This window comes from Lepisosteus platostomus, chromosome 4 (genome assembly GCF_059453375.1).
Source record: "Lepisosteus platostomus isolate fLepPlt1 chromosome 4, fLepPlt1.hap1, whole genome shotgun sequence".
Lineage (NCBI taxonomy): Eukaryota > Metazoa > Chordata > Actinopteri > Semionotiformes > Lepisosteidae > Lepisosteus > Lepisosteus platostomus.
In genome coordinates this window covers 20545710-20689888 of record NC_142614.1, presented here as the reverse complement: position 1 = coordinate 20689888, position 144179 = coordinate 20545710, and the positions used below count along the sequence as shown (strand labels likewise).

General features: G+C 36.1%; 1 protein-coding gene across 14 annotated transcripts; it reads left to right on the top strand.

Annotated features, from left to right (window-relative positions):
- Positions 1–30796: 30796 nt before the first annotated feature.
- On the top strand, positions 30797–140402 carry nedd4l (NEDD4 like E3 ubiquitin protein ligase). 14 transcript variants are annotated; one of them, XM_088628941.1, is made up of 32 exons: positions 30797–31113; positions 59763–59836; positions 71323–71404; positions 75368–75406; positions 80771–80824; positions 96532–96582; positions 96926–96976; positions 98116–98177; positions 98782–98884; positions 100588–100745; positions 103442–103577; positions 105642–105821; positions 106264–106341; positions 112571–112627; positions 114688–114825; positions 116024–116143; positions 123238–123435; positions 125436–125513; positions 127899–127953; positions 128875–128933; positions 129127–129192; positions 129818–130047; positions 130893–131014; positions 131216–131286; positions 131679–131774; positions 132362–132435; positions 132718–132778; positions 133361–133420; positions 134425–134532; positions 137001–137097; positions 137756–137828; positions 138271–140402. In XM_088628941.1, the coding sequence occupies exons 1-32, from the start codon at positions 31069–31071 to the stop codon at positions 138371–138373; spliced, it is 2979 nt and encodes a 992-aa protein (XP_088485067.1). In that variant the 5' UTR covers positions 30797–31068; the 3' UTR covers positions 138374–140402. The 14 variants fall into 14 exon arrangements, with proteins under 14 accessions (XP_088485067.1, XP_088485071.1, XP_088485069.1 ...); XM_088628942.1 differs by lacking the exon at positions 30797–31113 and adding an exon at positions 57975–58111; XM_088628945.1 differs by lacking the exon at positions 59763–59836.
- Positions 140403–144179: the final 3777 nt, after the last annotated feature.

Here is a 144179-nt window from a genome sequence, read left to right as displayed (position 1 = left end):
GCAGATCAGTTATATACAATACATCCAAGAGCACTTCCATTAGAGGAAACCCCCCAAAACAGTTTTCAGTAGGTTGGATAAAGTATTTCACACTTTGGCATTAACTCGTATGGCTGAGGAAATGACAGCTGGCCAAAGATCAGCTCTGTCACAAGAACCAGGAAGGTAGCTTCAATGGGTGCAGCTTGGGAGAAGGGGTAACTATGGGGTTCCTACATGAAGGGTCTGGAAGATTATTACATTTCTTTACCGCAGATGGAAACTGGCATGTTCAAAGCTAACACAAAATCAGCAATGTCTTTCTTTTCACAATCGAAGAGAATTTTCTCAAATATATTTAAAACTTGTTAGGTGTTAAATATGTTATTTGATTATAAAAATTAGCCTGGGTTACTAAACAATTCCTAGAATAATATAATACCAATGATTACACCCACTCCTTTTTTCTGGCTGCAAAACCAAAACTACTGAAGGATTATTTATCTACAGTAGTGTTTTGTCAACAGCACAAGCATACTTCCAGTGGAACATATACAGCAATAAAAGAATCCTTTTGATCCTTCCTTTTTATACAAAAAATACAATACAATAACACTATATTCTTGAATTATTATTACAATAATAATATTCTTACAATCGTTTGAATTGTAGCAACAATAAATACAATACAATCTTCCCCCACTCTCTTACACTTAGTAGGTGGGTGGGTGTTTTGTTGTTATTAATTTTTAATTAAAACATCCCATATCACATTTTCCATCAGCTCTTTCAAAGAGGGATCACGTGTCTCATAAAACTGAGTTCAAAGAAAAGCATGCTCACTGTACTACTCATCTCATCTCCTCTTGAACCTGAATCACAATTTTTCAAGGTCTGCTGGACATTATATCCACTTTCTCAGCCCTTCTACTCCAACTTGAAACATAAAAAGGTGTAGAAATTGTAACAAGGCTATTAAACACTTCTAAAAACACTTTTACTTAACACACCATGTTAATTATGATAGGACAATGGAATAGGTAAAAAATGTATGTTTCTTTAGTTCTGGACTTCTTGTCTTTTAAATTTTTATAGTAAAAAACAAACCATCGGCTGTAAAATACCTAGGGTCATGTGATCACCGCACTCAATGACCTTTGCCTTACTAAGAGCTGTTTAAGGTAGAGATCTCCAAGATGATTAACTGCAGATTAGAACAGAGAGCTCAAGATCTTATCACAAACAAGTTCTGCTTTCATGCACCCAATACACCTTCTGAGCCTAACGCTAAAGTTTGAATTTCTCTTTGACCCTTCTTTTCTCTTGTAAAATTTTATTGACCCATAAAAGAGACAGTAGAAGCCTTCTGTAATTGTAAATGTATAAGATTTTTTTAGTCTGTTCTCAGAATCCATAATTGAGTAGACAGATCTTATGTCTTCAACAAAAATAGTCGTGACAGTGAAAGAAAACAGATCATGATTGAATTGCAAGCTTATTTATTCAATTTATGAATGTGTTACTGTATTATTTTATACTCCAATTAATTATATTTTGTGAGAATCACCAATTGTAAAGGTTTTGTGGACATTTAGTAGCAAACAGTAAATATTATTGCTCTGTTGTTCTGTTTTGTTTGCTGCAGTATATTTCTTCTACATTACTGTATATAAATCTGTTTAAAAAAAATTAAGGGCATCGTATGAGAAGTCCAAGTGTGGTTTTAAAAGGTGTATTATTTATCTCTGTACTGTGCCAGTCTTCAGCTGTGCCCAGTTTATGTGCTACAGTATATAAAATCAATAACTGTTTTTAAAATAGTCCAGAAGAATAGTAATGAGTACTTTTTGCCCTGTTAAAGGTAATGTGCACTCTTTGTCCTGATTAATATATCTGGATGATTGAATCATTGACTATCTTTCTGTTGTATAAATAAATACTTCTGAGGCATTTAAATAAGTGCATTTAAATAATAGCCAGCAGCCATATCACCGTGCGACTCCCAACTGGCAACCCACTGAAGCTAAGCAGGTGTGAGCCTGGTCAGTACCTGGATGAGAGACCTCCTGGGAAAAACTAAGGTTGCTGTTGGAAGAGGTGTTACTGGTGCCAGCAGGGGGCGCTCACCCTGATATCCATGTGGGTCCTAATGCCCCAATATAGTGATGGGGACACTATACTGTAAACAGGTGCCGTCCTTCGGATGAGACGTAAAACCGAGGTCCTGACTCTCTGTGGTCATTAAAAATCCCAGGGCGTTTCTCGAAAAGAGTAGGGGTGTAACCCCGGCTTCCTGGACAAATTTCCCATTGGCCCTTACCAATCATGGCCTCCTAATAATCCCCCTCTATGAATTGGCTACATTACTCTACTCTCCTCCCCACGGATAGCTGATGTGTGGTAAGTGTTCTGGCGCACTATGGCTGGATGATGCCGTCACATCATCCATGGTGGTGGAGGGGAGTTCCCATTACCTGTAAAGCACTTTGAGTGGAGTGTCCAGAAAAGCGCTATTTAAGTGTAAGCTATTATTATTATTATTAAGTGTGCTGGCACAACAATGGTTTCTAGATCCTTTAGTGTTAGGTGTCTCTTAAATGTGATGTAGTTCAAAGCACAATTCTAAAATACAGGCAAATAAACACATTTGCAACACTTTCCAAACACAAGTGAATGAAAAGCCTTTATCCTGTTCTCTCCCTTATCTTCCTGTGCAAGTTTAAAAATGTCAGTATTTGTGTAAAAATCTGTTTATGGTGTAAAGTTCTGGAATCATAAATAGTGGGACAGGTGAATAAAATGATCTTGGCGAGTGCCTAAAGTTTCACTTCTGGAAATTCAATTGTCAATAAAACAGAACCTTTCACTTTCCCAGTTGTTTTATCTTTAATTAAATTTACAAAGAACATTTAATGTATTCTCTGTTGTATAGCATCCCTTTTTTTAGACTTGTCTTTCTCATGTGTAAGTGAAAGTAGGTCACAGTAGGTCACCTTTGAATAAAATCCTTGTACTCACGCTACAGGGACTCCTATCCCAGTCCTCTACTGGCTCTATTCAGATTCCAGTAAAAGGTACTGTAATTGGCTCTTAACATATTGCTAAATCATTCAGTAAATGTATGTCAAACTGTGAGCAGTTTGGGACAGCTTTCTTTACTACAATGAGGTACTGCATGTAGTCTTTGCACAATAACATGTTCTGTTAGTACTGCAAAACCTTTGGATAAACTATATATTGGGGTGAATATAAACTTAATTTCTGTAGTTATGAGAGCTTCTCCTCTGTAGTTTTAATGATCAGTAACATACAACGCATCCCCTGTTTCTTTCCCAGACTCTTCGGTGTTTTATACTAGACTTTGATTGAAAGGATGTTCTAAATATTGAAGGACAATATTAAATTCTTTGTGATTTTTGAGGCAAGGAGATTGTTAGCAATATACGGTCTGACTGCATTTTGCTGCTGAATGGGCTGTTAAGATAGTAGAGTTGCCTGCATATCATTGTACACAATGGGCATTAGAAAACTATAATGCTGTTAAGGAGATTGTATTTTCAGACTACAAGCATAAGTTTGTTTATATATTCTAATTTCCTTTCACTTTCACTTCGAAAAAGATTTTTTTTTCTCTGGTATATTCTTATACATTATAAAAACAAAACATGAAACATTATTTCATTAACTTTTTACTTTTTGTAATGGTGTAAAAAGTAAGAGGCTAAGACTTCCAAAAGAACCCATTTAATCAGGGAAAGCAAACCAGTCATGCAATTATTCTTAAATTTTAAAAGCAACTAGTAAGATACAATCTAACTGAGCATGCATAAGAAATTAGTCCTCCATATAATGAAAGCACAATTACTTGTTACCAGAATGTGTTCCACTTGACTGCTGTACTAGAACAACAAAGCCATTTTAAAAAATATATGACTTGCCCATGACACCCTCACGAACTTTAAAGAACTGTGCATTCTATGACCTTAGCAATAAAAAAATGTTAATGCAAAAAATAAACAGGGATTAAATAAACCCTGGATGAAGAAATATTAAGTTCCCTTTCCTTTCAAAAAGTGTCTGCCACAAATTAGAGTTTGCCCACAGAATGTAAGATATTGAAGCAAACAAGATATTGCTTCAGGGAGAAGGTGGGTCATACTACACACAGTGCACATTATGCCGTTACCAACAGATGCCTTTGCCAGATCAGATCTAAAAACTCAGTCTACCTTGCGCCCTGAGGACAATATCCTATTTGTGATGCCATCTTTTAGCTGTTTCAGGCTTAGGCACCTCTTTATGACAGTCAGCTTTTTTACATTCATTGAAAGCACAGTTTAAAAAATGAGGACTATATTTGTGGGCTTTGCCTTCCCACTGCTTTGGAACCATGCTGATGAGCCTTTGTCCAAAATTAGCTTTTTTCCAAACTTTGACAATAATTTGTTAATTTATAGCTGCTGCTTTTTTAATTGTTGCATTTCAGGGCATTTGAGTCATACTTTGGTTTCCTATTGGCTTTGGGGCAGTCAGCTGCAGTTCACAGTAAAACATTTGCATGTTGAAGGTTAGTTTATCATTCTGGTACTTCCCTAAGTTAAGTTAATAAAAATCGTTAAGTGTATAAACTACCACTTTGAAGGAAACTGACTTTAATAAAAAAAAGTCACATGCTGGAGTATGCATGATTTGTATGATAATTACCAAAAATGATCTAACTATAAATATACATTGGAAGTGGATATGCAGTACTGTATGTGAACCTGACATGACACAATCTTTCAAGGAGAAAAATATTAAGGTTTAATTAATGTTTAATGAGCAAACTGCTCAACAAAGTATGTTTTCTTCATTTTTGAAAGTTCTTACAAAGTTTAAAGTTAAAAAAGTAAATATTCACTGCATACTTATAAGCTACAGTAGCTTTTGTACTGTATGTAATTTTTCACATTCTGGAAATTATTTGGATTTATACAGTAAATATAAACATGTTCAGGTCTCTCAGTAATGCTTCAGAAAAGACTTCAGCATAAAAGGCAGATATTACAAGTGATTCTACTATGTTCTTTGACTCTGACATCTTTATGTCAGAAAAATACACTGAAATACTTTTTTGGTTACTGAGAGATGCATAATTTAATTTTTTAAATAATATGTAAGTTTAATTGATAAAATAAAAATAAAAAGGAGGCAAGAGAGATAAGTTTAGCTTCCAAAGAAGTATGTGACAGAAAGCAGAGATTATTAAAATTCCTTGGAAATGTATCTATATGTACTGTACCTGAAGCCCTAGATTTAATGCTTAGACCTTTAATTATCTTGCTGTTTAGCTCCCTGTACATTCTATTATACTTTAATGAGGCAGATGGTCTCTTATTCCTAAATTAGTCATATACTGTACCTTTTACCATACACTAAAAAAACCTTCAATTTTATTTTTCTGCAATCCTGTGTGTTAACTTATATCTGCAAGATAACATGTTGTGTAAATCTAGATGCTTTTTTTCAAATTCCTTTTCCTTAAGGTTTTAATACATAAAAAGAAACTTTTTGTACTTAGGATAAACACTTTTAAAAGCAGTACAGAGGTATAAAAGGTCACAGTTTGACAAACCAGCTAAAGTTTTCTGACAAACTAGTGAAAGGGTACTTATTGACAGACTTATGTCTCTTACTGTTCAATGTACATAATATTACATATTCACTATGCTGTTTATTCAACAATAATACCACCTTATAGATGCATACTGATAGCCCAGGATTAAAGCGTATACTGTACAAAACAATAAGGCAAAATGTATTAAATGTGTCTGACTCTTATGCCATTTAAGGCTGCACCCATACTCATTCAGGACTCCAGTCAACAAAAAATTTGCAAAAACAGAATACTTGTCAAAAACTAATTTGACCATTCTTGATACATAATCTTTGTTATACCAAGATTTGTAGTCTTTTCAGACTAATATTCTGATTCAATGTAGTCAATTTTCCAATCAAATGAATGGAAGATTGTGGAAACTCATTGAAGTCATTGAAGATGGTCTAAATCCTGAACCTTAACCTTAGCCAAAGCCTTAGCTAGGGTTAGGGTTAGGATGCCCACAAAATGTCAATTTTTGATGGCATGTTTGTGTTTTTGGAAAGAAATTTATGAAAAACAGGAATTTAAATATTTTCTAAACATTTTTTTCTGACATATTTGGCTGTATACTACAGTGCACAGCCCCAGAAAGGGAGATTGTCTAAATTGTCCTTCAAGCAAAAGTTGGAAAGAAACTGATAAATCTTTCCAGACACTTGTAATAGGTATTGTATGCACAGGCATATTAACAAATAAAGGCAAAATTGATAAAATGTGTCTGACTCTTATGCCTTTTAAGGCTGCACCCATAGTCATTCAGGACTCCAGTCAACACAAAATTTCCAATAACAGAATAATTGTCAAATTTTAATTAGACCATTCTTGATACATTCTTCTTGTTTTGGCTAGGTTATTCAGTATATTATATATTATACAGACTAATATTTTGATGCACTGAAGTAAAATTTAAAATCAAATGAGTAGAAGATTGTGGAAAGTCTTCAACAAAACCCTGAACCCTAACCCTAACCTAAGCCAAAGCCTTAGCTAGGGTTAATGTCTGAATTTGCACAAAACAGAAAAATGTTTTGATGGCATGGCTGTGTTTTTGGACAGAAATTATATTTAGGAAACCAGGAATTTCAATGTTTTCTAAACATTTTTTTCTGACATAATTATTATAAAGTATACAGTGTATAGTGCATGTTGTCTAAACTGTCAAAAACTGATTAATCTTTTCATTCACTTTGTAATAGGCATTTTTTTGCACAGGCATACTGTATATACAGAAAAAATAATCCTTACTGTATTGTCAATTTATATTATTTCCTATATACAGAATGTGATGGTACAGTATGTCCAACTGGCAAGAGAAGTGTTGAAATTGTGCCTCATTTTTGTGTACGTCTGACATGTATTACAGGAATTACATGCCTGAAGAAAAGCTGTCTTTTTTACATCCCTCCAAAAAACAACAATTCTGTGGGGGCAGATTTGTCAAAATGATCAATGAGATACAGTGTCCTCCAACAGTAATAAACCCTCAATGTCAATCTCTTGCTCTACAATCAAGCGTCACAATCAAGAGACTAGTATAAATGTTAGGTGTAGTATAGTACACAATTTATTCAAACCCACTAGTGATTTCAATGGCCATACCGTAAGTATAGAGACACATTCACAATGTATACTGTACATGTACAATATACATTCGAAATCTTCAGGCCATGACATTACGTCCACCATGCTTCACAGCTAAGGTGGTGTTTTTGGAGCATCTGGAGCTGCCTTCTTTCTCCACACTATAATCTTGCCATCAGGCCATCTGTTTTATTCCAGAATCTTTTTTTGGTTTCTTTTTGTATTTCTGAGCAAATATAAACATGTTTTTTTTCTGTTCTTGCTGACAATTTAAAATACTTAAAAGTTCAATGAAAAGCAGGCAGTTCCTTAACCCCCCAAAAAAACAATACAAATATCAACTGTGTTGCATAACATTAGAATCTCAGTCAAGACCATATTGGCTTTCAGTGAGCTGTGTTAGCCTGATGGGTTTTTTGTGACTGAGCTGCCTGCAGCCCTTTTAAGTGTTTTCCTCTGGAAAATTGAATTTTGTTATGCTTGACAAGTTCATTCCTGTTTATAGTTGCTGCATTTTTTAAACCAATAACCAAAGCTCACTTTCCAGTATATATAGCACTGAATCTACAGAATATCAGCTCCTTAGAAATGTTGTGGGATGCACCGGAGAGCGGAGTGGAGAGATTATATGGAGAGTTCCTATGTTCTGTGAAATTATAGTGATTAAATGGACAAAACTAATGTTGCTTTTGATGTTGTAGACAATTCAACAGTGTGATGGAATTTTTGCCTTTTCATAGCAAATATGTAACACAAACTGTTCTGCTACATTCTATTTCTCATTGTATTTTAAGTGAGTGTTACTGTACCTTTTCATTTGATTTTGGAACATGATACACATTTCAAGACAGAAATCTGTAAAACAAGCTGTACAATTATGCATATGAAAAAGGGGGATATTCACAATTAAGAGATATGATATTACAAGATCAGTTCCTCGTGTAGTATCTCATCTATTCAAATTTAATTAATTCCATGTGTGGTTTTAGGATTGGAAGACTACACACATAGACTATACAGTATGTATACTGTATCATAATATCGTTGGACGTCCCAAAACAAACTGATCACTCTTCCAAAACAAAATCTTTAATGCACTGTATGTACATCAAGAAAATTCTTGCTGATGTTGCACTGAGTTGCCCTCAAGGCAGCTTCTGTATGATCGGTGTAAAATGAAGATGAAAATGTTAGGTGTGTGATTTTGAGCATCCCTAGACTTCTTTTGAAATAAAAAAACAGCCATACAGAGGGAGGATTAGACTTGTTTCTCAAAATTCTTGAGTTCTGTCCCTTGTTTCTTCAGTATTTTTATCTGGGTTTTGCTTTCCTTTGGCTAAAAAAGTGCAAGACATGAAAATATAATATATAATAAAAAAGTATTCTTTTTTTTAAGAGATCAATGGCTTGCCTATAACTTCACTGGCATTTTTGTGTGCTACATGTACTGTAGCTTTATAAGAATGCAAGACCATACTAAATGTTAAAAATAAGAGGAGATCATTCAGCCCATTAAATTGGAGTGAGTTATGTTAGGAAAAGGTGTCATACAGTACATTTATTTTTAATCACCTTTGAGGTACTGACCATCAGCATCTTACGCAAGTTATTTTCATTGCGCCATTCTGGCATGTTGTAGTTCATGTCTGTTCTCAATGGATTATTTCATTCTCACTGTACAGCATATACTGTACATTTCAACCTTGTGTGCAGAAGTTAGAAGTGAGGAGGTTCCTGAATTACCTGGGTAAGACGACAGATCATCCACAAAGGTTAACCAGCAAGTACTGTAAAGAGTGGTTCAGGTGGGTAGCTGCGTCGGCATGCATAGGCTGCAAAGATGAAGCTCCACAGCTGAAATGTTGTCCTCCCTTTCTTCTCTTTTCAGCATGAAATAAACCTTTACTTGTTCCTGTATAGAGTGGACCTACTAATTTAATGTTAGACACAGGTGTTGGACTTTTTTATTTGCTCTTGAGGATAATCACACTGTTAGGATTTTTTGTGAGCTGTACACAATAACATCACTGCTGTGGAATGACAGCAGTGTGTGTTTAAATCATGGTTTGCAACTGTAGATGCATAATAATTTTTTTCTTTGCCATTTCTCTCAGAACCGATTTCCTGTCTTAGATTGAATTTCATATGTAGTGTTTAAGACTTTGGCAGCTATTTGTTATATTATTGCTGGGCAATTTAACATAATTGACTTTTGTCTTTTCCTAGCTGATCATATGTTATAATTTGGAAAAAAACTGCAGAATATGCTTGATTCTTTGTCTTCTGCTTGCTACTGAAGTGTTTTGTTTTACATATGTCCAGCTCCTTGGGGCAGATTATTCTTCACCGATGCTTTTAACTGTCCCTTATGACAGTTTAATTGTTTGATCCTGGAATATGTACAGCTTGAATTTAACCATCAGAAGAGCTAAATGTCAGAATCTTTGCATCATTAAGAATATTCAAACTGGTTTGCTCCAGGAGACCCATCTTAAGTCTGTTGATGTTCATAAGTTTAAAAATAAACATCAAAACATCAATGCTCATTCTTGGCAGATAATTAAAACAAAGGGGACTCTTACAGCAGTTGGTTGGAATATTTTCAACATATGTTTTAGCTCTGTTGCTGATGGTAATCTCTGTCAAGTGATCTTAACTGTATTTAAACTGTGTTGGTCAACAGTTCATAGACCCAATGTTTTTAAATCACATATTTTGAACAACAAAATATTCATAATATGTCTACATATGGGAGAAGACTTTAATTGGATTTTTTAGTACATCATTGGGTACCTTTTCACTTTCCTTCTACCTTCAAATTATTTTAAACTTTTGGAGAGATTTAACTGTATGACATGCTTAGCAATTTAGAAATTATGGAGTCACTAGTATTTTACATGTTATTCCTGCAGACATAAAACACACTCTTGCATTGCTTATATTTTTGCTTTCACATCTTTGTTTCATTGTTTCATTTCATTTTTTCATGTCCACACATACTGTATTTCTAGTCCTTATTTCTGATCACGACCCAGTCAACTCATATGATGTGGTTCAAAGAATCACTTGTGCTATTTGCTGCAGTAGCGTTCTAACGCTTTCTTGCTTAAGAAAGACCTTACTTAAAGCCTTTCTCTGATCTTTGGAAAATTTCTTAAGAGATTAACAGATCCTGAAAATAACCCTAATTCATTATGAAAGGTTACTAAAAAAATTATTAGGAGCTGTTGTACTGTTGTTGCTTCTAATCTTAACAAAAAAGTCACAATTAAGACGTGGAAGCTTGATTTCATTCAAGACCAGCCCAATTCAGGTGTGATTGAGGCAAAACAAGGCAGATGAACCAGTAAAGAGAATAAGAAAAAATGGTTAGCAAACAAGGGTCTTGGTGGCACCATAATTAGCATTGCTGCCTTGTAACACTGGGGCCCTGGGTTCACAATTCTGGACCTGGGGTGTCATATGTGTGGAGTTTGTATGTTCTCCCCATGTTCAAGTGCGTTTCACCTCTGAGTGCTCCAGTTTCTCCCTCAATCCAAAGACATACTTGCAGATTAATTGTCTGACCCTGAAATCTGACCCTGGTGCGACTGTGATGGACTGGTGTGTATTCTGCCTGGTGCCCATTGCTTGCTAGGACAGGCTTCATTTCCCCAATGGTAGAAAGAAAATGAATGGAAAACAAACAATAAAAACGTTTTCATATAAATCTGTTACATCACACATTTACAGTATATCTCCAAGATATAAATGACATTTGACATAAATGAAAAGAAAGGAGATAAAAAATTAGCTACTGTACATTTTGAAAAACAGGCTAGCAACTGCAGGTTTACATCTGTGCCCAAATGTAATTGTTTTGTTTTTTAACTCTGTAATAATAGCATTATTATTATTTGTGTTAGAAACAGATGCCTGGTGAGATTGCAACAGTTTTAATTAAAATGGAACATAAGTACTGAGACATTACTTCTTGTTAATTTGAGTGAATGAAGTTCTTTTTTGCTACTACATACTGTGTCACTGCCAGTCTTTTAAAGGTTTTCTATTGAAGCCATTTGCAAAATATCAGTAGGAAATATGACTGAGAATGCAAAAAGCTCCGTTTGGAAATTATTCCACAATATCAAAATTGCCAGGCAGCACTGAAATAACACTGTTGTAGATTGCTTCAGAGCACAAAACACATGAATTGATTGCAAAAAATATAGTTCACAGACTGTATGCAAAGAATTTCAAGCAAGGTGAAATTTTACCAAAAAAGTTTACTAGAGTGAAAAACAGGGTGAAAATGTTCACAGGATGAGATCATTGTACACCACGGTGAATCTCTTGAGCATCTAATGAATTTAACAACAACATTGAAAAAATAACAATAATAACAGATTGCATTTACAGTGTCTTCACCACCTTCTAATGATTGTCTAATTTTGTCAAGTTAAAAAATATGGATACAAGTGAATATTTTTAATTAACTCTTGTACTATAACACTTTTATTGGTAAAAGAAGTTAAATGTCCACAGAAAGTGCAAAGAACATTCCAAAACTAATATATTTTAATCACATATTATTGCTGTAAAAAACCTGAAGTATTTCACAGAATTACTATGACAAATGACACCATCTAGACACTGCCTAGATGAGTCTGCTCCCCAGACTGATAGAATGGGCAAAGAGGAAACTGGTGAGGGATACTACTAACAGACATTCTCAACATGGAAAGAGTTCAGTGACCGAAATGGATTTCAATAATGTCACTGCACAAAGATGGCCTCTATGGTAGAGTGGCAAACCCATCTACAATCCTGTGTGAAGTTTACAAGAAAGATACATGTAACAAAAATCCATGTCAGGTGAGGCAAAACTGACTTTTGGTCTACGTGCAAAATATTATTTCTTCAAGACAATGCATCACCCAGTCAATAACATCCCTACTGTCAAGCATGCCTGTGGCAGCAATTTGGTATGGAACTGCTTTCGATCAAAGAGTAATTTGTGTCTTGGTATTTTTGGACATATTTACCACAATATGCGAATATTTGGTAGTTGCTGCTTTATTAATTAGAAGAATGTAATTATTGTCTGCACTAGATGTTGTTATATTTTATAGTTATTAAACTGTGTTGTATGATGAATTGTGGTTATGGAGAGTGTTGGGAAAAATTACTTTTAAAACATAATGCATTGCAATTACAAGTTACTTATGTAAGTAATTACAATTAACTATGTTAGGGGAGATAAGAATCAGTTACACTCTATGTGGTGTGACTGTGGTTACTATGTAAGTAATGTTCTACCTGCAGCTATATCACCCTGCAACTAACACCTAACAACCCACTGAAGCTCAGCTGGTGTGAGCCTGGATGGGAGACCTTCCAGGAAAGCTAAGGTTACTGCTGGAAGAAGTGTTGGTAGGACCAGTAGAGGGCGCTCACCCAGCCATCTGTGTGGGTGCTAATGCTTAGTATACTGTAGTGATGGGACACTATATTGTGAAAAAAGTGCTGTCCCTCAGATGAGACTTAAAACAAGGGTCCTGACTCTCCAGTCATAGTCATTAAAAATCCCACTGTGTTTCTCAAGAAGAGTAGGAGGGTTCCCCCAGTGTCCTCGCCAAATTTCCCTCTGGCCTTTATCAATCATGGGCTCCTAACAAGCCCCATCTATGAACTGGCTTCATTACTGATTGCTGATGTGGTGAGCATACTGGCTGACTTTGGCTCCTATCACATCATCCAGGTGGATGCTGAACATTGGTGGTGGTGGAAAGGAGTCCCCATTACCTGTAAAGTGCTTTGACTGGAGTGCCCAGAAAAGCACTATATAAATGTAAGGAATTATTATTATCTCTCAAAAGCACTTCTCCCCAACATCTCATTAATTTAATCCCTTGCACAAATAGCTTTTAACTGTAATGCATTACTGTTTTAAAGCAATTGTCCCCAGCACTTGATATGGCCCTCAATATCTCTGGTCATCAGTGCTTCCATGCAATAATCAAGTCGCTTACTGCATACAGCTTTACTGAAGAAGATTATCTATTGATATAACTATTGATTTATTTGATAATTAAAGAAAAATAGAAAATGCAGAAGAGGATTTATTTGCCACAATTTCCCTGCCATGTTTGCTTGCATTTTTTAAGCTACCAGATCTGCAACTACTTTTGACATTCAGCTACTAAAATGGGATTTTACGATTACTTATTATTGTGCTGTAGGTATAACACAGAAGGTGAAGATGAATGATCATGTCCTCAAGGAAGAAAATAAAATATGATGGTCATGTTTCCATATTTATGTTTTTTTTAGTTGAGGCATGATGATTTGTAAAAAAAAATCAACATGTTTTAAACATTCATCAGACCTTAACCTTAGTAAACTGCTGCCCAATGAGCTTTAAATAAGAGTTGAAGAGAATATTGGCATCAGCACTAATATTCTCTGGAAGATTATGACGATTAAACAGAAAATATTGATACACTACCATAGTTAAGTAATGTGAAGTCCATCTAAAAGTAATGTGTAAGTAATGTGAAGTTTTCTAAAAAGGGTAGTGTTGCATGAGAAATTTTAAATTAAATGATTGCAGAATTTTTCAGTTTTCATTTCAGGATATCAATACATTTAATGTATGGAAGTCTTGCTGTTTTTGAAAAAATTCTAGTTTATTTTTTAGTCCAGAACAGTGTAATGTCTGTTGCCAGTATAAGTCTACGTAAAGTACCTGGACATTACAACTTCAGAGATCTGCCTTCAGAGACAATGTCTTAGGTGGTGTCATAGCACTAACCTGGACTTGAACATAAAGAAAACGAAAGAGCTAATAGTGGACTTTTGGAGACACAGGCCATACACTCACAGCCCACTCAGTATTGATGGAACAGAAGTGGAAACAGTCACCAGCTTTAGGTTTTTGGGAATTCACATCTCTAAAGATCTAACCTGGACTGTGAACACTGACTCTATCATGAAGAAGGCTCAGCAGCGCCTTTATTTCTTGAGGTGCCTCAATCGATGGGGGATGCCAATACATGTGTTGGTGAACTGCTACCGCTGCACCATCGAGAGCGTCCTCACCAACGGGATCACCGTGTGGTATGGCAACACCTCTTTGCGAGAAAGAAAGGCACTACAGAGAATGGTCAATATGGCCCAGAAGATCATCGGCTGCGGTCTCACCGAGATTAAACAGCTCTATGAGGACCGCTGCCGTGGTAGAATTCTGGCCATCACAGAGGACAGTCACCACCCCGGGCATGAGCTCTTCACCCCACTGCCCTCAGGCAAGAGATATAAGAGCGTACGGACACTTACCACTAGATTCTTCAACAGCTTCTATCCACAAGCAGTGAGACTGGCGAACACATTTAGCCATCCCCCTCGGGGACACCTACACCATCACCATCTACCTCTTTATGATTTCTTATCTATTGCACATCTCCAGTCATTGTTTACACGTTTGTATTGTTTACATTCCTGTAGCCATATCACCCTGCAACTCACAACTGGCAACCCACTGAAGCTAAGCAGGTGTGAGCCTGGTCAGTACCTGGATGGGAGACCTCCTGGGAAAAACTAAGGTTGCTGCTGGAAGAGGCGTTAGTGGGGCCAGCAGGGGGCGCTCACCCTGCGGCTCATGTGGGTCCTAATGCCCCAGTGTAGTGACGGGGACACTATACTGTAAACAGGCGCCGTCCTTCGGAGGAGACGTAAAACCGAGGTCCTGACTCTCTGTGGTCATTAAAAATCCCAGGGTGTTTCTCGAAAAGAGTAGGGGTGTAACCCCGGCATCCTGGCCAAATTTCCCCATCGGCTGTTATCAATCATGGCCTCCTAACAATCCCCCTCTGTGAATTGGCTTCATTACTCTGCTCTCCTCCCCACTGATAGCTGATGTGTGGTGAGCGTTCTGGCGCACTATGGCTGCCGTCGCATCATCCAGGTGGATGCTGCACATTGGTGGTGGTGGAGGGGAGTCCCCATTACCTGTAAAGCGCTTTGAGTGGAGTGTCCAGAAAAAGCGCTATATAAGTGTAAGCAATTATTATTATTATTATTATTACATTCAAACTGTCTACATGTTTACTTGCACATTGTCTATTGTTTGTTTGTACACTGTCTTGATGCACTGTTTGCACTTTGTTTTGTTTTTTACACTTGTTTTACAATCGAGAGACTTCTGTAAGTAAGAATTCCATTGTACCAGTACCGGTTACATATGGCAATAAAGTTCAAGTTCAAGTTCAAGTTCAAGTCTGCAGTCATCAAGGTTGGTCAGTGGATTTGTTGAAGGCAAAGAATTCACAAGAATGTGTATGGACAACCCCTGCAACATTGCCTTACCCTGAGAGGAGAGTTGAAGAAGACTTCTGCAAAACCTGGTCTGTTTCCCATTGAAGGCTCCCTAAGACACCTACTATAGAACTATAAAGAACAAACAGGAAGATTCTGCAATAAGTGTATGTTATGAAACAAGTGGGAAGGGATCAGTTATGCATTTTGGCGTCAATTAAAAAGACTATCTAAACTCTAATCTATTTTGCACAGTTGAAGAGCTTAGTTTGAAGTGTTGAAAACTGCTTCTTGAACTCATGAAAGCAGAAAAATTCTTCTCGGACAATCCTCCTACCCTCAGAAGAAGACATTATTTTGACCTGCTTGTGAGTTGTCGATTGATTATTCCACATTAATTCCATCTACACTTCCCGTTTTATGGACTGAAATGCCATCAGATCTACAATATGTCAGCTTCCAGCATCTTCTGCTACATTCTTAACTCTTGTTTTTAATTGTGCTAACTTTATTTTATCTGCTTGTGAACTTTTCTCCCCTCCTTACTGTAAAGTGCCTTGAGAAGCTACAGTATCTTTAAAGGTGCTACGGTACATAAATTAAAGTTATTATTATTATTAACAATGAAGACATTATATAGAACTTAGCCTCTGAACTTGAGTCAGCAACCACTACAGAAAGAGCACAATCCATCGGCTCGGCTCTAATAGAATACCTGGACAACAAAAGGAAACAAGAGTGGAACTACACGGTCTCTGAAATCGACATGAAGCACTCCAGTAGAAGAGCCTGGCAAACCATCAACCGCCTGACTGGCCAAAGCCAAAAACCACAAATCCAAAACCACGTCAAACCCAAAGACAGGTGCTTGTTGACAGTGGCAAACCAACCCACATAGACAAGCAGTTTGCCAGGAAAGTTAAACAAGAGATTCATGACATCTGGCGAGCCAGCTCAGCAGATGATAACAGTCACAGCAGCTTCACCTACCCTGAACTGATTGCAGTGATTTTCACCCTCAAGGCAGGGAAAGCTCCAGGACCTGACCACCTGCATCCTGAACAGCTTATCCACCTCTCTGCACCTGCCCTAGAATGGCTACTAGCATTTTTCAACAACTGCCTATTACTAAACAAAATGCCTAAGATCTGGAGAACAGCAAAAGTCATCGCTATTCTTAAACCAAATAAACCACTTGAGGACCCAAAAAGCTACCGGCCAATCAGCCTCCTCTGCATCACCTTTAAGCTTATGGAAAGGCTAATATACAACAGAATAAGCTCTATCGTAAACCCACTGCTCCCAAATGAACAAGCAGGTTTCAGGCCAAATAGATCAACAACTGACCAGGTCTGCTGTATGGTCGATGATATCGAACAATGCTTCCAAGAAAAAAAGAAAGCGGGTGCTGTTCTTGTGGACTTAACAGCAGCTTATGACACGGTCTGGCATAAAGGACTCATACTCAAACTACTTCATATCATCCCAAACAAGAAAATGGTCCTCTTTATCCAAGAACTAATCTCAAACAGATCATTTACCTTAACACTGGGCAATGACACCCCCAGGAAATTTTATCTTAAGAATGGCGTCCCGCAAGGCTCGGTGCTGGTGCCAATGTTGTTTAACATCTACACAGCTGACCTGCCATGTACAACTGCTAAAAAGTACATATATGCAGACGACATCGCTATTATGCATTGCTCCACAGACATCAAAGCAATAGAAACTACACTATTGATTGACCTGAACAAGCTGAACTGCTACTTCAAAGACTGGAGGTTAAAACTTAGCATCACCAAGACAGCGAGCAGCATTTTCCACCTTGCCAATCGCCTTGCTAACATAACAATCAATGTCAAGTGCGAAGACAAAACCATTCCATTTGAGAAAAGCCAGAAATACCTAGGAGTTGTCCTTGACTGCTCTCTGACCTTCAAGCAACATCTCGAACAAAGAGCAGTAAAAATCCAAGCAAGGAACAACCTCCTGCGAAGACTAGCTGGCACTAGCTGGGGTGTAAATTTTACCGTCTTACACACCTCTGTGCTTTCTTTAGCCTTCTCGGTAGCTCAGTACTGCTCTCCTGCCTGGCACAACAGCAGCCACACGAAGAAGGTAGACACAGCCCTGAACAACAGTATGCGCATTATCACTGGGTGCATTAGACCTACGCCCACTGAACTGCTACCGATTCACAGCGGCATCTCTCCACCAAATATTTGCAGAGCAGCAAGTTGCGTCAACCTTGCACTGACCCCAACCACCTGCTGCACGATGCCATCTGCAACTGGAACACCACGATCCTCCGACTAGAAAACCGGCACTCACCTTCTAACACAATGAGGCGCCTCATGAAAGAAGCAAACAACGACAATGGCACCAACAGGGCTAACAAAAAGTGGCAAGATGCGTGGAATAATAACAACCACAGACTGAAACAGTTTATCGGCAAAGTATCTAACAAACCCGCTGGAAATTACCTACCCAGACAAGCCTGGGTTAAGCTGAACCGACTAAGAACCAGACATGGCCGTTTCCGGGCCACCCTACAGAAGTGGGGTCTCACTGATGACCCAATTTGCGAATGCGGCGACGGCAAGGAGCAGACGACCGACCACATTATATACTCCTGCCCTCGCTTCAGGTGCCACGGCAACTTCACCGATTTGGATAATGCCAGCCGCAACTGGCTGAGGCACCTTACTGTGACAATATAACTATGTAACTTCTGCATGTTAAGCTCATATGAATAATAATAACATTATATAGACATCTACTTTGTTTCATAGATACTAATCTTTACAAGAATAATGTAACAAATACATTACAAATAGTCTTCAGAAAATAACATTTTAGACTTTACCAACAAAATATTGAGGTGTGTGAAAATCATCTGAGAGAAAATGTATAAAGTCAAAGAATTAAGGAACGTTACATAATGATACACTCTTGATTTAACAGTAAATGGCTTGGAGAGTATGGTACATTAACGATGTCGTAAATGCAGTGAAACAATTAAAAGAAAAGTAATGAGTCCATCTGTTCCTGAGTTGAGTGGTTGGAATTTCACATTCTGCACTCCCATTTTAAGATTGGGTTGAAGGAATTTCTTGTAAAAGGAAAATAGTCATGATTTCAACCTACAGTACAAGGTGCTTAAATTAATTGGAAAACACCACAACTGATAGCAAACCTTAAATAATGGCAAATGAGGAGAAACAAAATGTTGAAAAAAAACAGTGTTTTTTCCTTAGAGTACACAGCAAGCAAAGAAATGTATCACCCTTTACCTGAATGTGTGTTTTAAGAAGAATAACATGTATGGATTTTCCTTTTGATAATGTTTCATGATGATGTATGGTAGATGTTTGTGGATATTACTGTACATACTATAATGTAATATAAGCAAACACTAAATATAATCATGTTAAAATTTGTAACAATACCAATCATGGCCTCCTAATAATCCCCATCTATGAATTGGCTTCATTAGTCTGCTCTCCTCCCCACTGATAGCTGATGTGTGGTGAGCGTTTCGGTGCACTATGGTTGCCGTCGCATCATCCAGGTGGATGCTGCACATTGGTGGTGGTGGAGGGGAGTCCCCTTTACCTGTAAAGCTTTGAGTGGAGTGTAAGCAATTATTATGAAAATATATTTACACAATGCTGCTGCAATATTCGCCTGTCAACTTGATAGTTTGTAACATTCTGACATCTTACTTATATAAATAAAACATAGGCATGTAATGTCATATACAAAATGTAAATACCTAGATGTTTATAACATGCCTACACCCCTCCAGGAGGAAAACTGACCAATATGAATGATATTCATAATAATAAGTCACAATAATTCTTAGGAGACAGTGTTCTGTTGAGTAATTGATTAGTAGACCAGTTGAAATCTAGGTTTAGTAAGTACAGGCAATCAAGACCGCAGACAGGGTGAAAGCCAGTGTACACAGTGCTCAGTAAATGGATAATAAAAGCTATTTAAGAAGGAACAGTTGCCCCAAAGCAGAAAAACTGCTATTCCGCTGCTCTATAAAAGATGACAATAGTTCTCTCTTTTGATGCACTCTATGGACAGATTAACATTATTAGTTCAACATTTGTCAATGTTGTGGGCAAAATTGAGCTGCTTTCATATGAGATAAAAATAATAATTTCTGTTTAAATCAGTTCAGATGGTTTATCATACAGTATACAGCATAATTTTTTGCAATTACACTCTTTTTTCCAAATAAAGAAAATTAGATGTCAGTCTATTTAGTGAGACTCTTCATTGCCTGAACCAGTATGGTCTGTCTCATCACCCCGACTGAAGCTCCAAGTTCATTATGCAGGCTATTTTGCAAAAGGAGATGAATGAAAATCCTGTTGCTTCCATTTGTCATTGATTTTATCCTTGGGGAGAGGAATCGTCCAGTTGTATAAAACCTAATAGCGCAAAACGGTGAATGGGTGCAGAGTTGTGACGTTTTGCCTACAACACCACTGGCTGCTCACTTTGCTAAATGTTATTTGAGCGTTTTTCCATCAAAAACATTCACATTTCTAAGTGGAATGCGAGAATTTTCACAGGTTTTTATTTGTATTAAGTGGTGTGTCAAAGATGGAGGGAAACATGGGCTTTGGACACCTTTAGCTACATTTTCTGTTGAAGTGAAACCTGAGCCACATAACCCAATGTGGGGACCTTTTAAACATGTGAAGAATCTCAGGGCTCACTACTTTAAGAAAAGAAGAGGACAAATGCAAGCATTCAAATTCACCTGTGACAAAAACATCCATGTCAGAGTACTTGGTGCTTAAAGTCACAATTACAACTTATTGGTTTCAAAGGTAAAAAACACTTCATTGTACTATTAGGGTGACAGCTTTCTTCATTTAGTATAATATGTGACTCTAAAAGTTATGCTCTAAAAGATGCAAACTGGTATTGTGGATTCAAAAGTCTTTTCTCTTTATATATGTTTTGCAATTCCTGAGATTGTCATTCATTAGATCTGCTAATCTAAAAGAGGTTGAGTAATCAGTATCATTCAGCATCTGTTCATGGATTCTTTCCTCCAGCTGTTTCCTAGTCAGCCAGTAATCATTAATGTTTTTTTTCTCTTTAATTGGAAATTTAACATTGTGTAGAAATACAGTATTTACTTCTGAAAGATACAGTAAGGATACTGTATCTGTATGGTTTTTTTTTTACTAATTATTCTTTCCGTAAAATAAGAAATTGCAGAAGCATTGTTACTATTTTGAGAAGTGCTCAGTCTGTGATGGACAGATAATCTGAAAATGATTAACTCATCCAGCCAGCACTGAGCTGACCCTCATCTTTGGCCTCTCCATCTGTGAATTCTTTCTGGTTTGCATTCCTAAAGTCCCAGAGGAAGTCACATATTAAATGACATATCTTTCATTAAGCAGGACCTGGTAACTGTGAGACATATTCTGATAAATTTGTTACCCATATCTTCCTGCAAAATGCAATACGTAACTGAGCTTGTTAAAAGGATATCATAGTTCTCAACTACAGTTGCACAGTGACTGGTTTTACTAGTTAGAAGTGTACAATTTCTTTTTTCCATGAATCGGTTGCTCAACACTGTCTATTCCTTTGTGGGGAAGGACTCCTGTAACCTGTCCATTTTGGTTCTTACTTCAAAATGATTCAGGTTATTCAATCACCTACACGATCAGAACAAAAACGACAACAAATGTGTGATACTCTTTCCTGTGTCTGATTTTTATCACATCAGCGAATGTCATAGAAGTCACCCCATACTTACAAGCAGTTACATCATACAATCCTGGCAGCCCCATCTGAAATTGTTTTTAAGGTAATGTTCAAGGTAAAGTACTTTAATCTTAACAGCATTGTCAATGTCTCTGGTACAAAAACAGATATAGCCTGAGATCGACATTTGGTTTAAAGAAAAAAGCATTTGATTCCTATTTCAAACAACCTAAAGGAGTTTTATCTAATGGGTCAAGGCCTGGTCATTATGATTGAGCTAATGTATTTGGAAAAAAGATATGTGGCAGAGTGTGCCAGTGAGCACATCAAGATCATTTACTGAATTTCCACAGGATTAACAAAATCGGAGCCAATTGTTTTATGCATGGGTTCAAACCCAAAATACGAACCCTCATTCAACAACTCGCATGTTCAAAACCTTGGAGAATTCAATAACAACCAAAACCCAAAATATATATTTTCCAAAGAAGCTGAAATTCATAATTTATTTAATGATAAGAAACGCTGAGCTAACTGGAGTGAAACAAAGCAGTGTTACTGTGGTTATTTCATGACATCTAGTGGCCACAGTAGTGCCTGGAAAAAAAACAATCTCTAAAGTGAAACTTTCCAAATTATATTGGCTTTGTCTCTATCTAACATCATACATTCTGTGATTTCAAGTACTGTATTTTAGTCAATAAAGAATAATTGAATACATTTTTTTATTTGGTATAGCTCCCTTTTCAACCAGTCTCTACAATTTTTAATCATTTCATCAGAGATTTTTTAAAAGGATTTTAAAGATGAATGAACTTGTAGATTTGACGTTTTACTGCATTTTAACACCCACTGATAAATACAGACCAGTTACATGATACGCATGAGAACATGCAACAGTATTTGCAATATTGTGTGCCTTCTTCATCAGAGACAATATCTTGCTGAACTATACAGTACAAGTTACTGTACATTTGTTTGCATCTGCCAGTTATGTAACAGTGTTTGACTAATGTTAGGAGCTAAACCTCTTTATATTGCATCTGTTTGAAAAAGCTAATTCCAGTTCTATTTAAATAAAATGCTTACTCTTTTAGTTAAGTTGCACCTTTTGCTCTCTTTCTTAACCCTTTCCTTTTAAAATATCTTGAAACACCTTATTTGAAGCGGTAGTACTGAACACATAATATACTGATATACACTATTTGTCATACAGAAAATATTTTTAACTTTAAATCCAGTTTCTGAGGGGGAAAATTGTAAATAAATGACAGAAATCATTTATTTATCCACCCACACGGAGAACTAACATTTACAGGATATTACAGGTAATATCGTAATCTTTCCTCTTCAGTGCAATTTTTGACATACAGTGGGAGTACAGAAAGGAGAAAGTAAATACTTCTTTAAATAGAAGCAAGGGTCAAATTTGCCGCAAACTGGTTAAAAACTGTATACTGTAGGAATTTATATGATTAACACTTTGTAGGCACTAAATAAAAGAGGAATGTAATTTTACTGAAATTACCAATAAAGTTAACCTAGAAAGACCAGAACAAGGTAATCTGAAAAGCATGTCATATGAAAATGGTTTTAACAATCATAGCACAGAACAGCTAATCTTAAAGCTGAGATAAAAGCTTTCAGTCAATATTGTTTACTGTTGTGAGATAAAGTCCCTCACTGTACCTTGCTCCACCATGCAAATCTGACTTGGCTACCCTTTAAACATGTATTCTGCTTCACAGTAAATATTAAAAGTCATTTTTCAAGTCATGCAGGTTAGATATATGCTTGTTTTACTAGCGTCTAGACTGTGAATTGGCTTTTTTTTTGACTGTGTGTTTTAATTGCTTTGCTCTGGAACTCTATCTTATTGATTTTCTATGATTTGCACTGCCTGCTTAGTATTTACTGTACATTAATTAAGTTGTTTTCCTTAATTTGATTAAAATTAGAATTTACTATCTTCCTCCTGAGCATTTCTGAAAAGTTTTTTGAGTGCTCCAAATCTTAATTCAACATTCTTGAAAATTGTGCATTCTGTAGGTACAGTAACCAAAAAAACTAAATGCAGTTTTTTAAAGTCCTAATAGAATAGCATTAAGGGACTTTTCCCTGTAATTGAGTTCAATTGCAAATTTAAAAACAACTACATTAAAAAGACCAACCACCAGTGTTTTATTGGACAGTGGTTCTCACTGAATAAAAAACTCCATGCTCCAGTGTTGTATTTCCAAACACAGGCCCCTTCTGCAGAATCTATTGTTCTTTAATATCAGAGACCTGAGAAGCTTCACTAGCATATTTCATAGGGCAATTTTATTTTGTCTAAATGACTATTTTTGTCTAATTCAATCAAAAATACAGTTGATAACATTGAAAACACATTGGCTGATTTGTTTAGAGATGGCTATGAACACAAGATTTCACAACAACCCATATGTGAAATTCTTTATTTTATTTAGCATGCACATACAATGGCTTTCATTATCAAATATTTCCCACAAATACTAACATTCTAAATTTTGGCAAATAACAATCTTTCAGCTATCACACAGAAGATAGATATTTTAGCCAATTAGCTATAGAAGTATTTATAAACAATAAAAAATTCAAGGTTAATTAAAAAAAAGTATTTAATTTGTCTTTAAACCCACATTCCAATCATTTTATTTTTTACATTTTTATTTATATATTATCCAAAGTTATTGCAATTCTGAGATGTACTGTATACTGTGTCTGAACAAATGTGTGCCACTTTGTTGTTTAATAGCAATGTTCCTGTTTTACTCTTACTGTATGTAAATTTTGTTTGTATTGTGATCAAGACTTGTTTTCATGAACTTCATGGCCTCCTCTCATTCGCAATAATTTAATGTTCTTTGTAATTAGAAGCAAAAGCACCAATGAGCTCTTGTCACGCTCTGTTTTTTTACACTCTTTTACAATGTTCTATCAAGCATTGTTCACTGCTAACTCACCTGAATGGGAGCAAATGCCCTTGATAGCTATCTCCTGCCCTTGGATAAGGTATTTGGTGCAAAGATGACAACATTCTTTGAAATGTTCCATGCAAACTTGTTGTTACTGGTAACCTAACATTTACCTCCAATCTGTGTATATTGCACTCCCACATCCCTACAGCTCTAGCATATGGATTAGAACAGAATACTTTCTGCCCAGGTAAAACATTATTGCCATAATACTGGTTATAATTATTAAAGGCACAAATTATTTCAGGTAGGTTTGTTGCAGTGATACTGCAGTTTCATTATTTACAGTAGCTATTTTAAGATATCTAATGTTCTAGTGTGTGTTTGACCTAATTCTGATAACAGATAACAGAGAATGGAACCCTGAAATTTCAGGAAACATAAAATGTTGCCTCCTCATGTCGAGTCTTCTTATAAAGTTACTGTATGTAATAGAATGCTCTGTGTATAAAACATAATAATAATAAAAAAGTTTTTAATTTGGTTAGGGCAATGGAATTTGGTGATGATATACCCCTAATTCCTGTGCGCAAAGATCAGTGCTTCCTGGCAGGTGGTATCTAAATGCAGGTTCATTCATTATTTACTACCACCATGAGCACACAAAATGAGACACTTATTAAGCACAATAGTGCCTATTACTGTATGCTTATCTTTATTAATATTTTATAGAAGTTCAGATTTTAATTTTGTGTCAGTATGTGTTTAGACAATGGTAGTTAATGGAGTATTAAAATAGTAACGCATGTGCTAGATGAGATTACTTTTGAGTATTGAGCAGATTTTTTTTACAATTCCTCTGTTCACTGACCGAACACAAAATTAAAGACATAACAACAAACATCATACATTTTCTTCCAAAAACTTTATTATCGTAATAGTAAACCCCTTATTACTGTTGGTTAGATAAGTCAAAGCGGAAAAAATGTTTTTCCCATTTTAAAGAGTAAACAGGTTTTAAAAGAGCCTGCAAAATCCATACTTTCTAGATGGGTTTTAAAGTTTTTGTAAACAAATTAGATGTAAAAGGAAACTTGTTCCAATCTGAATGAGACCTGTTTTGTGGTGTTGCTTTTGTACAGTATAACTATGTCTTTGTGGTCAAGTGACAAATGGAGTTCAGGGGGGATGACAGCGGCCTAGTTCAATTCTCCTCAGTTGCCCTAAATCACAGCTATTCCTGACGTCCTTCCCTACTTCATAAAAGCTATAAATACTGCAAGTGAGCCTTTCATCTTTCGCATATGTCTTTTGCACCCTTCCACCACCCCATCTTAACATTTTTTTCAATACATTCAATTAATGGTGGGTGTGTATTTCTCATGAACTTGGTAATGTTCTTGCTTTGTTAGGAGTCATGAACAGTAATGGTATATAAGTAATAGATTAAGCATTTACAGTACAATACAAAACTTATTTCAAGGTCAGGGAGACCAGCAGAAAAGTACTGTAGGTATGAAGTAACTCATTGGAATTACTCAGTCAGCTGACAGTGGGCATATGTCATCTCTCACCTTACTGTCCAGACCTTCATACACATTGATGTGGGTAACCAGGTGTTATCCAGAGTACAATGATAGGTTCAATTAGCTCTCTTATGAGACTTTGCAACCAAGCGAATTTGTATTTTTTTACAATAATTCAACCATATTATTTGCCTCCTATACATTTAGGAAATGTGTTAAAAATATTTGAAGTCCTTTATCTTTGACTTTTTACTTTATACACACTTTTACTTGGTCTTCATTTTTTAAGTACTTTCAGATGCCAAAACTGAAGAAACACTAAATCTAAACAACACTATCTAAAGTTTATAAGCTTTGATTAATTATTTGATGATATAGACATGCTAACATGTTTGCTTGTTTCCATGTAATTCACAAAATGAAAACAAATCTGAAATCTGATGGAATCCTATTCAATCACTTCTGAAGGGGTTGACTGCGATATAAAATTGCACCAATAGGTGGTACCAAAAACGATATCAGTCAGTGAGCACATCCATAAAAAACAGGATGCAAGTGTATTATACAGTACTTACACATAAACAGTATCTTAAACACAAGTCATATACAGTATACAGTATCTTATAAACAAACAGTATTCTGTATACTGTATTGTTACAAATGATGAATTTCAGGAATTGACTGAGCAGTTTAGTTAATAAGTAAAATAATTATTCAAAACCCATTGGTATAATTAGAGGCACATGAATTCTTTATTTTCTAGCTCAGCTTTGGTGAAAGGAGTAATAATCCAGGCACACTTGGTGAAGCAAATGTTTATTAACAATGACAAGACAAACACTACGCTACACACAACAAAACATACAATACACAAGTTACTGTATTTACAGTGTACAGACAAGGTGTTTCAGAAAGGAAAAGAGACAACGTGAAACTGATTCACATCTGGATGGTGCAGGTGAGTCACCTGGGCATGTCCCATTGTAAAACCATGCTTTCAGGAATTTAAGTTCTGGATCTTAAAAAGGAAATAAATCAGATTGGTGCTGCTTGCTGTTTGTTAGTGAAGAAATGTCTCCTGTTCAACTTTGTATTTTCCCTCGTGCATTTTTTTATCTCATTTGTAATATGTGAAACATACTGTAGGTTACACCCAATCCCAGAAAATGTGCAGTACAGAGAAAGGAAATCAGTCCTTGCAGCAAGACATCTCCGCTGATGCTTAACAACACCGTTAAAGCAAATTGTGCATGCACGAAATTGTCTTCACAGAAAAAGTGGTGTAGTACATATACTTTGATCACATCAGTTCAGAACAAAAAGTATCTCCCCCCCGTACACATACACAACTGTCCACATAGGACATCTGAGATCTGAAAAAAAAGATCTGAGTCGATAGTATAAATATAATGGGCATAACTAGGGATGTCTATAATACAACTTTTGCAAGTTGGCAACTAAGATAACTAAGAGAGGGAAAAGTGCCTTTAGAAAAGGTGATTTGGAAAAAAAAGCTTTACTGGGGAGCACAGACAGCATAGGATTAGTGTATAAGAGTTTGAGCATAGTTAGAACTTGGGGTTCTGTGCAGTGTAAACCTGATAGGAGGTATTTGCACACCTTTTTGTAAAATATTTTTTGTATTTAAAAGAGCAAAATCATCCATATCCATATCCATCATCCATAGCAGAGGGTTTAATTTGTAGAATACAGCACGTGCTGTCAAACGCCAGATGGTTTTTGATAAACAATGCTTAATCACATTGGATTTGCTTAATCAAAAAGGACTCAAACTGATAAACCTGTCACAATAGCATAAACGTCTGCAGCTGGATTTATTAATAAAAGAATGCAACATAACAAAGCTATAGGATTTTTGTCTTTTATTCAGTAGCATCCAATTTTTTGTTTAATCATTTGTTTAACCAGATAATTCAATTGATCTAAAAATCTCAAGAAACGAGAAACGGGAAGAGCCTTGCTCAACACCAGACTGCATTGTAGCTACGGGATGTAACTGAATCCAGAAAGTCAGGAAGCTAAGTAATATAAGACTATTTCTCTATTTAAAAGTGATGAAAGGGAATGAGGGAAATATACTGTAAGTATAATACGCTATTATCCTGGCAGGTCACAGAAATGCTCTTTTAAATAATGACGTGCTTAGCAGTGCTGAAAGCTTTGTGGAAATCAAAGAGTATAATTGGATATGCTTTAAATAAATACTAGCAGAGCACATCTGAAACTAAAACCATAGTATTGGTAATGTGTATGCCATGTAGAAATCAAGTTAAGTAATTTTAAACTGTCTTAATCTACAAAACCACAATGTTGCCATCAGCTTATAATTAGAGTCAAGTAATATTATAATGCAGCAGTTGTCTAGGTAATAAAGGTTTTTGTTAGATTTAGGATTTAATCTGATTTAATCCTCATTGCATGGATACAGATGGATTGCCTCTTTTCTAAATCATTTAGGTCAACTAAAGGCTTATTGGTACATTTTACGATTGAAAATTCAACAAAAAAGCAAATACATGCTGAAACTTACCATACATTGCCTTCACTAATAATATTTGATTCATCATGTTTATTATGCACCACGAACGTCTAATTGATCAGTGTAGAAACGACCATGCATCTGGGACTAAGTAAAAAATATGCTGACACAAAGGGTTAGGGGAGCCTGGATCATGCCTTTCTAATATGTTGCTAAAGTTGATAACCTGGAATTCTTTGAGAAATACTGTCACTGGAGGAGAGGTGTGGATCAATAATTTAGTAGCGATCGAAACCAGCTATAAGGCCACATACTGTATCCTCCTTTTGTTTTAAGTTATTATTCACATCACAAATATTTTTGTGTTCTTATGTAAGAATCTATAATATATGAACCAAACAACTACAGTCCTGTATTTTGACAGTAGGTCTGGTCTGCCATTAAGGAAGAAAACAGTTTTCAAAAGTTTTGCGTATTACTGTATGTATGATACTCAGCTCCCAGTGTATTTCATTAAATGAGGCGGACAAGGAGTAAAAGAGCAAGAGAACAAATAGATCAGTTTAATTGTAAAACTGAGCAGGTGTATATTTTTACTGGATTTTTTATAAAATCTGGAACTATGTGACTTTTCCCGGAAAACACAAAACAGTGGACAATTTAGTCCACATGTCAAATTTCTTTAAATGATTAAACAAATTTGATGAGCACTGCTGTACCTCACTTGATTCATGTCCAACAATGCAGGTTACATTAACATAGCTAATGATTGCTGTGTGAAGTAATATACAGTACTAATACTCTGCCATATTGTCAAAAATGATATCCTGTACTACAGTAGCTACCAAATAGGCTAGATGAATGTACTGTATGAAGGTGCTCCTCTTTTGTGTAACTTTATTTATTTTTCTACTGTATATAATAACACAGGATGATACTTTTATTGGAATTTTGGAATGCAACTGAAAAAACAGGGAGGAATATAACAAGACATATAAGCTATTACAAAACAAAATTTCAATGTTCTTTAAATCAAGATATGGGAATAAATGTTATCTGATCATCAAAAGAGTAAATACATGTTTTGCATTGCAGCAAACAACTTTCAAAAACATTTTTCTAATTTTATAAGATTGATGTTATTAATTTCTAGATGTTTTTGAGGGCAGTGAAGATTTTCTACCCTAAACGTTTCATATTTTGATAATACTATGAGGTGACAGTATTAGAACTATTACAATATAAATAAAGGTTTACCACTGAGTTTTATCCTCACCATCTCACTGCTTTACTTGTGCTCCAAGTTGTACAGCTTATTACTTAACATTGTCGATAAAGTCTAACATTCAAATAATGTAATTGGCAAACATCAATAAACATGCCTTATTATTATAGAGAACCAAATACATTTGCATGTTTGCCTCAGATAGTGAAAATGACAACAATACAGAGTGCTTTTCCATTTTACAATAGCAGATAAAGAGGCACAATGGGCATCGTTTCTAAACATTCCATTTGAAATAAGCTCGTTATTATCGAGTTTTAACCATTCAAAACCACAAAAATCAACAACCGCTGACATGACAGAACATGACAAGTTTTAAATTCCGGTATACCTGAGTAAAGGTGTAAGGATCAGACAGGGAAGATAATACCACTTCTAGGATTTGTGCCATACTATACCTTTTCATAAGATTTCACATCATTTAACTTTTGTGTAGTTACTATTGCTGTAGTGTACAGTATTTTATTATAGCAGTATTGCACATCTCGTCCAGTTAATGAGCCGTAGTTTCCCATTTCTTCATTCTGACGGATTTCAGATTGAGATATTTTTTTTCTGTATAAAATACATTCATTTTGCATTACTTCTTCCAGATCGTTATCTCTTCCTCTGCACAACTTTGGCATGTGCCATTACCTTTATCTCAGCTTTTTTTTTCTTTGCAGTTTCATATCTGATCGTAAGCCACTGGTCAATTGGAGTCTTTGTGCATAATGGCTGCTGCTCACCCAGGCGCAGTTTTCATCTTAAAGGATCCCAAAGAGCTTCACATGCAGAAGAAATCGATCGATAATCAAATTAAATAGAAATTTTAGGGCGTCATGATTGTGCAAACCCACAGTGAAATGCGGCCAGAACACAGTTACAACCCAACACTTCCATGCAGTGCCATACAATCTTGAATTATAAAGTAGGTAGAGTCGAAGTCTAATCAACCTCAGGCCTTTGCATAGTAGTCACCAAAACCGGTGGTTTCTTTTTTTATTCAAAAGCGCTATATAAATGCAATTATTGATTAATTAGTTCACAGAAGTGCAAGTTATTGAAGTTAAAAAAGGGCAAAATTTGTTCATCCACGTTGCCTACTGAGTACACAAGAGGACGCTGTAAAACCAGGCGACGAGAATAATGCTTGCAGTGCACTACACAGTATTATTCAGGAAACTGCTGCTCCATACTCCTATAGTGCCCGATACATTGTTATCATGTTCACCGCCTTCGCCTGCTTTTTATTGGCTAGCTCTGTGCGCTTGGTATTTATGGAAACCTTGTGGTTGGTTTAATTAGTTTTCAGTCAGAAAAGAGAGTTTTCATGTTTGGCTGAGATAAAGTGAATGTTACAATGCTACAGGAATTGAGACTCGGACCACGGGGAGCAGCGCAACTGGAGGTGAAAGGAAAACCCTAAAAGAGCAGCATTTCGAAGAATCCGTTGAAGTGGGTCACAAGGATTGCATTTGCCCCTCAAAAGGATAAGATTTTCATAGTGCTGCATAGTACAACCACGTTCATTGTTTAGGAGGACACGTATTGTTCATTAAGCTAGTAGTGTTTTCGTGGATGAATTTCTCCTTGGCTATATGGCTACGAATATCGAACCCATCTATGGACTTTCTGAAGACGACGTAAGTGTAACACGGAGGTTTACTCCTTGCTTTATAAGCTTTTTGCATAGTTATTACCCTTTAACATGTTAAAAGTTATTTGTCACGTTCTTGCCGAGCTGTCATGCTTGGACGAGGCTTGCAAGTTACTGTTTCCTTGTGTTTTTTCTGGCATGACATAAGTCCAAATATTTGCATTTGATCGAATATATTTTTGTGTTACAATCAGGTTGCGTAAGACTATTCTTTACCGAATAAGCTACATTTCTATTAACTAGAGAAACTTGTTTCCGAGATTGAAGTGGATTTTACTTTGGGGGAATATCCGGATTCATTGTGGAGGTGTTTTTTATTTGCTACGACGCATTTCTCATGTGTCACACAAGGGAAGGTTTATTTACGCTTTGTGTAGCTTTCCTAAAGGAAGTACTGTATTTGTTTCGGAACTTTAGATTATTACTACTTGTAATGTGAAATCTTGGGTTTAGCTGTGTCACGCCTTGGAGTGCAGATTTTATGAGTTCAGGCAGCGCAGGGGTGTGTAGAACTGCTATGCTAAATAAAAATAAGTACCTTCGTGTATCTCTATCGTATTTTTCATTAATAAGGTTAATCTGGGCATATATATTTGCAGTATTGAGTAGCTTAATGGAAAAGTTGTGACCCATCAGTAATGTTATTGTTTAGTTATGTTTATGTCTTTAATAATTGTCTGATCAGAGTCGGATCTGTTCACTGCAAATCTACTCATTTCATCTCAGTAGAAGGAAAGGTGAATGAAAAATTGCACAACAAAAAGAGAGATTAATCCTCTGCCTATCCCTGGTTCTTATGATGAAGTCTTGGAAACTATAGAAGGATTTGTTGGTTAAAAGAAAACGTCCCGCGAGGCTTGCCAGTCATTTCCATAACCCTACCAGCTTTTCATTTCTGGGTATAAAAGCTTTAAAATTAGGTCGTACGAGATGCGATTGAAGAGGTATAAACCTGTGTCGGGAGAAAGATGTTGGGCGTGGTGGGGTAAATGAAATGGCACTAGGCAAGTCGGTTTAATTTTTGTACCTATATAATTTATTTAACTCGTCCTTTTCAGGGCATGTCGAGGAATTTCAGTATTAAATACCACAGTCTTAGACCAGGATTTTGAAAACCCTTAAAAAAACCACCTTGATAGGATCCAGAATATACTGTAGCTTTTAGGACTATAGCTTGTGAACAGGGCTCGCCCATTGTAATATTACATGAACAGTGTGTGAATTTTCCCCCCGTATATCAGCAATATTTCTATGTTGGTGTGACTAGATGGGGGCTGGGACAGACTAACAAACCAAGAATAGCTCCCGTCCCTGGGGAAAAGGCAGTCAAGTGAACACATTTCTGTTTACTTTGTATGGTTTTACCTAATGTTAATTTCTTCTGAATTTATCGAAAAGAGAAGAAGCATGCATTTATATATTGATGAATATAATTTACTTTTAAAGAAAGATATAAAAAGTAGTAGAAGATGAACATTTCATAAAGCTCCTTAATTGCATGTTTTATGTCTTCATACTCAGGGCACTGTTAGGCTATAGATAATGTACTGTATATTTGTAAAGAACCTCGAGTACGTTTTCCACGTTCAGAGTGGATGGTAATTAAAGTTATTTCAGATTTTATTAATTACATTTAAGATACAATATAATGCCATACTATTAATATGCTGGTCGATAAAAGTGCATGCACAGATGTTGAATTCCAATAATGTATTCAGCATGACTGAGTACTTGTACAAATAATTGGATCAAGAAGCAAACAATAGGAGCCATTTTCCCCCTTCCTTGTAGTGTTTTTTGTTAATTGGGTAGGCAAAGAAGGATTTCTGCCACTGTAACTGTATCCCAAAACGTGTATGAACTGGGACCACCACCTTCTGTAAAAGGAAAAACTTCAGTTTTGGTATTTTCTGTAAAAATGCTTATGTCTCAAGACATTATGTAATGTTTCAAGATTTGCTCCTTCAGCCTTCAGAACTATCTCAAGAGAAATGTATTTCTGCCTTGCGCACCAAGTGCAGGGATGTGCTTAATGGCTTTTTTTTTTGTACAGTATGTGTAAAACTAAGGCACGTTATATTGTATGTAATACCAAATTAATCTCATAATGCATTCAGATAAAACTATCTTTTTATAGATTGCTAGATAAGATGTAATTTTATGTTCGTAAAACTGCTCCTTGGTAGATCGTTCAGAAAGCAGATATTGAAGCCTAAGCCACATGTTTATGGAGTTAGCATGAGAGCTCATGGGCATCGTTGCTTTGGGTCTTGAATCAGTTAACGTACAGTACTATACTGTGGCACCATCACTAACTTTTTGTTGGTGGGGTTTCAGAACATTGAAAATCCTAAAGTTTAGAAATTAATTTTACAGACAGCTTGGAAGCCCGCCAACAACTTTTTAGTATGTATAAATATGATATTCCAAGTACAAAGGATGTATTTCAATAAATGATATTAGTAAAGACCTCTACTTCAAAATTTATTTTGTTTTAGATGAAGAGTTCTATTACTTACTTCTAGACGATACATTAAACCAAGGTCCTGACTACAGTTCCATAACAAAATCTTTTTTTGAAAGAGTAGGGGGTCTAACCCTCTAGGATGTCCTGCCTAAATTCCGCTTTGGCTTTGTACAGTGTGGCCTAATCCTTAATTCCCCTTTAATTCAATTGGTGAACCAATTTCACGTCTCTACCTGATCTGTCATGTAGTGAGGCTGCTGGTGCATAATGTCTATTGTGGTGGGTAGTCTTTTACAACTGCAGAAATAAGACAAAAAACACGGAAAATTTAGAACTCAGTCGATTATCCTCTTTTTTTCTTCTTGGAGGCTAATGCTGGGCCATTGATAATAACATTTATTTTGTTCATACGTTTAGGTGGCGAGGTGTTGCAGATTTTTCTAGAAACATGTATTACTTTTACAGCCATGAGCAGCACAAATGCTTCTTTTGTTTAACATTCCACTGGTAAGAGAGTTTAATTTCTCTTTCCAAAAAATGGGTCCAGTTAACATTGGTCAGTGTGTTAACGTTGGATTTTGAACCTGTCCCCTGTCAAGTACTGACCTCAGTACAGATGATGGCTGTCACCCGGCTCATTGTACAGATATGCTGGGCAACTGATTTCAGTTGGTTTTTAACACTTAGAATTTGTGATTGTACGGATTGTTTCTTTAATCTGGCCCTTAGTGTAGCATGTAATTTAGCAAGTCTATGGGTTTTGTAAATGCCTGCTTTTATCAAAAGCCCATTATTTTAACTTGTCAGACTTACATGTACTTCTGTATTGCATAATCTAGGCATTCCATGATCACAATTCGAAGTCCCTAAGGGAGATTGCTTTAGAAATGGGCAGGAAGGTGTTAATAATTAATTAAATCTGTTCTTTTATATCATTACTTTGTACAGCTGAGGCATGCTCTACTGTGGGATCCGTGTGATACAACAGTAGGGATAAGGGAAAGCAGACGCTAATCTCTGAAAACGCATGGCTGTATATAACACTATCCCTTGGACTGAGCACTGAAATTAGTTTTTCCATTTTTAATAAATGCAAGTTTTAATATTTTGTAATACAACCTGGTGCATAAAAACAAGCAATTCTCTGTATTTGAACCTCCTCATAATGAAAACAGTCCTATTCTGTCAGAAAATATCAAATTAAATATAAGTTAACAAGAACAACAGATAACTTTTGGAACACTTGACTGGGAGTAGGTTTTTGCCAGTTCTACAATCCCTCACTACTGCAGTACACAGTACTTTGTGAGATGCCTGATAGTTCCCATTGGTTATTTAATGACAATGTTAGGATTATCTAAGCACATTCTCTTTGCCAATGCTGTTGGGTTATCAATAAACATGCTATAGACCTTTCCTTGACCACAACAACAGCAACAACAATTGGTACTTTTTAAGAAGGTAGTGTACAGTAAGTCTTTTCAGGATGCATTGAATCTGTTGTACTGAAGGGTCATTCACAATTCTTCAGCATGCTGTATTAGTTTTTCTGTGCATTTGTTTATAAAAGATTGTCTGTGCACTTTGAAGATCATATTTTGTTTCAAGCAGTGCACTGTGAATGCTGTAAAAACATTTTTCTCCCACACTTATCCTTTGTAGATCTGAATTCTTCCCTAAGTAAAAAATAAAAATAAAAACCAAAACACAGCTGTTGTACACCCTGAGGTTACAGTGTTTTTAATCATTAATTTTTTTAACTGTTCATTCACTTTAATGTTTATACAGTATATGCTTCAAAATGAACACTGAAACCAGGGAGATCACTGGGAACTCAAGTTCCAATAATCAAGTAAGAAAAAATATAATAACTCTATTTATATTCTTACAGTATATTAATTACAACATTTATCATACTTCATTTAAGTTTTGTTTTATCTGTTAAGTAGCTCTTTTACTTTAAAAGTCTTGTGGCCTACTTCTAAAGCCCAAAAATAGCAATGCATTTCAGCTTATATTTTATTGAACATTCTAAAGACAATCTGCCTTCTTTCTTGCATATCTGATTTCTGGTGAATAGTGAAGGGATCAGTACAAATAAAACATATGCTTAAAAAATAAGTAATGGTAAGTTGAATATTGCTAATATAAAAATAATGGAATTTGTCTGTCCATCCATTATCAAAAGCTGCCCATTTCTGGTATGGGTTGCTGCAACCTGAAATCTATCCCATAAGTACTGGGTGCAAGAATTGCACTTTCTAGCCATTAGATATTTTAATTAAAATAACTTCCAGAACTTTAATAGCACTATAAAATCATGGCCAAACCCTTTGTTTCCTACACACCATTTATATCTTCTCAGAAATGTTCCTGGATGAACTTGTCCTTTGCAGATGTACTGTAACAATCAGTTACAGAAAATTGGGTCACAAAGAATGTGTTTTTCTGGCCCTAGATAATTGGCATTCTTGTCAGCAAGACTGCCTCTTCACTCTTTGTCTGAACTGGTTTTATTTACAGGTTTTAACAGTATAGTTATTTCACTATTTAAAATGAATAAAAGATGTATAAAAATCTTAAGGTTGAGCTTTGTCTTTGTAATTGAAAATCATTGTTCATACTGTTTACGTTCTCATATTCTAATACTGAAGATACTAAGCAGTACTTTAACAGATAGTATTCACATGTGCTGTGTCACTCTTACATTAGTATATTTAACTCTGGGGAGAAAAGAAATATCAACAGGTATTGATGAGGCTTTCCCAATCATAATTTAAAACTCTACCCCAGAGATATTGAACCAAGCTATTACTGTCTATTTTGACTGATGGGCTACCATTTAGAAAAACTTTGTAAATTTCATTTTGATAATTACTTTATTTCTGTCTTTAAGGCGTTGGCACATACTGTATGGTAAAACCTGTCAGTAGTATTGCATTCATTTCAGTTTTTAGCCTGCATTTGTCCATAGGTTTACTACCATTATGTGTCTGAGGTTGCTTATAGAAGTAATTCACAAGCAAGAAAAGGTTTCATTTTAGTTTTCTTTTCCATTGTGATGTCTTGACCTGAACAAAAAAGCAAATCTCTCACACTGTAAATCTTTCTAAAGTGAAACAACTGTGTCACTCTGACTTAATTTAATGTTCACCAGTCAGTGATTCATGTGTTCCATAAAAGTAAATGATATTACTTAGGAGTAAAATCTATGACTAACTTGTATTGGAAATAAATGTAAACGTTAATCTAATTATCCCGGATTTTTCCCCTCTCAGAATTAAATTAGATTAGAACACAAGTTCTTTTTATGAAAAGACAACACTTTTGTGACCTCCTCAGAAAATAGTTAATCCCCCTTGTAGTTGTCCGCATCTATACCACTCATTGTGTACCCTGGAAGAGGAAGTTAAATGGATTGTGAGTTATAATACTATATATACAGTAAATGCTATGTAGATCTTGGCCTATATATACTGTGGATACTACATATTTATACTGTACCATATTTCTCCCTATAGAAAATGGCACCTTCAAAGTGGGAACAGAATGTATTACAATTAAAACTCTAAACTGACATCATTCTGATTGTGCACTGCCATGTAAAATAAATGGTTATGTTGCAAATGTTCAAAATTCTGATTATTAAAATAATAAATTACATTCAGAGTATTCTTCTGGATGTGCTACACTGTTGCACATCTTAGCTTATACTGTAGCTGAACAGTTGAGCCGAGTCTCTTGTATTCTTCCTGAATAATGCTGCCCCAATGTGACGGTTTGTCTTCTTGTTTGTTCCAGAAGAGGACATAAACAGCCTTTGTTAAGGACTAAATGAATTAAGAACATAACAGATAGCCTCAGTGTTCCGACTGCTCTGTGCCAAGTCAGTGAGTAAGATCCCCTTCAGTGAAAGAGCTGAAATTTACTCTCTAGTCATACAGTATTTCAACCCCTATCAGGTCTACAGATTTCCTGCTTTTTTCCACAAGGTCTTTTGTTTCAGGCCAAATTTGTGGTGTAACAATAGAAATCCACTCAAAACCTAATGAGTGTCCTTGGACCAAAGTAAAATCCACGTCCTTACAGCATCATGACATCTATCCCATAACCAACCAAAGTTTTGTCCTTGTTTCTTATGGCCTTAGAATCCTTCTCTCTGACATAAATGCAAGCTGAAGACAATTATGCTCCAGCGATACCACCCTCTTCACTAGTGTATTAACATTTTAAAATAAATAATAAATTGTTCAATTTAATATTATTTCTATTCCATACCAATGAACAGGATTTACCATGTGCTCTGCTGACTCTACTGAATTCTTCTTTTCTACAGTAAAAAGTCACTGTAGAAGCTAAAGAGGTGTAAATGTTTTCTGAAAAGAAAGTGGTTCTTGTATTTTCCTTTGATGCGCTCTACACACGTTTGATGCTACCTTTTCTAGTTCATCTATACATTGTATAGATGAACATAAATCCAGGAGGGAAATAATTGGGAAATAATTGACGTAGCAACACCTGTGCATATACTGTACTTCCTTTAAACTCATCCAAATTTCGGAGCAAGCTCAGTAATTCAATCGCCATTGGTCTTACTGACATTGTCTTACTGACACAAATATTGTTTTTAGTTCTTCTAAAATATATACATAGTAACAAGGCAATTATGTTAGAGAACAAAAATGTTTTGTGGTTCAACTAGTGAGTTTATATTTCTTTGTAGAAGTGAGTTTAAAGTTTTACAATATTTATACAATAAGTAGCTGCTTTCCAAAGAGCAATAGCAATAGTTGTAGATGTGAAATATTGCCGATTGTGATTTGTATCAGGCAGTGGCCCTTTCAGTTTGAACATTTTCAGGTTAAGAACAGTTAAAATCCTAATTCTGAAACAATCTAGACTTCTTTCTCCCTTAGTTTACAAATGTAATTAATTTCTCAAACTGTAATTCAAATTTTTCATATTATGAAAATAGTAAGGTAAGCCTCTCTTATTTAAGCTGTAAGAACATTATTGTTCTTAAGCATGTTTATGATGGTTAATTAGCCCATTTAACCAATTCTGTTGTTAGCAAGATAAATATAGTACAAATTGTAAACTGTGGAATAGTGGCACATCTCAAGTAATTTCAAGGTAATACAAATATCTTTTAAATGCTTTTTTATGATTTCATATTTTCCAGATGGAGATACATATTTTCTTTGGCTTGAAGTTTTCTTTTGTGACACCTGAAGCTGTTGCAATACATTTTGCCAACATGATGTTAATACTGTAATGTATAGTATCATGGCCCCCTTGAAGTACATTTTAAATCAGATCCACTGTAACAAATGAGTTTGATACCGCTGATTTAAATGGAATTCAGTGTGCATACACATGGGAGATGAGGAATACAATCTCAGAATTCTGGATTTCTGCGTACATATAAGATGTTATGGTAAAACTATCGTGACAGTTCTTTAAATGCAGTCTATTTATAGATCTGCGTGTACCTGTATAAAGACTAAATATAACAACATTATTTCATTAATCCATCCTGCTATGAGTTTAAGATATTGCAATAAATATCGTCTGCTGTCCAACACAGAAGCTTGTGCCAAATAAAGAGCCATTGATTAAGGTAGATAAAAATGTAGTACTGAATGCTGTTCTAAACATCTGGAAATGGTCTACTGATAACTTGTAAAACAGGGTATAGCATATTGTTCGTATTATGAACTGTGTAACTTCTTATTCCCTCTGTAGTACAAAGCAACATGTTCACTGACAGGTTCTGATACCAATAACATTATCAGTAACCATAGATAAACCATGATGTATGAGTTTCTTAAAAACATAAGGGCTTGACATTGCACATCCAACCAAACATTTACCCTTGTATCAGGGTTCTCAAGTTGTGGCCCTTGTAATTTGCTTCATGACAGAATTTTGAAACAGTCAAATCATTAACGATTAATGGATCATGCTGATTATCAGTTAAATAATCATCATAATATTATCAGTTAAATAATTGGTTGTAACAATGCAGTAAATAGTAAATAGGAATGCAGTAAATAGGAAGTGCTGCAAGTTGAGTACACCTTGCTATGTGTTACATTATCAGTGGCAATTTTAGGGAAAGCTTATGATTTGGTAATCTTGTATTCACATGTTTTGTTTTACTGTATGTCAGTGCAACTCTGGTGGCTGGATAACAGCTGAATGTTTTGCCTTCCCAATTCCTGAGATATAAATTCCAATAATGTTAAAATTAGTTTACTGACCTGCTTTTATTGGCAGTCCGCCTTATAATTTAAGTTAGCTCTTTGTTTTTAAATCATGTTGGATAAACTGCCTCAAGTGTTCAGCATTGGTGGCCTGGGTTGTAATTGCAAAAGAAAGAGAGAAACTTTGTTGACCTCAGGCACTGCTTGCCTTGCTGTGCAGTTGTCCTTCTAACGTAGCCAACTCCATAAAACTCAAATAAAGCTAATAGCATTTAATAGCATTTGTGTTCTTATTTTATGCAAGTATTTATAAACAAATACTGATGGAGACCCTTCAGCTGCAGCCCATAGCCAAAGTAAATCAATGTGTTGTATTTGTATGCTTTATGGCAAACTACTTTGTCTACAGTTTACTTCAAAAACCTTCCTTTTATGTGTCAATTGAATAAATGTTGAAGGATCATATAGTAGGTGCAGGGCTTGATACCTAGATGGTCTCGTCTTAAGGTTTTGTTCCAACAAAAGTAGTCATACAAATTATTTGATATCCTACAGTATACTGTATGTTATAGGTTTAAGAAACTATGTCTTAGGGTTCTTTACAGTTGATAACTCAAGAGCATTTGCTGCATTAAAGGTATAGTTACCTGTACCTATTAAACACATCAGAGCAAGTACATTAAAGTTAATTATTTCCTGTCATGAAAGATGACCAAAAATGCCTCATCCTGAAAATGACTTTGATTTATGATTCAGTGTGATTTAATTTGAAATTTTTTAAGTGTTCATCTTTTGGTATTATTTTGGTATATTGTGTGTTGATTGCATTTGATATTTTGATTTAATAGAAAGTGAAGAATGAAAGTCCTTATCCCAGTTTTGAACTCTTGAATGATTTTCTTGGGCCCCAGATAAATAGTAATAATAAATTTTCTACATTACTGTTCCTCCTTAACACCCAGGGTGCTTTTTATGTAGGAAGGAGTTCCCCTGGGTAATGTGTGGCTGCAAGTTTATAGCTCAAAAGATAATCTTATTACATGGAAGATAAGTGAGAAATTACTTCAACACTTGGAGAGGTAAATTTTAAATTGGCTAGATTTAGAAAGTTTCATCCTGAATTTAACCAGGGGTAGATACTGCATCTTTTTTAATATTCAACATCTTGTCCAAGAGAGAAAACTGCTTACAGCATATAGTGAGACATAGTGGTTTGGAATTCTGGGATTTCTTTGCTATCTCAATGGTCATCAGCAACCTGATGTTCTCTGGAGATCTCTTAGACAAGACCTGGCCAGGCACGGTTGTGCTTAACCTTTAAGATTTTATGAGATTGTTCTTGAGAATGAAATTGTAATTTCATAATTATTTGTGTAGCTATTGTGGAATATTTCAATCCTTGCCACTTTCTGTCTAAAACTGTTTATTGATTTACTCCCCCTTCATCTGCATTAATTGTAATTTTAACGGAAGTAAACCTTCAATATTCTGTCAGCCTGTGGAAGAATTTGCTATATCCTCTGCAAAATACATCTTTACAGATGTACGAAAACTATATGTAAGGCATTTTGGTGTAATCTAGTAAATTCATCAATCTTTTCTGACTAGCTCTGTAGCTAAGCTGAATTTCTTTTTCTTCCAAGGCCCTTGCAGTCCCTTTGTCATAGCTGGTCAGTAAATGTACTGTACAGTGGCATGCTAAGATGGAAAGGGTCTTTAAAAAATAAGTACTTGTTATATAGAAGTACTCAAAATATATGGGAACAAGTAATAGGTTTATTCCATGCTGAAAAGAGAAGGAAGAGAAAGAGAAGAAACACCTGAAGAAGGCTCTACAGCTGACACATTTTGTTGTCTTTCTTCTCTTTTCAGTATTGAATAAACCTATTACTTGTTCCTTCTCAGCCTACACATGCTCACGCAGCTACCCACCTGAACTACAGTACTCAACATATATTGATCAAGAAAGCAGAGTTATCTTCCCAAGAATTTCACTGCTTACTGTTTTTATGACATTTAATATAGTGATTATTCACCATCACTGTTTTTAATTGTTATATTGATATTACATCAAAACAATCTTTAGATTCATGGAATTCAGAAGAATTTGCATTTGTTAGTTGATCAATTAAAACCTTTCTCCAATGTAGGTCATTTTTGCTATAAAAAGCTAACATTCTATTTAAAATGTAACCAGATGTATGAGCCATAGTTCCTCATTTGAGTCCTAAAACAAAACAATCTGCAGTCCCACTGCGCTGGCAGTACACTCCATAATTCTGCTTCTGGCTTGCTGCTTCAGCATTTTTCAGCAGGTGCGTTGCGTAGGTTCTCCCTCTGTATCCCTACTTCATGTGAAACACACTGCTTTCTCATAGCTGCATTCAAATAGAAGCCTTGTTGCACTTTTGTCTGCTGTCCACTTGAGTGTGCATATGCTTCCAAACATTTACAAACTATATATCGCCTTTAAAACTCTCCAAATTTTGCAGCCAATATAAGTTCAAGATTCTGTTTTCTTACATTTTGGAGACTGAGCTGCTTCTTGAACTTTCCTGATCCTTTTCCATCCCTTTGTTTTCAAGTACTGTCAGTTCCTACAGTAGGTAGTCCTTGCCTGATGAGTGGGAAACCCATCATCATCAGGACTCCATGGAGTAACATTAATTGAGATGAAAGCAAAGGCGTTCTTTGAGTTACTATACAACTTTGCATTTTACTGCAGAAGACCAAAGCTACTGTATAGTATTTTGTAGCTCAAATAGGAAGTTAAGTTATTTTATCAAAATGGATTTCCTAGTGTCTTAAGATCCCATGTCTGGTCCATAATGCAACACGGGCTCCTACAAAGACTGCCTAGACAATTATTTGGTTTAGGTTTTCTCAAATATCCATTTAGTACATGAGCCATTTCTCTTTCATCTTCTAAATGTTTTGCATTGTTATTTCTAGGAAACATTTTCAATTTTTACTCTTCTATCGCTGTTTCAAACCTGAAAAAAATTAGCTTAGATTGTAATATTTCTTTTTGTCTTTGCGCCTTTTTAATGTCCTTTTTTACCAAAGCTTGTAATTTATTGTATAAACATTTATTTTTGTCCTTATTTTTAATTGTTTTTTCCAACCACGTGGGCTACCAATTTCTAAATTTTGATTTACTTGTGCGATGGATCTGTCTGCTTCTAGCAGAATATATTGTAAGTGGTTACCTTCAATTCTTTACTTATTCCATATCGATCCTATCCCATTCTACTTCTCCTAAGTGGACTCATTCATCTGTAGTCTGCTCTCCCTGAAATTTTAAACCTTTATTTTGAACTCTACCTGTACAGTTTAAATTAAGAAAATAAGTAATTAGCAATGCCTACCATTTCAGTTTTATCTGTTGATGCCCTGTTGGAGTTTCCCCAAAAAGAAAAATTAAAATCTCTCATTATCACTACTTCTTTGTTTGCATGTAGGTTTCTGATTTCATTATATAAGACTGAATTGTAATTGTTCTATGAATTTCCTGAACTATAGCATACTCTATTCTTTGCGTTTTGATTGATATATTTTAAGTCTGACATCTAATTTCTGAGACACTTGATTTATCTGGGTTTGGAGTATGTGCTTGATGTATTGTAGTATGGTCAGTCTTGATCTACAATCCAGCATCTTATAACTCATTAATATAGTTAATCAATTTCCCTTCGGGATCAATAAAGTCTTATCTATCTATAATGCATCCTTAAATTGATTTATAAAGATGTGGAACATGTGAGTTTTGACCCTTAAGTCAAGTTCAAATCGGGAATTTGGTATTTGGAAGTTGGTATTTTTCCTTTTGAATGGTCTTTCACTTAATTGAACAAATAGCATGCTTAAGAGGTCAAAGTAAAATTGCTCAAAGTTTTAGAACTTCATATGAATCTCCAGCTATTCTTGATATTTAGTGTATGGAAGTTCCCTGCTTTTGGTGCAGTGGCTGTGGGGGTCCTTTACGCATTAAACAAGACCGCCTGTGTACATACAGAGCCGGATAGAAACAAGTTTGCATTAACTAGATTTATAACAAAAAAACAAACGAAAATCTGTTTTATAGCCACAGTGATAAAACTAATCCCGTCTTACTTTCTGGGATAGCTATGTCTTTTCTCTCACTAGAGAAAAAGCATTTACAACTATAAGGAACAAGTAAAGCTTTATAAAGGAACAAGTTATAGGTTTATTCCATGCTGAAAAGAGAAGAAAGAAAACACAATGAGAAAGACAGGGCAGTAAGCAAAGGTAATGAAGCAGGAGGGACCTTCTATTCATTGAAGGTTTCATTTCACACCTCTCTTCACCTATCCTAACGTCACACCTCCTGATTGGCCTTCCTTTCTCCCGCCCCTCGCTCCTCCTCTCTCCCAGCTTTTGTTCTCTTGCTACATTACCCTTGCTTACTCCCCTGCCTTTCTCACACTTGAAGAAGGCTCCACGGCCAAAACGCTGAGGGTCTTTTTCTTCTCTTTTCAGCATGGAATACATCTATTACTTATTCCTTTGCAGCCTACACATGCTGACACAGCTACCCACCTGAACAAGTAAAGATTTATTCCATGTTGGAAAAGAGAAGAAAAAGACCCTCAGCGTTTCGGCTGTGGAGCCTTCTTTGGGTGTTTACAAATATAATGCAGCTACATCCACTGTTCTCTTCTACCTCTATGATTCTCCTTTGTGTAACACAGCTGCACCCTACTATTCATCTAAAACCATTTGAACTTTCAAATTTCATTCAGTTCATAGTTATTGAATTAGGGAGCTGTTTGCATTAGGTGAGCTAGACACAAGAGAAAATATCTCCATTCCTGCCCTCTAGTGCCACCTCCATTGTCACGGTGGTTTCCAATCTGGCTGCACAGGGCAATCTGCCTCATGTGCTATCTCCTTTCTCTTCCATTTTTGCTGTTCCTTCAGATAGCTGAATACAGCTTTCGTCATCACCTCTCACTGTAAGCCATTCTTGTGTGATTCCAGTTAAATCATCAGCTCATAATAATACTGAAAACCTAATGGACCCAATATGTATTTGCAATGATATCTGCAAAGAGCAAGTGGAATGACAGGGCACGGTATAATTTTCCAGCAAGTAGTGTTGACGGATTTCTCAATGTGTTGATGTTACACTTAATCCAGAAAATAAATAGTACACTGTGTAAGAGGCTTGCATTCTGACCTCTTCAAGTTTCCAAGTGCATATCTACTGTCATCAGGGTCTTGAATATAATCCTTTGTACTGTGCCAGGGAACAACGGCTTCTTTGTTTTTCTTGTTAACACCATGAAGATAATTGCAAACCATTAAGATACTCCTAAGTACCTTAACTAATGGCAACTGTTTAATGTTTTTTTCATTGCTATGTATGGTAGGCCATGGTTGAATGATAGAGATTTCTAGAGAAACCTGTAATACAAGTGTTCTAAGTGTGTCAGTTGCTGACATTGCATTCAAGAGATATGAAACTGGAAACTACTGTTACAACAGTTTTTTTTTCTAAATTCAAAATGAGTTTATTGCTAAATATAAGTATTGCTTCATAATTCAAGACGACACCTCTCATTGCTGTATCCTAACTAATGTCAATATTTGCATATGGAAAATCTCCAGATCATTGCCGTATACTGAAAGCATGAAAACAAAAATTAATACAAGCAGTGCAAGAATACAGGCCTGCAGCTTTTACTTATTTATGTCAGAAAAGCAATGCAATATTTAGGCCACCAGAGTAAAAGTACAGCTAAATAGCAGGAAGAATCCCTGTGGTGTTGCAGAAAAAGCACTGAGTTTGTGTCAAAACCCTGTAACCAGAGAAACGTGCAGCCATGTGAATTCTTAACTAGATTTTAGAAGCAGGGATTAAATATGCATTCTTACACAGGGAAGCAATGAAAGGACTCTGACCTATAAAATCAATAAAGATTAGCATGGCTGTTTGACATCCTTAAGAGCATCTATCTGTTAATTAGAGGTATACTGTAATCTGCTATGTATATTGAATGAACATCACCTGCCTTGCTGTGTCAATCTATATCATCCCTGTTATGAAAGAGCTGCGGATTCAACAAGACAGTAACCCTTTGCAACAGTTAAACCTGTTAAAACTTCACCAGCCATATTGTTGAAGTTGGTACCCTGGCTTCCATCAAAATACAGCTTGATGAGAACCTTAAGATTAGCAACCAAATGAACTGAAATGGGATAAATGGCATCTTCAGGTTTTATTACTTTTATTTTGTTCTTAATTTACTTTAAAATAGCAATAAAATAACAGTAATTTAGTTCTGAAATCAGCAGGATACAGAATTTAGTTAGCTTCACTAAGTTTAGATTTCCCATCTTTGGTTGACATAATTAAAGCACAGCTGTGTTAAACTGTTGAGAAAGTCTGATCAAGTGTATGGGCTTCACGTACTGTAGCTTAACTTGATACTGATACCAAAAATGAACAGTGATCTTATGTTAGTCTAAAGTCATTACAGTAGCAATGCATTTAAGTTCAGTATTGTCTTGGACACTTTTTCACTAACTTTATTACTGAAAAGCATATAGCCCATTTGCAGATACAGTACTTAATTAAACTTCAGTTCAATTTAAGGTTAAATGAAAGAAAGGCATCTAGGCTTACAGCTTGCCAAAATCAGCCTCTGCAAATCTTGTAAAACTTGCTGTATTTGAAATACGTGTGACACTGTTTAAAATGCTGTGATGAAACACTGAATTCATATGAATTTTATAGTGTTAAAAAAACTGTCATCTCGCATAGCATAGCTTCATTTTAGTGGTGGCACAGGCTATGGAAGTATCCTTTTTAAGCAGAATGTTATCTGAAATCTTTCTGCATCCAATTTTGTGTAATAACTGTAGAGTGATCTTTAGAATGCAACTTATGTATCAATACTTACCAGAAAATGAGATGTCTTGTTTCCAAATCAGAAATGGTAAATTAAACAGTATGTGGCAGTGAAATGCAGATTTATTTCTTATTGTGAATATTAGAATTATGGGTCCCTTAAGAAGCTGCAGGAGGACAATCATAAGTTCTAACTATAGGAGTCATAAGTCTTAGAACAAATCAAAATGAAGACATCTCAGAGACTTCTTTTTGTTTTTTATTTGTATTTTTACGTACCACATCATGTTATTGTGTTAAATACTGATTATGTATTGAAGGTAAAGTGTTCGTGTTAAATGCCAAATGACTCAACTGCTGTGATGAAATCACTTCATCTAAAAGCTGTGTGTGAGAACATACTGTATACCGTAGGCATAGCTGATATCAAGAACTTACTGTAACTAATGATAATTTAAGCAAAGCATAGAATATCTTTATTCTGTGAAAATAAACTCTCTCTCTTGTTCATTATTTTGTTGCTCTTTTATCTGTGTGAAACTTACTTCCAGTCTTTAATTTTGAATTTAATTTTGAGCTTTGAATTGGCAACATGCTTGAAGAATGCATGATAAATTATTTGCTACCTGCTTGGGGATTATTTTGTATGACTGTTTTATATAATTAGTCTTTGGCTTGTATGATTTTTTTCCTGCTACCAGGTTAAACATGATTTAATCAGGGAGTATCCCATTTATCATAGTGAGCCTATTGTGTAGTCCTGGATAGAATGTTGACTCATTAGGTCTGGCTTCAAAAGGCCATCAGATGATGATTTTAAACTTGTCCCCCTTTATTCTTGTGTGAGATAACAGAGCTTGCAGGGAAGTATTGAAGTCTTTACAGTACCCATGTTCCTCTTAATGAACCTCCAACCATCTAAAGATCTAAATTGCAAACTGTGCAGGCAAAATGAACAATGTTTAGAAGACATTTTTCTATTAATTATTAATTGCATATTATCATCCAGTGTTCTAGAATGCACTGAGCATAGCAATATTGCTCTCTTTATCTAGCCTTGGCGTCTGTGTTTGCCTTTAGTATCACTAATGCAATAGCAAGTTTTTCTTTTCAAAGAACAGCTAAAATACTTAAATTGTGCTATTGCTAAACACTTACTGGCAATGTAAGGGGTGGAGCTGTGGCTCTGTGGCTAAGGATCTGCGCCTGTGGCTGGAAGGTTGCCGGTTCCAATCCAGTGGCCGGCAGAAAAATCCTACTCCGTTGGGCTCCTAATGCAACGAATTCCTAATGCAAGAAATTGAATGTGGCGTATAAAGTAATCTTATCTTATCTTATGTAGAACCATGTACTATAATTCATTGAAACAATGGTTGTTTTAGTTTAAATGATTGTAGTTATTGCATATTTAAATTCAGATTAATTCCTGAATGCTTTACATGTTAATTGCCAAATACGAAAGAAAAATGCAAAAGTCAAGATTGCGTAAGTATTCAAATACTTTGTTGTGGCAAACCTAAATTAATTTAGGCACAAAACGTATGCTAACGAGTCCTGAAGTTAGTTGAGAAACATGGCTGTTTGTAATAATAGTGACTCACTTGATTTTAAGATAAATATCTGTGTAAGGTCCATCAGTGAGGGTTGAATGTTTGCTTGAAATTCACTACATTATTTTGAATGATCAGCTAAACAAGGATGAAACTGATTAGGATGCCACAGTGAGACCACAAGCAATTAAGTCGCAGAGATTAAGATACTGTAGCAGAAAATGCTTGATTGGAACAAAAAAATCAAACCTTTCATGGACTCTGCAACAAAGTGCCTAAATGTTACTGCAAATATGGCAAACAGGGTTGTGAGATTGGAACAAGATTGGAAATTTTTGTTCAAAATGCAAAGTATTAAAAACTCAAATGCCAAACCCAACATTGTGCATGATTTAGTGAGCACCATCCCTGTTGTCACACACGGTGGTAGCAGCATAATGTTCAATTCAATTCAAAATATTTTATGCATCCCCAGGGGGAACTTTAAGCAGCAAACAGTGCAACATACAACACTAACAAATAAAACAACATTATTAAGAATAAATGAATAAAAACAGAAACTGGACCATAAAAATTATTGAAAGTAACAGCGTGTAATATTTAAGAAGATATTAAAGTACATGCACATTCGTAGAGGGGGCTCTATCCAATAGACATAATATTAATAATAGTTCTTTACAAACCTGATAGTTGTTTGCAAACCTGATGACCTCTGGAAAAAAAGCTAAATTTGTTTATGTTTGTGTTGCACTGTGGACAGCAAAAATATCTTCCTGAAGGCAAAAGTTCAAAAGACTCATGAAGGATATAAGATGGGTCTTCAGTGGTGGCACAGGCCTTCCTCGGGATATACGGGGTTCAAAGCTGTGCCAGAGGTTATAAAAGCTCACCAATGATTTGAGAGCTGAGGTTTACAACATTGTAAAGGAGTCTGTTATAGCAATTAGCATTAGTGACTGTTGGGTACATAGATTGAACAAAGTACTAGCAAATCTTACAGGAAAATCTGCTTCAGACCTAAAAATTCGCCTTTCAGCAGAAGTGATACAGTGCACAAGGCCTAAGCTACGCTGGAGTGGCTTAAGAGTAAAAAATGAATGTCGTTGAAAGTTCTAACTTCATCATAATTCATCAGAAATATGGAGGAGATACATCATGATTTTTGGACATTTGCAAATGACATTTTTGATCATTGAGGACCTGCAATTAGGTTTGTGAAAAGTGCTTTTGGGTGAAATCCTTTTTGTAGAGACGTGGGCACTGTAAAAAAATAAATGTTTGTGAAATCAGAAGAAGCTGAGCTTCTGGATGCTACATGCAACAGTCAGTATTGTCATGTTGCCAAGACATTGCAGGGGATGTCTGGCACAGATACTGTTGACTATGATTGGGCAAATCATTAAAATTCTCACAGAACTGTATTTCTGCGTGATCCACACTTAATGATCAATTATGTAACAGTATCTGAATAACCTGTGAGGTTGCCTGTAAAAAAAGTTAGATCTTCTCTCCCTTTTATCTGCACCTTGTTACTTTCTAAATGGAAAATTAAATACAAATTATCAGGTAAGAATGTATTTGACAAGTTTGTAAAGAAAAATCACAGTTTTTATCAGTTTTAGTCACGCTGTAATAAAAACCACATCTCAGATTAAAGCAGATGAAATAGGCTGTGCTAACACTGCTAGACTCCATTCGACACCAACTAGGTATGTAATCCACTGACATGCTTGACCTAGGCCCAGCCACATGCATTTAGTGACCCAGAAGTGAGGTTGTCAAATGCAGACTGATTGCTTTCGCACAGCTGGAGCTACAGTATGGCTGGTCGCAAGTTAAAATTGCTGAAGACGCATACTGCAAATCCACTTCTACATTTATAACTCTTCATCACTTGACTGCGTGACTGTAGTTTTTTCATTAACATGGGGGGCAACAGTGAATACTGTCAGAGGGTAGAGTTGTCTGGTTTTGTGATTAATTTCACAACGTTAAACCAATTATGTACTAGAAAGACCATTGAAAGGTTCACTGACTTCTGTGTAAAAGCTATTGTTTTGGTAGTGATGGTAGCCTAATGGTGTGAGGTTGTTAATTCCGACTTTAGGAGCTGACTCGCCATTGCATGCGATTACATTTTGTGAACTGTCCAGCTGGCATTGGTATAGTGGCCATAATTCTTTAACATAATGTTTGTTTTTTTCCAAAATGGCTGATGTCTCTTGCCTTCATCCTGGGATCAGCATGCTGAATTTCTGGATGTTAAGACAAAAGTGTACTTTCGGGGCATTTTGTGTAGACTTGTATATCATTTTCTATCCCACCAAATAATGTCAGTGATCTGTTAGCTATGTGAGATGATATAGACCACAAAGTTTGTAAGCTTGTGTTAGAACGAATGACATGACAAACGAGTTACAGATTATTTAGACTGGGATTTGTGACATCACCGGCCTTATAACCATGTCTTCTATTTAATTCTGAGGTTATTATAAAAGAGCATAAACATATTTGTTTGTCACCAAAATTACTTGGTATTTGTTGAAACAGACATTGTTTATTCCCATATTTATTCTGTTCATCCAAAACGGATGATGCAACTATTGAAATCTATGCAGCAAAATCTTTTTTAAGGAGAAGGTTGGGATTTGATAGCAATTATTGTGGTCAAGGTCTTTGGATATATTTAGAAAGTAAAAATTTCAAATGAAAAGTTTTAAGAAGTTCCATTGTATAAGCATCTCCAGTTATGTCGTTACTACTTTGCTGTATCAATGCCTTAAAGTCAATTAAAAAAAAAAAAATCAGAAATTTAAAACATTTGCTGGCAGTTACCTGCTCCAACTGCAGAATCCAGGCATCACTATTCGAACCAGAGTGAAAAGGCAGCTCCTGCAGCTTCCTGGATCCCTTTGGTGACATCAGCAAGAGAGGTGCTGCTCTGCCAGCTCAGGTGCTGTGGAGCTTGCAGAGTGTCAGTGGAATGGATCAAGGGGTGGGCATGTCTGCTCTTTTTCATTCTCCCCTTGCGATATAGGAATTGGTGCCTTTGAGTCTCAACTTGACCATTGCTTATTCCAGATAGGGTTCAGTATAAAATGAAAATGTACAAAACAGTTGTGAAAAAAATATTTACGGACAAAAATCAGTCTAGTTGAACCTTTTCTGTTTTTTTTCGGGGTGCTGTCTTTTTTTATATTCTCATATTTGTGTGATCAGGATGCAAAGATGTGAAGGTTAAAATGACTCAAGGTGCATTTCTGACACACGGGTTCCCATGCTGCTGCATTTAATCCTGTTCAGCTGTGCTTGTGCAGGTCTGTAATTACTGTGGTGGCAGAGCGGTCAGTATGCTCTGTTGTGCACAGCTGCGTGTCATTTTCATCCACCTCAGGGGCTCGCCTTACTGCATGACACCTACCAGACCTCGGCCTCTGCCAGGAGAGGGCAGGGGTCATCTATGATTTGATTAGAACTTGGAGTTGTAAGCCGGGAGAGGTGAAGGTGAAATTCCAAACAAAATAAACAACAAATCTTACCAATAAACAACTTCTAGAAATTGGTATAATGAGCTGGGAGTTTTGGCAAACTGAAATGTAATGTCTGTTTCTTTGGCCAGAATTGCTTGTTAAAAGGTAACATACAGTAGGTGACACATGTACAGTATTGATAACGTAGGGATCCATATTCAGAAGACTATAAAGTATGTGCTTTACTTTGTTCAAGCAGTGTAGATATACCCACTAAAGAGACTGCACCTTGAAATAAGCACACTGGACGTCCAGTGAATAAGACACAATTTTTATATTCCAAGGTTTTTTTTTCTCCTTGCATTTAAAGGCCTATACTGTAGCACCACTTGAAGTCTTTGTCGCTATGGTGACCATTTTTTTTCTCTTTGGGTGATACTGAAATTCTAGTTGCCTGCAAGTGACCACTTTTATGCTTTTTGCTGAATACAAAAATGTTACTGCTAATATTGTGTTAAGACTGCTGATACTCCTGTACTTAAAAGTAACTTTTTATAGCCTGTCTGCCTTTGCAGCAAGTGCTTCAGTCAATAAAGATTCTATCTATGTGGTTGTTGTGAAAAAGCTTGCACCCACAATCCATTAGGTTAAGTGCAGTGTGGTTTTCTATGAATCTTAATCAAACTGGGCCTAAAAGATGGAAGCATAGAGAAAAAGCACCTCTGCTCAGCTCTGCCTTATTTACTAATACTGACCACTGCAGGATTCAAAATTTAAGTCAAAATATCAAAATTACATACACCGATGACATGAACAAGTAATGATAGATGTAGTTGTTGGACATTAGCAAGTGCAATAACAAATCAGTAGCTATAAATATAATATAATATATAACTATAACAATAACTAGAAATCTCCCTGGGTATGAGATGATTGATAAATAATGGAATTTGTAAAGTGACTATGAATTTTAAAGTTTGGTTTTAATATTAATGGTTAATTTGTTTTGATTTATTCAAAATGACTTTCACTTGAACACATTTGTACAGTTTGGTATTTTGCTCAATTATTCTGAGTGAAGTACCTCTGTTATACAGTCCATCTGACAAATGTGTGAGGTTGTTGGCATGCATACAGTATATAGGGTATATGTGAAGCATTTTTATATTTGTGACTTTAGTATTATGTCAATGATTCTATGCAGATTGGAAATGATAAAAGACAAGTATGTTTGTATCACAAATTCAACTTACCCATGTTTGAAAATGTACTGTGCTCAAATGTTACAGTATGTTCAGTTTTTAGATTTTGTGGAGACAGGATTCATGGCTCTCTGGTTATTTTAACTTGATTTGGGAAGTCCAGTTCACTTCATACTTGAAGGTTCGGAGTAATCCATTATTAATAATAATTATCTAGCTATTAAGCTAGAGAATAAGAAAGAAGAACTCTGTTGGTTTAACTTACAGAGATAATTCAAAGAACAACATAAGGTGTACATAATACTCCAAGCATTGTAACCCTGGCCCATATCAAAACATGTCTGGAAATATTCAGTCATCTTAAAATCTGGAGAATTAAAATTTGGTGTTTTTATGTGACACAGGACTGTGCATATCTGTTAACATGCCTCAAGGTACATAGCTCCCTCTACCATGTCTAAACCACATCTGCTGCTTTTTAAACAAATAAAAGTGCTGTGCCAGTATCTGAAGCAGCTGGTAACAATTTAAATTTCAAAATGTATTGTTAGAATGTTCCACTGCTAATTAAGTTTTAGAAAATGGATCTGTTTTTTCCTCATTCTATAATTAAACACTGTTTAATTACATCTGCGGTTAATTGGATAATCGTTGCTGCCTGTGGTCCGCTTTATCTGTAAGTCTTTGTGTGCATTTTGGATGTTTGCTTTTGTTTGGCATTAAATTATTTCAGTCTTTTGATTGAAAATAACTGTACTAAGTGTAATTTCTAAAAGGGAGTTTTATAGAGGGCTAACAATTTAAATAATTGACTTAAATAATTTGCCATAGAACAATTTTCATGCTTTCAGTATCGGATCATGACGTTCTGTCACATACTGTATGTGCATATTTCTTGTTCAACCTGTCCGATCTGGAATAGCCAATGTCTGTTTTTCATGCTTCAGACTCCACATGTGGGAGGGTGAGGAAGACTCCTCTGACCTACCCACCCTCATGTCATTCATCTCTTAACACATCACAGTCACAGCCGCCCCCACCCTTCAACATGTATTGGAGGAGAGTCATGTCCCTCACCGACAGCACTGAAAATGGGCAAGTGGCCAGGAGACCACAGGGGTCACTAAGACTTGAGAGAGCTCTGGCTGACCAATACCACTCTACTCTTCTTTGACACTCAGCCAATTGTGTGCAGCCTCTCGGGGAATCCTGGTCATGGTGACTGGAGGTGTTCGAATCATGATCAGAGAAGTTACCTGGCACACAGGTGAAAGCTTCTACCAGATAAGCCCTCAGGAGTCCCAAAGCCTTCCTTTTTTTATAGCCCAAGGACCAGTCCGATATAACTGGCATTAAATTGCAGTTCATTTTCTGAATCTGATTCAGTGGTGTTGCTCTCAAATATCTATGTGTGCTATATCTTGCAGTCAATTCTTTGTTTAAAATTAAAGGAACATTGAAGCCATTGCTGCAGAAATGGAAGAACTAATCAAATGTTTGTTTTTTTCGGTGACCATCCTTATACAAAGAGCTGAGTATACATTTAAAAAGGATGTGAGCAAAAATATAGAATTGAGTCCAGTGTCTACTTCGTTATAGCTGTACAGTAAATTCATTTAAAAACATGCACACACTACGTGAACTGAGAGTAAAGGCAGTGGAATTATTAGCAGTTTACCTGACACAAAACCTCTGAGCAGATGCAGCATAAATATTTCTTAATTTTATTAATTTTGTTTGCAATGTCTAACAACCAATGACACATTCAGTAGATAAAACAATCACAACAAAATATTTGTTTGCACTCCGTGAAGAGCAAACTGAGGACACAACTTGCATACCGTTAAGAGCCTGTAAAACAATTTTTTCCAGTTAAAGTGTCAGACCACAATAAGGTCAAAGTTGTTTTTCACAAAAATTTACTTTAAAAAATATTTTTTCCATTTTTAGAAGATAAACTTTAATTTTTACTACGTTTGCATCTCATGCTGTGCTGAACAATATTTATTCCACTTATGGTGCTGTAGTGCTGCAGTGTAAGACAGATAAGACTTTATTGACATGGATTCAAGGGACATAAAGAGGAAATTTAAATATTTTCACACTGATATTGATATTGGATGTCCAGACAGTATCCTTTAGAGCTTACTTTGCGGATTTTAACATTTCATTGTGTGCTACATGAGATAATGACATTCTCAAGAGTTTTAAGTTGGCTTCTCTTTAGCAACCTGCTATTTTTGTAAATGTTTTTATACTGTATATTTTCACAATGTTTGGAATATATTTAGTTTTAGGTGAGTTGGCCGGTATTGTCTGAAGTGAACTTAAATGTTTTACTTTATTTTTCCACTGCTTTAAGACATTGGATGTCACAGTGACAGACAAGCATGGAATTATTTGTTATTTAATACTTAGCTGAATTGTTGGACAATGATCCAAGTTTCCCTGTTGTTTTATTAATCAAACAGTTTTTCTTATTCAGTAATGCCAATTTTTTGCAGCAGAGTGTATCAGTTTATCCAGATGTTGTACTGCCTTTATATCTTTAAAAATTATTTCAATATCCAGATACCTCTTGTCAATTCAGACTTTAAAATGAATCCCTCTGCAGACATGCCCAACCAGAGCTGTTTCTTATAGGTTGAGTCTGTTGAGATACAGAGTAGAGGTGCCTCAGTGGTGTGGCCTGTTGCTCAGCCAGGCTGACAAGATCTCTTCAATCTGCAAAGGAACAAGTAATAAGTTTATTCCATGCTGATAAGAGAAGAGAGAAAACACAACATTTCGACTGTGAAACCTTCTTCAGGTGTTGTATCTCAAGATCTCTTCTATCTGGAAAAAGGCAGTGACAACTGGACAGTACACATTGCAGAGCAACGTCCTGTTGCCTTTGTTTCATTTGTTTGTTATTCATGCATTTGTGTGTTGTACTGGCTTAATCTTGATGGTATTGTATAATGGTAAACAGTTGATGTTTTTGTATAAGCCTAGTGCTTGGTTTCTTATTATCTGGGTTGTACCGGATGTTCATTTGGATTTTAATTTAATTTTCATGATGGAAAAACAACATCAGAGAATTGTGAGATTTTCTATTTGAATATAGTTTGCATGATGAAGATGGTCTAATCACAGATGAAGGTTGCTAATAAAAGCTCGGTTCTGCAAGAATAATGAAGATCCACGCACTTAACCTTTTGCTGCAATGCCCCAAATTGTAACAATCTTTAAATTGTAATAGTATTGGCTAATATGTTGGGAAACATTTTTTCCAGTAGAGTAGATCTTATTTCTGTTAAACTTTTTTTAAACCTTATTTTTCTATTGTGTACTCTTCATTAGTCAGAAAATATTATTTCAGCTACAGATCTTTCGTCAAGACTAAGGCCTTTAGGTGACGAAAAGTTAACCTTTATTAGATGCTTCATTTACTTCACATCTTGTAAGCTGACATTTCTACCCCAATAGGATTCTTACATATTTGCTTTACACTGCATTAAAGAAAAAGGATTATTCAAGGAAACATATGTACTGTACATTCAATCAGACAACCGCTCATCCATTTTCTAACTGCTTCTTACAGTTCATGGTCCCAGGGGAGCCAGAGCCAGAACTCAGCAAGCAAGGTGTACAAGGCTCAGTCAGACATATTTAATCCATATACTGGCTTACTTTGTTCAATGATGTTCTCTTTTAGCATTTTGGTGATATTACTTACTCTTCAGTAACATACAGTATCACCATAAAATATGTAACGGGATTAAAAAGTAAAAAGAAAATAATATTGGAGCCAATCACATTCTTTTACCCGATTATAGTTCTTGAATGATTGTAACATTAGGGAAATTTAAGCAAGGAAGCATATTTTTGATCGTGTATCGTAGATTGAAATTGATAGCAAGTCTGCTTAGCCTCTTAACATTTGCCAAGTATTACAGTACAACATTAAATGAAGAACTACTGTGTGTTGGCAAAATGATGCTGGTATATTTTTAAAGAATGTGGAATATATTTGGATATAAGAAATTGTTATTGGGTTCCTTAAAATGCAAGGAAACTTTTAACTCATAAATATGAGCCCATCATTCTAAACAAATAGCCTAAGAGAGTAAAATCTAAATTTGATATGTCATGCATAAGCTCCTCCTTGTGGACAGGCAACTTTGTTTTTGTATGAGCTTTTCCCAGTTTCTTTTATTTGTTTTTGTTTGTTCCAAAGTTCATTGTTTAATCTCTCCAAGGTACTGCTAAAGATTATTCAAGGCAATTAAATTAAATAATTTTTAACCTGGATGTTTGTTTTTGCTATGCTTTAAAAAAAGATAAACCATGGAGTGGTCACTATAGTGCTTGGGGTTGTTGCTGTCTTAAGTTAATTTTTGAAGCTGTCATTACTGCTGAATTGTAATTACAGCAATGGACAAAGTACTTTGTTGTGTAACAGGAACAGTGTCACCTGGCTCATCATTGATTGGTTAAAGTAAATAAGCTATCAAACAGTTTTGGAAAAATAGTTTTGCTAATACAACCTCACATTCTAAAAAATTTAAGGTTTCTTCATCTCCCCATTTTAATATTAATTCAGGTTGTATTTTCCAATATAAGTACACTATTTCATTACTTTCTAAGAAGAAAATTCAGTGTACGGAATAATACCAGTTGTGTGTGAATAATGCTCTGTGAGGTTTCAGATTCACCAGTTTCAGTTTAAACTCGGTTCATCCTTCCTCATAATATAGAAGCTGGAAGCTCAGCAGTGATGGACAACAAACATGTTTAATTATATACTGTATGGAGCTGTATTTCCTTATCTGCTCACAATAGTTCTTGTAATTACTTTGCAAGTGATGTAAAAAATCCCCTTTTCCCCAAAGAAAACCTTATTAATTAATATTAATCTCAATTATACTTTATTAACTGTTGTTCTGACCCAGGAAATGGGACTGCTGTGTCAAATTTGAGAATGTCTCCTGAAATAGACCTGTATTTCTACTGTGAGAATCATGTTTAAGAAACATTTGCTTTTAACCAATCAGGAAGGGCTCTTTGAGCCAGTAGGATGTACAGTAGGTGCAGACCTGACTAGGGGTGCCTGTACAGCTTCTAGATATGACAGTGGTGAAGCCAGCAACACAAGCTTATCACGTACTACATAAACAGGACTTTGCATGACATGAATGGGGATAGAAAGAGGGACCAGGAGTCCTCAAGTATGGTAAGTTAAATTCAGTTTAGATGCCAGTGAATAACATTAACTGTGCTGCTACTATGCCTGTGGAGCTTTCCTCAAGTAGCCTCCGGTTTGAGCACGCATCTCAATCATGTGTTGATTACCAATCCACTCCTTCAGTGGATGTTTTTTTTGTTGATGCTGATGTAATATTTTTTATTTGCATACCATTTGTTTAAACATGAAAAGTAGAGAATACAATGGCCCAAGGTGTGCAAATGTAATCTAAAAAAGTTGAGAGGAAGGAGGAAATAACTCAAATTTTTGTGTCTTCATAATACTCTCAAAATAATAGTACAACACCACTAGTATTACATAGTTTGTTGCATGTGCAGTCGCAATCTTTAGTTGGAAATACTTTCTTGCTAATTTTCAAGATGCATAATACAGGAAATGACTCCCCTTGTATGCTGTTTGTTTTTGTTCTTGTTTGTCCATTTGTGTTCTTATTTCTTGTACAGCAGATATTCTTTTGTTCTTAAACTTGTTACATTTGGTTCCTAACACCATAGCCACTGCAAAACTTGGTAGTTTCATGTAATCCAAGTTGCTTGTTTATACAGAAACACCATATACAGTAATTCAGGCAAAACCTTTGTACAGTATATCTGCACATAGTTTGTAGCTACTTGTCAATTTTCAGAACATCTACTTGTAATAATTCTTGTGTCTGAGACACAACAAAAACTGTAGTGATTGCACATCTAACATTTTCATGATCTAATCTTTAGTCCACTGCAGTGTGTCATGATCACGATTTTAATGCTTCTGGTGTTTTATTTGCTGTTTGAGATGACAAATCGCTGTTGGTTTCTCTCTTACTTGTAACTCCTGTCAAAAACAACTGTTTCTTGAAAGTGATTAAAACTTCACAGCAGAATCCAGTCCTTGCAAATGTTTCTGCTTGCATAGTAGTTTAATCTAGATTTAAATTTAATTAAGGATGTTCAGATTCTCAGATCCTGCTTGAGACAGTAAAAAAGTAAGCAGTTCAAAATCATTAGGTAAAGCTACAGTACCACCTTATCTCTGTGGGACAATTTAAATATTCACTACAAGCCTTTCATTTATGTGCAGTTGTGTAATATTTCTTCTCATTCTTGCAGGTGACAAGTAAAGAAAATTTAAAAATCTTTATTTCTACAATCTACATCTCTAATTACCTCTTCTTTTTTTTGTATTGTCTAATTTTAAATCTTGTTTTTCCAGTGTATTGCCCTATGTAAATGTTGTATCAATGTCAGGATTTTGCATGCAACTTGAATTTTTACAGTTTTTGGAAGCCAGGTCTGAGAAATCAATACACATCTACTAAATTAATAACCTATAGTAGCTGGAAATGGATAGTTGTCAATGGAAGTCTTTTCTCATATTGGTGCAGTAACAAAAGTGTGGAGTTTGGGGTTTTAGAATTTTACCGAACTATACGAAATCCAACATACTGTATAAAACTAGAAAATATGCATGAGTAGAGTGGTCCAAATGAAGTACAAAACTTGTGTATTGTTTAAAAATGAATGAGAAATTATAGGAATTTGTTACTGTTTAAGTAAAAATAATGTACTTAAGCTCAATTTATATTATTTTTGATAATAAATTAGAAATACGAATTAAATGCATTTTTTGCTTATTTCAGGATGAATCCCGAATTCTCAGGGTCAGGGTTATTGCGGGCATTGATCTGGCAAAGAAAGACATCTTTGGAGCCAGGTATGTACTGATTGTGCAATGGTGTTTGTTGGGGTTCTGTCAGAATTATATTTGTGATTATAATTCTATTCACATATCATGATACATTTTCCATACATATACAGTATGCATATTGAGTTTGCACTCATCTGTATCCCAGCCATGATGATAACAGTACAATGTCTTGTCATGTCATTTGCCAAACCGCATTATACAGTACCGTACAGTGTCACGGGAAGCCGGAGCCTAACCGGCAAGCAATGAGTGCAAGGCAGGGTACACCCTGGACGGGGCCAGTTCATCAAAAGGCAAGGGCAAGCCAATCATACGTAGGGGCAATTTAGAGGCCACAGTAAAGGTTGAGGGGGGGAATTTGGCACAGACACTAGGATAACTCCCTCCTCTTTTCGAGAAATGCCCGGGGATCTTTAATAACCACTGAGAGTCAGGACCTCGGTTTAACGTCTCATCCGAAAGACACCATAGTATAGTGTCCCTGCCACTATAACGGGGCATTAGGACCCATACAGACCGCAAGGTGGGCACCCCCCACTGGTCCCATTAACACCACTTCCAGCAGCAACCATAGCTTCCCAGGAGATCTCCCATCCAGGTACTGACCAGACTCAACCCTGCTTAGCTTCAGTGGGTAGCTAGTTGAGAGCTGCAGGGTGATATGGCTGCTGGCTTGTTACAGTACAATATGAGCTAATAATGTTATTGAATAAGTGGTATTATCTAAAGAATTTAGTTACTCACTAAGATTGCTTGACAAACACTCTAGAATAATCAGTTCTGTTTCTGATTAACCAGTTTGATGTAACCAGGGCTTTATCACGTCAGACGACTCTTAATATAATACACTTTGAAACCAGACTGGCCCGATAATCTTAATTTGTTGTTCACTGTCTTCAAGATCAATTAAATAATTTGTACAGGGTGAGTCAGCTAAAGTAGACACTTAAGGAGCATTACTGTAATTGTCTCTAGTATACCAGAATAAGAAATTGGAAATTGGAATGGAGTGTCCAGAGATAGTTTCATACTGTACAAGTTACATCCTAAAGAAAAAAGCTATAACTGTAATGTTAATGATACTGCCTGCATTGTTGTAAGTGGGAGGCATTTGTATTATCTTTTATTTTGAAACAAGTGACTACTTGTAACCGACTCACCCTGTGTGATACAATTGAGCTGTTGCAGCTACTGTACTGTATATATTAAATGAAAGCTTAAAAAGTTAGTTAAAACGATCACCAATTATTTTTTTCTTCTGTGTAGCGTACATCTTGCAGTATGTGAATTCCTGATGATCACATGGCCACTGTCTGTGACAGTAAAGGTCTTATCCAGTGACCTGGCTAAAATCTACTTTATACAAGCAGTTTCAGTAACAGCTTCTGTAAATTTGACATGTTTTCTGCCTGTTAAGATTACATCGCCCTAATGTGGAGAACATGTCATTCTGTGCATTCTAAACTGGGCTCATCATATACTAAACTTGTATTCAAAGATCTTTTGTAAACAGAACTTTCTGTAGTATCATCTGCCTTACAAACCATCAGTCACCAGGTTTTTTTTCTCTTTTCCCCTCTGGTACCCATTTTTCTTAAGTCCGAAATCGAGCCATCTCTTCAGGAACATTTGCCCCTTGATGGGTTTGTTAATCTACTGTAGCTCTTCCACTGGATTTCCCTTAGTTGAAATAATCAGGTCTTTGTTGAGAGATGAATATTCCTATCTGGTACTCTCTTGAATACTGAGCATTCTTGTTTGTCTGCTCACAGCATTACTTACCATTTCCTCTGAACACTTAGTGTGTAAACTAGAACAGAGATTTCACACATCGCATTGGCTTTCCATGGGCATACATACTGTACAGTAACTGTGACTTGCAGCATGAGGATGGGGACACCTATTCAAGGTCTGTGGAATCCCAAATTGAATGCCATCTTAGGCTGTCAGTCACGTTAATTCTCCATTATTACCTTCAAGGCAGCAGAGGACTTAAGGAGTTTCTTTTAATGTTAATAAATAAATGTTTTATTGTGTGGATCTAACCAGAAACTCAGTGCATGGATAATATCAATTCCTAAATTTCAGGAACATTCACAACTGGCAGTTGCATCCCTTGTCAATTTTAGTTCTGCCTGTTCATTTGTGAGCCCTAAATTATTCTACACAAATCCTTTCATGCCTCATACTGTATATGAACAGCAAGCAGAAATGTGTGTAACATGGTAGTGTGTTCTACATACAGTAGCTAATATGCAGATATTACCAAATAGGTCTTTCAAGTTAATATTATTATTGACTAATGACACAGTTAGCCAGATACATTGCCTTTGTCTTGGCTTTGAGCTCAAACATGGAAATATTTGTGTTTTGTTTAGGTTCTGTATTATTACTTAAAACTGACATTTCAAATAACAGTTTCCAAACTTAGGTTCCTTTCAGTTGTCATGTTATTATTGTCCCTTTTCATTTATCAAATGTTCAAATGAATGCCTACTGGAGAACAGCTATCATGTCCTGCTTTCTTTGCAGCATGTACTGTACAGTATATGTAAGGATCTCTTTTCAAGGATCTAACAATGGTGCCCTAGTCTGTTTTCTCAATCTTCCTGCCTTGTTTTTCTTCTATTTCAACAGGCTTATTTACTTGGCAGGGCGAAATGCACCTTAATTTCAAAGAGTCTTATAGACAATTGTCATACTTTCTTCATAAATTAATTTGATTTATGAACTGCACTATGCACATAAAGGATAGTTAATACTTTGTTTAAAATAGCATTTTATTCAGAACTCTTACAGTATGTTGTACAGTATATGTTATGCAGGTAATACTGATAAATTCTGGAACCTGGCAGTATGAAATGTGGCAATACTGAGTCAGTGGTTACATCAGCAGTGTCTCTTTGTTTATTTCGTGCCTATAAAGTTATTAGTCTGTCAGAATTTAAATTCCTGGATTGCACTCTGAAAATAAACTGCAGATGCTATCTTGTAGGAAAACCAAATCCAGAAATAGTCCACTTCACTGCAGTAGCCTCTTTACTGTATATCTTTTCTATATCTGATTAATAGATTTTTTTTTCTTGACCTAAAAAGGTAGAAATTGAAAATGTGATCAATTTAAAATTAATAATAATAAACAATATTTAAAAATGAGTGTTGGCATTTTTTTGTGTGTATGAATACAGTGCCTGCGAAAGTATTTGGACCCTTGCAGTTTTTACATTTTGCAGTTTACAGTTTGCAGTCATGATACTTTGAAGTAGAAATTAATATTTGTAGACAGGCGAAATGGGATCTTTTGCACACGACCTGGTCAGGATTAAGTATGCCGAATTCTGAACATATTGAAATTTAAGTGTGGAGATACAGTAGATACCCCCGTGAGTAGGATGTTGCAGCTTTTCTTCTATAGAAAAACACAACATACAGTACAGTACAGTAGGGAGTAGCATGGTGATATTTCTGAGATGGAAGAGTGATTACAATATTCTGGACATTCAAGCAAGGTGCCATTCACAAATAAGGTTACTGTGTTACTACGTACTGGCTTTACGTAGGATGCTGAGTAGGATAAGCTCTGTCTTGTTGCAGTTTAAGTGTTGTAGTATGGACTACAGATTTGTATGGACATAGAGTTGAGCATCATAAGCATTGAAATGATAATTCAGACCATGTGATTTTAATATCTGACCAAGTGGGAACATGTACAGTAAATCCTAAGTACCAGTGGGCCCAGAATTGAGCCTTGGTGAATACCTGACTTAACAGATACAACTTCAGAACTAAAACAACCAAGAGAAATAGTGTCAGTGACTGGTAAGAATTGAACCCTTTAGGAGCCATGTCAGAAATTCCAAACAGTCTCAAGGTGGGACAGTAAAATGTCATGATTAAGAGTATCAAAAGTCCTGTGTAACTGTCTGAATCCAGATTGGAAAGGTTCCAAAAAGTTTGCAATGAGGTGAATTTTAAATTGTATTGTAACAGCGTGTTCTTAAGTTTAATTACCTTGTTATTTTGAAAATGAAGAAAGAAGCCGAAGCCTTCTAGAATGTATCATACAGATACTTCTATGGGCTACTTCTAGTAACAACATAGTTCATTCAGTTTATGCTTTGAAAGTAATGTATACCAAACACAATCAGAAGAACACCAAATGGGGTAAAATAACCAGGGGAAGCACATACTGAAAAAAAAAAATCCGTTAAAACTACTTAACCATTAATCCTCTTGGAATTTACAAACCTGAGAAGCAGGTGGATTTTCCAAGGGTGAGTCTGGTGTGGTAACAAAAGAGAGCTATCTTCCAACGTGATTTGTGAACGTGATTTGTGGATGAAGTGCACCATAAACTACTAAAGTATACTGTATTTCAGAAAAAGTGAAATCTCCTACATGCCAGAAAAAGAAAAGGCGTGTACACTTCCTAGTAAAATTCCACAGGAAATGTTTCCTTTTATTATTTTAACTGTTTATGTCCACATCAGTAACAACAGTTGACTGTTAGGTGTAATTTAAATGTAGGATAGAAGTCAAGATAATCGTTGGTTGTAAACAAACCTACAGTACCTACTGTAAATAAGATGCACAGTAAACATGCACTACTGCTACCACTGTATTGTGAATTTTCTCTTGGTCTTTTTTATAAGCTGCTTTCTGTTAGCTGGATTTGACTGAATAGCTAATTGAAGAACCGAAGAATATACAGTACAGCATCACAACCAAGGAGCTATTGTTGTCCAGCCCTAATGTATAGAAGGCTGCATTGCCGTTTAACTGTCTTTGGGAGCTGGTTAGTGGATTATATGATGTTCTTCTCCATCTGAACATGTTGTAAAGTCCTAATGTGAATAATGCTTTCCTGCCAAGATTCCTGTCAGCTGATGTGCAGTTTACCGTTTTCTTGTCCTGCCAAGAACATGCTAATTAAAGCAACATTGCCTGCTTTCTTTAACCACTGTTTATCTGCCATTTTCTGCTCTGTCTCATGGGATTTAAAAGAGCTGATCTAAAGCTGTTTTGGGCCTGAAATAGTTATGTTTGACAGCAATACATTGAGAGCAACCTTGCATGGCTTTACACAAAATACTAATGCTCTTCATTTTCAGTTTTGATCCATACTGTGAGACTTTATTATGAAGTATTATAAAATGAAAGCTTCCCTAACCATATTGAAAAATATGTGGAGCTTCCCTCCACATATTTTAAAGCATATAATTTGCCACTGTGTTTTTCTAAGGCAACATGCAGTGTTTAAGTATTTTTTAAATAATTTGTTTCTTTAGGCTAACTCGATGCATCTACATTAAATATGCCCTGATTGCAGCAGTCCACCCAGCTGTGTGAATGGGGACCTGCGTTCGTTGGGGGGTAGACTCCACAATGGATCACGTCCCGTTCAGGGGGAGATTCATATGCTCTCTGTTCACTTATCCTGGTTTCCATGGCAATAAGCCCTGGACCTTTGTGGCTTAAATATAGAGCTACTATACCTACGGTACCAGCCTGGGTGAAATTGGCTCATGGTGCAATAGTGACCCCTGTGGTTTGCAGGGTACCTAAAGTTTATAGTGTTGTTGGTGACGTGTTGTATTTTTCATTTCTTAGTTCAATGCTAAGTGTTGTAGATGCTAATGGGGCTCCCTACCTAAAAAGAGATTAACTTATGCACGTTGACTTCATGCTTCATATGCTGGCGTGATGGGTCACCTTTGACTTAATGGATTAAATTAGTAATTTAACTAAAATGACTTATCTATAATTTACATAGAAAAGCACAGTATTGGTTAAGTTATGGAAAAGGGTTCTCTTTTTTGTTTGCTACCTTAAACACTGATATACCATGTTCTGGTATACTTGCTAAATGAATACAAGTTGTGTGCAAAGACAAAAGTGAACAGGTCTTTTTTTCTTCCTGGGTGATTGCATGTCTAATGGTGCCCAAGCTTGTTTATGTGGATTGTGGCCTTCAGGAAATTACTTACTGGCATTCGATGCTTTGGCAATACTTTTTTTTTGTATACCACAGTTAGAGTGGAGTAGTAAATTTATTTTAAACGTGATTTACTTAAATCAAAGAGAGAAGTACAGTATACATTTTTTATATATGTTTGCTTTACATATGATATGTGAGGCAGGAAGCTGTTTCATATACAAGGTAATTTGATAAATATGCTGTTTTGAGGTCAGACTTTTAAAACAAGTAGGGCTAGTAGAGTAAGTACAGCATATGACCAACTTACCCATGTATGTGTGTTTGTACAGTAAATAAAAGATTTGGAGGATACTACTGTACATGGAGATATCCAGTTTTTAATTGTCTGAAATAGAATCTGTTTTTTTTTTGTTATACAGCAATATCTAAGACTGATTAATTAATTTGGCTTTTTATTTTTCATTTACTTTTCTGGTATGAGGTCTTTGTCTCTTATTTGAGAAATTATTGATCGGGCTTCAAATCCCTAGCAGACTGCCGATACATGACATTTAATCAATATAGGGAATGTACTGTAGCATTCTAATGAAAAGAGTTTTGTTTTTCAAGTATTTTGAATGCAATTACTTTAAACGTTCTGTGGCTAAAGGTGGAGTTTAAGCATAAACTTAAGTTTAGCATTTTTTCCGTAAAGAATGTATAGATAAGGGGAGTTTTTTAGACAGTGTAGAATTCAAAAGCAAATCAATGGATAAGGCTTACCTTTGTGGTTGAAAGATGCTAATGAGTAAATTTTGTGGCAGGTGCAACACCTTATGTACTGTACATTGGACATAATGCAGAAGGGGGAAAGGCACAGATCCTCAGATACCGGCAGACTCTGAAACGGGTTGCAGGGACAGACTAAAGAAGAACCTAGGTGTTAAGTGTGGAACATGGAGTAAGAGACATCTGAGAGGGAAGATGAACTGTGGGATAGGTGCCTACTGTAGATACTCCAATTTTAAAAACAAGAAAAATTACTAGTGAGGGGAGGCCATTCGGCCATTCCGCAGGTCAGACAGCTCTTATCACATCTAGACTCTTCTTGAAGAAAATCTAGGTACTGTAGGTAGCTTAGATCCCCTTTTCAGGCCATAAAGGCCCATGGGGTAATGGGGGGTAAGGGCCACCATTTTTCTTGACCATCCAACACTGGAAGTGGAGGTGATGTGGTCAGCATCACACTACGGCCAGCCTAATACCCCCAGAAGGATTAACTCCTGGTACTCATTTGGAAAGCAGGCTAAGTGGACCTGGGAATTAGAGCAAGCTACATTGCTTGCCCCCTACCTGGGATTGAACCCATGACCTTCCGGTCAGGAGTTAGACACCCTTGCCATCTGAGCTACTATAGCTCAAAGAAAATCTAAACTACAGCAATATGGCTGGGTAGCTTGTTTCAATCTCTCACAACCCTTAGAGTAAGAATAAAAGTACCTCCTGTTCTTAGTTCTAGATGCATGCATCAGTAGTTTCTACATATGTCTCCATTGTAAAATTCAATGGGTTGACTTGTTTTGTATAAAACTATTCTTTTAGCCTGTCAGAGTAGGACATTCTTTCAAGCCCAGGAAAGTTTTTGGTCACACTTTTTTGGAGTTCCAGAGAAGTAATATTTTTTTTTGTCTCGTAAAAACTAAAATTGTACAAAATGAGGTCTTACTAGAGCATTATAAACTTTTAACATAAATCAAGGGTTAAGGTCTACCCTTTTAGTTATGTCTTCCCATTCGGTTTGTCCTTTTTGTTACAACATCTAACATTACACACTCTTTTTTGAATATATTATTGCTGTTGCTTGTTTGAAAAATCTGCCTTTTACCAATCTTTGAGATCCCTACAACAGATCGGCCAATGTAAAAAACATATCTTTATTCATAGTTGTGCTTTATTAAACTTTTAATCAAACACCAAACCTTAATGCCTCTTTGAGCACTACCTGTACTTACATGTACTTCTCTCTATGAAGAGCCGGTCAGTTAAGTTGCTTACTGGCATCAAAACCCCATAAAATCTTTCTTAAAACCAAAACTCAAACTCGTCTTTCCAAAACTCACTACAGTATGTCCTATATGTTCAAAGCTTCACAGTCAGTTGGTAGCTTTGTTTTTTTTATCTCTGGTGTAGCATATAACAAGATCTGGTGCCTTCTCCCAGACATCAGATATGGACCTACTTGTATAACTGTATATAGTACTGTAGATGGTTTTTAGCCATCACCTGACTAATTCACTTCCTCCAATTTCCTCATGTAACTCGGGGTAACAGTTATCAGGGGAATAAACTGTCCATCTGACACAACAACTATCTTGTCTGAGCCTGCCTTCCTTTTACAATTATGACAATATTTCCTGTGAGACATTGAGTACTCACAGCTCATCTTGCTGTTTTTCTGCATACAAGCCCAGTGTCCTCACCACCCATAAAAAGCCTCAGTGTTGTAACCGAGAGTCTAATTTCCCTTAGCAACGCCTGTTCCTTTGGTTTTCTCTCTAGAAAGCGATGCTGACGTAACAGTCATACCTAAGCCATTTCTTTCATTTTTGATTAAGCTTTTCTGAAGTGCACTTATTCTGTATATGGGGCAATATGCTGCAAATATTAGTTGCACAAAATTAAATAATATAATTATTTCTGATTACCTACTTCCATATCTAGACCTACTGTATGAAAGTTCATCTAAATTTCATTACATTCACGTATGATGTGTTTTGAGGAACAAAAGAAAACATACAGGATCATGTAAAACATACAACAGCATAAAGCAGTATTACAAGCATTAGAAATATTTTACATGGTTTACCAAGGGGTGTAATGGTTCAGAATGTTTTGAGAAAGTGATGAAAGGGTTTTTTTTTAAAGACAAGTTGTGAGAGGATAAGATTGTGTGTTTTATTTTTTGAAGGTGTAAGATTTATGCTTAAGGAGTGAGAACAAAGTTTTAGGTAGGTGAGACTTTGTTTTGCAGAAGTAATGAAATGTGTCAGCTGGAAAGAGCTGTGCCTCCAGTAAGATGAGTGTTTATTTGTGCTGTTTTTCTTTAATTGTGTATACAGTAGGTAAGCAACAGTACATTGACGTATTTCTGTCACATTACATTTTGAAATGAGAATAATTTATAAACATATGACCAGAAATGACCTTAATCCAAAGCCCATTAAAAGAAGGAAAGGTGGCTACAAAATATGTACAGTATAAATAAGACTACATATTTGAAACCGTTTGGATGTACAGTAGCCTGTTTCTGACAAGATTGCTTTTGCAGTATGTTTTTGATGTCTTGTGAAAAACACTTTTTAGTACCCTAGATACAGAATGTTTCCGTATTCAGTCAAGAAAGATAAAGTCCATTTATTTTCTGAATATACAAATTTAATGGAGAGTTTAATTAGCAGTTTCTACTGCTTTTTGTTCATGGCCTGTACTGTATGTGCTTGCTGTGGGTTTGGAGACAATTTGCAGGACACCTTAAGAAAGGCTTCAAATGAGAAGAAACTATTTGACCTAATTTAAGCTTAGTTAATTGATAACTAACTAATTAATCCAAGACAACATTTCTCTGTTGATTCTGAAAAAGTCCTTTGGGCCAAGTTTGTCAGTACCTTTGAGGATTTTGAACATTTGATTCATGTCCATTAGTAGTCTTTTCAAATCAAAACTAAAACCATCCATGTCTTTTTTTTTAAATAGTGTAAAGAAATTGTATAATGTACTTCAAAGAAATAAGGAGACCAGTACGTAAACTGTAGTAAAAAGTGTACAAGGAGCTCTTTTTATAATTATTCCTTTTTAATAGTTTGAATCACATTGAAATACATTATGCATTATTAACATTAGTTACTGGTGAGGTTTTCTAATACAGATAAGAGTGGATCTCTTTATTGGTCATATACAATTTATTGTATTAGGAATTTGTCTTTTCACATACCCCAGCTTGCTCTCCATGTGACACACAGGCACACAGACAGGGAGAGAGAAGCTTGGGGTCAGAGTGCAGGGTCAGCCAGTCATACGGCGCCCCTTCAGCAGTTGGGGTTAAGGGCCTTGCTCAGGGGCCCAACAGAGTAGGATTCCTCTGCCGGTTGCGGGATACGAACCGGCAACCTTCCAGCCACAGGCGCAGATCCTTAGCCGCCCCAATATATAGGGCAACAATTTAAATTTAGAAATAATAAGTTTTAGACAGAGTTACTATCATTTGAAGTGATATTCACCATGATTCTACTGTATAGTACGATTAACAGTATGCTATCAGAGAGTTTAACAGAATTTTCTGCTCCTCCCTGCAAATAATAGTCTTCATTTATGCAGTGGCCTTTGGTGGTGTGATACAGTAAGTATACACAGCAATGGCAGAATCTCAGAAAATGTAACCTGCTGGTTATTTTCAGTAAATCTGAAAATATTACACCTTTGCTCTCTCCAGCAGTGTGTATGCCTATATTGTGGCAACCCATGCTTACACAGGGATTTTACAAGTATTGGCTATGGGATTCAGATAAGTTACTTTATAGCTACGTGCTACTCCCACCATGTTTTACGAAAGCAAAACATTCCCCAACATTAACGATCATGATGTCATGCTATTTTCTCATTTCCTGTCTTTCAAGCACCGTACTTTTGTTGTTCACACTTTGCACTTGTTGACTTTTTCAACGTACTTTGTATAATTATCAGAGTGTACAACCGGCCAGTGTAGAGCATTATTTAATTAAACTAAGAAAAGGAATTAGCTTAAACAAGTTTCGACATTTTGAATATCAGCTAACGATAACAAATTAAACTGAAACACAATAGGCCACAGATTAACTAGCAGTTTTCCATTGATAAGCATTTTTCCTTATATAGTAAATAATGTACAGATTGATTTGCAATTTTTTATCCTCCACCACACACAAAACATACTCTACCCCCCAAAAAAATACATCCTGTTGATGAACCAGCTTGTAGCACTTGAATTAAAATCTGACTGGCAAAGATACCGTCAATTTAAAACCTGCTACTGTACAGTACATCCTTTACTGCAAGAATCCTTCATTCTTTCGTTTTTTCCACGTATTACAATGGCCAGCTTGGCCTGACCCAAAAGAAAATGCGCAAGATGCACTTTTTATCACTTCTTTTCTGTGCTTTAAGTTCTCTACTCTGAAGATAAAAGCAGTGTTTCAGAAATCAAAATGGTGACCCAAAGAAAAGGTCTTTTAGGACAGAGAAGAGAGACTGCAATCTCTGACTATACAAGAAATACTGCGAAGATCTCTGTCAATCCAGGCTGAATGTTACACAGAAAGAAATTTGTTTTCAATATATTGTGATGTCCTTTGCAGACCATCCACTCTCTTCTGCAAGCAATATTGAATCAAATTTCTGGTTTTAAAGCTCTTCGAAGACAAAACCATGCAAAGTGCTATGTAATGTCGATGCACTCTCTATATTGTGTGCATATACTGTACTGTACTTAAAATGACATGACGTGATATTGTCTAAACTTAATTTTCATCTTTTGTTTCAGTGATCCCTACGTGAAACTCTCTCTCTACGTAGCAGATGAAAACCGAGAACTTGCCTTAGTACAGACAAAAACAATTAAAAAGGTAAGTTAAGCTATGTTGTCTGAAATGGCTTGATTAATGGGAGCAATTGCCAAAAAGGTAAACTGTGCATCTACTGCAGCCAGAAAAATAAATTCATTCTGTTCATGTTAATCCAGCTAGTGGCTTTAAACTGTGTGTGTTTTTGTTTGTGAGCCACAGGTTTGTTATAGAAATGAACAGAGGCCTAACATTAAGCATTGTTTTGAAAACTTCATAGACTGGCAATTCTGCAGCTTCTGATGGGGGAAAATGCACATGCACTAGGGGGAGCTGTTGCACATAATATGTGCATAGTAGTTGTTTTGGCAGTCTTCAAAGTTTTACTTCGCTTCTTTCATTTATAGTCAGATGGGCAAATAGAAGATGGATACTAAGAGTGAACTACCTTAAGCACTTACTGTTTGTGTGCTTCATTATTAATTTGCTTTGAAAATACAAAAGCTTCCAATTTGGCTACAGCAGATAAATCACTACTGAGCTGTGAAAGATATGAAGATGTGAAGAGCTGTGTTTTTTCCGAGATGGAAATTAAAGAAAGTAGAACTCCACCAGCAAGCCTGTCGGAGTCATGAACTGCGTATTCCAATCCACCGCATCTCACAATAAAAGTGTAGGATTATATAGTGTAGTAGGCTTTGTGATATGAAGTATTCTCAGCTCCTTTAAGAGCTTTAATGTGATATATACTGTAGATATAAATAGATATGAGTATCTGACATATTACTAATTATGTGAAAAATGGAAATGAGGCATGGTGTTATGTAATATTAACTCTTACAAAAAAATAGATGGAAAGATTTCACTTAAGTGATTGCAAGCATTTATTGAGTCCTTCGCAGACTTGAGATCATAAACCTGTGAATGAGATTCAATACTGAGAATGGGTGAGCCCTGTCAAGTAATCTGTGCTGTTGATGTGCTTTCTTACAATGCCTAAATTGTGATGCTGGTCCCAAGGAGACCTGAGTGAAGTCCTGTGTTTGAAGAGTTTTAATTATCTGCTCTCCTATGCATTTCCCCTTATGACATAGAACTGGACTTACCAGTTACTGGATATTCCAGCCCATTTTTTGCCCTTTTAATCAGAACCAGCTATTTAAGTACGTTCCGATTTGTTAAGTTATATAACCAGTAAGCTCGGTCTAACAGATACCACGATTACAGTAGACTGCACACTGGTGAATCCACCTAGCCACGTGTAGAAAGTGCATGGCCTGAAAATCTTATGTCAAGTCTATATTGCTGACATGTATGTAAAACAGCAGTTGACGGAATTTGCTGCTGTTCTAAATTCTTACTCCAGCTAGTATAATGCAGAATTGACTGGTCATATACAGCAGCCATTCTGTGCCTGCAGCCCCATTACACTGCACATCACAGTGAGTGAAGTGGGAAATGACTTCGCCAGTTGAATTAAGGAGGAATTTAAATAGGCTAGTTTGAGCAAGCCCATGGTGGAATTAAGCCAGGACACCAGGAATAACAGTTCCCTCCCCCACTCTTACAAACAGTGACCAGGCCCAGCTTTGCTTAGCCTCTTAGTTCTGATTAAAGCTATGTACAAGGTTAAAATGCTGCTATAGATCAAACAAGACCATTATCCCTGGTTTCCTGTCAAGTTTAAAGATATTTAACTCTGTAGAATTCAGACAGTACATTGTTTTTGTTCATGCCTTCAATGGTTGGGAAAATCCTAGGAATGACAAGAATGTCTGATTTTTCTTTTAATTTTAATCCAGTCTTAGATTTGGTGAAAGGTCACAAAAAAGGTTGTGTGGTTACAACACATACAGCAATTCATTTTAATAAACATACTGTACAGGTGCATTGCTTATTGGCAACTGCTTTCAAGATGTTGGCATGCTGATATTGACCTTTGCTGTTGATCTGGATGCCTTGAAGCAATATCTGTGTCATCCAGCATTTATTTCAGCCTCCTGACTTGGACCAACCTCAGATTGTGCAGCTGCTGTGCTGAGTCATCTCGATTTACATTTATTTGAACTTCAGATGCAAAGGCTAGTGTCAAACGCCAACCAGTCATTTGATCATTTTTCCCTAAGTCACATTCAAATGATAGGTGAAAACTGTTTGGAAGATGTTACCTGATTAAGTTCTGATACAGTATTTATGAATCAAAATTATTCTGGTTAAAACCTGCTTAGATTTTAAAAAATGATTCTTAGGTTGCCTTCTTAGATGGCAGCATCTGGTACGGTTTCTGGAAATGAATGCAGCCTTAAAATCCTGGATAGATTTCAGACTATTATTATTTAACATTCTGTGCATGGGAAATTAAAATGCTGAAATGAAAGCTCGTTTTCTGAAAACACTGTTTAATATTCCAGCTTTAATCAACTACATAATCATATAATTTCTTTGTTTTAATGGAAGTAAGAAGATATTATCAGGACAATGCTCAGAGTCAGCACAATTGTGAGGTTACACTTGAGATACGGTGACAAAATAAGAAAATATTCAGTTCAGCAATATAGTGTTATAAAACTAGATATAACTCCTCTCAGATTTAGGGCAATGAGTACCAGATAAATAAGAGTCACAAATAGGACATAAGGGAATTTTAGCACTTAATTGTTCCAGCTGTTATTTTTGAAAGGCTTTGTAAAACTAGTACAAATTGTAAAAGGATATAACATATGTGTGTTTTAAATGTACAGTTAATGTGTTGTAAGTGTTATTAAACTACAGACAAACATCTTTCAAGAAACGTACTAAAGTCAAAAAGCCAGCAAGACCTTTTGTGACTCCTACAAATGCAGCACTTTTACTCTCCTTCAATTCTTGAGCATTTGCAGCTGTGTACCATTTGAAGTATTAGAGGTGGCACACCACATCCTACGATCATTTCCATGTGGCATTCAGTGTAATTGCAGACGTAATTAATGGTTTTCAGGAACATGACTGGTGATTTATTTTTAACATTTTCAAAAGTTTTAAAAATGGCAAATAACCTTGAGCTTTTTTTCTGTTTTGTATACTGTATGTATTGTAGGTAGAATATATTTCATAAACACTTGAGTCAAGAGGTTTGTAAATCGGAGGCTTGAAAAGGGCAATTCTCACTTATACTCTCTTATGTTTTACTGTTTTTCTTGCCCTTAGCTCATTTAATGAATTGAGCATGGCTCAGAAACTAAAATAGATGTAGTTGTTCGCAGCTGTTACAGCAAACATGTTCATGTTTGGGACAGAAATACTGTACTTCATCTGCAGGTGGTAATATTTTAGCCGTAAACTCTAAATAAAAAGATAGAGGACTGACTAGTAGCTTTTATCTTCTACATTTGTAGAAGTGTTATACAAAACAAACATCAGCCAGTATTTGGTATTAGCTCTTAAAGCAATAAATAAACTAAAATATGTTTCAAAACATTGTCACTGTTAACTTTTTATTTTTTTATTTGATATTTTGAAACCAAATCTATTCATGGCTTAAGACCAGTTTTGCTTATGTTGAATGAATTTTTACACCTAAAAATGGGGCTTCCAGTTACAGTGTCTGAATTTCAGAAAATGAATCAATTTAGCCTCATGATGGACTGAACCTCCTAATTTGTATGGTGTAAATGGTCCTTTACTGGTACATTTTAAAGTTATTTTTCCGATTTGTGTATTACCGTGTGAGTAGTGAGTCAAGAAAACATAGACTTACTGATAACCAAGATTCTGAATGCAACTACAGTAGATCTCTATGCAGTTTAGCTCACAACGTTTCGGCTGTGAAGCCTTCTTCAGGTGTGAGCTCACACAGCCAAAATATTGCATTTTCTCTTTTCTCTTTTCAGCATGGAATAAACCTATTACTTGTTCCTTGGTATACAGTAATATGATTTATCAGCCATGTTTATTGGCAGCTGCAGAAAACAACTTCAATTAATAACAGATGTGTTGTTTTTTCTGATGTATAAAATGATGTTATTTCTTTTCTTCCTTCTCCTTCAGACACTGAATCCCAAATGGAATGAAGAATTCTATTTCAGAGTGAGTGATTTACTTGTCTTGCTGAATCCAGTGTTGAAGCAAACTTTTTTTTATCAGATGGATGCAGTTTTAAGTGTTGAGTAAAACTGCTAGTTCTGGCAATTCTGTAGAGAAAAATCATGTGAAAACTGCATAGCGACACTGAATAATTAATTCTGTTTTCATTTGCATTATACAAATTGAGTGTAAATCCAGAAAAATCTTTTTGGGCATTACAGGAATATGATTTTGTATCACAGTATTGACCCTGTCCCTAGAGTAATTTTAATTGACATTTTACCTCTTGAGTCATATAGACAGGATGATGTCTTGTAAATTTGTTACTAATCCATTTTAGGTCATATTTTTACTTCTGATTCTTATATTGATTGACATGATACAAGAAAACAAATGCTGGAATTGCACTTTAACATTAGCAGAGGAAAATTATTTAAACAAGGCCAAGTTAGCCTTGAATTTAAACCACACAGTGCAGTTCTGTTTCACTGAGATAACACTGCAGCTTACCATAAAAAGGGTAAACTACAGATTGTTGTGCATTGGTCCAAAAATAATTTCTTGTTATTGGAATATTTTTCAGCACCATTAAGCACTAGAGTAACAAAATGGCTAGCAGGAATATTACATTCCTCCTAGAGGGCTGGCCTGCCCTTTTATTAATCTTTTTGTGAATGTGTGCTTGAGTCTCCAAGATGTATTAACTTGAATGTGAAAATAAGTATTCTTGCCTGCTCCATACATATAACACAGCAACAATAACTTTGAATTACAGTACATGGGCTTTTTGTAAACATTTGCCAAACGTAATTGAAGATCAACAGGATTTAAAAGAAGCTTTACATCAACAGAGCATGTCTGGCTTTGACAACAGATACTGTATCACTGCAACCCTGATTTGTAAAATCTTTCATAAAGATTTGGACAAATGCAGAAAAGCCCACCAGATGGATCTGCATACCAATGCAACAGTCATCTTTTGTGATACACAATATTCTGCCTTCATAATGTTTTATTTGGAATAGAAATATATCACATTCTTCCTTCAGCATTAATCATGGAATGATTGTTGCCTGTTTTGTCTGTGTCTTATGGAGCACCAAGGTCACTGAGACAAATGCTGGGGGCTGGCCACAGCAGATTTTCAATATCAGTAGTCAAGAGCCACTTGGCAGAATTGCAAGTTGGAATTCCACACTTGCCGTCTTAAATTTTTTAAACCAGACATTTGATTACAGAAAATGGATGCAATATGTAACAAATGTATTTCTCACAGTGATGTACAGATTTGCAATGATGTGTGTTTTTCTTACCGTCATCGTGTCATGACAAAATCAGATGAGGCAGTGGTACATTCCAGTCAACCCCATAAAAATAAAACAATGACTGCAATGTAGCCTGTGTCATCTATATACAGTATACTAAATATACATAGAAATAGCACACCATAAAGAGGCACATTTTTATATACTATAGTAAAACCAATCGACTAGATAAAAAGGTTTTATCCACACTTGTCCATAAACCAGTGATTTCTATCATAACAATTAGGCCACTCCTAACTATGGAGTCCGCTCTTTCTCTTCGTGTGTCTGTTAGGTATTTCTGGTGTTGATCAACCGTTTCTCTCTAAAACATTTTTATTGGACCTAAAATTTAGCTTTTGTCCTGTTTTAAAAGAACTTTGAACCTCATCTCAAAACAATTCCAGAAAATGCCAGTCTTTGATTGGTTTACCAGCTTGTTGGTTGCTTTTAGCTGGTTTGCAGCTCCAGTGAATTTGTAAAATACACAAGCCGAGGGATAAAGTCTATCTTACTTCCTCAGATTTGGGTGGCAATGGAGAAATGTTACTCTACTATTGGCAGACATGAATGGGATTTATTATGAAGGGCTTTAAGTCAAAGCTTAAAGGACAGGGTGCAGTAAGGCCCAGCAGCCTGCTGTCCAGAGGTTCTGGTTTTTGTTATTAATCAATAGACCACAAAAAAAAACATAAAAGGGTTTTTTGACCATTTTCATTTCATGATGCATTTTAAAAGCAGCTTCTTGAACTTGCATATTATTATGCATTCAATTGAACCTTCCCCCTGACAGCTTCTACAAAAGTGATTATATTATGGTGCTTACATATTTGGTTTGTTTCACCCGTCAACTCCGTACTCACACCTCACCTGCAGCATGATGGTATGGGCCAGCAGAGAACACCTGACAGCATACCATAGTTTACTACTTCTAATTTATCTACATTATCTTGAATTATTAGAATCTAAGAATGTACAAAATATTTTTTTTAGAAAATCTTTGTTTAGTAGTGGATTAAGACATTTCTCAGTTGTGTGCTGTATACCAGGGATTTCAAATCCTACTGCTAGGATGGCTGATGGCTACAGGTCACAGTTAAACTTCACTCATAACAGCCTCTTTATTGGTATAACTGGATCGGTTGAAGAGTTTCTTCTAGTTTTTCAGGTGCTTCTGCTTTAAAGAAACCTAAATTCTTGCAGACACACAAATATGTGCCATTATGTGTTGGTTTATATACAGTATATAGTACAGTATACAGTATCTTAAACTTACACCGTGTATTGCAAGTATAGGTCTGAAACTATAATGAAAATGGTCTGTGATGGAGAAGTTTAGCTGGAAAATAAGCCCACAAAGAGAAAATCTTTTAAATAGCTTTTGAATTATCTAGAAATAGTTTAAAAGACACATTGTGTGTGTGTTTTTATGAATTTCTATTTGTCCATTTCTTTAGATGTTTTTTTTTTTTCCCTGTGCTTTATTAATGTCCAAGCCACTGGTTAAGACCTTTTTCTGAGAGGTTGTTAGCAGTGGACAAAAAAATAACGACTGATTATGTCAGGATTCTCTTCCCTCTCATGCCCACAGTCTGACTGTGAAAATTGCAGTTCTACACTGTTATATTTCAAAGCTGTGTTTTTGGTGTGTTTTGCTATGGAAAGAGTCTCAACAGATAATGCTGATAATTGCATGTTTCAGGCTCCTCTTTATAATTTGGAAACCAAGTAATTTTAAAACAGAGCATTGATTAAAACATTATAAGTGATTACAAGGACATATATATATTTATATATTGGTTATATTCTTTTAACTCAAGTTTCATTGCACAGAATGTGTGGAAATAAAGAATGAAGAGAACATCAGGAAAATTGGGTTATTCTTCTGGCGAAGCCTGTAAGATACTGTAGAAGCTGCTAAAAATAAATAAGCGATATTTATAGACTTTATTTATACGTAGAGTATATACTGTACATAGTATCTGATAATTTAATGCAAATATCTTAATATCTAAATTTAGAATTATGGTGCTAAGCATCTTTTTTATAATCATAAGAAGGGATGTGGGATCCAGACAGTAAATAATACATCCAAGATTGAGCCAAACAGATTGATTTTTTTTCGTAGTGTCAGCTTTTGTACAAGAGGGCTGACTTTGCTGCGTTGAAAGCAGTTCTTAAAAAGCTTATAAGAAGCTTGTAGAATAACATAGGCACATCTGGACAGTGGCTAGAAATAATTTATATTACTCAAAGCAATATATATTGCTTGTCGTTGGGTGTAGAGAACACTGACAGTGAACAAGAGTTGGACTGACCTGCTTTTGGAGTAAGTGGGATAAACTCCAGAGCATCAGATTACACAGGGTGATTCAAAGATTCACAATGTACAGTTTGCATTGACATTGCACTAGGGCTCAGGTGGTTTGTATCTCTGAGGTAATTACTTGCTACTTTAGCTGTTTTACAAAAGTATTTTAAAGGAATGTGATTTTCAGTCCTCTTTTTCAATATTGAGGCAAAGTAATTTGATACTTTGGCCCAATTGCTTTTAAAATACTTGCGTTATTTTACAGTGTTTTTTTATTTTCTGGTTACATTACAGCAACAGAAGCAGACTTTTTCCTGAAGGGACAAAAACGTAAAATCTGGTGAAAATGTCTTTTTTAGTGCTTTGTCTACCATAAAACTTAGTATCACATGCAAACATCAAAATGCTATCAAAAATATTTTGGTTGGATAGCAGTGGCTTCCTCTGGCAGAAGCTGACCACAACCAGAGATGTCGCCAACAGGGCCTTGAGATGAATCTGGAATCAGCAGCCCAAGAGGAGTCACTAATGCCCTCCCAATATCAGCAGCTAATGTATGCAATACAGTACATGGAAAGATTCTGGCCTGCCTGAAAGGCTTCAAGATATAGGGGCTCTTCAAAAGCAGATTCCCCACCTAGAAGAAGTAGTGCTCTAAAACCTCTTTTGATCGGGGCATGTTTCACTTTGACCATTTCTGTTGTGTAAAGAGCACTCTTGGTAACTAAACTTTGTGGGATGTTTTATAGGGCAGGGGGACCTCAAACTCACACCTGAATGTCACCTCATTGATTGGAACTCCTGACTCCAATTACCCCCTTTTACACAAGTCATTATCCTAGAGGTTCACATTATTTTAGAGGTACACATACTTTTTTCCAGCATAGACAGCATGTTCAATATAGTCAAGGAAAAGTAAAGTTGTTTGTGTTATTTGTTTAATCAGGTAGGCATTATCTATTCATATGACTTATATGACTTACAGTAGCTCACATTGTATAAACACCTAATGCAGGAATACAAATGATTCCAAAGGGTTCACCCTCTGTTGATAGTAGGACCTCTGATAGTAGCAGAGAGAATGTGTTGGTTGACACTGCTTTCTTGTTAATTCATTGAATTTATTATATTTGTACTGAATATTGTTTTTTATGGATCCATGGTCGACTTTGATATCACTAACGCAATTGCATAGGTTGGTTGCTTATATTACTAAGAGTGTGTTACAGATTTGGTCAGTGAAGTTCTTGTATTAGTGTAAAGTATGTCCTTGATAATTTTTCCCATTAAATCTCTCTTTGAACGTTTAGTAGAGAGGTTTTCTTCTGGTGTCCATGTTAAGTTCTACTTTTCTCTTGCTTAGTTTGGCCTAATTATAATTTGCTCCTTTAATCAGCATTAATTTCTTCCATCTCTGCGGGATCAGTTCTGTAGTGGGGCAGACGCTGCAGAGTTGGACTTCCATCACTCAGGTGCATGCTGTACGTCAGTGTTAGATAATGTTGGTCATACCCAGGTGTATGTGATCCTCAAACTCCTCCAAATACCAGGAATAATATCCCTCACCCTTTGAAAGAGTGTGCCAGACAGGAATATATTTTCCACTAAATCGTCATCTTACACATTACATTAAAAAGACCTTTGGTGAGAAGAAATCAAGGTCATTATGGGATAATGAATGAAATTGAAAAAATGTGTGGAGATCTTTACCATAAAACTGCAATAATGTATTTATTCTCTCTAATGCTACAGGTTAGCCCCTCAAACCACAGGCTCCTCTTCGAGGTGTTTGATGAAAACAGGCTGGTAAGTTTTGTTTTGCATATAAAAGTTTGTGTAGAACTGCATGAAGATCACGGGCAGTATTTTCACCTACAATTCTACAGTGATGACAGCAATAAATGTTTTATTTACTGCAGTATATGTATTGCAGTCCACCCCATTATCGCTTCCCTGAGCTCAAATGACAAGAAATATTGCTGCAATTGCCATAGAGATGGTAGAATATTTTATTGGTTCATAAATGTTTTTCTAGGGCAGATCTTGGGTGCTGGTTCAGATCCGGACCTGGTGCTATCTGCATGAGCTTGTACAGTTTGTTCTCCCTGTGTTCGCATGGGCTTTCGCCAGGTGCTCCGGTTTCCTTCCACAGTGCAAAGACACAGTTGTACTCTAGGTTAATTGGCTTCTTCTGGGAAAACTGGCCCTATTGTGATTGTGTGATTTGCATGCCAGGATAAACTCCGGCCCATCCTGCAAGCTTGTATTGGCTGAAGCGGTTAAAAGATGGATGGAAAAATAAGAATAAAACTATTTCCTCATTGAGACAAAATGGAAGCAGGGCCTACAGTATATCAATATTGTAGGTGCCATGTTTCTGAGATATACAAGTACTTTTTTTATCATAAATGTAATGTACCTGCTGGTTTAGCAAAATAATCTGGACAACTGTAAACTTATTTAGAACTTATATAAGTCATTAAAAAAATAAAGTAACAAAAGGGGAGCTTGTCAAAAGGGGGCTAATTAAATTTTAAAGGCTGAGAAAAACAATATATTTTAATTTTGCCTGAGGTCTTTATTAGCAGTACTTTATAAATCAGTTTTTTTCTCAAATTTGTGTGATTTTATTTATATTTTATTTTATTTACATCAAATGTTTAAGCTACTTGCTTTTATTTTACACTTTCTGAAGTATCATCTTAATGTTAAAAATATTAGTGATGTTACCATTAGAATCTTCATTTCATGTTAATTTTCAAATAGTGTACCAAGATGCAAGTTGGTATCACTGTAAATAATAACCTGTTATCCTATAATCATTAATATTTTCTTAATATTCTGATTGATTTTTTTTCAATTCGTTATTTCTAATAAGTAACCTCACAATTCACCTTCTAAAATACTATTTCAGGAAAAAGCCCAATAACACCACACAAGCTTTCTTGACATTTATTATTTTTATCTTCCTTAAATGTGTTATGTGTTTTGATAAAGACTAATTGATACATTAATGTTTAGGTTGGTTGTTGTAAATAGTTTCTTTTCCTCTTGATACAGAAGGAGACCCATACAAACCAACAAGGGTTTGCATGGTATCCTACACACAATTATCGTGTTTTTTCCTTTGCAGAGTTCCCTTTTCATGTATTAACTTTGCAGATCTTTTCTATTTAATTTGTACTGCAATGTTGACTCATTCCTTAAAAATGTTGTTGAAGGGACAGACTGATGTGATAACACAGAAGAGATGTGAATTTTAAACTAGCTATTAGACAAAAGCTGTTTCTAATTATTTCTAGCTTTTTTTTCATGGTAACTTTCATTTCCACTTCATTGGAATACTGTATAGCTGCCTCGCTTATTTATGTTTTTTTTATGTGAATTTTAGATTTTATAGTTTACAATGTAGTTTGATGAGTGTCATGAGAAAGGCCTTGTATGTTCGAGATTGGCTCCATTATTACACAACGGCTCTGATCTGGTGTTAATGATCTGAAAGCTAGTGAGACAGTTGCCTTCTATTCTCCTGGTGCCAGGATGGAGTTAAAGCTGTTTAGAAGTAGTGTTTAGTTTCTTTCGCCATCCAACCTGTGTCAAGTTTGATTTAACGCCTTCCATTTTGGAAACTTAAAAAAACAGAGGAGAGTTCTGATAATTAAAAGATAATATAAGCATTTCAACCACGTTTTAATTACCCAACATATTATTCCTTAAGTCTTGCAAAGCTTGTCAGGATAAATATGTGTACGTAATAACCTATTCTAGCGCACTTTAAAAATAAAGCTTACAAAAGCCTCTGCTAGTGTAATTCCTTATCTTAAGACATGCGAGGTTTCAGGTAGTCTTCAAACACTAGGGCTGTTTAATAAACAGGAAAGTATATTTGAAATAGGTATTTCACCCAAATTGACCATTAGAAAAAACATTCTCGTCTCTTTGTTGTTGTGTCCTCGAGTTACAGGATGAAAGACTGTATGGTTGCAAAAACACTGGCTATACTCTACAGAAATATGTGGAAACTGATTTTGACGCCTATGTGATTTTAAATCAAAGATGTTGTACAGTGAAAAAAGTAGTTTTATAAATGATGTCTGTATAGATTTATGCATTTCACGTTCTTTATTGATAGAAGTTGGTTGTGCAGATTGATAATGGATTGTGACTCGATCGTCAACACACTGGGATATGCTGCAGTCGGGCAAGAGAAACTTTTAGGATCAGGAATCTTAGAATGCCTTGATTTTACACCACAGCATATATTCTTATAAAACTTACCTTTTATAAATACAAGTTAATATCTTCATGCTTGTATTATATTGTTTTATGTTATACCATTGTGGGATTTGGGGATTGATTAGTTGTCCTCAATTAAAATGGCCTAAAAATAAATAATCAGTTACTTGTTAAGTTAAACAGCTATGTCATGTGATAAATCCCAAAAAGTTTATTTTAACTATAATATTAAAGATTCATAAGGTTGTTGGACTTCAATTATATTATTAAATATATTGCATTTGTAGAAATGGACAGAACATAAGAAAATAAGAACGTTTATACATAAGAGGCCATTCCCTAAGCTCATTCGCTCTGCTACTAGATAAATGATCCAAAGATCTCATCCTCTTGAAAGAAGCCAAGGTATTAACTTCAGTAACATAAAGTATCTGGGTAGCATGTTCCTGATTTGGTCCACAAACCTTTTTCTACAAAAAATGCCTCCTGTTCCCTGTAGTTTTCATCTGTTTCTACAGGTTCATGTTTCCATTTCAATTCTGTAAACCTCCATTGGGTTGAATTTGTCTTTTTCCTTTGAGAATTTTGAACAGTTGAATCCTTTCCATTTGTTGTCTTCTCTGTCCAGATTCCTTATATATTAAGAAGACAACAGAAAATGGGATAATTATTTAATGACAACTAATTACTTTGCTTTGCACACAAAATTGACGCCTAATGTCTCAAGTTACAGGCACACAGACAATGAGAGGAAAAATGATTAGAATACTCCAGCACACTGTTAAAACAAATACTGGGTTAACATTTTTTTAGTTCTGGTGCTACACCCTCTTTTTTAACAACTTTGAAAATGAGGCTTCTTGCTCATTTGTAAAAAAAGGAAAAGAGTAATAAACAAATTTGTACTGTAAGTAAAATCACATTAAAATGAAGACAAAAAGATTTTATTTCTGCAGGCTGCAAGCACCTGTATCCCTGAACTTTGTGCAGGTGCATGTTCATATGCTCTAAACTGCACTGACATGAACACAAAACAACATATTCAGTTGCACTGCTTACACAATGTTCCTTTTTATTCCATAAACTAACTGCTGACTTGCTAGCAACAACCTTTCGCGTTCTCTAAACAATCCATTCTGAGAGCTCCCATTAGAATGAATAACTGCATTCTTTCATTATGAGTTCTTCACGACACACCATAAGACGTTAGGCTGTCATCAACTCACTGTATTGTATTTTGCAAAGAAAGTCTTATACGCTAGGGTAACAGGCTATCTCAGCTGCTAATATACTGGCACTAAAAAAAAAGCTATCCTAATGATTGTCAGCTTTAAAAGACCAGATTGGAATCCTTTTAATTTCTAATGCAGCATTAATGATTTCTTGAAAAGTAATCACTCCTACAGTATAAGCCTATGCATTATAAAATTCTGGAAAGTAATTAATTTTTATGAGTTTGTGACCCATTTATTTTTATAATCCAAATTGGCACTCACCCTCTGTATTTTTTGATTGTTGACTGTACAAGTCCATACATCTACTCCCTGTTACTAGAATGTGAAACTTAATAATATAACTTTTTTAGAAACAAAATATAGTTGTAATACTACAGTATATTGTTGTTACAATGAATTCTGGCAAATATGTTACCAGATTGTGATCTGGTCATCTCAGATTTCACATTTCCTTTTTCAGAAAAAAAGTCTGTGTAAATTAGAAATGTTTTTGAAATCTCATTTTGTTTCTTTGACAGCTTTATTTCGTATAAAAGAATTGACTGAGATGTATTCATTTCAGTCTCGTACAATATGCCACATTTATTTCTGCCTGTAGATTAAAGCAACATATTGTAAAGTGCTGTACATATATGGCTGGTTAAAAGAAAATATTTTTCCTCATCTGTACATTTTGATGGTAAAAGGGAATATGTTTGTATTTTAAAGGCACTTTATTATTAATTGTATTTTATTTATGTTTCGCATCTGGGTTTATACTATATTTTAGTTTTGAATAGTTTTTAAGCTAATGATAATTGTACTGATGTCAAAAAGTGAACTTAAATTGAATTCCAAGATTGTGATATAAAAGTTTTTTTTTCTCTTAAACATTGAAGAAATGGTTACAATTAGTACAATTTTACAATACTAGAACTCAACTGGTGTTTAAATCCCAGATACCACAGAAAAGCATGGTCCAGAACCCATCCAACGTCCCCTGCTTGTAGGATGTGGTTTTAAGATTTATAGCTGTGTTGAATTTGTGTTGCCTTACTCAGCTGTGAGCGCTCTCTCTCCCACTGGGGCCCTCTCCTTTCTGATGGATAAGGAGCAGCTGAGAAGGTGCTGTTTCAGTCTGGGACTGTTTAAAACCAGAGATGTACTGGCAAGTATTGGTGAGGGGAACTGCATCACGTGACCACAGCCATCCTACCCCATGTCACAGTGTGTAGGAGCGCCGAGTGCCCTTATCCAATCATGCCTGGAATGCTGCTTGTCACTTGGGCTATTTCTGCTATCTGTCGCTATCAGCCTGCAGTGCTAACAGTTTGGCAGATGGGACACTTTTTTTTTTTTTCCTCTGGAGTTTGCAGCTTTGAGTTTTTAACTCCCTGGCAGTGCCTCTCTTGTTATTGTGGCGTGAACTCCTTCTGCTTTGCTCCCTTCACTGAGGGAAGAGAGAGAGAGAGAAACTGAATCAGACAAAGGGAGAGAGAGGCTCAACATGGCCCACCGACTGAGGCTTTACTTTGGCTCCGGGCGTAGCAACACAGCCCCTGAGATGGAGGAGCTGGAGGGGGCAACAGAAGACGACATTGCCATGACATTCCACACACTGCCTCGCAGGAGAGGCTTACCTCTTTTCTCCGATCCTGAAAGCTCCTTGTCCGGAGAAACCTCCCTGAAACGTAGCTCCTCTATGTTCATCCCTCAGCTTTCAAACCCGATAGATCCTCGGCCCACAAAAAGCTCATCAATGCAGATCTCCTTGCAGCGCATCCCTGGAAATGGAGAAGAAGAAGAGTCTCCTACTCCTAGTCCCGAGTCTTTCCTGGGCCCAGCTCCAGCCTACAGGGAGCCCAACAGGAAATATTCCCTGCCTACAGACATGCCCAGAAACAATGAAGCTTCACCATGGACTCCAGCATTTGGGAACCTGTCTGGTGATCCCAGTTCACGCAATCGTAGGGTGTTTTGTATGTTGCCTGAAGAATGCCAAAATGGCCACAGCAGTCCAGGAGTGGTGAATGAAGATCTAACCAGTGGAATTAATTTTGGTGGTTTCTGCATTCAGAGGAATTCTACTGGGGGCTCAGAGTTTCAAATGCTGCCTTGTGGAGCCCAGGGGCAGAATGGTCCCCACCGCCGCTGGTCTGTCCAACAGGATTCTAATGGCACCCTGGGCAAGCAACGTTTCATAGTTCAGCTCCAGCCAAATCAAGCTGGCATCCCCAAGGGCTCGCGGACAGAGGGGGCAGATCTGGGGTTCACGGGCACCAAGGGAGAGCGGGTGGTGAGGTATCCCCGAATAAGACTGGAGAGGAGCACCTCGCAACCCGTGCAGCCCAGAGCTGTCACCCCACTACTTCAGAGTAGTGCTGGAGATGGGCAGGACACTCCAGGAAGAAACCAGGATCCTGAGGGCCAGAGTAGGAATGTGGATGATGCTTTGCAAGGTTGCACCTTTAAAATCAGACAGGAACAAAACAACAGGCAGCCCCAGTTTAAGATCTATTTTACCCGAGGAGGAGAAGAGCAGAATCAGACTTCACCACAGGATATAAACTCTGGAAATAGGCAAACAAGGATTAGCTCCCAGGTAATGTGCTGTGCTGTGTGTTACTACTGTATATAATTTAGTATTGTTAATTTTACTGTTAGTGGTACTAATTATATTATTTATAATATATTAATTATATTGTTTGCATTTATACTGATAAATATAAGTTGAAACAGCTGTTCCTGCTGGCAAGAATTTCATTAGGAAAAATGTGTAGGTTTTAAGATTAACTAACAACCTTCTTCTGGAAAGTGCATCCACTGTTTATCTATACCTTGCAAATGAAAAACCGAAGGGCTAGAAGAAGCAGCTTTCAGAGATTGGAAATGAGAGTGGATTTATTCTAGAAATTGCTTTAGGAGAAAAGCCTGTGAGTAAGGCAGACTGACCTTTATTGCTCCCCCAGAGGACTTTAAACGTTTACATACATAAATGTTTTTTCACTTAAGAAAATTGTAAAATCCATAGGTATGTACAGTATTTGAGTGTATGAGCATTCATCCATCCTTTTCAGTCTATTTTTACAAGTGAGGTTCATGGCCTGTATGAACAGAGACTTACAGTATAACAAACAATATTTATAGTTATGCATGATTTATTGGTTACTAGATAGAAATTTTTAAACATTTAGACAAGTATATGAACAAGTATTGCTTTTGCGTTTCACTCTGTGGTTCTGTTTTTGAAAGTATTTTGTTGTTGTTGTTGTTGTTGTTGTTGTTGTTGTTTTCTGAGACTGCCAGAGTTTCCTGGCTGGGCTTAGTCTAATTAATTGTTACGGGTAGGGTCATTAGTGTATGAGCTGTAGGGTTACGTTACATCCGACAAGACAGTTTTTAAAAGCCATTTCTTTTAAAGGGGCCATCTTCATATTTTTACAGTATCTCTGTAATCTTTTTGTGATAAAAACTACTTTCTGAAGGAAGTTACGCTCTATTACAAATGACCAAGTTTTTTAGTAAGTCATATAATAGCTCTATATGCATGTATTAAATCTATTAACAGCTAATCAGTCGTAAAAAATAAGAGTTCTGTAAAATCCTTAATCTGCATCATTCAAAGTCATTGGATCCTTAATGGAGAAAATGTTAGTGAAGTGCAAGCACTCTCTTCACCCTAACTGTCCATAGGATTCACTGTTACAATGAAATGAAATAAAAATGTGAAAGAACCTCAGTGTTTCTGTGGTTCTCCTGCAGTATCATATCTCTAGATTAAAAATACCATTTTTTCTGCTGCATATAACACAGTTAAAACTATTAAGTTGCTATATTGAAAAGCTAACCTTTTAAAAGCTTTTAAGGCTGCATGTGCAACTTCTAAAGAGACCATAAATTACTAGATTTTATTTTTTAAAGACATAAAGAAATGTTTTAAAAGTAACTTGTGATGTTTGTATTTATCTAATAAACTAGTCCAAAATTGTCTTTTTTATTAAACAAATATTCACTGTACATTAATAACATTGCAGAATCTATCCAGCATATCATCTGTGTCATGGTGGAGCCCGTAATGGTAATTCATTTCATGATTTTTTTTAGAGATGGACAATTATTGACAAAGCTGAAGCTTAGCATCATATTGCTCCTACAAATACTGTAGCTGGCAAAATACCTTTTGTTAATGTGCTATTTTAATTTTGTTGTTAACATCCATTTCATTATATAATGGGCTTTGTAACCTTTTGAAAAAGTGACAGAAAGAAATGGGGAATATAGATTGCTTTGTTAGCTTAAGCATTATCAGTAATTAGATCTGGAGCACTAAGAGTCCCCCCTTTCTCTCATAACTGAAACGGGACATACAGTACAGTAACTGAAACAAAGATTTCTAAAGTGGTCTGCCTCCCTTTTTCACAAGTCTATAAAAACCATGTGGAGTATGGACATTTCAGTACCTTTTAAAGGATATTACTGGCGTGAAAACAAGAACAAGTCAAGTAGACTCCAACATACAGTTTGGAAGAAGTTTTATTATTGTGAAGCTTAACACACACAGGATATAATACTTGGTTAATAAGACCTACATTATACAGTAGGTTACATAAATGTACAGTATGAGCTACTAAAGAAGCCGAAATGACATTCCATCAGTGAAGTTTGTTATACCTTTAAATGCAGCCTTTTTAATAATTCATTTAAAACTGATTTGTTGACATGCAGCTCCATGAATAGAACATACTTAAATGTAGACATTTTAATGATACACTTTTTCCCTCTTATAAAAACTGTTGTCTGCAATAATCCTAGTTCTATTAAGTAATTGCTTTTCAGTTCTCTGTAATTATGGTTTTATTATTTACTTTGCATTGGGCACATTAACATGGCCTTAGTAGCATCCCTAGGAATAATTTTTTCATTTTATTTTCAGATTTGTTTAAATATGTGGATGTGATTTCTTGCTCAGAATTGTCTATAAATATTTAAGGTGCAGTGGCCTCCATCATCTACAATTAAAAACAAACAAAAACAAAGTTATAATATTCTTATGAATAATGACATAATTTCAGTTGGACACTGGCAGCTTTTACTATCATAAACAAAGATAATAGGGATTAATTGTATTTATTAGAATATAACCACAGACCTTCCTGAATTATTCATACCTGTATTTATGCAGGGTTCTTTACCACTGGAATTTCTTAGGGGTCCACTGACAATTACTACATTTGGATGCAGGACAGTTTTTTCCCCAAGCTTCATCCATGAGATGTGTGACTGACAGAGATGGGGTATAAGAATAAATGAGCATGCTTACCTCAGATCTATAGTGTCAATTGCAGTGTTACAGAGTGTCTATATATACAGTACAGTAGCTACAATATTGTCAGTTACACATTTTGCTTGCAGAAATCTTTTTAGTGATGACTTCTCTACTAGATCTGTGTAAAATGTTTTTTGCCTGGTTTATGTTTCCTTAATTATAGTTGAATCTTTCTTAAAGTATTTAAACTAATGATTAAGGTTCTGCCTACAATAACCTAAGTGTCTCTTCTTAATTAGGTTCAGTCATGTGTACTTCTTGGATTCACAAATCCATCTGCTGCTAGCTGGGAAAAATTGTTCTTGAAGTAATATTTCTTGCGATCATCATATACAGTAAATGACTGGACAATGTTTTCAGTCATTTAGTACTAAGCATGACCAGGAATATACTAGATTTCAAATCTAGAAGGAAAAAAACACTTATCTAGTCTTTGTTTGTACAACTATGTAGGTAATGGCTTGAGTTGCCTTAAGTGAATCATAAAATTAATAGATATACAGTACACTGTTTATGCATTGCTAATATGGTGATCACAGTATAGGAAGATATTTTATCTGCAGATCTGCAAGCACTCAAATGACTACGGAACATCTGAGGTCAGGATTTTCAGAAAGTTTGTTTTAAATGATGGTGGTTTTTGAGGTCCCAGTTGGGTCAACCAGTGAAGACATTTGCTCAGGAGTCGGGGTTTATCCTATAGTTCAAACATTGTTGGTTTGATCCTAGACTATGTCATCAGCAGACCGTGACTGGGATTTCCTCAGCAGCTGCGCACAATTGGACACATGCTGCCAGCACGGGGTTAGCTTGAGATGGCCAGGACATCCAGTCAGTTTTGAATTGCGTCATTCCTGCTGATACTAATTCCTGTGTAGAACACTGTGTAAAATGCAGTGTTTGCAGATCCATGCCCATTTAAAAGGAAGTGTGCACAGCCCTCATATCATTTTTACTGGTACAAGGTGTGTGTCAGAGAGCCCAGTTAATTATCGGTTGGGGTTTGCAAATTGTGAGGGTTTGAATAGAATAGTAAGGTTATGGCCATAATTGTGGGCTCATCTGCTTAAAGTTTATGATTTGCTAAAAAGGTTGATATGCATTGTTGTAATTTGTCTTGATTGTGTTACATGGTCTAGTTCACTGAAAAGAACCCATTCCTTTAACAATGCTATTGTAGCATTACAAAATACAGAGTGATAATAAATTGGGAATTTCTAGATATAATGCAAAAGTAATTCAAAACGTTATTGTACATTTTAACATTAAATGGTAATATTACCATCAATGGTAATTTTAACAGTACATTAAATGGTAATATTGATAATCTTGCTTGGATGAAAGCATTTTGCACGTTCATGGGTATACACACTTTTGTCCACAGCTATATATAGCATATTGTGATTCTTTTGACACTGAGTCTTTAAAAAGGTTTTGTGTGTTGCTGGTTGAGACAAGGGTATGCTCTCAGTGTGGTCTAGTTAAGCATAAGTCCAGCTGCCATTCATAAACTGTAGGACATCTACATTTGTTGGAGAGTCTGACTTATTTTTGTAGCTTTGCATGTGCATGTGTGTTGTTGATAGCATGGGTGAGCTTTTTCAGGAAGCATCAGTGCCCTAGGGTTACAAGGCATTGTAATTGAATCCTGGCCACTTGAGGTTTGAAACGAGACGTTACTGTATATATAGTAGAATTTTTTCCTGTGGCTCAGCTGTGAAAACAGGCCCCTTCGAATGGAGGTTTGCCTTTGATCCCTGTGTGAATACCCCCTTCTCTCTCTCTCACGTTTTGAATACCCCCACCCTCTCTCTCTCACTTTTCCTGTCTCTTGCTCGCAGTGATTGAAATGTATTGCACTTGGACAGCTGCAGGCTGTGACCATGTGATGACTCTGCAACAATTTAACTTAACCAGCCAGCTGGTTCGTTAAAGTTACATTACTACCTGAGACTATGAAAGACATCCAGGAAAAGCTTTCAAAGAGTTGGCCTCACTTATAAATATTTGTGCATTGGCGTTCTTGTTTTCATTTAGCGTAGGTGGATTTTTACTTTGTATATAGCTTCTGGTTCAGAGATGATTTATCTGCACTAACCCTGGCACTTTTGTGATAGTATTCCTGACTCCTCTGTCTTCAGGATGAATTTGAAACGAATACATTTTTAATTTACTGTAACAATGTAACAGTCACTTCAACGTTATGTACTGAGTTTCGGTTATTGTTCTTTAGAGAGCTGTCGTTTAGTTGAAACAACTAAAATATTTACTTCATCTCAAAGAGTATGTAGCAAATTAAATATTTAATTTAATATATAGTAAAAATATTTTAAGTAGAAAGGAATCTAGAGCTGGGGTGTCCAATTCTGGTCCTGAAAGGTTTGGTGCGTCTGCAGGTTTTCATGGTGTCAGCAGTGCCGGAAGAGCTCTGTAGAGCTGGGAGAAATTATTAAATATGCCCAGTAAAGTCAAGTAACTAGATGGTTTAACTTAATGACTGAGTAGGAATAAAAAGTCCCGATCTGGAATTTTCTTCTGCCTTGATATTTGCATTCAAGTTCTAGAATTAAATGTCAGGCCTTCTGGGTTGTGTAAGACCCTCTCAACAGTGGAGTGCATTTACTGTACATATTCTAGCTCTCTACCTAAATATGTGATTTATTGTGGTTTTTATTAATACCAGTAATGCCAGTGGGTAATATTATTTTGGAGAAGTGAGGCTAATAAATCTAGTGAGTACTACGGTAGCTTATTATAAACACGTTAAATTTATTTTTCATTTATTTTCAATGTATTTTTTTATACCTGATTGAAATGTTCGTTTATCAGGGACACTGAATTTATTAATGTAATTGATCTGCATTTTATAACAACGTAATTTGTAGCACTATTCAAATATGACAGCGTAATTAGTTGTACCTTTGCTTGAGGATTATAGCTGTTGGGATGGTATGTGATTCAATTACGAATATGTTAATATTTTAATGTATATACTGAGTTATTTTAAGGTACATATAGAATTTTGAAGGCTTTGAATACTTTGAAAGCACTTTAATGCTATGAAAAAATATAAAGACTTTATATAGTGTATACTGTATACAGTATGTTATTAATGTAGTGTTTTCCCACGTGGGCTGCCCAATATATCGAGAACACTGGTCTGTTACAGTTTTTGATTGTTTTTGACAACCACTCAAACATTAGAACCACACCTTGAATCAGTAATTGTTATTCCTCAGCTGTCAGTCTTGTCTACTTTGCAAGCCCAAGCATAACATTATCCCATTATAAGGTTTAGTGATGGAGTATTTAGACAAATGGAAGATATTATCTTTATTGTGTCAATTATTCAGTCCTAAAGTCCCCCTCAAAAACTTTGGTATGCATTTCACTAATGGTTTTGCTATTTTTTTTTCACTTCATTAATTGTCAATATTATTGACAATTAATGAAAATGATAGCAAGAAAATAAGTGGAACTCTGCCTACAATATAAACAATGTTTTATATGCAATTAAAAATGCTATGCACCTTACTGGAAATTACAGATTTTTACAGATGCCTTACAGAAAGCAACTGACAGGTTGCATCACAGTGTGGTATGGCAACTGCAGTATTGCTGACCGCAAAACCCTACAGCGGGTGGTGATAACTGCCCAGTCCATCATTGGGGCTGCTTTCTCATCCATGCAGGACATTTATGACAGATGGTGCTTGAGGAAAGCTCAAAGTATCATCAAAGACCCTACAGACCCCAGATTTGTTTGACCCTCTACCATCTGAAAAATGGTACCGGAGCATTTGGGCCAAGACTACCAGACTCAGAGACAGTTTTTACCCCCACACTATCAAACTATTAAACTCCCAGCCTCTCTCACCCACGATCTGAACCCTTACGGTGCCTTCTCTCTTTATCAAAACTCAAACACACATTGAAATGTACCTCTACCTCATATGTCATGATGTTCACTCCCCATACTTTTGTATCCTTTATTTCATTCTGTTGACGTATGATTTTGCACAACTGTTGTTGTTTTGCACATTGCCTGTTGTCTCTGTCTTTCTTTTCTTACACAATTGTATTGTTGTTTTTTTGTACTTCTTACCATCTGAGATGTAGCTAAATAGCATTTCATTACACCATACAGTATATCCATGTACAGTATGAGTATAATGACAATAAACTTAAACTTGAACTTAATTAGAGAGTCATAAAATCTCTTCTCTGAGATTTTAATCATGTTATAACAGTACTATTGCTGGAAGACTGTAGGGTGTGTCAATTCTGCCTTGTCATTATGGTGACATGTGATGCCGTACTAAAAAAGATGTTTCTGCCTTTTCATTGCAGGCTCAAAACCAGTCACCCTTTTGGCTTGAGTTTTCTTTTAGGAAGGTTTGAAGAATAGTTTGTAAGTTTAGATGTGCTGTTCTCATACATGTAGGTAACACAGAACAAAAAATATGGATTCTCATTAAGCATTGTAAGCATCATTTTCCAAGCATCTCTTTGATTTTTATCAAATACAAGTATGACATGCTTCTCTATTATGTAATGGACCTGGAATTCACTATCAAGAGGAGGGTGGGTGTTTTTCCTATCTGCAAGATGTAAGGATACAATTCACAGTAAGGCAGCCCCCAGCAATGGTGTTACTTTTAATTTTTGACAAGAGCAAGCATGAATATTATCTTACTTGTAGGATAAGTATGATAAGGCCACTAAGAAAATAAATCTATCAACATTTAGCATGTTGTAGTATTTTTTGTACATTATAAGATAAAATGCTTTTGTAAATTACTATGACTGTTACGAGAAACTAGTAGCAATATATTCCTTAATCCCAGGGGGTTGTATAATATTGGATTGTCTAATTCATACACTGTAAGTCGAAACGCAACAATGAAATCTCACAATTTATCATAAAAATGTTTTATAAATGTTATTTATAAAATGTATATGTTTTATATACTGTTTCTAAGACAGACATGGCCATCAAACAGGTTAGGGTGTCTGGTGTTGCATTTTGTACAGAAAGCATATTTATAATATAGCACAATTATAATTGAAAGGAAAAATAAAATACTGTAATATTTCACTGTTTTCTGTCACAATGCTTAAGGACAGATACAGGGCATGTATTGCATCATCATAAACATCATAAACCACACCATATGTTTTAAACGTCCAACATAATCTGAAAAATATATAGTGCAATAAATAAATTCTTCCATTTACAACACAAAACATTTAAGTAGCTGGTGTTCAGGAAGGGTCAATTACTCTTTTGTATCTTTTTTTCAAGTTCAAGCCATTTTCTGTGTTGTATACAGAGGTTTTCATGCTTTTTCTTCTCAAAATTTGCAATTAAATCCTTTTTCTTAAGACTCGCAGTGCAGCACAGTTTAACTTTTTTCCCCATAAATCTTAAATTCCTCGGAATGCAGTTAGGCATCCCTATATTAGATGTAATAATTCCTTACACTTATATAGCACTTTTCTGGACACTCCACTCAAAGTGCTCCCCTCCACCACCACCAATGTGCAGCATCCATCTGGATGATGCGACCATGGTCATAGTGCACCAGTACTCTCACCACACATCAGCTACCAATGGGGAGGAGAGCAGAGTGAAACACCCTGGGTTTTTTTAAATGACCACAGAGAGTCAGGACCTTGGTTTTATGTGTCATCCAAAGGATGGCACCATTTTACAGTGTAATGTCACTATACTGGGGTATTAAGACCTACACAGACCGCAGGGTGAGTGCCCCCTATTGGTCCCACTAACAATTCTTCTAGCAGCAACCTTAGCTTTCCCAGGAGGTCTCCCATCCAGGTACTGACCAGGCTCACACCTGCTAACCTTCAGTGGTTTGCCAGTTGTGAGTTGCAGGGTGATATGGTTGCTGACATTTGTACAATAATCCTGAACCTACTTGACAGTGACACAGAGATTCTTATTTTGTGTCACAACATGAAATTGTGCGACATACTGTACATGTTCATTGAGTCATTCTGCACTGCTTTTCCAAAGTTTCAGAGGATTACGGATTCCTCATCAGTAACTATAGCAGGTAGACTTCACTGAAACTAAAAACACACTTAAACATTTTCTACCATGTTAAATCTGCAGCAAAGTTTTAGGTAAAAGGCATAATAATTCATTTTTTTTAATAATTTATAATTAAATTGTAATCTCTATAGGCTCTTTTAAAATTTTATTCCGTATGATTTGTATGGCATATAGAGTACAACTTTGCTTTTTGTGAACAATACAGGTGTACTGTATACTTATGAATCACATTTTAAATGAGATTTATATTCTCTTGTATTTGTAAAAAGCAATGAAGTAATTAAAATCTTCACAGTAAAGAAACAGTTGGAAAAAGATAATTTGGGGAATGTTTTATTTTATGTATATAAACGGATATAAACCATATTGGTTACTGCACTGAACATACCATGTCTTCCATCATCCTTTTGCAACTCGGAAACAAATCATTTTCAGTCAGCATATCAATATACAAAGCCTACAAAATTTTGTAACTTTATTATTCCTGTTTAATGCACTACATTTAGCCATATTTTTTAAGGAATTTATGTTTTTCAAATGAAAAAATGGAAAAGTGGAATATTCCAAAAATCTTTCTGTAGGATACCTGCAGCGTGCCTGAGTTATGATAATAGGCCTGTGCTACTGTTCATTTGTTTGCTAAACTAGTTGTATTCCTCAGGTGGATAAAAACACACACGCACACAAGAATGGGCTTTTCCACTTGGGACAGGTAATAGCATAAAAACCTGTGCAATTGCAAAAACAATATAAGAGGTTGCAAAGCAAGATTTCTGTACCTTCCTTCTCGTCTTTGTTTCTGATTATTTTTGTCTTTTGGCAATGGGTTCTTTGCCTGCGCAGAGAAACCTCTAGATTAGCTGCTTCTTTCTTGCTCTTCTGTGTTGTAATACTTAGGCACACTATTTCTGGGGTCACCATAGAGTGTACTTTTCATCATTTGGGTGTTTTTGTGTAAGCCCTGTCAGAATTGAGGAGCTTTTGTTTTCTCAGTAGTGTAGCCAATGTGTGGACATCATCGCCTTCTCATCTGTTCTTTTGTTTTTCTGTTTCAGACGAGAGATGATTTTCTGGGGCAGGTTGATGTACCTCTGAACCATTTACCAGTAAGTATGCATCACTGAATTTTTTATTGTAAATCATTTTGAGGATGTTTTGAAGATGCATTATGAAAGTTTGTTGCAGCTGATAACAGTATAAACTGAATAAGAATGCAAGCAGTTTGCCTGTTGGTAGGTTTTTCAGCAAAGTAAAAGGACACCAGATGCTTGTGGTTTCTGATGTAAATAGCATTCAATGAATTATATGCCAAAAACAATTTAGGAATTGATACTGTAAGTGGATGGCTGAAGTGAACTGCTTTGTTGCAGATAGTTATAACTGAGACATGGGTTTTACAGAAAGAAAACATGCAGCAACAATTTTGCAAGAAATGTAAACTGTGTTTACAATATTTTTTTTCAAGTTTAACCATGAAGACCCAGAGGAGAAACTTTTTTGTGACAAAACCAGAGTTATTGAGCACTTGAAAAAACAAAATTGAATGCAGTTATGACTCTGAAATGTGCAAGTTTTAATGCAAGATCTCTAGAGGTTATTGTACATGTGCTACTGATTTATGTCATTTTGGAATAGGTTGATCAACAGTGTACTTTTTGATGTGTTGTCATATTAATTTGATAGTGGTCATTAAAGTCATAAATCACCCTTCTCGTTGTCAGACATGGCTATCTAAAGTTACAGTACATAAGTTGTGCAACAGGTCCCAAGTATTTCTGAGCTGGGTTAATAATTACTGTATAAAGACTCTGCTAAAAATTAATTAAATAAGACTAACCAGGCATTTGAAAATGACAGATTCATAATCATACTGTACATATTTGGGACTCATAATACTATTTATCTTTTGATATTTTGCTCTCTGGATTTGTTGTTTTTCCTGTTCCCTTCTCAGGCGTTAGCCAGGATTCATTCAGCGGCAACCTTTTCATATTCTGCCATTTTCATTGGTTATAGAAAGACCAGGGTTCCTTCAGGGAGAGCTGTGTGCATGAAGATGGCATAATATTCTATTATTTTCACAAGCATATTAAAATATCCCTTTTCATACTACAGTATAAAAGGTCTTTATTCTTACAGAACATTTTGCCTATCTATTTTCACCTTCCTAGGTTGACAGAGTACGTGATCTTTACTGCAGCTGAAGGGTTTTATTCTTTTTTTAATTTTTTTTCTTTCTTTATAGACAGAGGACCCAGCGATGGAGCGGCCATACACCTTTAAAGATTTTTTGCTCCGTCCTCGAAGGTTAGTAGCATTGGTTTCTCTGATCACCTGGTTTTGTAGGAGAACCTCAACACATTCATATTATGTATTGGGCCCTATAGTGTAGAGACTTCTTGTTCAAATTTGGTCTTTCTTTGGCCAGTAATTTCCCTATTGGGTGTCACAGCCGGTGATTGCTGGGGATTTTCAAGGCAAATGAAAGCTTGGAGTGCTGTCATTTCAGAACTGCCTCTTACCTCCTTAATAGTGTCTTACCATTCCCATTGGCACTGTGAGTTTACATTGTGAAAAGTGCAATGTAAAAGTGCATTTTTTGTATGATTGGGCTCATAGCACTCCAAGCATTCTTTGTGCTTTTGCATTATGTTCCTACACAAACAGCAAGGAATTTGTACTTTTTTTCAAACTGTGACTGGAACTCTCAAGTCAAGAGGTGTTGAAGCTGTTGTATGCTTTTGTAAGACAGTGTACTATATGTGCCAGTGTAAATGTGTGAAGGCTGAATTTGATCTGTATCACCTACTCAATCACTTAATGAGTAGTCCATAAACCTGTTTGAAAGGTGAGCTTTGGATAAGGCCATCAGCTAAATAAATAATGAGACAGTATTTTTTTTCTTTTACAGTCACAAATCCCGGGTGAAGGGTTACCTTCGCCTGAAAATGGCATACTTGCCCAAAAACGGAGGGCAGGAAGAGGAGAACAGCGAAACAAGGGAGGAGGCTGAGGTAAATATCTTTTCTGCAGCTGCTTTTATAAACGTGGTTTTAGTTTTCATGGAAGCATAAGTGTGGTTTTGTTACACTCAGGTGCTGAAAGTTGCTTATTGTATCTGCCATTCAGCTACAGTTGTTAAAATGGAAGCTAGACAGATGACGACCTTTAGATAACCTTGTCTGAAATGGTAGAGACAAGGTGACAGCTATATAAAGTGGTGCTTTTCTTCCCATCTCCCCCTGCCTCTGTGCCTTTTTTCCTTCCACAATAACAAGGATGTAGTCATATTGTGGGGATGTCTAGATGATGTACCTGAATCTACTAAAGCCAGGGAAAAGAGTTGCTATTGAGCCAAAAGTGGGGTATGGGCCCTGACAAAGACAGTTGGTAAGGTTTAGGCTGTAATGTATTATAAAGAGTAGGTGAGAGGTCAAAAACGGGGACTAGATTATTCCATGTTGCTGATTGAATAACATTTGATACTTAGGTTAACACATTTGTGGAAATTAGTTCTAATTTCCTGAATGGTTTTATCATCCTCCTGTAGTGGAAATGAAGGAAGCCACATCACAAGGTACAACAATAAAAAAATGATATAAGATATTATAATTATCATTGTAAATAACAGGGCAGCACAGTAGTGTGTCAAGTACGTACTGCTGCTTTCAGACTTCCAGACTGTGGAAGGGTGCCTCCAAAACATTTGAATACTAGGTTTTAATGGCTATTCTAAATTGTCTGTTTCCTTATGGCCCTGCATGGCCCTAAATTCAAGAGTAGTCTTGTGATGTCAGCCCCACCTAGTGCCTTGTACTTCCAGGATAGACTTTGAGTTAAAACAGCCATCACCAGGATAAGTGACTTTCTTATATTGGGCAGGTGAAATGTTCACAGTAACTTAACTAAAGAAAAATGGTGAATTCAACAGAAAAGTGTACCTACAGGAAATATAGCTTTTTACTTGAAGTTTCATTTTGTAAAGAGGCTAAATAAGATTAGTCTCAGCAGAAGCAAAGTGAAAGTAACAGATCCATAACACAAGCTGTGAGATCCTGTGAAAAAAGGAAAGAGTATGCATTATTTAACAACTGGTAAAATGCAATTTCAAAGAGTAATTTTTCAATTTAGATTTAAAATTACAAAGCAGTGAAATCGGTGTCAAACACCTTCAAAGTATGAGAAACTATTTTAAATATGTTTATGCATTTTGCTTTTGCATATTTTTAAAATGTACTGTAAAAGAAATTTTGGTTGTACATTACATTGTATTCAACAGAAAACATAATTGATCTATGAAATAAATTTCATCATGATTTTTTACCTACATTTCCAACTCACTTTGCTTTTATCTCCATGGTATTTCCCTTAAGGCATATTTTTTGCTTATTAAATATCCAAAAGAAAGAGGAAACCACAGAAGTTTAAGCTTTCTAGACCACATCCTATGACTGCTGTTCAGTTGTTCATTCCTATTATTTTGAACTTGTCTAAACGAAGACAATAGTGGTTGAAGAAGCAAAAGGAGGTTTTCGCTGTGGTATAAATGCCATCACCACAAATATGTGATTTATTTTCAGGTGTTATTTTATCTGTGAATCTTGAAGTGAATTCGCAAACTCTGTTCATGGGTACAAAGGTTGTTTGACTCTAGATGCTGTGCTGCAGAATTTGGCATTTTACCAATATTCATTTTATGCTTTTTTTTTTTTTGCAGGGTTGGGAAGTGGCAGATTCTCCTGACTCTGGGTCACAGCGTCAGCAACAGCTGCCACCCCTGCCCCCTGGGTGGGAAGAGAAGATTGATAATTTGGGTCGCACCTATTATGTCAACCACAATAACAGGACAACGCAGTGGAAAAGGCCCAGCACAGTGTAAGTGTTCAAAGAGATTGTGCATGATGATGCGAGTTGCTTTATAAGTAGGATATTTAATCTTGAGCTAGGAGGAGTTGCAATTGAAATTGCATGCACATAAACAGTTACTTATTTTACTTCTCCTGCAGTAGTCATTGCTCTTGGTGCATTCTTATAATTAAAATATTAATAAATAGAAAGCTCACCCTAAATCGAGTTGAGGTGCTCGCCAATGGAATTCCATGAAGAGCAGTTGGAAATCTGGCAATGTTGCATACTCTTTGCTCTTTATTTTATTTTGAATCTAATTATACAATCCAGAATTGGGTACTCAAGTTTTAGGCAGTATAGTATCCCTGATTGCAGATTTTTTCTTTGCTGTATACTTTTTTATCCTAATATATAAACTCTCAATTTGGTAGCCTCTTTTCATGTCATTTTGCATTAAGCATTTCATACGCAGTAAATAGCAATGACAGCTTACGTTACAGTTTTATAAACTTGTACAATCTGGAAAAATGAAGAATATTATTGTGAAATTGGAGCTTCCAGATAAAACTTTCGGCAACATGGGAAGGCCATGCAAACTCCACACATAAGGTACTCCTGGAATCAAACGCAGCACACGAGAGCTATGAGGCAGAACCTTTCCAGCTCGAAATTCTATTTGAGTAACCTTGACTGCCGCAGCCTTGGCAAAAAACCACGAAGTTGTCTCCTTCTGCAGAAGAAGAGAGCATATTCTCGTGCAGAATGGTGACAACCTCTTGTTGCCAATCCCTTACAGCAACTGGAAAAGCCTAATAAATCAAGATTTAATAAATAATCAGGTTTCTGTGATACCTCCACCAGCTGAATTTTATGCTATGGTCAAATTAATATTATGTTATTAATTTTGTCTTAAATGTATAATCATGCATGCAGTAGCATTCCGTTTTGTAACAGGAATTGTAAAATGTTTCAATAAGGATTGCTTGTTTAGAAATGTAAGCCTAACAAATTCTTCCTGCATCAGTGGATAGTCAGGAGTACCAGTCCTGGGCACAGTATTTTCCTGTGCACATTACAGTATGTGTCCTGTTCTGCTTACAGTAATATATTTATCCAGAAGATAAATAAACAGGTACTATAGGTTTTAGAACTCCAATATATCTTTAACACACAAGAGCTGAAGTATGTTGTTTGATGTAAACATACATATTGCACAAAACAAAATGTGCATGTTTCTTCTGTATACATGTACTGTACAGTATATACTGTATATGCAATTTCAACTGCTATGGGTGTTGGTTGTTTCTTGGCCTGAGGTTTGGTTTTGACTAATTTTTCAGGGGCATTTGCTTAAGACAAACACCACATTAGAGATCAAGGATGCAATTTCTAATATAATGTGTATAGTATGCAATATGTTATAGTTTCTTGAAAGTCAATTAATTCATAAATGTATTGGCTCAGAGGCCAATTTTTTAATATACTCTCTGGTTTCCCAATTAAGATATAGAATCATTAGTCTGCTGGTGATTCTAGAAAATAACCAAAAATCCACAAATTTACTTGCATGTAGTAGCTCTTAGTTAGTTACTGATCTAAATTTCTGTACAAGATCTTGTGCAGTAGTTGTTATCAATGGTTTTACAGTCTCAAACATCTTCACACAGTTATCTTGTCATAATAGTAATAAGAATTGTATGAATTTAGCAAATTTGCTATTATCAATAACGATAAAGAACAACCAACTTATGGGTATTACAGAAAGATTTTAGAATTAGTTTCTTACGATTTGTCTTTTTCATTACTGTTTCTTCTTCTTTTCTGCTTTACATAAAAAGAAGACATTTCCCTCTCCAGTTAAAATTATGTATCCAAGGCTCATTGTTTGTAGGTGTGCTGTTTTTCAGGCTGTTTACCTCTAGAAACAGAACACTAACAGTTATGGTTATGTCCGTACCCTGAATTTCATGAATTATACAAGATTCACAGGAAAGGTTGTCCGCTCCGCACTGTATTTTAAGATAATATGAAAACTGTGAGAGAGTGTATTTTAATTTTTCTTTTTAATAGTACAGTATATACTGTATGGGATATAGTGGTGATTTTCAGAAGTTATCCAGAACATTTACAGGTAAAATAAAGGTAAATTTACAGCTTTTAACTGTTGTTGTTAATAAGTCAGCACCATATCCCACTTCCATCAACCTTCACCATATTTGTAAAAACAAATGTACATTGAAGGGCATCTTTGGTTTAAAAGGAAGAGAAATTAATATTTAGTCAGATAACTTAATATTTAATATTAATATTTATATTTAATGCATATTAAATTTATATTAAATGCATATATTTAATATTTAATATTTAATAATATTTAATCAGATAACTGATTAATACTGTATATACTGAAAATGTTACTTAAATTTGCAAGAAAACCTCAAATATTTTCAGACTATGTATGTTCTTGTTTTTGTATCGACTACACAACGGCAATAAAATATTATTAATAAAAGTATGGAAAGATTTGTTAAATTCACATCCCTTAACAGTCTCATCCATTAATTAGATTATACATACACATCTTAGAATTTGTCATTATTTTGGTGGTGTTTTAAAATCTTTTTTATGTATAAACATTAATTTAAGAAATCTTAGTCAGGCTGAACTGCTGTTGGATTGTTAACGTAACATTAGGTATAATTCTTGTGTTGCTTTTGTTGTAGGGATGTTGTTTCGGAAACCGAGAATGACAACCACATTAGGCAGATCAACCAGGAGGCTCACCGCGTGTTTCGATCCAGGAGGCACATCAGTGAAGACCTGGAGCATGAGCAGATTGAACCCAGAGATAATGATGATGTGAGTTTGCATTCAGACATGGCTTTCCTCAAAACAGGGCCCTAAAAGCCAGTAGTTTCACAGGTTTCTGTAAGGATTTCCTGTGGTCTCCCGATCCTAAACACACATTTCATTGTTATGTCAACAGGGCATTTTTATAGCCATCTATTTCACGTCTGTTTAGACTATTGATTCTTAGCCTGGGGTTCACCCACGCCCTGGGATTACGAGATACCCTTTCTGGGGGTGTGAAACATGCCAGATTATTTTAGAAACTAAATCATTGAAGAGAAATGCTCGGACATATAAGTACAACTACAGTATATGGTTTCATGAAACCGAAGTATTTGAAGGCAAACTTAAAAACTGTCTTTTTTATGTCGTTTTAATTTTACTGTGAATTTAAAACAGTATGCAGTTGTATCTCTCATTCTATAGGTTTTTTAGAACTGACTTTTGATAAGGGCTGTAAGAACATATTTTGAGAACCAAAGGGGTGCAGGCTGCAGTAAAGGTTAAGAACCCCCGATTTAGATAATTGTTTAAAATTAAAATTGAGTGTACGTCATGTAATTGTGTGTACAAATGTGTAAATACTTGTGGAGTTGCAGACTTACTGCTTTTTCACAGGAAATAAGTGTCCAATATATTGAACTGATCAGTTTAAATATAGTTCTTCCCTATGTGTGAGTAGGTCCTGCTTCTGCTTGCAGGCTTTAAGATTTAGTTTTTGTAGTTTTATTAAATTTATGAGTACTGTATTTTGAATGAAATAAGTAATCAGCATTCAAAAGAAAAGTGCCAATAATTTTGTCTACATCTGTATGTATAATGCATTTGTAAGTGCCTGTGTGAAAGCTACAAGTGTTTTTTAATAGAGCGTTATGAATAGAATTGTCAACAAAAAATCTCAGTTTTTCTTTGGCAATGAAATTGCTGCCTTTTATTTACTATTACATTTCCTTTGTTGTGCCAGATCGGGAAAAAAATCTGTTTTTGGTGTAAACCAATATTTCAGACCAGAGTAGAAATTCTGTAAATGATCAATGAATATGTATTTAGAATTACTAACAGTTTTGTTGGAGCTGTTTTGCAACAGCTGTGCAGACGGAGATAAAAACACAAGCAGCTTACTACTGTATATATGTTTTAAGGATTTGTTTACCATATTTTACCCCAAAGGATCTGTACTGTAAAACAATGGGCTACTGAACAACAATCCCTTAATCAAGGAAGCTTTCAAATTCGATTTAATCATAACTTGTGATTTCAGTTGTCACAGGTGTGTAATAGGTGTAATTTGAACTATTTAAGTGGTTGAATTTCTGAACATGTTGGAGGTTGCCTTTTTTTATCGCATTTCATTAGTAATTTAGAATGTCGAAACTTTGAGTAGAAAAAAATGCAAAGGTTTCAACTAAGAAACTTCTAGGTTAAATTAGGGATTCATTTAAATAAAGAGCTTAGCCACAATAAAAACCAGCAAATGTTTGGTTCACCAAGATCAGGATTGATAACCCCTGCAACAGAGGACCAGAAAAAAATATAATGAAGGATGAATGCTTTCTTTCTAATGTACATTCTTTGAATGAAGGGACATGTTGTAGACGATCCCAGTTACTGGTAGCATGGCTCAGAGGACCTTCACACATTATTTTGAATCCTAGGAGGCTTCCTGGCCTTTATTTAAAAAAAAAATCTTAACCTCACAAAACACATTTAAGAAGAGCAAGGGTCTTCTTTAAAATAATAACCATAACTGGCTTCCATCCCTCGTCTGCTACAAAACATTTTTATCTGCTAAAAACTAAATACCTCAGGCTTTCATACTTCTTCCCTGAAGACCTACAACAAACCCACTTATTTAACCCATGTGAGAAAACGCACAGGATAATTATTCAGTAATACAAACAGAAAGCACCCAAGTGAACTAATTACGTCTTTGAGGCACTATTAGGTGGCCTCTAGTGGCAGCCCATGGAAATGACAGTCATGGTACAACCTGCCAGAGAATCTAGAGAATTGGTATCGTTTGCTTTGCAAGTTAAAATGCAGCATAAGTCTTTCTTGCATTTCATCTTCCAGCACTGGGAAGCCATCTCTGAAGAGTCCAGTTTTTCTGGTGAAACCATGAATCGGTCACTGCCGCCCCCCATCTCCCCCAGTTCCATTTCCCAGAGCAGCCACCAGGAGTTCTCGGAGGAGATCAGCCGTCGGCTTCAGTTGGCCCCTGACACAGATGGAGAGGCCTCCAGCGCTTCTGTGGTATGGATGGTGCAGTAAACATTAAACTGCTCTGATGTTATGCCATAGTTAGTTTTCCTTTTTTTTTTAATTGTGAAAAAATTAGGCTACAATTGGCATTTTAATTGTAGTTCCTTTAACACATGCATTTATATTTTGTGGGTCTTAAAGTACTATATGTCTTTATAAACAGAAATTGTATACTGTATAGCACAGAGTAAATGCAGTTATTGTAAGTGAGAACTCCAGCACCACTGAAATAATGATAAAAGTGCAAAGCCATTTATGTTGGCATGTTGTTTGAAAACTGAAGAGAATGGAGTCCCCCAGGTGGAAATTTTAAAGGTGGCGAGAAAGGATGAACTTAAACTTTTCAATATAGCCTGATTTAAAGTTACAAAAACAGTTGGCTCTTGATCTATTTGAATATGGGTCCTCATGAGCCTTTTTTCTACTCCTACAGCAGAGCCTGCCATCATCCAGACTACGATCATCCAGCATGACAGATGGAGTCAGTGACCAGGCACAGCCCCCCCTAGAGGTAAAGAAATGCCTTGCCCCCACGAGATTTCTCAGTGCATTGTTTTGCCTGTCAATCAGCCTGCTTCCATCCTCACACATTCTAACATCTTCACACTATTTTGCACGTCGTGATTAATTCCTGTTCGACGTTTTCGTGGCACAGTTGTCATGTTGATGCTGGTGTCTCTTTACTTTCCGAATCAATGCAGTGGATAGAGCTGGTGAGAGCTGGCAGGAGTCTGGAGGATAGAACTAAGTCATGTATGTGAAGGAATGGTGTTGCTGTACTGTAGGTGTTTATGACCTGCTGGATGATGTCTACAGGCAGCGTTTTAACTCTGAGTGACAGATTGCTGGCTGGAAAGAGACGAATACAGGAATGGTTCAGGATTGCTGCCTGTATCTTGTGTTGAAGAAAATGCAGACTTCTCTAATTTAAGTAATACAGTTTATATAACCTGTAAAGGTCCGTTATTCCTGGCAATTATTACAAAAACGATCTTTACATGTATGCCATAATATCCATGTTTTTCAGAATGGAAAAACTCTGATTATACTGTATATGTGTAGCAGGCTTCTACAAACTTTCTTTTGTTTATCTGTTAGTGGAGTGCTTTTCAGAAAACGCGCAGTCACTAATATGCTTCTACAAACTTGAGACACTGAGACACTATTATAATTCTGAATATCCAATATAAACAGATGCTAAAGATTGATACTGTGATCAAGATAAAAGTAACATTTGCCTTTAAATTGTTGAAAGGCTTTGTTTTTTTTTCTTCAAGGCAATTTGAGCCTGTCTTTTTGATTGAGACCAAATCAGTGAGATTGACAGAACCCCTATTGAGACCATTTGAAGTGACTATTATGTAACAAGTGCCCTAGAGCAAGAATCAGAAAGCTCTGTTAGAGAGCAATTTATTTGGTTATTTACATTCTTGTCTATTGAATCGTAACATGCTTTATAGTGATTTTTACATATTACTTGATTATAATTGCATGTGCAGTTAATTTGAAATACAGTGGATACTAAAAATACAAATTATCTACAGTATTTCAGGTGGGTAGCTGCGTCAGCATGCGTAGGCTGCAAAGGAACAAGTAATAGGTTTATTCCATGCTGAAAAAAAGAAGAAAGAGAACACAACGTTTCGGCCGTGGAGCCTTCTTCAGGTGTGAGAGAGACAGGGCAGTAGGCAAAGGTAAAGTAGCGGGAGAACAAAGGTTGAGAGGGAGGAGGAGTGAGAGGCGGGAGCAGGGGACAGAGAGAGAGGCCAATCAAGAGGTGTGAAGTCAGAATGGGTGCAGAGAGGTGTGAAATGAAACTTCCAATGAATGGAGAAAATTTAAAAGAACAGTAATCTGTCGTTAAGGGAAGGGAGAATGTGTGATCCTAGCTGCAGAATAATTTTAGCTTCGGTGGTCTTTCTGATGTATGAGTTCGGAACACCGTCTTTGAGAACACAGACGGAGAGATTAGAGTGGTCGTGGCCGTCAGAGGTGAAATGAGAAACAATGGGCTTGGAGAGATCTTTAATCTTCACAGCCCTGACGTGTTCTCTGAAGCGGTCTCCGAGTCTCCTTCCCGTTTCCCCAATGTAGATGGCTGGGCATTTACTGCAAGAGATACAGTAAATAAGGTTGCTGGAGGTACAAGATGCTGTCTGGGTGATCCGGAATTGTCCTGAGGGGCCTTGAATGAGTGTGGTGGTGGCTGTGTACTTGCAGGTGATACAGCGAGCTCTTTTGCAAGGGAAAGTGCCTGGTGTCGATGGTTGCTGAGGGCGGTCAAGGGAGCTGTGGACAAGGAGGTTACGCAGATTAGGTGGTCGGCGATATGAGATGATAGGGCGATCAGAAAAGAGGGCCCCAATGGAGGGATCATCCTGTAGGATGGAAAAGTTCTGGTTAATGGTCCTGGGGATAGGAAGTGTGTTAGGGTGGTAAGGAAGCACCAAAGGAATGCGGTTGTTACGGCGGGAGTTCCTGATCGGGTTGATGGTCCGGGGGGTGTTTTTGGCTCGGGCAAGGGCCCTGTCAATCACACTGCTGGGGTATCCTCTGTTGATAAAAAATGAGTACATTTCGAGGGCTTGGTTTTCGAAGTCGATGTCGTCGCTGCATAATTGTCGTAACCTAAGGAACTGTGAAAAAGGAAGAGAGTTTTTAGTGTGGTTGGGGTGAAATGAGCTGTACAGGAGGTAGCTGTGTGAATCCGTGGGTTTGTAATAAACTGAAGTGGACAGTCGGGGGTAGTTGATAGACAAGTGGATGTCTAGAAACGGAAGAGTGGTGGAAGAAATGTTAACCGTATATTTGAGGGACGGGTGGAAGTTGGTGAAATGGTGCAGGAAGAATTCAAGCTGATCGTTGGAGCATGTGGCGGCACCGACGCAGTCATCAATATATCGTTTGTAGAGGTCAGGGACATAGCCAGTGTAGGAAGCGAAGAAGCGTTCTTCTACCCAGCCGACAAAAATGTTGGCATAGCTGGGTCCCATTCTGGTGCCCATGGCAACTCCACTGACCTGTTGGTAAAAAAGATTATTGAAAGAGAATGCGTTCAGTGTGAGGACCAATTCTGCAAGGCGCACCAGGGTGTGGGTGGGTGGATCAAGCACTGTGCGTTTGTCCAGCGTGTGCTTGAGGGCTGTAAGGCCGTCATTATGGGGAATGACGGTGTACAGAGATGTGATGTCCATGGTAAAAATGTGGCATTCGGTACCCTGAAATTGGAAATCATTGAAAAGTTGGAGCGCGTGGTTGGTGTCTTTGATGTATGAGGGAAGATCTTCAACCAGCGGTCTCATGAGGCTGTCGAGAAAGGCTGAGATGTAAGTAGTTGGACAGTTACATGCTGATACGATGGGGCGTCCAGGGGTGTCCGGTTTGTGGATTTTGGGGAGGAGGTAAAATTGAGATACCTGTGGGTGTTCCATGATGAGCCGGTTCGCCTCCTGGGGGAGCTCGTTGCTGCTGATAAGAAGGGAAATGGTGGATACCACTTCCTTTTGGTAGTCAGTGGTAGGGTCCTGTTGGAGAGGGAGGTAGGCAGAAGTGTCAGTTAGTTGTCTAGAGGCTTCAAAGATATATAGATCTTTACGCCACACCACAACAGCACCTCCTTTGTCCGCTGGTTTGATGACGATATCATCCCTGTTGCGGAGAGACTGGAGCGCCTGATTTTCTCCTTGGGTGAGGTTAGACCTATGTTTACTGGGTATAGAGAGTGCCTTGGGAGCTTGATTAGTGCATTGGTTGATGAAATAATCAACTGGTGGAAAACGGCCAGAGGAGGGAGTCCAACAGCTCTGTTTGGGATTAATGTTGTTAATGACATCAATAACCGGGTTGTTATCAGCTGCCTGTGAAGAGGAATTGTCGGCAAAATGTGCTCTGAGACGGATCCTGCGGTAAAAGCGGTTAAGGTCGACATTGGTCTGGGGGATGTCCAGCTTCCTGGGAACTGGTACAAAACTGAGCCCTTTGCTGAGGAGGGATTGCTCATCCTGTGAGAGGGAAAGGTCAGAAGGTATGGTGACAACAAGGTTAGGGTTGGTGAGGGTGTCCGGGGTGTTGATGGTTTTCTTCTGTAGAAGATGACTGAGTTTTTTGTCCTTCTCTGTAGTGAGAAACTGGTAGAGTTTAGAGTTGAGAGATCTAATGAGGTTAGTTATGAAGGGAAGATGGTGTGGAGCTGTCAGCCGTAGAAATTCCTTAGCCTCTTTGATGTTGTTGTCAGAAAGGATAATCTGTTTTTTGAGGGAGAAAATGGTAGAGAGCATTAGTTTCCTAGAAAATTGTTTTAGAAGTCTCTGAGTGTTACTCTGGGTGTTATCAGAGTCAAAAGAAAAGGTATTAAATTTAAGGCGAAATCCTTTAGGGATGATATTATGTCGACGACATCTGTAAAGGAATAGAAGGTGGTTAGAAAGCCTGGTCTTGGAACAGATAGCTGTGAAGAGACGGAATGCTGGTTTAGTGAGAGAAGCGGGCAAGTGGTCCAGGGAGGAGGAGAAGGTATGACGAAGAGATCTAGAAAAAGATTTGGAGGAAGGCATAGTGGGTCGCAGCAGCTGTAGGCGGTAGTAGTTCAGGTGGGTAGCTGCGTCAGCATGCGTAGGCTGCAAAGGAACAAGTAATAGGTTTATTCCATGCTGAAAAAAAGAAGAAAGAGAACACAACGTTTCGGCCGTGGAGCCTTCTTCAGGTGTGAGAGAGACAGGGCAGTAGGCAAAGGTAAAGTAGCGGGAGAACAAAGGTTGAGAGGGAGGAGGAGTGAGAGGCGGGAGCAGGGGACAGAGAGAGAGGCCAATCAAGAGGTGTGAAGTCAGAATGGGTGCAGAGAGGTGTGAAATGAAACTTCCAATGAATGGAGAAAATTTAAAAGAACAGTAATCTGTCGTTAAGGGAAGGGAGAATGTGTGATCCTAGCTGCAGAATAATTTTAGTTTCGGTGGTCTTTCTGATGTATGAGTTCGGAAAACCGTCTTTGAGAACACAGACGGAGAGATTAGAGTGGTCGTGGCCGTCAGAGGTGAAATGAGAAACAATGGGCTTGGAGAGATCTTTAATCTTCACAGCCCTGACGTGTTCTCTGAAGCGGTCTCCGAGTCTCCTTCCCGTTTCCCCAATGTAGATGGCTGGGCATTTACTGCAAGAGATACAGTAAATAAGGTTGCTGGAGGTACAAGATGCTGTCTGGGTGATCCGGAATTGTCCTGAGGGGCCTTGAATGAGTGTGGTGGTGGCTGTGTACTTGCAGGTGATACAGCGAGCTCTTTTGCAAGGGAAAGTGCCTGGTGTGGATGGTTGCTGAGGGCGGTCAAGGGAGCTGTGGACAAGGAGGTTACGCAGATTAGGTGGTCGGCGATATGAGATGATAGGGCGATCAGAAAAGAGGGCCCCAATGGAGGGATCATCCTGTAGGATGGAAAAGTTCTGTAGACATACATTATCTACAGTATGTACAGTAACTCCTCTAGGATACTTTATAAGTCCACGTTATTGTTAAAATCTTAATGTAGACAAAAAAGTATTTAAAGAAATTTGCATGACCACTTATGTTGCATAGTACTTTTGTACTTTGAGTGTTGTTAGTCATTTTGACATTATATTTAATTCATATACGTATATTGCAGTCTCCTGTTAGATGCAATTTAAACACAAGTGTAAGATACCTTGTTATCTGAAGATAATATATTTATAGCAAGTTTACATTGCTAAAAAATACAGTATTGAAAAATAATCATAAAGGAATTATAAGAGCCCTCTTAAAACATATTAACTCCATGCTTAAAAGAGAAGGAAAGAAACACAATGTTTCGGCTGTGGAGCCTTCTTCGGGTGTGGTTGAAAGGCTTTGTTTGTTGCATATACCCAAAGAAGGCTCCTCAGCTGAAATGTTGAGTATCTTCTCTTTTCAACATGAAATGAACCTTTACTTGTTCCTTTGCAGCCTACACATACCACCTACTTGAACTATTTATTAATTCTACTTATGTTATATGTATAAACTTCAAGATAGCACAAGAGAAACAACAGGTCTGAAAGGGTATTTTGATCAGTTTAATGTGCTGGAAATAATGTTTGAAAATAGATGGATAAAATGGATAACTGAAGACATTGATAATGTTCAGCTAGGTGAGGGTCTAATATACATTTGCAGTAGTGTGTAAACTGGTATAGCAAAATCAGTAGAATATTTTATAAAACAATTGAAAGAAGTTACACAACTAATCTTCATGTCATCACTTAGAGCAGTGGTACTGTTCCTAGAGTGCCCATGTATAGTTTTATTCCAACTGGTTCCTTATTCACCAGTGCAAGTTGGTACCTTAGAATCTACAGTACGATGGTACATTTAAGAAATAGCATTTTCTTTTAACTTATTTTTAATTCTTTTGATCACATTAATCATTTGAAAATTTCCATTTATATTGATGTTTGCTGCAGATGTATTTGATTAGTGCGATAATTGATTTCTGCTACTCTCAACATGAAAACTACATACCATGCGCTATGTTCTTTTGCTTAAAAAAAATCGTTGGCTTCGTCAAAAGATCTCTATTTGAGCCTTGCCTGTTTCCTTTTTCCATGTATGTAAAATCATTATGCATTCACTGCTTTTTTTTTAATCATCGCACTCAATTGCGCAATCAAACCCTGCAGTCCTGTCGCTCAGAGTGATTCCTCCAGTAAGCTAATGTTGTGCTTCATTCTAAAGAGCCATTATCATTTACCTGCAGAGCTCCCAGTCCAGGAGAACCCGAGCTCAAACTGTCAGTGGTGTTGAAGAGCCGATGGTAATGTGATTTACACATGGTTACTTACAAAATACTTTTTATTGTCATGAAACATCATTCATTAGGGATTATGTTCATTTGTATTGCCTCAAACATATTTACTGACACCATCTCTCTCCAGCAATATCCTCTAATTGGTTACATTTGTGATTGTTAAAACCACACTTACTTAACAAGCACATCTTATGCGCCTTAAGTACAAACATTTTTAGTTTATTGCAGAAAAGAAAAGATGGTGTGGTGGCTAGCATCGTAGCCTTACACCATCATAGACTTGGGGTTGATTCCAGTCTTTGGTCCTGTTGCATTTGTCTTTGGGGGTTATACATTGGGTGGTCCAGTATCCTACTGCAGGTTAAAACATGCAGGTGATTTTTGATTGGTTACTGTAAAAATCCCCTTGATGTTTGATCCCTTGTCCCCATCAAGAAGACAGTTACACACCCCACCTCATTGCTTGTCCATTTCCTGAGTTGAGGGACTTGAATTTTCAATACGGTTTACACTCTTGCTTATCTTTCATTGAAACAGTTTTCTTTGTGAATTTTCCCATTCAAATAAACAAACTTGGATTGCTGTTTTGTCATTTTCCAGGCAAATACTATTGAAACATACTTCATGAGAAAAAAGGCATTGCTTTGACAACCTGCTGTTTAAATACTGTTCGAATTAACAAAGCTGTATGTTAACACATACTGTATTCTGTAAATTGCGTGGTTAAAAAAATCATAATACTGTTGTCATCTGTATTAGTATTAGTATTTTAGAAAACCAAAATATCTTATTGACAAATTTGAGCAATGTAATATTTAGTCCCATGATCATATAATCTTTGTTGGTTTTATCAGTGGAGTCATAATTTATGACGCATTGCCTTGTGTAATTTAGTTTTTTGTAAAATGGGAGACGTGTTTCTTCTGGCATTTACTGTTTGTACAGTATAAGATGGATTACAATTTTGTGAAGTTTAACACTTTAACTGGTCCCTTCAATAAGCAGTACTGTATCAAGCTCATTAATTACAGAAATTGATCCCACTCTAAGTACCTACTGTAGCTCCAAGCAATGTGATTGGAATAATTTATTAACACAAATGTATAAAAATATATTTATCCATCTATACGCACCTTATGATGACCAGTATCTACAACTTGCAGATTTTCAGATTTGAAAGGAGAAACTGAAATTCCTTTCGAATTCATAATTACTGTTTAACTTTTGCAAAAGATGCCTTTTTGTGTTATAATGTTTAAACACATTTTTTTTACAGATTAGATTTCTTCTTGCTCCAAGTTGTGACTCATGTTTAAGCCCTGTCTCATGTAAAACCTCTAAAAACATGACTTAGTTCAGCAAACAGAAGATTACCAGCTCCTGCTTTTTATCTCATTAACATTACAGTGAATTCTTTGACAAAAATGCCATAACAGACGAATTGGGATAGCTAAAATGTGATGTGCTTTTTGCTTATGCTTGAATGTAATATCTTTCTTTCAGGTTTCTTCAATTAATACTTCTCATTTTCAGAGCAGTGACTAGATTTTTATGCCAGTGTGCTGCTATTCTTGTCTAAAAATTCATTCTTAGGAAAAGCAGGGCTGTACATATTAAATAAATCGATTATTTTAATCTATTCTGGGAAATGTACATTGGAGGTACTGTAACTGTTTATTAGGTGCTTGTCTGTCCTATTCTAAAAAACACCGGCTCTTGATAAGAGTAACAAATATTACGTAGGATTACAGACAACAAAAGATTTAAAAATGATGTCCTAGAAGTCTTCCACCAGAAGCAGGGTTTTATCCCTCCAAGATTGTTCTTGGGAATTCCACATGGGTTTTGTTCTGTCAGCAAATTCCCTCTTGTCCCCAGCCTCGCCAGCAGACAGTCGGAAAAAAATGTTTTCAAGTGCAGGAATGTAATTCTTTATCTGCCAAGGTCTGCCTTTGTGGGTTCCTTGCAGAAAGCAGTGAAAGCAACATTTAATGTTACTTTGGACTCAGGTGCAGGAACACCCCATCTGGTTATTTAACTTGACTTTCACACATCTTTCGCGCAAGCAGTCTGCCTCCACCGCCTATGTCCACACTACACCTGGCCTGCCTGCAGGATGGGAAGAGAGGAAAGACGCCAAGGGACGAACCTATTATGTCAACCATAACAATCGCACAACAACATGGACTCGGCCTATCATCCAGGTATGAAGACCCATTGTCAGGCCACACTGAATCCTGCCTGCTCAGTCATCTCTTTTTTTCCCCCTATTCATGTTTTTTGAAATGCACTAAAATCTATTTCGCAATAAAATCTTTTTTAATAATTGAAGAAAAAGTAGATACCATTTTGTGAAAGTTGCATCTCTTGAAGTGTAGGTAATGATATTTTAAAGCAATTTCTGAACTTGACACTTGAAGAAATGTAATACCATTGAATATTAATAGCTTAAGAAAAGGGAAATCTGTTAAGGTTTAAAATCAAGATGAAGTGCACTTTGTTTTATTACATTACTTCATTTTCCATCATTCCGTCGTGAATTATCTGAATCAGACATTCTTCACGTGTTTGATAGACTAGTTTCAGCATGACAGTCATTGTAAGTATATCAAAACAGTGAATGTCACCCTCAGTGGAATTCACTTGTGTATTTGTAGCAAAAGAGATTATCTCACACAGTGGCAGACTAATGTTCAAAAACACTGGCAATTGCAAATCAGATATACCTTAAAGAAAAACAACCTTCTTTTCAGTGCTCATAAAACTGAATTATTTGATTCTCTGAATCTTCTTTATATTAAGCCTTTAACATGAGCCCATTAAGCCTATGTGCCTCAAATAAATGGAACTCAAAACATTGTTTAGTCCAGTTGATTTATGGAGAAATTTTAGTTTGCAGATTGCCATATGCACTGTTTTCCATCATCATCAGTTCAGCAAAAAAAAAACTTGCAAATGAAGGCATTAAACACTGGGGATCGCTCTTGGCAATTGATGGCTTTCTGTAAAGGTTTCTCCTGTGTTAATTGCTTTCTGGCAGGTTAAAATAGGTTTAAATGGTTTAATTAGAAGAAATCCATTTAAAGCAGAATTAGTCCTACTCTTAAGGATTTCTTTTGCTCTTTTCATTGTCATTAACGCTTCTTTTGTGCCTTCTCTTTGCTTCTGTCAGCTGATAAAAATATTTAAAAATAACCAATAACAAGGGCTAAGAGAAATCTTTATATGAGGATTCGTTTTGAAGAGAAATTCAAATTATTTTTGCAATAAACAGGTTGATACTTGTGAACACCAGACAGAAGAAGCACTTGTTCATAGATGCTGCCTATCCAACCTCAACCCATCTTCATGAATTCAAAGAATTGCCTGATGCACCATCTAAAAGCTCTCTTTTCACAATAGCACACAGAAGATGGGGCCAGCAGCTCCTCCACGAGCCTCAGCGGCCACTTAAGTGAGCCACAGCTCAGACGACCACGCAGTCTCAGCTCTCCCACAGTCACATTGTCAACCCCGATTGAGGTGAGAGCTGCCCCTCATTGCACCAAGACTCTCCTTCCTGCTCTGACATCCCCATCTGCTCCCGCACTTCTCTGTTCCAGAATGTTCAATGAACTTCCTTGATCTTCACTGTATTCCTCTTCAGCCATCACAGCGCTATCAGTCTTCTCTTTACTCCTCTGTCCATCTCTCTTCCTTCTTTCACTTGTCAACCTTTTCTCCATCCTGCATTCTTTTCATGGCAACCCTTAAGTACAGCAGTTTTGTCTTGTGCTGTGGCGTCAATGCGAGCCATCAGGTGAAATACTACCACAAGTCAAATTCTAATTCTTTCACTCGCCTGGCTGTGAGTGGCACTGGGTCACATACTGTACCACTCACTTCATTGGTTATGCAACTCTATGGGATTCTTTAAAGTTCAAGGATTGATTCATTACTTCAGTCAATCTAGGACAGGATTCACCTGAGCTAATGGTCTGGATGGCCTTCTGTTCTTTGTAACCTTTCAAATGTTCTTACTGTATGTGCAAAGCGTTTATGTACTTCCCTGTTCCTAGTCTGTCACTACCACTTGTTATGGAGATCCACATGAACATGTCATGAGGGTGATTATGTAGTAACAGGCTAGTGCTGCATATGAATCTTAACAAATAAAGCAAAAAGACACGATTCTTTCTGCTGAATTCACTTATTTTTATACATGTTTGCTGAAAGAGGACATGGCTTTAATGTCTCTCTTGTGTAATTTTAATTAATGACAAATGATACATTGTTTGAATGTGATGCTGTAAAACCCTTGCCATAAAAAATGGTTTTGTTTCACCATTTGTCAAATTAATTTTTAACAGTTATGATTCTTTGGCAGAAAATAGCTTAATCTTTAAAAAGCTGATCTGCATTTTAAATGGGGAAAAGGCAGTTTAATTATATTAATTAATTATAATTAAAATATAATTTACAGTTGTAATATTGTATTTTTCCATCCTTTTAACTGTATCTTCCTTTAGTTATATAACTTTTGTATTTATCTGTCATTTGTTACAGATCTTAAATTAGGCTTTTGTCGAAGGGGTTTTCAATTAGTTTAAATATCAGGCTTAACTTTCCATATCTAAATGCACTCTTGATTTCAGAATGTTTTATCTTAAGGTCAGTAGTTTTGAGAAGTGGTTAGTGTTACGGACTCATAATTGGAATGGTGTAGGTTTAAATCAGAGGTAGAACTCTTTTGCTGTACCCTTATTCAAGGTACTTTATGCAAATTGTTCCAGCAACTACCCAGCTGTATAAATGGGTTCAAGTATATGTTGCTTTGCATAAGTGTCAGCCACATTCTGTATATACTGTATGCAGAATAATCAAGTGAACTGGAAGGGGTATCTCAATGGCTGGATTTTATCAATATTCCTACAGTGTAACTTTATCAAAAATGAATTACCAGAGATCATGAGCTCTTTTTGGTAGTAATGAAGTTGACGCCAGGCCAAGGTACAGTACATAGTTCTACTTACTTCCCTGATTCAGGGCATTCATTACCTCTTTGTAACCTGGTCAATACTGAGATGGGAGACCTCCGAGGAAAAACAAATTGCTGTTTTTTTTGGAGCAGAATTCCCAAAACCTGTGTCCCAGTTTTGAAACAGTTTCTAATTTCTCTATCTGATCTACTGTATAGTAGGGCAACTGGGGCCTAATGGCAGTTGTATGTCATCTAGTTGGGTGCTGCACATTAGTGGTACAATAAAAGGAATTTGGAATGGGTTCTTTTCTCACGTGTTAGATAATGGGTAAAAAATCTTTAGGTCATTTCATTTTCTCCGTATGGTTCTTGCTTGTGTGTGTTGCTGATTTTTTAAGAAGGTACCTGTGAAAATGCACTCATTATGCAGTATACTACCTTCTGTACTTAAATAACTAAAACTGTATTTAATTGTATTATATGCTCCAAATAATGAAATTCACATATTCATCTGCAAGCGTTTTTTTTTTGGGGGGGAATCTGTTAAATAGGATACAATCAAATATCACACTACATTTTTTACCTCTCTTTTGTGGCTTTGTTGATGCATGGGTGGAAATATGAATTAAGCGTATTAGATTATATCAAAAGATTAAGAATATAATCATTCTGAATATTATGGAAGCAATAGAATTTAAGCAGGATGCAGTTCTGGTTGAACACTTGATTTGGTGTCTAGTTGTCCATAGCACCTTGTTTAACCTGTTTCCTGTATTATCACCTTTTAACATCCTTTCAGGGTGAGTGAGTAATCTGAGAATTTTGAGTTATTTTCAGCACCTGAGATATGTTGGTTATCTCCAATCTCAGTTACTGATGTGGAAAACAAAACACCTTTTGCTGACATGAGTATCATCCAGCTCACTGATTTCTGGAATTGATGAATTGTAAGATTTGAAACTTTGATTCTCTGAAATGAGCCATAGTCCAGTGGTCCAGGTTTACTGGTGCTGCAGGTGCCCTAGTACAGTACATCAAGATATGTGGTGGCATGGTGCAGCCATGAAGGGTATTTTAAAGAGGGGATTTTCTTTAGTCAAACAAAAATCAAACATCCCAGTCCTGTCTTTCACTTGCAGGTGAACTGTAACTGTTGCACAACTCTGCAAAATAGCGTACAGATGTTCTCTACTGCCATATTCCAACAGGTTTTATGTTGTTGTTTGAATTGTTGTTGATTTCATGCATTTGACTTCTCGGGACCTGAAAAAAAATACTGTCATCTAAATGATCATAACATTAAATCAAGACATTATCATGGCCTAGGGATTGTGGAAAAAAACAAAGAGGCATGTGAAAAGAGGAGACTGTGATCTGTGCAGACTGCCAAATGAAGCTTAATCTGGGAAATTACTGTAATTGCATTATGATGCACCAGTTAAGGTTATGATTTTATTAAGAGTGTTTTGTCTCCTTGAGACCAAATTAAATATACTATATGAATAGTTTTATTTTCAATTAAAATAAACACTTCTTGTCCATTTGTTTGTATGTACTGTATCACTGTTCTGATATACTGTAAGTATCCTTAGGTACTACAATACTGAAGGTACAGTACATATATATTTTGGATCTTTTAGAAGCAATTTGTGCAAGTGTTTAATAAGCACATCCCCGCTTTGAGAGTGTGGTTTGTACTGATTAGCTCTTGTTAGTTGCTAATTCTGACATAGGCAATATTTAATGACTGAGATGATGCATCATTTAATTAAATACTAGTGTCTCATCTTTATTATCCATCTGTTCAGCCTTGTAGCCATTCCCTCCTACGGTAGGTCAAATAAGTGAACTGGCCTTTCCAAAAATCTTTTGAATCAGTTGAAGTGTGTGGGATTTTGTTTTTTTTTTCTCTTTGAACTCATAGATCCTGTTTAGGGAGGCGGGGGGGGGGGGGGGGGAATGACCAGGTGTTTGAAATAGGCTGGATGTCTGCAGCAGTGACTCTTGGCATCACCTAAGTAAAACGTGCTTAGCAGCTGTTGCCTGTATCAGTTGAGGCATGTTCTTGACTGACTGCACCATTCACAAACTTGATCTTTAACTGGCACTGCAAAAACTTGCTTTGTAAGCCTTTGAGTACAGTGCTGGCATTCACTGGTTCTCTCCATGCTTTCAGGCACAGGCCTGTCCATGTATTATTATGTCCATAACATGAAAATTGTTAAAAGAGGTATTTTATGCCTTAATCTGATATCTTCTTAATGGATTTAGCTCATATGTGTATAATCTTCAGCAAGCCTTACTTCTCATAGGATTCCTTAAGGTGAAATACGGACTGTTGATATGGGGATGTACAGCATACTGTATGTGCTTCACAACGACCTAAATTACTTCCCACAAAACTTCCTGACTAATGTCTTTTTATGTACCTTTTTTTTCTGTAAAGGTAGCAGCCCTTAGATTTCTGTTTCTGTCCTCTTCATGCCTTCATTAGCATTGTTTAAAACCTCTTAAATCATGAGTATGTAATGATGATTGAACAGTCTGTTATTTTGAAAGTACTGGAAAGCATTTCTTCAAAAACAAATGACTTTGATGTACGAAGGCTATACTGTAGGTTCTACAGGATACAATAGAAAGGTACCCCATTGGAACTCCTGCCAGAGCAAAACATAGGAAATAGCAAAAATGTGCAGTATTTCAATTTCATTTTGAAGCAACAGGACATTTGGCAGTCCTGTTAGGAGATTATTGATCCAGCTGCTCAATGAAAGAGGCTGGGCTATCAGATTCAAGCTACCCAGTCATGTTGTCAAAGAAGATACTCTAGCTTCCTTCAGGAAATGGCAATATGAATATTGTAACTATTCTTAAGTTATTGTATTGGTAATGCGGAGCAAGGATCCAGAGAAAGAAATTAAATGGTCAATCTTTTGTGATGATGCATATGAGCTATTACTTTTAGAGCAGCTATGCATGTGAAATGCATGGCAGAGTTAATGCTTGATTTGAAAAGGTATTTGAAGGACGTTCTGTGTAGATTTCTTGAGTTAACCCTCTGTGTGTTTAGAACTACTTATTCTGAATAGGTGATGCACTGTAAATACGGTTTCCTACCCCTAGTTGCATGCACAGTAATTCATTGTCAGTATGAAACAATTGCTACCCAGATATTTCATGTGGCACAGGATATATTCACAAGATATTATTAGTATTCTGCTGTATGTTGCTAATAGAGATGTCAGGATGTAATCATGTAAACTGTAAAAGTCCTGTGTGGTTACATTATTGGTTAAATTACTACAATAGCAGGATGTACAGTATGTCTGGTAATACTCTACAATAGAAACTAACACTTAAACACTGGGAATTAATTTGCCACTGTGAATTATTATCAGCACAAATAAAGCATTAATATGGACGTTTCTAGTACAATACCATCAAATTTATTATGGACTGGTAATCACACTGACAGTATTATATCAATTACAGGGTTGTCTGTAGTTGTGAACTATTATCATCCAATTTTTGACATCTTTGCGGATCTTTAGTTTTTTTTTTTCAGTTACAAACCCATTTTCTAAAAAATAGCATTTTATGCTATTTTTCTGATATTGTAAACATTGTTTTCTGATATTGAAGCCTGTGTTAATCAGCTTAAACAGTTTCTTTAACACGATAAATGTTAGGGTTTAAAAATGGATTTTTTCACTTTTCTTTTAAAGCTCTACTTCAGTTTACTTGTTTAGTGTATCTGCAGTATCACATTTGCTTTGCCATGACCATTTGCATTCTAACAGATATGTGAGGTCTATTGTGAGTACTGTATTTTTTAAGTGTTCAAAATAATGGTTTTTAGTGTTGTGTCCTTCCATGCCTGGGTAACAAGGAGGAGATTAAGCTCATATTCATGCAGAGAAGTACAGTACCTAGAACAAACCACAGATGTGAATGATGGACATTTGGAATTCAGCCTAAAAAGATTAATAGAACACAAATATATCTGAGGTCAATTACAAGGGGATTAAAACAGAACATATTATTGCAATGTTTTTGTAAATAATTGGGTATGTTTTAGCATATAGTATAGGGGGGCCTTCTGCATAGCTCAAACAGTAAAAACTCAGAGTGTGAAATGGACCCGTGGCACAGACGCAGACAATTAGAGCCCTACAGTAGTTACTGTATTTTACTAGACAGGTGACAACTGCATGGAGTGATGGTCAGTCAGGATCCTCTCAGCTTAATGCATAGCAGTGAATTTTTGACTCACTGAGTACACCAGTACCTCTTTTTACGAACATAATTTGTTCCCAGAAACCCTTTCGTATAGAAAAATTTGTAAAACGAGAAACCTATTTCCATGATTTCTTATGGGGAAAAATCATGATCCGTTACAGATCCCCAGAATAATTTTTCACCAAAACACGACAAAGGAAACTATAATAATTAACATTCATACTGTGGTTTCCGTTTTTAATAATAAAAAAAGCTGCAGTTCTGAACTATACAGTAAGCACTTCATTTGCTTTTGTGTAATTACATCCACGCACTCACATTTTTCATTTTCTTTAGTGTTCATGTCTAAACCACAAATGTTCTTACACGAAAAGTAAAAGCACACACAATAGCGAACACGCGAAGCTGCAAATTGTACCACTTGTGTCTCTTGTGCCACTCTGCAGGCTCTGTGTTAGCTGTCATCCATACTAGTTAGTGGAATGTGATGCATACACTAAATATAAAACGAGTTGTATGGCACCTTTCTTGTCTCTCTCTACACTTGGCGGAGGTTGATACATTTTTCTTTGTATCTCTTCTTCATGGTTTCGAAGCTGGCTTTTGTTATTTGAAATGTGGGTAAGAAGTCACCTGCTTCATAGTATTGAATTTTCATTCGTAAAATGAGGTACAGTATGGGTGTACCTGCAAGTTTGAGGAGACAGTCCTGTGTCCAGTCTCTTCTGTACTATGCAGAAGGTCAAACACAGGAGAATGTCTGCAGGTCCTCATTCTTCCTATGCTGTACTGGAGCTATAGCTACAGTATAGGGCATGAGATAATCCCTAAGAATTTGGTTATTCTGAATTAGTTGGGTGTGGAATTAAAAAAAAATTGCCAAGTACAAATAAAAAAACAAACCGTTATTACATTGGTAGCTCATTGAAATGAAAGGATATACCACGTAGTGAGAGGATTTATTTGAATGTTTTATTTTGTCATTTGAAGCTCTTGTATTCTTGGAGATTCTTTCAAAATTCTATTACTTCTTTTTATCTAAAGATAATGATCACTTACATATCAAGTTTTATTATGTTTGTACTTTTCAAAGAGACTCCCATTTCATGGATGGGTCACCTGCCAGTTTATGGAATTAAGTGCAGTTAGCAATACTCTTTGACTTCCCTACTCTGTTGTCCTTGCAAGTTATTACTGTATAGGTCAGCAACAAAAGACGCACCCTTTACCAAGTGTTTTTGTATATGCTACCAGAAATGCCTTCCAAAACAGGTTGGTTGAAAAATAGTGGTGATGGATAATGTTTATTTTTACCTTCAAAGCCGGAAACAATAAGTGCAAGCTAAGCAAATTGCTAATGTGATTTGCCGGTTTTGACCACCATGTCAATAACTTTATTGCTGTTCTGGTGTCTCAGGGCGCCAACAACGTACAGGTGCGGCGGGCTGTGAAAGACACCTTTTCCAACCCACAGTCCCCCCAGCCCTCACCGTACAGCTCCCCCAAACCTCAGCACAAGACCGCCCAGAGCTTCCTGCCCCCTGGCTGGGAGATGAGGATAGCCCCAAATGGGAGGCCCTTCTTCATCGATCACAATACAAGAACCACTACATGGGTAAGGTGCCCTGATTTAATTCCATTTAAAGCATGACAACCCAAATGTGGAGACATGTCTTCATTTGAAAAATGTGATGTTCTAATTTGCACAGAACCACTGGTTCTCAGTAGTAGTATATAATAGTAGAATAATGTTGGCCTAATTGGAAATTTGTGTCCTAGATGTGTTCTGCTTAGGTCTTCCAGTGTGATACCTTTTCCTTTTTGTGTGTGTATTGCATTGTGGACAGAAAGTAAAAAAAAAAAATTGTAGATGCTTATCATAAACTACAGGGTAAGGTTCATATTTCAATTCTAATTTTTAAAAATACACTTCCTCTGATTCTTCCAAGTTAGCTGAATGCCAAAAGTTGTAGCTGAATGAAGAACAATTTCATAGTTAAGATTAGGATGTTAATTGTTTTTTTTGAAGCCTTAATACTCCATTAAATGGGAAGTGCTGAAATGTTACCTCACTGTGGCCAAACAAATACCTTGTTAGTTTTGAGTGTCAGTGCCCTTTATTAGTGTTTTCTGCTTTGTCTTTGATTAACAGAATAACTTGTTGGCCCTGATTTTTTTTTGTTTTAAGGTTGTATTTGCTTTCTTCATAAACAAAACTGCAGATATAGTTATAAAGCATTGTCTGCATGCCAAGAGTAATTATTTAATTTATTCTTAAGGTTTTAAGAACACTGTTAGGACATCTGGTGCTGAGAAGTTACATGGCAGTTTTTTCCTCTGTAATCGTGTTTACACTCTGACTGTGCACACCATGCATAGCCTTTCACATTGTGTTATTAAAAAGAATCACTCTTTGGCACGTAAGCAATCAAGGCTCTGCAGGGCAGAACACTACTTAAATTCCATTCAGGCAATAAACTAGCAGCTAGGGCTTGAAGTATATTACAAACATATAATTTACAGCTAATAAAGAAGCTAGTGTCCATACATTTTTTTCTCTGCTGTCTTGCATCACACTAAAAGGCATTTCTTTTGCAAATAAACAGTTTGACTATTAGTATAAAACTGTGACTTTAAGGAAGGAAGCACATGCAGAGCAAGCAGTGCCAAAAATCAACATGAGGCTGAAAAAATCCTGTCACTGCAGTTGCCTGCTGGTATTTGAGGATAGAACTGCAGTGTTAAGCATATTTTGTTGAGAGATGTGCTGCTCAATAACAGTGGGTTAAAATCTGCTTTATTCCTTCTGATGGTTCTTATTTAGATTCTCTCATTTTTTGTTATCTGTTTTTGCTTGTTTTCTGTTTTTCGGGTATCTGGTAAAAATAAATTGACCGGCTTTTGTGGGGTATTTGCAGCATAAAGGCATTAGAAACTTGATGTTTACCTGGATGGTGACACATCATGGTGTTACTGTATATGAAACACACAGGCTTCAGTTTGTCTGTTGATCCATCAATGGTTATAGTAGAACAGCTTTAAAAATGCTGTTAAATTAAACATATGGATCCTGCTGATGTTGATGCATTTTATTACATTGCCTTGTACATTCAACACTTTCTTATAATTCACTCATGTATTTTTTAACGTTACTGTATGAAAAATATAACACGTGGCTCTGTGGCTAAGGATCTGTGCCTGTGACTGGAAGGCTGCCAGTTTGTGTCCCACAGCCGGCAGAGGAATCTTACTCCATTTGGCCCTTGAGCAAGGCCCTTAACCCCAACTGCTCCAGGGGTGCCGTATAAATGGCTGACCCTGCGCAGTGACTCCAAGCTTCTCTCCCTGTCTGTGTCTGTGTGTCTCATGGAGAGCAAATTGGGGTATTCGAAAAGACAAATTCCTCATACAAGAAATTATATATGGCCAATAAAGCGATCTTCTCTTATTGTTAAAGCTCTCAGCAAAACCTTTTTTTTTCTCCCTGCAGGATTTCTAGCCTTAAAATAACATAGATTTGTTTGATTGGGAGGATAGTACATTGATTAAAGTTCACTGCAGACTGACTATGTTGGATAAAAGATCAATCTTACAGAATATAATTTTGTTTTATAGGAAGATCCACGCTTGAAGTACCCAGTTCACATGAGGACGAAAGCATCTTTAGATCCGAGTGACTTAGGGCCTCTTCCTGTAAGCATATGCATCATATGTGACATTAAACTATTGCCCCTTAAGGACCAGTAAAATCAATCTTATTTGAAATGTGTTCATCTTTTCAACTATATTTAGGTACCTTGTTTTCAAAGTCTAATGTAAGATTAAAAATGAATTTTCATCTATTATTAATTAGTTAATTTTTAAGAGTAAATTCTGAATTCCACCCTTCCCTGTTACATGTCCACATCCAGCATCCAGTTTAAAAATTACACAAAACAAAGATAGAGGTACTGTACTGACGCAGCTTGAGATCATTGTTACACAAAGTATCTTCTAGGTGTTTTGCAAGAGACAGCAAAGATTTTGTAGCAACAAAATAGCTTAATAAATTAATGTGTAGTATTCTAAACATTCAGTGCAAGGATTGCTCAATTATGACTAAGAAGGTACCACTGATTACAGCATACTGGGACTTGTCTTGTTCCTGGGGCAAAGTGTAAAGCAGAGACTACAGTAGGTCATATTCTGCCTGTTTATGATACTGTATTTTTTAGTAATCTTGCTTAGGAGATATTTGGATGTGGGATATTTAGGGTTCAAGGTCTGATATTTCCCTTGTTGACTGATAAACATTGAACATAGTTAGCATGAGATAATTTTCTTATCATAGACAAGAAGAAAACCCCCATAGAACCTGAGGAAGAATGTCCAACAATTTTGAATTTAATTAGAGAGAAAACAAAAAAAACATTGTATTGCATTTATGCAAGTAGTTTCCTTTGATATCCTCTCTGAATAATTGCTTGTCTTCAAATCCCAGTGTGTTAGCATTCTATTATTGCCAGTGCCTCAGATTGTGGGCACTAGAGTTCAACAAGAGTTGAACCTCTTGATAAGTGTCTGTCATTCATTTCCAATTGAAGTGTACTCTGGATTTTGAAATACACAATATCTCCTGGTCCTTAAAGGGTAGAGAGAAGTAAAGTGGCCTTGGGATTCGCAGTTAGGCATTTATAATAGCTTGCTAACAGATTACAGAAATACATTTCTTCTTATCTAGGCTTCATCTAAAACCAGAATCCATGAACACAGTTTTACAAAACCTTTCTTTTTACATTGAGTTTTTTTATATAAAGGGAGATATACATTTGTGTGACATCTTTAATCAGCTCAAGCCTGTGAATGTGCTGAAAAATCATGAATGTCACTATGGCAACTACTGAAAACACCAGTAACCATCATCAACTGGTTTGCTGCAATTACCTATTATTGGTAGTAATAGTAGTAATGGTAAAAATTAAGAAGTTTATTTTCCATCAACTGTTGATAGCAACTAGTACCAAATTAAGACTACATCTTACATTTAAGATAAAATGGTGTCTGTGGATATATAAAACAATGTAAATTGTAAACGTACCTTCGGCCAAATCAGCCTTTTTTCCATTTTAAACCCAAAACATTTTAAAAACTAGTCAAGGGATACACCATTTTTATATTATGTTGAGCATTTTTAAGCTTCAGTTAATGATAGCACTATCCCATAAAACATTACTATAGTGTTAATGACTCATGGGCTGTAATAGCTGCTGAAGGAGGATATACTGCTTTAATCTCATTCATTATTCTATAAGATTTATTGCCTACTATATGCTGTATACTGTGGAGATGATGTTTTTACACTCCAGCTGTTCTGTTATCAAGCATTAGCAATGCTTAATACATGCCTAACTGGGGACTTCACCTGAACCTTCAACATTTACATTGTGTGTATCTTTAACACCTTTTAAACAAGTCTTGGTCATATACATTGAGCCAGTGGTGTCCTGTTGTTCATTTATTTGTTTTTATTTCATGGAGTGGGACGTCTAATGCACTGTATCTTTTGGCAGAAACTGCTAGAAGAGGTTGGTGCAAACGCAAGTGCAGGAGGCCCCCTATCCATCACTGCTTGCTAAATGCCTAATGAGTGCAGTCTCATAACTGGCATGGAATGTCTCCCCTTGCTGTTTTTGGCCCATTCATTGGATGTCCACCAAAACCACTTGCTGCAAAGATTTAATTTGTTCAGTATCTTGAACATTGTCTTATGAAAATATTCAGAACGTTATTGACATCCAGGCTTAATTTGTGCTGCCCTAAAGAGCTAGTCACCAGTGTGAAATACTTGCAGTGTGCTGCATGTGTGTGCCACCATCTAAACACACCTATTACACAAGGTCTTGCGCCTCAAGATGTCCAATATCCTGTCACACTGTGGATTGTCTTGCCCATGTGCCAATGAGTGTGGATTCTTAAACTAATCTGTTCCATGTTGGGCAATCAACATGTATTAATCTCTATTCTATCATTTCTGTGCTTGTTGACCCCTTTTTGTTTTGCTAATATAACAAATCTGAATGTACTTCTCTTTTGTGCTAGCCTGGCTGGGAAGAAAGAGTTCATGCAGATGGAAGGACTTTCTACATAGACCATAGTAAGTGCACGTGCATATCCAATACGGGATCATGGGGGTGGAGTCTATCCTGCCGAGCGATGAGCACAACATGCAATGATGGGATGCCAGTCCCATCACAGGGCACATACAGACACAGACACACTTAGGCCAGTTTTCCCACAAGATAATTAGCTTACAGTGTCGGTATGTCTTTGTATGTCTTTGGACTGTGGGAGGAAACTGGAGCACCCAAAGGAAACCCATGTGCACATGAGGAGAACATACACCACTCAGACAGCACCTTGTGAATTTAACCCAGGGCCCCAGCTCTGCAAGGCAGCAACACAAACCACTGCACCACCACCATGCCGCTCGCCATTAGCTTATTACTCACAGAAAAGAAGATACTGTAGATTTTAGGATTTACAAGTGCAGTCTGATTGAAGGAGGTGCTGCAAGGTGGTCAGAGAACGTGCAGTTCTTATTTTCAGAGGTAGATAATTTCCTTTTCTGGTCACAGAAGCTCAAAACCTGTAGACACACCAGTTCTCCAGGGCCAGGATTGAGAACACCTGTTCTATAAGGAGGATGATATAAAGTTGGCCAGTATGAGTGATGGCAGGATGATGTGAAACAAAAGGCAAACTACGTATATTTCTTTCACTGACATATTTGAAAAGAAAACAGTTACGATTAAAAGATTTATATTAGCATATTTTACATTTGTATGTCACTTATGAACGCGATGTGCAGTGCCACTGAGCACCACATACACATTCTGCTTTACACAAAACCACCGACAAATATTTGGTTTTCTTCTAATGAACCAGTGCTGGTCACTGCTAATTTGAAAAGCAAGAAAAAATATACAATAAGAGTAAATATGTATGGTAAGGGAATTATTTTCAATATAATTAGTAAAGTTATTCACCCTGCTGTATTTTTCTTAATGTTTTTCAGACACTAAAAATACACAGTGGGAGGACCCCAGACTCCAGAACCCAGCTATCACTGGCCCAGTAAGTAACTTGGGTTTAACTTACAGTTTTATTCTGTAGATGACAATTCTGTTGTGAAATTTTACTACTAAAGCAGAATGTTTTTCATGATGGATGCAATTTTACTTTCAGAAACATTTATCCTCTTTGATACTGTTGAAGTGTGTTTTATTTTTATTTTTTTCCTGACCTGTTTTTGCTTTTTTCTTTACAGGCTGTTCCATATTCCAGAGAATTTAAACAGAAGTATGACTACTTTAGGAAGAAATTAAAGAAACCAGTAAGAGACTTCTCTGTTACATCTCTGCTACTTCTCTGATACAGATATTTAACAATTCACCAGCAGTCCCGAAGGTTATTTATGTCACCCTTATATCAATAATTACCACACACTTGGAACACCTTCATCTTGACCACCTAATTAGATTTTTTACTAAATTTCAAGTCTTAACTAATTGCTGATTTATGGTTGACCTACAAGCCATGTTGGCCATATTTTAACACAATTACTCCTCAACAGATCAAAGTCCTTAAAACCTTTTTCACTTTGTTGCTGTAAAAAATAACTGCATTGGTTTCATTTAGTTTTATTTTAAAAAAATCTCAATCTTCTATCTTGGTGAGAACCACTTTACATAAATTTCAGAGTTGTAGATACATGGATAAATACAGTATGTAGGAGATTTCTACTTTATACTTCTACTCCTTTTTAAAAACATCTGACCCCAGAGAACATATTCTTTTGCTCTTACTGTACGAATTTCACCAATTGTATTTATTTTTTGGTGGTTACTGGTTGTCCGAAACTATTATTTTATATTGTTCACCCCCGTCACACATGGACATTGTCTAACTGAAAAGGCTTTTCACAAAACTGTCTTTATTTGCTTGTGTTTTCCCCTCAGGCGGATATCCCCAACAGATTTGAAATGAAGCTTCACAGGAACAACATTTTTGAGGAGTCCTACCGGCGGATTATGTCCTTGAAGAGACCAGACATCCTGAAGGCCAGGCTTTGGATAGAGTTTGAGTCTGAAAAAGGCCTCGACTATGGTGGTGTGGCCAGAGAGTGGTTCTTCTTGCTATCTAAAGAGATGTTTAATCCCTACTATGGACTCTTTGAGTATTCTGCCACGTAAGTACAGGACTTTCACAAGGAATGAGTGCTCAGTTAAGGTATTGCTGCAAGAAGATGGAGGCTGTATATTTGACATGTTTTCTTTCGTAATGTTTATATTGACATACATTACCCATGGAAACAGAGAATGCCAAAATATTTGTTTTCTTTCAAAAAGAAGGAAATAGTACCACAATACGTGCATCATCAATGATTAACAAATATATCTCATACATAAATAATGTCATTGATAAATTGCAGCAAAATGATCTAATAGTGTTACAAGTCTTAAAGCACATGGCCCTTGAATTAATTAGAAGGGGTTTTTTTTTAGACTGGTGAACTGATCTCATGTTGGGTATTAAATGTCATAAATGTGGGACATACTGTAATTGCCATAAATTTTACTGTTCAGAAAGCAGTCTTGTAAAAAGGTTATTTTAATTAGTTTCTTTGACTGGTGTTTAAGGTTGTGGCTTTCAAACAGTGCATATCTGACTATCTGAGTTTTTCCATTAACACATCTGATTTTTCCTTCTGTGTGCCAGTTAACAAATCCTCACCCCAGTTTTAATTAGCATTTGTCCCTCTACCAGTGAGAATTGTTAAAAATGTTAAAGCCACAGGGCTGCCAGCTACTAAAATAAATAACATTGCATTTTTAGTAGGATCTTGCACAAAATGTGCTTGTTATTGCATTCACAGGCCCTTCCTCTCATTCTCTGAAATTTCCTGAAAGCACCAGCCTTCTAAATTATCAGACTGCAATTATGTGTGAGAGTCAGTCACCAATTTAATCCAGTATGATATTTTTGCATAACAACAGTATATCATATCCTATCTCATTTTGTTCCTTTTTGTAGCGATAACTATACACTTCAGATTAACCCCAACTCTGGACTGTGTAATGAGGACCATCTCTCATACTTCAAGTTCATCGGTCGTGTGGCTGGAATGGCAGTGTTTCATGGGAAACTGCTAGATGGTATGCTCAATGAATTTATACCTGGGTTTAGTTTACAAACTTTTGTCAACATGTTGGCTAACAACAAAAGAACAAACTAGTATGGATAATGTTTGACCTGTTATTACCAAAATATAATATGAGCTCAAATGCGATTTCATTTTATCAGTCAACTCTGCTTCTGTTTCTGATCATTTTCAAATTGGCTCTTTCATATTTCAGGCTTCTTCATCAGACCCTTTTACAAGATGATGCTGGGGAAACAGATTACACTGAAAGACATGGAGTCAGTGGTAAGGAACAGGAACCTTTTTACTTGCCTTCTACATATATTTTGTCCTGTGCGTGTATTGTTCTGAATTACCTGTTGTATGTTGCTTTGTTGTAATGTTATTATTTATTGTGTTTCCAGTCATTATTATTATTTAATGTTATGGGATTTACAATCTTTAGTTGCAGTATGTTAGTGCCATCTAGTGATTACAAAATACCTATTACATACATTTAAGGTTTGCAGATGGATGAGAGTGCACTGCCCAGTATTCTAAGAACATATAAAATTGTATTAATTCTTACAGATTTTTATTATAATAATCTTAGTGTTAATTCAAAGTTGCTTTTGTAAAGCTAGAGCAAAACACATACATTTATTGATCTACAACTGTGTCTTTACTTCCATTTTTAGGACAGCGAATATTACAACTCTCTAAAATGGATTCTGGAGAATGATCCCACAGAGCTGGATCTACGGTTTTGCATCGATGAAGAAAATTTTGGACAGGTATGAAACACCATTATGGGGATAATCTCAGGTATCAACACTGGGGGACTTGTCTGTTGGGTCTGTACCTCACTTAACTTTTACAGAAATGAGAAGAAAGGGTGAGGAATGTCTTGGGTGATCCATCTGTGGGATGAGCAGATATTTTAAATGTTAATTATGGACATTTAGATATTTCCTTTACACTAAGGTTTTCTACTAGTTAAATTGTATAAGCATTTAGAAAACACTAAAACAATGTTAAACCCTAAAAGCTGCATCTACTGAGCCAGTGTTTTTAATTGCAGTCCTGTAGACCTACTCAGGTTTTTTACTACAAGGTTTGAAATTATATTAGGGAGATATTTCTGATTTTTCTTTGAGTCTTTCCCACATTGTCTACAGTGCAGTGCAGGACAGTGCTTTAAATGTGTATTTTAATTGATTTGCTTCTGTAACTGAGTGCCAAGGACTGAAAATGGGCAAAGAGCGCTTACTTCATATGCGGTCTAGGTTGTGACAGTATTACGCCAGTTTTAATCCTGAATTGTAGAGCTGTAATATGTTAATCTGTGATCAATATGAGAGTTGACATGTTTTTTTTCTAGACATATCAAGTGGATTTGAAACCCAGTGGGTCAGAAATGGTTGTAACAAATGACAACAAAAAGGAATACATAGAGTAAGTTACATGACTTTTTCAAAAGCAAAATATGAAGGTGATTCCAAAGGTCCTAAGCCTAATAAAAATATGCATTGTCCTGATAACATGTTTTATTACAACATCTTTTAAGTCCTAAACTTAAACATTTTGTCAGCATCTATTTTGTCTCTATTTCTTTATTCTATTTTAGTCTAAGCTTTCTGAGTTACCCCTATCTGTGGAAGATTTCTTTTAATTAAAACAAATTCTTCTCAGATGTGTTCTTTTTCTAGTTTTTAATGTACTTTGGGTTTTTTTCAGCCTCGTTATTCAGTGGCGGTTTGTCAACAGAGTTCAGAAGCAAATGAACGCATTTTTGGAGGTAAGGTGTACACCTGTCAAATGATGTTTAAAACGTATCAAAATGTACTGGTGCTGGTATGTAAAACATAGAAGAGCTTTGTCACTAGGGGGCAGGAGTGTGCTTTTAACTTCATATTGACATGCCGTACATTCGGACTCGAAACCCTCTTACACAGTTCATCTAGAACATGCTTCTTAGCTGCAAATTCTTATACTTTAGTACATTTAGACTAATTGTTCTTACTGTGGGCATGTAAGAAGTATCTGCATTTTGAATACAACTGTTTTTTTTGTACAAATGTTTAAAGGGAGTGAAAAGATTACTAAAATTTACAAGTACCTGTATTGGTTTTGCTAGAAGGTGAATCAGTGGCCAAGAGGTCAAAGCAAATTCTCATGTTAGAAAAGAGAAGGCAGCAAATTATCTTCATTCTTCATTTATAGAAATGTGTGTGTTAGGTATTTTTTGTATTTCAGATCTTATTTATTGTTAGAACAGATTAATTTTATATTTAAAAAGTAGCAATTTCAAATTCTGTTAAACATACTGCATACTGTTATCTACACACTTTAATAAACTGTCTACTCTCTTTGTTCACAGGGTTTCACTGAACTCATTGCTATTGATTTAATAAAGATATTTGATGAAAACGAGCTTGAGGTATTGTTAATTTACATCCTTTTAATTGACTTAATCCTTTGTTCAGTGCTGAAACTATTAAATATATGAGAGAAGGTATAAAGAATTTCTTCACTTTTGCTTCCCAGGCTGATGTAGCATGTTTTAGGTCTTGCAGTTTTTTTTACATGCTTCATATATTACATATATTTAATATATTACACAGAATACTGTTTTTCATGTAGCTGTAACTTTACTCCACATATGTTTGGTTAAAAAAATGATTGACTAATAATTGTGGTGTAGAATAACCTTCACATTAATTTTCTGAAATGTTCTGCAATAAAGTGTACTTCCCCAAATCTCTAGGGTTTACTGGTGAAAGCTGTTGTTTCTTGTACCTGGAGTTTGGTCAAATGTTTCTTCACTGTAGTTTTTTGTAAAATTTCTTTTTTTATTGTTTCAAAAATATTCCAATGAAAAATATTTCAAAATAAGGGAATTTAGCCATGTTTAGATGTTTTCAGTGCAAACTGTGAGTCCTAGAAGTCTTCTGAATACATTTAACCCTATAGGTTCATTTTATCATACGTTAAGTCACATTTGACTAGATAACATACAGTACGCAACCATTTTCAAATGAGCAACTAGACAGATTGAAGGTGAAATTCAGTTGGACTTTATAGCTGAATGTACTTCTCTACCTTCCACTGGAAGGTATCAGAAGTGGGGTTTCAGCACGGGTGAGGACACAGTGGTGCAGTGGTTAGCATCACTGCCTTGCAGCACTGGGGCCCTGGGTTCAGTTCTGAACCTGGAGTGCTATCTGCATGGAGTTTGTACAGTATGTCCTCCCTGTGTTTGTGAAGATTTCTTCCAGATGCACTGGTTTCTTCTCAGGGTAGAGTGTTTGTTCTCTGTAATGGACTAGTGTATCCTGCCTGTTGCTGGCTGGGATAGGCCCTAGCTCCCCTGTGATCCTGTATAGGATAAAGCAGTTAGAACATGGATTGATGGTTTCAGCAATTTGCTTGGTTTCTGTACAGCTACTGATGTGTGGCCTGGGGGATGTGGACGTCAATGACTGGAGACAGCACACAGTCTACAAGAATGGATACTGTCCTAATCACCCTGTCATACAGTGGTTCTGGAAGGTAAGTGCCACCTAGAAACATACAGTACAAGAAATAAAGTATCCAAAACATGTCTGAGGTCTTTACTCTGTCAGAGCACTACATTCTTGTTTTACCCTTTCATTAATTTAATTCCTGCTTTTCCTTTCCTTCAGTTACTGCTTTTCTGTATATTATGGAAATCACTTGCAGGTCTGAACAGAATTATTTAATCTTTATTCACTTTAGATTTTTTTCCAGTTTTTCTTTTCTTATAGTTATTTAACATCTGTTTACCTCAAAATCATAATTTAGATCATGTTAAAATTGTGCTGCCTGGGACTTGTTGAGGAGTGCCGGGTAATTCTGAAGATTGAATGTGTTTGACGCACGGCCCGTCTCGTCTGGAAAACAGCAGGAATGCGGAAGTGTATTTTACAGTTCATAAGGCTGATATTCATTGGAACCCCCACTGACTGTACAAACAGTTCTGTCAAGCGTAAGAATGACCATGCACAGTAGCCTTTGTCTGGAGTAAGACAGCAGAATGTGCTCATTAGGTTTATTTGGTAAAAAAAGACAGGTCTAACAAAATAATGGAATTAAATGTCACATAGGATCCAGTTTGTTACAGGGATGGAAGCATGTGCTCAGGCTCTTTTGTATATAAGCCAACACAAAGTGCTAAATTTCAAGCCTCAACTAAAGCAGAGCTCCTGAGTTGTCACTAGGGCTTAATTCTTCAAAGATTTGTGATGAATGGATTAATAAAACTTAACTGGCTTTTTTATGAATATGTATATGTACAAGAGTTTGAGCTGTCTAGGTGAACTTACTGTAGGATTCTGACTAGTATTTGCTGTTTCAAACAATTCTTGATACTTCGCTAGTACACTTTTTTAATGCAACCCTTGAGCTCAACACCTATTGTATATTTATGACATTGTTTCTGTAGAGCAAACCTCACTAAAGACAAAGCTGTTTTCTGTAAACTGCTGTTGATCAAGTAAGCTGGAGACATTCTCTTAAGGGAATGTCCTACACTGACAGGCAAAAGGAGTTAAACTTTTTCAGGCTTGAACAGAGAAGATTAAGGGGATCTGCTGTACATTTTCAAAATCCTCAAATCCTCAAAATCCTCAAAGTCACTGGCAAAGTCAACCCAGTGGACTTCTTCGGAATGAACAGTGAAACACTAACCAGAGCAAACAAATGGAAACTATGTGACAGTGCATTTTAAACCAAGAATAGGAGGCATTTAATTACCCAAAGGGTTTTGGGAACATGAAACAAGTTACTCAGCCATGTTGTTAAAGCCGATAACCTGGCATCTTTCAAGAAACAGCTGGATGAGATCCTCAGATCATTTAACTGCTAACTACAGACTACATAAGTTGGATAGCCTGCTCTTATTTGTAACTATTCTTATGCTCTAGATAATAAACAAAGTTAAAATCTTGTTAATTTACAAAATTTAGTTACAGTATGGTAACAGAGTTGCCAAAGGGGATTGAACTTTGCCTAAAAAGAACATTTAAATATCAGCAAAACTAGCAAAGCTCTTTAGTATAATTTTCACAAAATATGGCTTATAAGGTTAGTTAAACTGTCAGTGAAGCACAGGGCACTTGGTTAACTTGATGTAATTAAACTTTTACCTGATCATTGCTCTTACCAGAACAGACAAGTGGAGATTAAAGTCTGTTTGATGTACTGTTTGGTCTAACTGCAGTGTTTACTCTGATGAAAGAACTGGACAGAGAGAGTGCTTGGTTAGTTATCAATTGTCAGATTGATACTGGACTCACTTTCATCATTTCACGTGAAGAGGTCACATTTTTTTTTTAAAAGAGCTGGTTAATGCTATGTTTATTCTTTCCAAATTAAAGCACTTATTGTTTTTGTAATTTTGTATCATAGAAGGGTAAATGGGAAATTGTGTTGAAACTGCTCTAACAATGGTTTCAATCTGGTGTCTTTGTTTGTTTTCACAGATATTTATGATCTTAGACTTAGGAACATTTCTGGAGCAGTGTGACAGTGAACATTGTCCAACACTAATCCGCACCGTTATAAAAAAACGTTTTCAGTTACAGTTAAAGGAGCGGAACATGTACCCATGTACAGTATATGCTTTCTCTCCTGGAATTCCTGTCCGGTATGAGAACGCTGTTCTCTGTACTCTGTACTGGACGGTGCCCTATTATTGGGTTCATTTGAATTTCAGCAATTAAGTGTACTCTAAAAAAATCACCCAAATATTTTGAGTCTACTAAAAAAATCCGCCATGTACTTTCTGTTTGCTTACACCCTGTCACAAGTGACACCTGAATCAGGCTTAATTCACATCTGAATCAAGGCCAGAGGAGCACAGATGGAAGAGGAATGCACTCTAAGCTGAATGAGAGTCCCATGTGTCCACAGATTGCAGCAACACATTTTGAAAATATTGTTCATCTCCAAGTGGAATCTCCATGCTACTTGAACTCATTTATTTGACTTCCTTGCAGGCCGTTTTACTGATGGATGCAGAGAAAAGGATCCGGCTTCTTCAGTTTGTCACCGGAACGTCACGAGTGCCTATGAATGGCTTTGCCGAACTTTATGGTGAGAAGAGTCTTCTCACCATCCGAGTCCACTTTTGCAGACTCAAAGATTTTCTGAAGCTCCATTTTGCAATAAGTTCTGCAGATGCACATGTGCCTGCCAGGCAGCATGTTGTTTCCACTTGAGCAGTATTTGAGTGGGTCACCATGATGGTACTCATGGAAGTGTTGAGCATTGAATGGTCTTATTTTTATCAACAGATGTTCTCACAGAACTATGAAAAATCAGTTTTAGTTTGACAGGAAATAGTAAAAAACAAAAATGTAAATGCAAGTTAAAGAAATCTCTCATTCTAAATGCATGAGAGGAAGGAATAAAATACTACATTGCCTACCAGACTGCATTCTGTGATAGATCCAGCTTTCTTCCACAAATACAAATTGCTAATGGGACAATAAGTCTAAATAAAACTCATAAAGACAATATTTATTTCAATATTAAAACTTGTTTAACAAATGCTTCTTATTGCATAAAAGTTATATTGATTTGCTAAACAATCAAAATCATAATTTTTTTCTTCCTCATGCTCTAAAGTAAAGTTAATTTTTCTAATGGTTTTTAACAGCATCTGTTTCAACACCATAACTGACTAATCATGTACGGTGTTTTTGTTGTCTTTGTAACAGCTTGTTCCCCCCCCTCTGTTTTTTTATAACAGGTTCTAATGGGCCTCAGTTGTTTACCATTGAACAGTGGGGAACTCCAGATAAACTACCTAGAGCCCATACATGGTATGTTAAGGTTACAGATGTGATGAGAGGGAGTCAGTGCTTTAATATCAAAAACCATTTTAGTGCTACATGTAATTGCTACAATAATGTTGTAATGTCAGGCTTAGCTTAAAATGAATGTTCTCGATTAGCCTGACTGGTGAAACAGTAGTCTAGCAGAATGTTTTAGAAATGTAGCATGCAGCTACAGAACATTTTCAGAATGTACAATATCATAAGAAAATCGAAAATTTCCTGTGTGTTAAAATATACCACAATGATACATTAAAGCAGTTTTGTATTTAGGAGGAATGGTACATACAGTACTATTTCTGTTCCTTTCAGGATTCTTCAAAAAATAGATGCCGATGCTGTTTTAATAAGTTAACGTGCTGTTAACTTATGTTATTGATGTACTTGATGGGAAATTTCTGACATGTTATCACTTTTTTTTTCACCACAGCTTCAATCGCTTAGATCTCCCGACCTATGAGTCATTCGAGGAGCTCCGAGAGAGGCTCCTGTTGGCAGTGGAAAATGCTGAAGGCTTCGAAGGCGTTGATTAAGACAAGCAAACAGACACAATGAAGAACACTGCCATTGTTCTTCAAGTCAGAGCAACAGATTTATTCTTTTATTTATATATATATACACATATATATAAATAAAAATGTATATATGTATAAAAATAGCAATGGACTTCAGGACTGTTGTACAGTGGCTAAAGTTAGTGAACAATTTATTCTATGCCTGTTCCTATTCCAAGTTTCTGGGAGACTGGAGAAGTTCTGTGGAAACTGTTACCACATAAAATGAACTCCTGATGCGCTTCAGTGAACCTGCTCTTTATACTGTGCTGTGGAAGGCATGGCCTTGGAATGTTTTGCATTCTTTCTAACAGCAAATGGAAATGATGACTTTTACAGCTCTAATTCTATAGCACCTGAATACCTTAGGAATGATGCAAACATCACTGTCAAATTTACCCATTTCTTCATTGTCACATTGTGTTTCCTCTTTCATCTTGCAAGGATATCTACACGCATTATCTTTCATAAGGATTATTTTTTTAGTCTGCTTTTGCAACTAAAGAAGAAGAAAGTCCTAATCAATTTTAGATTTTTTTTGTGCATTGCAGAAATTTGTACTAATGACATTTTCCGGAATTTTAGACATTGCAAGGACACATTAATCATGCCAATTACAATTGAATATATTTACACTGAAATTATTGAATAACTGTGTAACCCGCATGAGAATTTATTTTATTTTAAAGCACTATACATGTATAAATGATTAGAAAGAGAAGGATTTTTCCATTTTTAGTCAGTATTCCTGGAAGGGTTTGAGTGACATTTATTATATAAATACTATTAGACTTAGCCCTATTCATACTGCTGTAAAATAATTTCTTATAACATTCATATTTCTTTACCAGTTTCTTTAAAAGTTTGTAATGGAAGTATTAATAATGAATAATAACATGATATGAAGCTGTAAGAAAGCTATGACTGTCATTGTTTATTTATTTCATCTGTGATTTGTTGATAAGAAAATCATTTCTTTGTTTGCCTTATTCTGACACCACTGAAACTAAGGGCACTTTATGAATCACACTAAGGTCATATGGCTTATTATCTGCTCTTAATATTAACTTGAATGTGATTATATTCCTTGAATGCACTCCATTATGTGGTGCAATACCAATTGTCTGAAAAATTTGGCTGCTGTTTGTGTTTTGTACAAACACACTGGCTGTGGAGAGAAGTCTTTGAACTTGGCTTTCCTCATCTTACTGTACACGTGTCCTGTTCTTCTGGGGCCCATGTGTCCTTTTACTATATGATTCATTAATGAGATGCTTGTATTATGGAATGGGAGCCCTTTGTGTGTTTTGAAACCAACTTTATAAGACCATACAGTATATCTTCAAAATAGTATGAAACTATAAATAAAACAAGCCTTGTTGATATAAATTCAGCCCTCATAGAAATGTCTTCACTAATGTGCCATTTGTCTCGTAATTTAAAAAAATCCTGTGTTTATATGCCTTCTACAACTCGGTTTTTAATTGTGAAAAAAACAACACAGGAATGAGGGAGTCATCCATAAATGTAGATTTCTGACACATTAGTGGCTATCATTTTTAACTTTTCTTGAAATAGTAGCTATATGACCTTTTTAATGGATTTCATCTGTACATGAGCAGTATACAGTAAAAATGTTTAATACCTGAGTACTGGCATTACTAGATAGTCCTCTGGACTTGGCACACCTGCTACGTGGATAGATGCCTTTAGTTTCTGCAGGATCCTTCTTGATGATTACTTATAAAGCACTATAAAATAAGAAAGTATTATAATAAAAAATGGTGCTCAGAAGCAAACCCATTCTCACTGCCTTTGTTTCTCAATTTCAAAACAATACAAAATAATACTGCTTTGATAAGGGTCAACATTTGGAGTTCCTATTGTATCTTTCAATAGTAGAGTAATATTTTAAAATGCTTTCTGTATTTTACTCATTTTTTTACTACTCTGTCATCTTGTATTGTAACAGGATCTTCAAATTAAATTACACCAGTTTTCAATGTAACTCATTCTTTGTCTGAAATGACTTGTTTCATCTAGACTAGTCATATACAGGATTTCACAAATGTACAGTTTATAAATTATACAGGTTTTTTAAATTGGATATAAGAAGTATTACAAACAAGATGTGGTCGTTTGACCAAATTTGTTCATTATATTGATTAGATTATCAATCCAGAAATCGTATCTATTATAGCAATTTCCTGAAGAATCTTACTGGAATTAAAATAACCAAGACTGATCAAAATGTCTTACTAATTACATAATTTTAACTATATTCAATGTTACCCATAAGATTTTCACTATTGTATATTAAGAACTATCTTTTATGCACTATTTGTTTGCATTTGTTTTCCACATCATTTAAACTAAATACATTTTAATTATTAAATATTAAAACGTATGACTTACACAATGTATTCTATAAAACCAAGCCCATTCAAAGTGCTGATGAGAACTAAAGTGTACCGTAAAAACCTTAGTCGTTCATAGTCAAACAATTTATACAATTTAATTAATTACATAGTAAAGCATAACAAATGGAGTGAAACAAAATATACTGATGCACAATGGAAATATTCAGGACTTATATTAATTAAATATATTACACAGATGTTAAATATAACCACAGAAACATGAACAAGAAACAGAACAAAGAATCAGTTTTTATGAAATATACATTTCAAAGTAATTATTGGATGTTACCTCAATGAGCATTAAAACATTTCTGGCAATGTTGATGCATAGCTTTGGTCCTCTGGATACACAGATGCTGTATGTGCCTGTGCTGACTGGATGATTATACCCCTGGGTTGATGGCAGTGGTAAGTTGGCCTACTTGTACTGTATTCTATTGGACTCAGCTCAGGAGTAAAAGCTTACCATAGCAGGACCTTAGAGATATTTCTTTTTGAAGTCAATAGTATGGTAGTCCTATCACTCAATGGATTTGTGTCACCCTACTAGAAATTGGACACTCGTGCAATATACTTTCTAAACATACAGTATGCGTTATAGATCATATCAGTAACTGTGACATACTGTATAGGAGTATAATACAGGTTCTGAGAGAGATGCTGTTAAGCAGAATATTCTCTACATGGAATTAGGGAGTGACCATTTTTGTATGCCCAGTTAACAAGTTTACAAGCCAAGATCAAGGTAACTGATATTAGGAAAAGCAGTTGTCCTAATACAGATCCCTGTAGAACCCCACTAACTTCATCACCCCAATTTGAGATTTTTCTACTTTTTACTAATCTTTTCTGTACATTTACCAGTTTGTCAGAAACTAGTTACTTTCACAGTTGAAAAAATACCTTAAGGCCCAGGCAGTTTGTTCAGTAGTTCAATCCATCTACATAGATTTCTTACACATTACCTGTTCTTTTCTGACACTCACTGCTACAATAAAAAAAGAGTGTTAATTTTAACCTCGGTGACAATCTTGCCTTTTTTATTCTTAGTTTTCCTTGTATTGAGATACAATTCTTAAATACACTAATAAAGCTGCAGCAAGTGCACAGCTGTTCTCTTCTTAAAAGCACGAGTTTGTTCAAGGGTCTCTTGAGTCATAGATACCACATTATCCCAGCTCATCCCACAAATATTCAAAAAGGCTCAAGCTGGTCAGGTAGGGCATCTACGACGTAACGATCACATTGTCATCTTGAAAGAAAGCAATTGTTATACGAGCAGTATAAGTGCATGCATTGTTCTGCTGAAATGTTGTTACAGTGCTGTACATCAGAATATGGTCCAAGACCTGGTTATTGTAACATTGTGCAGTCAGGTTGCCATTAGGCACTACAAGTAGAGATCTGTATTGACTAGACAGAGGTGGGGCTATAAACAGTTCTGTTGGGGTAACTGTACTGGAGCCCTTGCTTGGATGGTCCCCCACAAGTGGGCTAACCAAATCACCAGTGTCTCATCAACTCACTAATGAGATGATTTAGTGTTAATGCAATAATCATTGCAAGTCACTTCAGTATGCCACTGTTATATATGATCAATTAATAAAAATGTTTAATCAATCTCCAAAATCTGTATACTTGTATTTTCTGCAATTGAGCCACCTAAGTTTTATATCTATTTGTTTGATTGCTCGGTATGTATAAACAATTCTAAAATATGTTGAACTGTATAAATAAATGACTGAAAAATAAATTATTTTTATTGTACATTTTAAAATTTTGCAAACATTTCGTATAAAATGTTAATACATTTGCTTATTGTTTTTCTCTTATGCAAGTCATTTATGAAAATTCACCCTTTGCGTTTAAACGAAGGGAAGATTTTTTATTTGTTCAATCTGTAATATTTTGAGTTCATGTTGTATTTGCTCATTCACTTGTAGCAGGTAGTCGTGTATAAGGAGTGTGTATGTGTCTAAAACACTTCAACACCTGAAACAAGACTTTTATACTGTGCTCTGAAGTTAGATATTAACTGTGGCAGAAGTTCAGTCAATAGCTGGCAATTCTTTAAGATGAAATAAATAATAAAAATTTTAATAGACTTAATCCATCAAAACATATGACAAATGAATTATGTCTTTTTATTTTCTATTAATTTCAGTACAAAAGGAAAAAAGAAAAATGGGAAAATGTAGTTACAATACAGCAGGGGCAGGAACAAGAAGTCTGACATTTATTTTGGCAAGAAACCAGCCTGGACCAGGTCTGAGCCCTATAGAAATGTGTGTTTTAAACAGATCTTATAAAAAAAGTTTTATTAAAACATTTAAGACATTTTACTCAAGAACATTTTTCACAATCTCCCTAAACGGACATAATATCATAGTAAATGAATTGTATTGAACCTATTGTATTTTAAGCCACAACTTTAGAATAGTACAATAGCTAAATCAGCCTTCATGGGTAAATCTATGATATTTACTGTATGCTAACTTAGTATGTATGATGTATTTTACATACATCGATACAGTACATACTGTAAGTGATCAAAACCCCAGGATCAGAAGGAAACTACTTAATAAAAATGAATGTTTTATGTTTCGTCTTTCTTTCCTAGGAATCTTTCAGGATGATTGTTTATAGTTCATGCTACCAGAGTGATGATGAAGAATTATTATTATTTCATTTATCATAGTCTCATATATGTACTGTATGTGGTGAAAGATACCCAGTTCATTCACACTGGTAATCGGACTGTTATCAGTTCCAAGGGTAAGTAAATAAAATTGCAGGATTGTCCAGGGCCACTATTATCAAAACCCTTTTTGAATCAACATGTAGTACAAAGTCAAATATTTTGTTTTTTAGATCATTTTATTATTAAGGTACAAAGATGTGGAATTCAAAATGAGGAGAAAATCAGTAGTCAAAATGTTTTACAACATGGCCAAGTAAGGAATTGGTCAGGTAATGTACAGTACTGTTCATTACTTGTTTCAATAAAACACGATCCAGTACTGTATATCCGATTATATATTCTTCAAATGTATTTTAATCAGTTATCACAAAGCACATGATTGTCCTGTGTTTTAAGTTTATATGCAAGGTTCGCAAATTATTTTTTTCCCCATATACAGTATTTAGAACAAAACAAAAGTTATAAACATTGATAACAATATACTGTAGTGTACTATCAAAACTTTCAAGCACCAAAGTGTCAAAACTTTTTTTGTAAAAAAGAGGAAATACGCAGTATTATTAGTGTTCTCCTTAAGAATGTTTAGACAATATCTTTATCAAAAAGTGCTTGATTTCAGCACAATTATCTTAAAAAATGAAGTGAAAGGAGAAAGAAAAATAAA

What these genes read in the sequence shown, in the direction of transcription:
- nedd4l (XM_088628931.1), top strand. Translation starts at nt 85,976, where the DNA reads ATGGCCCACCGACTGAGGCTTTACTTTGGCTCCGGGCGTAGCAACACA. An exon ending in AAACAAGGGAGGAGGCTGAG is followed by an intron (nt 98,885 to 100,587) that starts GTAAATATCTTT and finishes TTTTTTTTGCAG; the next exon opens with GGTTGGGAAGTGGCAGATTC. An exon ending in AACCCAGAGATAATGATGAT is followed by an intron (nt 103,578 to 105,641) that starts GTGAGTTTGCAT and finishes TTCATCTTCCAG; the next exon opens with CACTGGGAAGCCATCTCTGA.